The 141,601-nt window shown below is 41.7% G+C and overlaps 6 protein-coding genes across 11 annotated transcripts in view; 3 read left to right on the top strand and 3 right to left on the bottom strand.

Annotated features, from left to right (window-relative positions):
• The first annotated feature begins 3,364 nt into the window (after nt 1–3,364).
• LOC145403943 (uncharacterized) lies at nt 3,365–18,441 on the top strand. The gene is made up of 4 exons (XM_080275545.1): nt 3,365–3,659; nt 8,608–10,262; nt 18,129–18,180; nt 18,339–18,441. Exons 1-4 carry the CDS (start codon nt 3,376–3,378, stop codon nt 18,439–18,441), a joined length of 2,094 nt encoding a protein of 697 aa, XP_080131671.1. The 5' UTR covers nt 3,365–3,375.
• A 1,551-nt stretch (nt 18,442–19,992) lies between these two features.
• Nucleotides 19,993–42,463, top strand: LOC145403942 (tyrosine-protein phosphatase non-receptor type 5-like). The gene is made up of 12 exons (XM_080275544.1): nt 19,993–20,098; nt 22,716–22,906; nt 26,509–26,544; nt 28,949–28,984; nt 34,197–34,323; nt 35,849–35,907; nt 36,244–36,366; nt 37,141–37,266; nt 39,183–39,334; nt 40,853–40,988; nt 42,128–42,197; nt 42,441–42,463. The coding sequence occupies exons 1-12, from the start codon at nt 19,993–19,995 to the stop codon at nt 42,461–42,463; spliced, it is 1,185 nt and encodes a 394-aa protein (XP_080131670.1).
• A 5,248-nt stretch (nt 42,464–47,711) lies between these two features.
• On the bottom strand, nt 47,712–59,537 carry ko (Stork-head domain-containing protein knockout). Its single transcript, XM_080275543.1, has 6 exons — nt 59,307–59,537; nt 58,818–59,013; nt 56,175–56,618; nt 55,394–55,576; nt 53,839–54,002; nt 47,712–49,112 (listed from the first exon to the last, which is right to left on the bottom strand). The coding sequence occupies exons 1-6, from the start codon at nt 59,535–59,537 to the stop codon at nt 47,712–47,714; spliced, it is 2,619 nt and encodes an 872-aa protein (XP_080131669.1).
• A 2,726-nt stretch (nt 59,538–62,263) lies between these two features.
• On the top strand, nt 62,264–87,173 carry LOC145404090 (endoplasmic reticulum junction formation protein lunapark-A-like). 4 transcript variants are annotated; one of them, XM_080275697.1, is made up of 12 exons: nt 62,264–62,347; nt 63,961–64,002; nt 65,377–65,564; nt 67,732–67,918; nt 68,757–68,835; nt 70,542–70,697; nt 71,071–71,193; nt 72,068–72,247; nt 73,685–73,858; nt 73,979–74,101; nt 80,621–80,872; nt 86,863–87,173. In XM_080275697.1, exons 1-11 carry the CDS (start codon nt 62,321–62,323, stop codon nt 80,857–80,859), a joined length of 1,518 nt encoding a protein of 505 aa, XP_080131823.1. In that variant the 5' UTR covers nt 62,264–62,320; the 3' UTR covers nt 80,860–80,872; nt 86,863–87,173. The 4 variants fall into 4 exon arrangements, with proteins under 4 accessions (XP_080131823.1, XP_080131824.1, XP_080131826.1 ...); XM_080275698.1 differs by lacking the exon at nt 86,863–87,173 and having other exon boundaries at nt 68,763–68,835; nt 80,621–80,859; XM_080275700.1 differs by lacking the exons at nt 73,979–74,101; nt 86,863–87,173 and having other exon boundaries at nt 80,621–80,859.
• Nucleotides 84,703–98,594, bottom strand: nmd (no mitochondrial derivative). 3 transcript variants are annotated; one of them, XM_080275701.1, is made up of 8 exons: nt 98,472–98,594; nt 97,340–97,517; nt 93,439–93,483; nt 92,137–92,314; nt 90,635–90,835; nt 89,535–89,755; nt 87,188–87,360; nt 84,703–84,886 (listed from the first exon to the last, which is right to left on the bottom strand). In XM_080275701.1, the coding sequence occupies exons 2-8, from the start codon at nt 97,487–97,489 to the stop codon at nt 84,715–84,717; spliced, it is 1,140 nt and encodes a 379-aa protein (XP_080131827.1). In that variant the 5' UTR covers nt 97,490–97,517; nt 98,472–98,594; the 3' UTR covers nt 84,703–84,714. The 3 variants fall into 3 exon arrangements, with proteins under 3 accessions (XP_080131827.1, XP_080131828.1, XP_080131829.1); XM_080275702.1 differs by having other exon boundaries at nt 89,535–89,731; XM_080275703.1 differs by lacking the exon at nt 93,439–93,483.
• A 42,480-nt stretch (nt 98,595–141,074) lies between these two features.
• The window catches only part of LOC145403940 (uncharacterized), an 831-nt gene continuing 304 nt past the window's right edge, over nt 141,075–141,601 (bottom strand). Inside the window, exon 1 of the mRNA XM_080275542.1 lies at nt 141,075–141,601. This exon is cut by the window's right edge and continues 304 nt beyond it. Within this exon, the coding sequence (XP_080131668.1) occupies nt 141,075–141,601 (527 nt within the window).

Here is a 141,601-nt window from a genome sequence, read left to right as displayed (position 1 = left end):
CTGTAAGAACATCTGCAGAAAGGTAAATCTACATCTGATGGACAGGTGTGATAGGTTTTATAGGGTGATGAAGTCATTTTGGTGATACGTGGATGCAAAGGTATATAGGAGAGAGAGAGAGAGAGAGAGAGAGAGAGAGTGTGTGTGTGTGTGTGTGTGTGTGTGTGTGTGTGTGTGTGTGTGTGTGTGTGTGTGTGTGTGTGTGTGTGTGTGTGTGTGTGTGTGCCTGCATGCGTGCGTGCGTGAGTGCGTGCGTGCGTGCGTGTGTGTGTGTGTGTGTGTGCGTGAGTAATGAGTAAATGTGTATGTGTCCATAACAGTTTGTGTGTGCCAGTGTGCGTACCGTACATGTGTGCGTGAACCAGCCACGGGTACAGCAGCACCGTGTCAGTCCCTTGTCCTCTTAACACGAGGGTCAACATTCAGCTAAACTAACCCATTCTGCTGGCCATCTTATTATGTGTTATCCCCGTCACGCCCACCACTGACACAGATATTTTCATTCCTCAGAGACGTATTTGTGTGTCTAGATAAATTTGTTGCAAAACTGGCTAGAATTCTGTACAAACAGTGACTCCGTTTTGCCCGTCGTATCCCAGTCATGTAAAAGGTGCAAGGAAATTCATAATTTAAGAGGCAGGTTGCCCTTCACTAAGAGGTTACTGAAATGATATCACCTGTCACTCCACATGAGATCTGTCACAACTGCAGTGACAAACTGACATCACCACAAAATCTGTTGATACTGTTATACAAAGTAAATACCGGAACTATTACACTTTTAATAGGCCTACATTAAACGAAATACCAAAACATTAATTTATTGCATATAAAATATGTCGCATGAACACTCTTCACATATTTTGGCAGTGATTATGCAGTTTCTTGTTAGACAGCCACGATGCTTAAGAAAAAAAACTGTTCAGTATATGCAGATTTAATTAATTTATATAATACTGGCTCCACGTACTGGGCACCTGGTTAATTATCTACATCCAGGTGACCAAAGTTTTACAATGAGTGATGGTATTGTTCGAGTTTTTTTTTTTTTCTCCAAAGCAAATTCTTTTTTAATGGAAAGTGTATTTCACATTAGGCCTATGTTGCATTAGTTCCTTCTTCATGATGTATATATCCACAGAAAAATAACAGGCATACACATTTATAAAAAGTTACTGAGGAGTATTATCAAGCGCGTCGTCCTCTGTGAATGTAAAGACAGAAAAACACATAAACTTTTTTATCAACTGTTCGTACCGTACATTCGCTATACTGCTTGAAGTTCAAGTGCCGACGACATTCTTCATTAATTCTCACAGTCCTCTGTTCCTGCCTGTGCATCACTGAACGAATGTGACTCACTGCAATCACTCTTACTCGTTCACCGGCTATACGAGATGACTCACACTTCAACACTTCCTGCTTTCATCTGTTAAGGCTGCTCCATACATTTCTCTCATCCACTGTAGGAAATAAGTCATCCTTCTCTATTACCTGCTTCCATCTGTTTTTACAGAGGTGCAGCTCTCTCATCCACAACACGAAATAAATCACACTTCTAGATATATCCTGCTCTTATCTATTTTCTTTATATAATTCTCGTCTCTGGAGATATTATGAATGCAATAAAAAAAAATCTAAGTCATCATTTAGTCTGTCGGCAGCCTTTACTCCCCTTCGAATTCTTAAACGTCGAAAAACTCTAGGAACCACAAACTTCTAAGGAGTTATTTGTCTGGTCTCGGTAAAAAATAAAGGATACCTCTTACAGTTCCACTAGGCACTCAGTTGATGGTTTCCCTTCTTATGTGCTTTCCCACTCCCAATTTCTAGATTCTACCCATCGAATGTACAGGTGTTAGTGGGAAGTAGGATGGTGATGATGATGATAATGGTGGTGGTGGTGATCTGTGTATGGATGTGATCGTCTTCAATGCAATTCTCTTCACGTTTCTACTGGGCTCGTGTCTGAGTGTGTACAAAAGAGTCAGTGTTCTGAATCGAGAAGATGTTCATGCCGACAAATGCAATGTATTCAAGTCACCCAAAGTAACACTTACACCATACGAATGTTTTTACTCGTGCACGTGTGCTTGGAGTAAGACGCACGTTCATCAGCGAAATTTGTAAAATAGCTTTCCAATAAAGGAAACTTTTATGGCACTGACAGTTATGCCTCTTCTCCCGATAGGCTAAGCACGTAAATTGCTTACAGTGCACTTTTTACAGCACATCTTCCTTTCATTGCATTTTTTTTTCTCTCATAATGGTAAACAGAATACTGTTTTAGTAAATTTCATATAAATCTGCATGTGATGAACATGAACAATGTATATAATGGAAGCACACAACCCACATAAATCTTTCATGTCTTTTTCAGAACCGGCAGCACAGAATTCTCACCGCTTCCCAGACCCCCAGCTCACCTCCGACATCACAAACTGAAGTCCAATAAATTAAGAGTTATCGTATCACAGTTCCACAGGAATGTGACAGGATCAGTAGTTTATGACATAGCGTTGAGCAGGCAGAGGTGTACAGTATAGTCACTTTACTTTTACTTCACAGAAATGGGTCACTCCTACAACCTGAATACTAAGTCGTGGTTGCATGAAATTTTATGAGTGCCAGCTACGAGGCACGAATGACTGTCCTTGATTACTGGTCAAATCGGCTCTCCAATTTTACTACACGTGACCATCACCAAAACCGAAAAAGGGTCAGGGATCTTCGTCAGGTTATGGGGGAAATGGCACACTAAAGCGAAATAGTTGGAGTTTGAAGCTTGGGTAAAAGAAAAAGGTTAGCTCATAAGAGGATGTGACTGAGTGGGAGCAAATTAATGCAGTCTCGCTTCATGACCTTGCAACCCCGCATATGTAAAAGGTTGATACGCCATGACTGTACGTGAGGTAACGGGGGTAAGGTAGTGTGTGGGTGGAGAAAGAGTGTGAAAAGAATTAAATACAGGAACGCAAGGACATGGAGGGCATAGTGGAGGATGTGGAATGGAGAAATGGGAGTGGAGCAGAGGACAGTACAGATTTAGGATGGATCAATGTGAATATAACAGAGAACAGAACAGGACGATGGAACAATGCAAGTATAACACAGAACAGGACAGAGTTAGGAGAGAGTCGAAGTACAGGAGGGAGTAGTGTAAGTACAGGATGGAACAATACGAGGGTACCAGGGAATAGTACCAATGGAGAATGGGACAGCCTGGGTGTAGAATGGAACAATATCAGTGTAATGCGTACCAGTACAGAAACAGGTGTAGGAGAAACCACCTTGAGTGTACCATGGACCAATGTGAGTGCAGAGGAGGGTAGTTTAGGTGTAGGATGGTACAACGCTAGTGGGGTATGGAACAATATGAGTGTAGACTGGAACAACACAAGTATAACAGAGAGGAGTGCGGATACAGGAGACAACCTGAGTATAGGAGGCGGGGGTACAGGTATAGGAAGGAGCGGTATAGATGTACATGATATACACGAGGACTACAGGGTGCTGGAGGAAGAGGCCGGGGTGTTGAGTCTACTGAGGGTGAGCTACGGGATGGTGGTGCCTGTGGTGGTGGCTACGGGGCTGCTCATCAACACCATAGGCCTCTACCTTCTCACAAGACAGCCCATGAGGATACGACCGGCCAACACGTCAGTAGAAGCTCTCATCTCTGGCTCGTAGCACCTCTTTCTGACCGAGTTATTCTGCATCATACCGACTGATAAACACGCAGTTCTCATGTCTTTGGCCCTTACTCTAGACGGCACATATAAGATTTCAAAGCACCTCTTCCTTCGCGATTTACTTTGCATATCACAGCTTATTACACATACAGTTCTCATGTCTTTGGCCCGTTTCCTAGGCGTAGCACATCTTCCTTAACTACTTATTCTGCATCTTACATCTTATTACTCTCTTATTTCGACAGGCAATGGATACAGTACATTCAAGAAAATACCAACGCTACAAAAAAAAATATGTAAACTGATAGGAGGTGTTACTAAGCCTCATAAACCTTAGTCTCTAACACCTCTTCTTTATCACGTTATCTCTTAAAGGGAGCCGACGAAATATGACCCTTTGTGTAGCGGTGCCTGATTATAGTTCACTTACCTTAGCCTGGAGGAAATTTTTGTCTTATTAGAGTTAATTTCACGTAGCTCAATGGCAGAAGAAAAAAAAAACGGTATTCCTACGATTCTACTGTCTTTAATACTTCTTCGTAACCATACTCCTTTTACTCTAACTTGGCCTAAAATTGCCCTCTCCATCTTGAATGTTGAGTGGTTGCAGTAAAGAGAATATGATGCTAGTGCTATGGAGAAGATGCAGAGCCATAACACTGTCTCTTCCTGCCACTCAACTACGTGAAATAAGCTGCAAAAAGATGAAAATTTAGACCAAGTTAAGGCGAAATGATACAGCAACATAATCTAGTGTTAACCTACCGTTACACCTCAGCCTTCAAGATGGAGAGATGGCAATTTTAGGCCCAGGTAACGTAAAAACAATATATATAATCACTATAAGCACTCTCAGATTATGAAGCCAGGAAAAGTGAACTGTAGGTCCTCGAATCTTGTACACGTTCTGAACACGGTGGGAGCCATTGTATATTTGTTGTGTGGACAGACTTCGGATAACGAAGCTTCGAACTTTACACTGCTTGCAAAAGCACGGCCAAAATTAATCGTGTGACCTTCGAAAAATAATGCCTTCACGTCCTGCGGTCAATATCTGTCGAGTTCTAGGGTATGGTACAAGAACAACACTAATTAATAATAATAATAATAATAATAATAATAATACCCCTGGGGATAGGGGGGTTTTTCAAGAATACTCCCCCAGTATCCCTGCTTGTCGTAAAAGGCGACTAAAAGGGTTGGCGGAGGGTTAGTGTCCCTCCCCGGAAAACAACTAACTAAAAAAACGAACAATGAGTCTCGGATAAGGACTGACCAAACGATGACGACCAAGGACCGGACAAAGGACATGGTTATAGGAACGTGGAATGTAAGGGGAGCGAATGATGAGGTGAAAGAGAGAGAGATTGTCCAGGTGCTTGAGGGTGCGAAAGTGGATGCATGTGGAATAACTGAAACAAAATGGAGAGGAGAAAGTGTGAGAGAATGGGAGTATGGATGGGGTATATGTGCAGGAGTAGACAAGAATGAGAGGGCAAAGGAAGGAGTATGTATAGTTGTCAGTAAAAGATGGAAGAAGAGCATAAGACAGTATGGATCAGTTGGGTCAAGGATTGTGTGGGTAAAGTTGAAAGTTGGAATACAAATGTGGGCGATTGTGTGTGTGTATGCGCCAACGCAAGATCGTGCTAGAAGAGTGAGAGAAGAGTTCTGGACAAATGTGGAAGTGTGCATGGAAAAGTTTGGAAGGAATGAGAGTGTTTTTGATCGGTGATATGAATGGTAAAGTCGGGAATGTGAAGGTGGATGGAATAGTTGGTGAGTGGGGTGTGCCTGCTGAGATAGATGAGAATGGGAGTGCGTTAGTGGACATTTGTGCTGGGGGGGGGGGGTTGGTGATAGCCAATACCCTCTTCAGGCATAAAATGATCCACAGGTATATATGGCAAGTGATGAGAAGGGTGGGTGGTGAACTGAATGAAAGGAAGGCAATGATTGATTATGTGTGTGTGGATGAAAGGATGCGAAGATGTGTAATGGATGCAAGAGCTTATAGAAGCTGGGGGAGTGGACTTTCTGACCACCGTGGCCAGAATTAGGATTCAAGTCAGATGGAGGAATAGAAGAAGGGAAAGACGAGAGGAAGGAGTAGTTGCAAGGAGAGTTGAAAGGTTACAAGAGGATGAGAAAATGGCAAAGTATAAGAGAGAAGTGGAGGAACGATTGGGCAAATATGAATTGGAGCAGATGGGAGACGTGGAAGGTGTGTGTAGGATATTTACAGAAGAAATATGTGCAGCATGTGATGTGGTGTGTGGAAGGAAGAGAAGATGGAGGGGGGTGCAAGGAACAGCGTGGTGGACTGAAGAGGTGAGACAGGCTGTGGCACAAAAGAAGAAAGCATACAATGAATGGATGAGAAATAGGGGCGTGGAAGAAGTTGAGAGGCGGAAGAGAGAGTTATATGTAGAAAGAAAGAGAGAGGTGAAAAGATTAGTAAGAGAGAGTAAGAAGAGAGTGGATGAGGAATTTGGAAGGAATATGAGTGTTAAGTGGAGGGACTGTAAGAAAATGTTCTGGAAAGAGGTGAAAAGAGTAAAACAGGGTGGAAGTGAAGTTAGCAGGGGAGTGAAAGACAAAAATGGTAGATTACTAGTGGAGAAGGGAAAAAAAGTGAGCAGATGGAGAGAACACTTTAAGGAATTGTTGAACATAGAGGATGGAAGTAATGCGAGTATAAGTGGCTAGGGAATGGCTGGGAGAAGGAGGGAGGTGAGAAGACAGGAAGAAATCAGTATGATAGCAGTTGTGGAAGCAATGAAGAAAGTTAAATCGGGGAAAGCCCCAGGAATTGATTGAGTGTGTGGTGAAATGCTGAAGCATGGGGAAGAGATAGTAGTAGAATGGATGTGGAAGATGTGCAGATTGGCCTGGGAGGAAGGTAGAGTCCCGGAGGATTGGAAGTCAGGTATAATTATTCCCTTGTACAAAGGAAAAGGGGAAAAAGAAGTGTGTGGTAATCATAGGGGCATTTGTCTTCTTAGTATAATAGGAAAAGTGTATGGTAGGATACTTATTGGCAGAGTTAGAGAAAGAACAGAGAAATTAGTTGGAGAAGAACAGAGAGGCTTTAGGAAGGGAAGAGGTTGTGTAGATCAGATATTCAGTCTTAGATCTTTAGTGGAAAAGTTTCTAGAGAAGGGAAAGAAGTTATATGCGGCTTTCATGGATTTGGAGAAAGCATATGACAGGGTGGATAGACAAGGATTGTGGAAAGTGTTAAGAATATATGGAGTAGATGGGAAGTTGTTGAATGCTGTGAAGAGTATGTAAGATGGTGCGAAGGCTGCAGTGCGTGTGGATGGTGAACTAAGTGAATTTTTCTCTTTGAAAGTTGGGTTGAAACAGGGATGTGTCATGTCTCCATGGTTGTTCAATCTGTACATGGATGGGGTAATAAAAGAGGTACAAGGTAGGGTAGTGGATGTTGGAGTGGCCCTGGTGAGAGAGGATAGTGTTTGGAAACTCCCTGTACTGTTGTTTGCAGATGATACTGTGTTGTTGAGTGAAGACGAAGGGGAGCTGCAAGGCTTGGTGGATGAGTTTGGGAGAGTGTGTAAGAAACGGAATCTAAAGGAGAATGTAGGGAAGAGTAAAGTGATGGTCTTTGAGAGAGGTGAAGTCAGTGAATGTACAGCGAGGTTGGATGGTGAGGAATTGGAAAATGTGAGTACGTTTAAGTACTTGGGTAGTGTGATGAGTAAGGGTGGAGGTTTGGAGGGTGAAGTGCTTGAAAGGGTACAGCAGGGAAGAAAGGTTGCTGGTTCTTTGAAAGCAGTGATAAGAAACAGGGAAGTGAGCATGGAAGTGAAAAAGTTACTACATGACAGTAATGTGATACCAACTCTAACGTATGGAAGTGAAGCTTGGACGTTGTTGGAAGGACACAAGTCAAGAGTGAGAGCAGTGGAAATGAGTTATTTAAGAGGGGCCTGTGGAGTCACATGGAGAGACAGGCTAACGAATGAGGATATAAAGGAACGTTGTGGCGTGGATGTGGATGTGATAGGAAGCGTTATGAGGAACATACTGAGGTGGTTTGGCCATGTGGAGAGGATGGAGGGTGAAAGACTGACGAAGAGAGTGTATGTGAGTGAGGTGGAGGGGGGAAGAGGGAGGGGGAGGCCGAGGATGAGATGGAGGGATGGGGTGGAGAGGTATATGAGAGAGGGGGGTGTGAGTTGGAAGCAGGGGAGTGAAATGGCAGGGGACAGGGCGACTTGCAGGCGATTTGTTTGTGGCCACCCCAAACGGGATTGAGGCGTCTGGCAATAGATTGATATATATATACATTAAAGATACATTTTGTGACTTTACAAACAGCAAACTGGACCCACAAATTTCTCTATGGGCACGTGTCTAGTGTGTTTATATCTGTGGACGCCACTTCTTTACATAATTCAAATCATGCCTGTGAAGTGAGGCCGAGAATTTAAAAGGCCTGCATATACGGTGCGCTGCTCTAGGCACTCCGTTGATATTTAGCTTTCTACCTTTTTTCTTTCCTGTTCCTGTTTCTTTCTCTTACCCTACATTATTGATAAAGCTGTGATTATGATGTTTTATTAGGAGGATTATAAGATGATAAAATAGTGATGATACTGACGATGATGACTAATAAATGGATGACAAGGATGATGATGATGATGGCTAATATATGGATGATGAGGATGATACTGATGATGACGATTATGACGACAAGAATGAAGATAATGATAACGATTTACCTACCGTTTACCAGTAGGAAATATAGTAAGGTTGGGCTAATAATAGACAAAGTTGATTTCCATAATATCCACAGATTCCTTATATTGCCTTGTTTACTTAGCTACACAGATCTCTATAGTACTAATTTCTTTACGTAGCCTGTACGTATCTTAACTTTGGTCCTCAGGTATCTGGTCGTGCTAGTGGGATGCGACGTCCTGACCCTCCTGGCCAGTATACCCACCGTCCTAACATTGAACGGCTGCCATCTACCCTCCTACAACGCCGCCCTCTACCTCGCGCACGCCTCCTTCACCGCCTTCTACATCCTACAAACCTTCACGCTCTACCTCATCTTGTGGATCTCCTATGACAGGTTCCTCGCCCTCTGGTGGTGGGAGCATTTCAGGAGGGCACAAGGGAAGGGAGTGGTGTACCTGCGACTGGCTCTAACTCTATTCCTCTGCGTTGGCATCCATCTTAGGCATCTCCTGGACGTTGATGTGGTCTGCTGGCGCCAGGGGAAGATTTTCGGAGCCTGGGAGGAGGCTGAGAGAGGGTGTGCAGGAGGGAGGTGGCTGATATGGGACGGGTTGCACAGAGAGGGGAGGGAGCAGACGTGGCAGGAGACGGTGTGGTGGGTGTTGCGAGGCGTGGTTGTCCTGGCGGTCCCGGTCATACTCGTCCTCGTCTTCAACGCCAGCATCGTCGTCGGAATGGTCACGAGGAGGTTACAGAACGCCGCAGCCACCTCCGCCTCACGCCGACACGCTCTGTCCAGCATCTACATAACCCTGGCTGTTTCAGGTACCTTCTTAGCCTGTACCCTACCCATCGCCCTCCACGCTCTCCTATACGCTTCAAACATCCACCACTGCCACGGACCTTACCCTGAGGAGGTGTTCCGTGCTCTGGCAAACATCCTACTCCTGGTGGAACATCTCACACACGTCCCCGTCCTAGCCTTCAACCTCACATTCCGCGTCCAGGCCATTCAGCTCCTCACCAGCATTAGAACACGCACGACAAGCAGCTTCCTCTCAGGCATCCAATTCCTGGGAGCAGAACGGTGTCTCTCCAATCCCCCTGCTGATCAGAACGAACCCAAACCAGTCCCTCAAGCTGTTCCCTCAATAATTGTAGTCCCTCCGCCTGAAGATACGGAGGAGAGCGTGGCGGTGGGAGGGAGTTATGAAAGCCGGGATAATCACAACCCTCTAAAGCACCTCCAACAAGCCTCTGACTGCGACGATGAACTGAGTGACGGGCAGGAACTAAGTGACATACAGGGGGGATTGAGTGAGTGGCAACGGGGTACTATAGATGAAGAAAATGAGGTACAAATGCAGAATGGGTGGCAAAAGGGTACAGAAGGTGAGGAAAATGGCACAGACTTAAAGAATGTGTGGCAGTGTAGGCAAAATGGTACTGGAGAAGGTGAAGAAAATGACACTGTAATACAAAGTGCGAGTAACGGGAAAAGGGGGAGCGGGGAAGGTGAAAACAATGACACTAAAAAACGATGTCTGGGTAACGGGAGGAAAGGGGAAAGTGATAGATGGGAAGGTGAACAAAAAGACACTAAAGATCCAGCCGTAAACAGTGAGTTGTGTGGGAGAAGTGGAGCCAAAGAAGGCGAAGAAAATGACAACCTGATACACCACGCGAGTAATGGTCAAAACGGGCAGAAGGGGACAAGAAAAGGCAAAGACAGTTCTAGGTCACGGGGCAGAGAAGAAAAGAGTACATCAAGAAAGGGTAAAGACAATACAATGGCTGAAGAACCAAAGGGTGCGTCAAGAAAATGTAAAGACAACACTAAGACACAGGAGGATATAGAGCGTGGGAGGGGAGGGAAATGCAGCCTCTCAGTCCCTCTCTCTGTGGATCCACCTTCTAGTACTTCTACTTTTACACTTGAGGAGGATTATTAGATTTGCTGAGGACTTTTGGATTTGCTAAGTCCTTCAGTCCGATATAATAAAGTTTCTATTATTCTTGTTAGCTCTAGATCACAATATTAATTTACGGGAAGACCTATTGTGATGAAGGGGTTAATGAATGTTAATCTACAACCTCTCCAGTTCGAATTCTCTCCAAAGATGAGTAAAATCGTCTGGTGTGTGTGTGTGTGTGTGTGTGTGTAAGAGAGAGAGAGAGAGAGAGAGTCACTGCACTGCAAGCATTACGCCCGTCCAATTAACCATTCTGGCCATGAGAAATATTAACTTTATTCTTATTCTTTATATCTGTTCCACATTACCATAAAACAGTATTATGAGTAGACTAGTTCACTGTGGTCTCCGTGGGTGAAAATTAACTTTACTGACAACAGAAATCTTTATCATTATTATTATTATTTTTTTTTTTTGCAACTAGCAGACTATTTCCGTCACAGGAGTGGCTTATCGTTCTCCAAATATTAATATATGCCCATTATACTACCGGTACTTATCATCGTAACCCTATTTACCACTAAAGTTCTGCTGCCTAAGCCTAGAATAAATTATATCGTTATTCTGTAGGCCTACCTTATATTACGAAGCTCAGTGACAGAAATGGATAATGCCAAGGCTCTTTCCTTTCCACACCACTACTTTTGTGACTAGCATCATATTCTGTTTTTAATCTACTGTTACAACTCGGCATTCAAGACGAGATGGTAATTTTAGGCAAAGTTAGAGTAAAAAGGGTATAGTACACATGGCGAGTAGGATTCTGACACAAAATGAGAACTATGAAGAAAGTGTCGATTAATATATAAATACAGTGTACCTATTAAGCTTTTCATATTTCCTTTCCACCCGTAAGACATATAGCCTATAGGGTGGTCCATATATTGCCCCTTCTGTGTTGTGTGTTCCAGTCTGCTGGTGTGGAGCGCAGATATTGTGGTTGCCTACTTAGTGAAATTGCCATAGTCGGTTTGTTTTCATCTGATGGAACCAGGCCACACACATCTTTAATACAAAGTCGCAATTGCATGAAATTCGATTAATCTTATGCGGTAGGAATGAATGACCTTGGATACTTGCAAATCAACAGTCCAGTCTGACTACACCTGGCCCTAACCAAAGTGAATGGGGTTTGGAATCCTTGTCAGGTTAGAATAAACACACTACAATCAACCATGCAATCAGCAGATATATATTTAAAAAAAAAGAAGAAGAAGAAGAAGAAGGGGGCATTTAGCATGGAAGGGTTATACTGTATAAGGAATATTGCAAATGATGATGGTTATCTGAGCCGTCCCGCAACAACACAAGAACTGGGAGGTGTAGTATATGGATCACCCTGTCTGTCTTCCCCATTATGTGCTTCATTTGCTTAGCCAGTCTCACAACACCTGTAGGGTACAAATAATTCCGTCAACATTCAAATTTGCAGCTCAGCTCAATCTGTCACCTCATAAAAGGTGACTTTTACTTTCTGATCCTTTTGGTAACGAATTTAAACAGCAAATTTATAAAAAGTGGAAAATAGTTGCTGTGATGATGATGATAACCAATATTTCCAAACCAACTGATGATCTACTGCTGGACCACGACAAACGACAGATTTAATAATAATAATAATAATAATAATAATAATAAGGCCAGCAGTTAAATAATCTTGCACACATCATCACAGGCCCCGGCAAATGTAAAAAAAAAAAATAAATAAATAAAAAAATTAAAAAAACTATTGTTTAGAGGCGGATTCGGCAGTCGGGGACAGTACGCACAATCAAAATAAAAACAGATATTGATCTGGATTCTGGTAATATTGTCTCCAGATCAGAACACATATCACCATCTCTTGTGTACCTACTGCATTAAAAAAGAAAAAAAAATCTGGTAATATATCAAGTTAAAATACAAAATAATGACTCATATAACTGCAGTGTCAAACAATACAAACACCGATCTTGTAGCTAAGATTTTATAAAAGTTAACAAAAATACTTTCACCCAGTATTTCTCGTATATCTCATCTTACGTAAAACAAATATAAACAAGACTGACATTCCTTATCTTTTTCAAATAAATACGAAAAGATATCGATGTTTTTTAAATCCCTACTGTAAGGCAAATACATACCGTACTAAACTATTTCTAGTCCTCCTCATACATAGGTGAAAACAACGAACATAACTGACACGCTATGTTATCCTTCCCTATAAGTCACAAACATATACCATCTCAAGTACTTTTAACCTTGTGTAATGTTAAAATAAATACAAACATAACTTTGGCGTGTCTTATTTAACTCTTAAATTGCATGATGTCTTCTTAAGTTCAGAGTTTCTTGTGTGGGATATACATGCCTACCACCCAGGAGACGGAGCAAAGAGAACTGAAGGTAACCCATCTGAAATATGTACCGGTATTTACTTTGAAATGTCCAAGCAGGTGGAAATCTAGGAACTCCCACTCACAACACAGCATTACTTCCCCTTATAAACAATCCCATTATCAAGGTGACAAGTATGAAACGTTGCAGAAATTCGTAATTAAGTTACTCATTATTAAAACTCAAATGTTATGTAACTATGGAGATTGTGTTACATCTCTTCCCTAGCTATTTACTCTAACCATTTGGCTACACGTCATTATCCTGCATGTTATTGATATAAACTAACTACAATACCGGCCATAACCAAGCCTAACACAACCTAACCTAACCTAACCATGACAGCTACATTCAAGCTATGTTCCCTGAATCTAAATATTATAAATGCATTATGATATTTGATCCTTATTACGATGTATGTGAGTGGGAAATATACCGAAGATCTTGTCCAACTTCTTTTGTAAGCGAGCTAATACTCCAAATCTGATGCCAGACTTCATTAATTCTTCACATTTCCCGCACTCAAAAATAACATTAATTTTCGCTTGCGCTAACTAATACTTTCATTCTTCACAACATTTCCCGTGCTCAAAAATAACATTAATTTTCGCTTGAGCTAACCAATACTTTCAAATATAAACTCAACATATTAGCAGTTACTTACGGGCATTGGGTATAAGCCCTTACGTAACTAAAGACATCCTGGCATTCGACCAGACTGGTGATGAATAAAATGTATGTGAATAAAGTACAAATTAGATCTAAGTAACAAAACGGCAAAATGAGGGATAAGAAATCTTAGCAGTTTCCAAAATGCATATTAATAAATCTTAACACATGGAAACATGAAATAATATCATTTTAAACTACAGTCGGCTTGTTTTCATCTAAAAGACCCACAACGCCTTTTCAGCTGATGCCCAAATGTAGTAAGACTGAATTGTTAGACTAGTAATCACGGCGACTCTTCTCATAACAAAGGCTCACATATTTTAAACTACGATTCAGTTAAGTTGTGTGATTAGCTTCGTTCCCTCAGATGAAAACAAACCGAACAAAGATAGAGATTCCGCGCAGCCAGACTGAAGAGACGCAGTTATAACGAAGCTTCGACTACAACGAATTTCCTACCAAATCTCAGCCATATTTACCTTCATTCCTTTGAACTAGCTCGTTCTCACATATGGTATCTCTTCTCCTTACCGCAAACTGCTTTGAATGCCTCCACCGAGTCATAATTCAACCGTTAAACACTGGATGAGCACCGATACAGAAACATAACCGCCCGAAACTACTCCGCGTCACCGACTGACGACGCCGTTCCCGCCGAAATTTGAGTGACGATGAAAATATATACCAGGGACAATTGTGCTTGTCTTGCGGTTTCTCGTTCACTCAAGTTTCCATGGATGCTTTTGTATTAATTTACTGAATGCATTTGATTTAGGCAATTGGAGTTTGTGAGTTGTAATTTCATATTTAGCCATTTTAATTCATTCATGAATGCAGCAAACATCCACCAAAATAAGATCTCTCCACAACATTATGTCTTTTCTAGTTTATCTTCTTTTTTACAGCACTAATTTCGAATACATCATGGTCATCTTGTATTTCTGAAAATATTGACGGGGACCCAATATCTCGAGGTTCATCCCTAAGTCACTTAGGTTCATCCAGTGTCACAACAAAACAGCTCGTTCACCACGATTCATATCCAAGCTCACTAATCAGTTTCGAATCGTGATGAAGAAACACTCTAAATACTGAATCAGACGCAGGGATGATTCAATTCAGTGGTTCAACTCATTTAAGCGTTCATTTTCCAGGGATTTTACTCAATGCTCCAAAACTACAAGTCACCAGCGATAGAAACAAGCCCTCGCTTTCATGCAACCTTGCATCACGCACTTTGTCTTCCTCCTCTTATTCTCCAAGTTCGTTTCCATACACTTTATTAAACATCTCCGCACATTCATATTCTCCTGTCCGCAGCATAGTGATGAGATGAGATGCTCCCTTGCCCATCTGTCTTACCGTGTTTCGCGTACGGCATGTTGATATTCTCCTGTCTGCTACTTATGTAAACTATATCATTATTAAAAAGGCAAAAATAACATACAAGAAACTATTAATGAACAGATTGTGCAAAATATATTACAAAGGAAAAGATTACTGGAAAGCCTAATTTCCAAAGAGAACCTCGTAATGTCATGGCCTATTGCAGATCAGATCACGAATGGCCTTGTCTTATCAGATTTTCAGACAGTTCAGCTGCCACACACTCAAACACAGATAAGATTAATCATGAGACAGGCATACAGTACACCTTCCTTTTAGTGGGTTGCTTGGAAGATTAGGCCATACAGTGTGAGTAAACAGCGATGTCTTGATCCCTTCAGTTTGTTGATGATCTATACTGCATGGTGTTCAGCATCACTTTTTCCTCCCTGCCTCGTCTGCAGAGGTTACAAAGTGAGAGGTGCTGGAGAGGGATGCCTTCATGCGGCGGCACCAATATAATTGGGCGGGTCCACTGCCTCATTTGGAGGTAGCCGGAGTCCATTTCTGGTTCTGTGGTTACCACTCAAGGTACAGTAGCACATAGTTTTTTCGCCTACAAGAAGTCAGTCTGTTTGTCACTCCTTGTAGTCATTAGAAGGCAGCAGTGCCTAACGTGAGTGGAGGTTGGGTGCCTCAACTACCACTTAAATATTAATGATGAGAATGTTGTAGTGACAAAATACACCGATACACTGGTAAGCGAGGACTGAAGAAACCTTAACAGACGAGAATACGGCCAGTAGACAAGACCTGCTATCCCTCCCCATCAGAGAAGCTATTTTTACACTGTTCTTGTAGCGACCAAGCAATTTTACTCAGCTTTGGAAAGACTCTTCACGGTAAAGTGTTTAGGCCTAGCTCAAACCCCCTCCAGTTATAAATCCTTCCCCTATGCTGGTTAGAAGAGTGTAGTGGTAGCAGGAATTAATTATAGAAGACTTAGTTGTTGTTGGCGAACCTGATAGACCACTTAAATCGGACACCCCTTAATAAATTTTGTTTTGTTTTTTGTATTTACAGTAAGGTGCATGAGGTGATAGTGCTGTGTGTGTGTGTGTGTGTGTGGTGGGGGACTGGATCAAAATGAGGGTATAGTGGGTTAAGTACTGACAAAGTTACTGTACAACACACATATATCTACTTTTTGTACGTTCTGGTGTGTGTCGCGATCTGTGGCAGGGAGCTTTATCAGGCATGCAAGCGGAATGTGTTATCCTTGAGAGGGACCTGCAAGATAAAGCGATAACCATTGATAAACTATTCAGTAATATCAGTGCCATCCAAAGCGTCAACATGGCTCCTGTCTTCCTCCTCCATTTCCTCCTCCTCGTGAGTTACCATAAACGAGTTGATCTTAGCCCGGATACACAAACTTACCATGAAATCCCAGTCATTAGTATAATGTGTTAGTGTATACTCATTTTACTCTAACCAGAACTTCCCTATCCCCTCAAACTAAGATGGCTGATTGCAGGACAGTTTTAGCCTGTATGTAGTCCAGTGGGTTTACATTTGAGACGAACCTGGAGTTACAACTACTACTACTGCTAATACTACTACTGCTATTACTCTAACCTGAGCTAGAACTCTCATCTCCATCTTTAATGACGAGCTGTAATAAATTTATTCAAGAATATGATACCAGTCATGAAGAAGTGCTTTGGATAGGATGTAGAGCCGTAGCATTGTCTTTTTCTGACACTACTGCGTGAAATAAGCTACAACTGGACAAAAAGAAATTGACAAAGTTAAGATGAATAAAGAACTACAGGAAGGACACGGGAAGGGGAGTTCTGAATTTTGCCATGTCTTGAACGCAAATCATAACGGTATTTACAACAGGAAAACTGCCGTACGTATATGATTACTTCTCACAGAAAGAGCAGGGAAAAAGTAGTGCATAAGTTTTCGATGTCTAGCTTACTGGTCTCTCTCTCTCTCTCTCTGGTCTTAGAAAAGCTAACCACTGATACGAGGACTGTGATGCGTTGCTGCCGAATTTTCCAACCCTGATACTAACAAGAATAAGACAAATTCGTGCCGTGCTGAAAAATAAGACAAGTTAAGACAAATTTGTGTTGTGCTGAAAAATAAGACAAGAATTAGACAAGTTTGTGCTGTACTGAAAAATAAGACAAGAATAAGACAAGTTCGTGCTGTACTGAAAAATACGACAAGAATAAGACAAGTTTGTGCTGTGCTGAATAGCTGTGAGGAGGTGAATGGGAAAATAATAATACTTTATAGGCATGGAAGTGGAAAAATTATAATAGGTACCGTAATAGGCATGGAAGTGGGAAATAGATAGTAGGTAATAGGCATGGAAGAGCCCCGACACTGTGACAGGCTGGTGAATATTAGATGAAGAATACACGAGAGATACAGTAGTCATGGTATGTTGCTAGTTTCGTTATTTTCATCAGAGGAAATATTACAGCGAAACTAGTCACGAACGAACTTTACCTCGTGTATTCTCCATCCATCATTCACCAAAAGACCCAACGCTTAGCCCATCGCTGCGGTAGGTGAGCTAAGACATTCACGTTAACATCTTAAAATATTGTTCTATCTACCTGCACCCAGACGCCAGAATCCAGTAAGGGGTGGCCGTTTGTCTTCGAGTCAGTGGTTTTACGGGGAGGGGCACTAACCCTCCGCCAACCACTTCTTGACACCTATGGAACACGCATGAGTTTGTTATATGAACACAGATAATGTAATATGGATGATTAGAGACAATACAGCGACACCTCTTGAGAGAGAGAGAGAGAGAGAGAGAGAGATGAAAATTGTCGCAAAATTAGCTTTTAAAAAACTACGTCCTCGGCTCCAAACAACGGAAAAGACAAAAAAGTGAACTGATGAAAAAAGGTAAACTGAAAAAAGTGAACTGATGAAAAAAGGTAAACTGATAATAGTGACTGTGTTGAACGATGGCTGCTGATGGCGCTGCTGATAACTGAGTAGGCTAGTGCTGATGATTGTGCTGAAGATACAATTGAGCTAGAGGGGGAGAGAGAGAGAGAGAGAGAGAGAGAGAGAGAGAGAGAGAGACTGACCTCCTGACTGACTAACTTGCTGACTGACTGACTGACCTACTGGTTGACTAACTTGCTTTCTGATTAACTGCTGACTAACTGTGATCTGCTGACTTACCAACCGACTAGCCTGCTGCCTGAATGTGACTTGCTGGCTGACTGACTATGACCTGCTGACTGACTGTGACCAGCTGACCAACCAACATGTTGACTGACTATGACTTACTGACTGACTATGATCTGCTGACTAATGCAATACTGTATCTGTTTGTCTGCAGGTGGGGAGTGTGCTGAAGACAGGAGGCGTGGTCATGAATTCAAAGATACCAGGTAAGTCAGCACTCACACCCTCACCTCATCTCACACCCTCATCTTGTCTCACCCTCACCTCACCATGTCTCACACTTTCGCTTGATCTCACATCCTCACACCACCACCATCACCTTACACCCTCACCCCCATTAAAACTTCACACTCTCACCTCACAGCCATACGTCATCTTATGCCCTCAACCTTATCTCATACCCTCGCCGTCAGTTCACGCCATCATCTCACCTCCTCACCCTCATCTCACCTCCTCACCATCAATAATACCTCACACTCTCACCCTAACCCCAATCACTCTCCCTAACTCATCTCACATTTCTCTTTCACCCCTTTTCTCAACTCCCACCTCACTTCACATCCCCACATCTTCACTTAACACACTCATCTTCACCTCCTACCCTAACCTCAGCAACGTCACCTCCAACTGAACGATCCCCATCCAAACGATTGTCTGCTTTTATCAGGACCTTACCATCCCACTCACTCAGTTCACAAGATGATCCAAATATGACCTGTTATTGCAGAAAATTACTAGAAAACAGGTGTCCATACTGAAAATGTGGAACGTGTCTGAGCTCTCCCGGTGCGAATTTTGACACATACTAGTACTATTTCACACTTTAATGCTGTTAGAGATCTATCCAAATGGTGGTAGTAGCCCACATTGATCTTCCTAATTGGTAAGGGATACTTTTTTACACCCCAACCTGTACTACAGCAGCCCACAGAGATCTCCCCAAATGGTGAGGGATACTTTTTTACAGCCCAAGCTGTGCTATAGTAGCATACAGACATCTCCCCAAATGATGAGGGATACTTTTTTACAGCCCAGGCTGAACATTTCTTAACACTCTTAATTGAATTTCGGTTGAAGTAAGTTTTCCTTGCTCACTCAGACAATTAAAGTGTGCTGTAAGGATGCTGATTTACATTATCTGTGTGTGTGTGTGTGTGTGTGTGTGTGTGTGTGTGTGTGTGTGTGTGTGTGTGTGTGTGTGTGTGTGTGTGTGTGTGTGTGTGTGTGTGTGTGTGTGTGTGTGTGTGTTTATTTTACCGACAGAATTCAGGACAGAAGAACCTTATACTGTTATGTGTCTGTGGCCCATATTCACTAACAAAGTCATAATCAGTTCCCATGTGTAACTCTTATACAGGGTGTCCCTGGAGTTATGTCAAAAACTTTGAGAAATGACAGATGAGGGAATTCTAAGCAAAAAATGTTATATGAACATGTGTCCAAACCTCAACCGTTACGGAGCTACAATTACTGATGACCTTATGGGAGAAAATGGTCTCCTTCATAATTCGCCCATAAGGTCATCAGTAACTGTAGCTCCGTAACGGTTGGGATTTGGACACATGTTCATATAACATTTTTTCCTTAGAATTCCCTCCTCTATCATTTCCCAAAGTTTTTTACTTAACTCCCGGGACACCCTGTATGTGTTTGAGGGAAAGACAAGAATAACATTGAATTATTCCACATCTCTTATTGGTTGCTAAAATAAATCTGCCTCTCTCCCTACAGCCTACAGTCTCAACCTTGTCCTGGAGCCCACGTCAACGAGTCAAATATATGCCACTTGGACCCTTTCACCAACCCGATCCTCTCTCTCTTTCTCCTCACCCACCACTTCAACATCCATCACTCCTAAACTTTCTAACATTCCCTCACCCATCATCACCACCACCACCACCATCGCCCCCACAATGCCTCCCATAAACCTTGCCTTTCAAGATCACACAATGCCTGAGATGTTTAGTATTTGGTGGTGGGAGGCGGGTAAACCACTGCAACGGAACGAAACTGCCAATATGAATTATCTTATCGAGAGGTTGACGGAGTGTGTCAAATACTGGGTTCTAATACACGCCCAAGATGCAGTGCCTGACATGGCTAATGAAATTACGTTCCTCACAGGTCAGTTTTACCTCCTTCAGTCTGATGACTTCCATTTTTTATTATGATTAAGCATTTGGATGTTGTTCTTGCTGTTAAGAAACCCTGGTCTCTCTGGCTGAGCAGACCCAACTGCTGGCAAGCAACTTCCTCTCCAGGGCTGGCCTTTGCAGTGATCTGATGTTCCCGTGCGGCAAACAACACTCCACGTGAGTCATGAAGAATGTGGAACTTTGGTTCCCGGATGGATGCTGCATTTGAGTCTCTCCATATAACCAATAATGTGGTGATGTGCCACATCACCACATTATTGGTTATATGGTTACCAGCCAACATTATCCAATGGTTTCCTGGGCTACAGGATACCATTAAGTTTGTCACTCACTGCAAAGTCACCTGAAGTAGAAAGAAGAGTAGCCTGTAATAAAAACTGACTGGAGAGTTGGGAGAAATAAGAAGAGGTGAACAGGCACAAAATAAGAATGATCGGGGTGAAGGAAGATGCAGGCAGTCCTACATCAAGTGAGTGGATGATAGTTGCCAACATCTACCACCACTAACAACTGGTGTTATCATTCAACCTGGGAAAGATGGTCTGTTTTAACTATTTCAGTATTATTACCCAGTTCATTCTTTATATTTTATTCTTGCTATCACTTGGCAGTTTCATCCCACTTGGGAAGGATTGTCGGTTTAATCCCTTCAGTTATGATGATGGTGGTGATGATGATGATGATGATGATGATGATGATGATGATGATGATGATGATGATGATTATTTAGTTTAGAGAGAAGTATGTGGTAACCATAGGGGTATTTGCCTTCTTAGTGTGACTGGTAAAATATATGGTAGAATACTCATTGATAGGGTTAGGCATATGACAGAGGAGCTAGTTGGAGAAGAACAAAGGGGATTTAGGAAGGGAAAAGGGTGTGTAGATCAGATATTTGTTCTAAGATGTTTAGTGGAGAAGTATCTAGAGAAGGGAAGGAAAGTGTATGCTGCCTTCATGGACTTGGAGAAAGCTTATGACAGAATAGATAGGCAAGGTATGTGGAAGGTATTAAGAATATATGGAGTGGAGGGGAAATTGTTGAGTGCTGTGAAGAGTATGTACGAGGGAGCTAGGGCTACGGTGCAAGTGGATGGTGAGCTGAGTGAGTTCTTTGATCTCAATGTGGGACTGAAACAGGGGTGTGTGATGTCTCCATGGCTGTTTAATATATATATGGATGGGGTTGTAAAGGAGGTGCAAGGTAGGGCAGTGGATGTGGGGGTGGCCTTAATGAATAAGGGTGAGATTTGGAAGCTTCCGGTGTTGCTGTTTGCTGATGATACAGTAGTGTTGAGTGAAGATGAATGGGAGTTGCAAGGTTTGGTGAATGAATTTGGGACAGTGTGTAGGAGGAGGAAGCTGAAAGTTAATGTAAACAAAAGTAAAGTTAAGGTGTTTGAGAGGAATGAAGTCACAGAGTGTGCAGTGAGGTTGGATGGTGAGGATATGGAGAATGTGAGTGCATTCAAGTACTTGGGTAGTGTGATGAGTAAGGATGGAACTTTGGGGGATGAAGTACGTGAAAGGGTACAGCAGGGAAGAAAGGTTGTTGGTACACTAAAAGCAGTGATGAGAAATAGGGGGGTGAGTATGGAAGTTAAGAAGTCACTGCATGATGGTATTGTGATCCCTACCCTGACATATGGAAGCGAGGCGTGGACCTTGCAAGAGGGGAACAAGTCAAGAGTGAGAGCAGTGGAAATGAGTTACTTGAGAGGAGCATGTGGAGTGACGTGGAGGGACAGGTTGACGAATGAAGAAGTGAAGGAACGTTGTGGGGTAGATGTGGATGTGGTTGAAAAGATTAGGAGAAATACACTGAGGTGGTTTGGACATGTGGAGAGAATGGAGAATGAAAGACTGACTAAGAGGGTGTATGTAGGTGAGGTGGAGGGAGGGAGAGGGAGGAGTAGACCGAGGATGAGGTGGAGGGATGGAGTTGAGAGGTATATGAGGGAGGGGGGGGTGAGTTGGGGGGAGGGGAGTCAAATGGTGGGTGACAGAGTGACTTGGAGGCGTTTTGTCTGCGGCCACCCTTTGCGGGATTAGGGCGTCGGGCTATAGATAGAATAGATAGATAGATTTAGTTCTTATCACCTGGCAATACTATTCAGCTTGGGAAGTCAGTTTTAATCCCTTCCAGTCATTTTTTATTTTTTATTCTTTTTTATCACCTGGCAATAACATCCAACTTGGAAACAATTATCAGCTTCATCTCCTTCAGTCCAGTGACATGTTTATTCTGTTCTTATAACCTGGCAATTTCCTTCATCTTGGGAAGGCTCTATATTAGTGAGAGTTAGTGATGGCTATATCAAACCCCTCCAGTTCAGAACAATGTCTCCTAACCTGAATAAAATCATTATGAGACTGCGAGATGAAACTACTGCACCTTACCCTGCCTAACAGTTCACTCTTCCTCCTGTTTTTTTATCCCTGTCATTGATTTGTTGAGTAGTTACATTAGTTATCACGTACCTTTTATTAGACAGTCATGAAAGGTCCAGTAAGTCTGATGCTGTTTGTCTTTGTACTGCTTTTAACACACATGCCTTATTCTACCACTACCGATACCTCATCAGCACCCACCAATCTCCAAATTGGCTCAAAATATGGCTCTGGATCACGGAAAGTTACCTGGAATTGGAAGTCAAACAGATACCCAGAGAATGAAACAACCTATACAGTAACCTACCCTCTCGACAACTTCAACACATCTGTTCCTGTAGAGGAGAAAGAGCTGGTTATATGGAACTCAGCTGCTGAAGGGACGGTGTGTGTGGTAGCACACAGAGACCCCTACTGTGAAAGCCTCCCTACTTGTCGTAAATATCGTTCATCTTCCGAGGGTGGTTCAAATTTGGGTGAGTCCTGATGCTACTGTGCTGTATCTGCAGAACTGTATGTTATGTAGATATGATGTCACACAATATTCATCACACAGTACTGTATATTATGGCATACATATACTCCAGTGATACATCAGCATTCTCTCTCTCTCTCTCTCTCTCTCTCTCATTCAACTGCACAGGTTTGATCTTGGGGTGTGTGCTGGGAGGTGTCGCCATTATTGCAATTATTGTCATCAGTGTGTGCTGCTGGTATCGTAGGAAAAAAAAGCCTCATAAAACAGAAGACATTCAGGTAAGTGTGTGTGTGTGTGTGTGTGTGTGTGTGTGTGTGTGTGTGTGTGTGTGTGTGTGTGTGTGTGTGTGTGTGTGTGTGTGTGTGTGTGTGTGTGCGTGCGTGCGTGCGTGCGTGCGTGCGTGCGTGTGTGTGTGTGTGTGTGTGTTCTTACCTAATTGTTCTTACCTAAATGTATCTTTACAGGAATGAGTCAAGCTCGTACTGTCCCGTGTCTTAGACCATATTTATCGTACATATCCTTAAATTTGTGAATTGTTTTGGCACACACTATTTCATTCAGTAGTGCATTCCACTCAACAATTTCTCTGTTTGGGAAATTTAATTTCCTTACGTCTTTATCACCTCTCTTCTTATGCAGTTTTTTGCAGTGTCCTCTTGCTGATGCTTCCCCATATGTTAAGTAATCATTTATGTCTATTTTCTCCTTCCCTGATATGCATTTATATAGCATTATCATGTCACCTCTTTTCCTTCTCTCCTGTAGTGTTGGTAGATTCAGTTTATTTAGTCTTTCTTTGTAGCTTAGGTCCCTTAAGCTTGGTATCCATCTTGTAGTGGCCCTTTGAACTTTTTCAATCTTGTCTATGTGTTTTTTGAGATGAGGACTCCAGACTACTGATGCATACTCCAGGGTTGGTCTAATGAATGATGTTATTATCCTTCTTAGCATGTCTTCATTTATGTATGTGAATGCCATTCTCATATTTGCAAGCAGTGTATACATGTTCCGTGCCTTCTCGCTGATGTGGTCAGCCGGAGATAGTCTGTTATTGATAATCACACCTAGGTCCTTCTCTCTTTCTGATGTGTGTAGGGTTTTATTTCCTAACGTATAATCCCAATCAGGTCTTTTTCCACTTTTACCAAATTTTATTACATGATACTTGTCCACACTGAATTCCATTTGCCATGTATTACTCCAATCATGAAGTTTATTTAATTCTTCTTGTAGCTCTTTACAAGAGTCTGTGTTAGTAATTCTCCTTTGTATTTTTGCATCATCTGCAAACATATTCAGATAGCTTTCATTTCCAGTGTTACTGTTTATATCATTTATATACACTAAAAACATGATTGGTGCCAGCACTGAACCCTATGGTACTCCACTAGTCACTTCTTTCCATGATGAGTAGTTTCCCCTTAGTACTGTTCTCATTTCTCTTTTTATGAGAAAATCTTGCATCCAACAAAACAGTTTAGCTCGAATTCCTCCTTGATGGTACAGTTTCCATAAAAGTATTTGGTGTGGTACTGTGTCAAATGCTTTCTTGAAATCTAAATAGATACTGTCCACCCATCCTTCTCTTTCCTGTATTGTGTCTGTTACTCTGTCATAGTAGCTCAGCAGATTAGTAACACATGATTTTCCTTTTCTGAAACCAAACTGTCTTTCTGTTATCATACTGTATTCTTCTAGATGATTTACCCAAGCTTTTCTTATAAGCTTTTCTAATACCTTGCTTACAACACTGGTCAGTGATACTGGTCGGTAGTTGAGTGGATTTTGTCTATTCCCTTTCTTGAATAAGGGGACAATATTTGCTTTCTTCCAAATATCAGGTAGTTTACCTTGACTCAAGGATTTCTTGGAAATTAAAAATAATGGTTTACTTAACTCCTTTGCACATTCTCGTAGTACCCAACATGAAATTTCATCAGGACCACTTGCTTTTCCTCTGTCTAATTTACTTAACTCCTCCTGTATTACTTTTTCTGATATTTGTATATCTGGTAGTATGTGTGGACATGCATGTTCCACATAGTCCCTCTCAAAATTTTTGTCTTCTGTAAAAACTAATTGGAAATTCTTATTTAGCGCTTCACAAATATCTTTCTCTTGTGTATAGGTGATTCCCTCATCCGTAATGGACTGTATTATATCTTTTACTTTGGTTTTGCTTCTGATGTAGCTGTAAAATAGCTTTGGTTGATCACTACTTTTATTTATTATATCCTCCTCAAACTGTTTTTGGGCTTCCCTCCTTATTCTTGTATAATTGTTTCTTGCCTGTTTTTAATTATTATATGCCCTTTCACTATTGTGTCTTCTGTATCTATTCCACAACAAATCTCTTCTTTCTTTTGATTTTTTACATTCTGTATTGAACCATTTCCGTATTTTCTTATCTGCTTCTTTGTGCTGTGGGATGTACTTCTGGACTCCTATTTCATAAAATTCACAGAAGTTTTTATATACAGCATTTAAATCTTGTCCTCTAAGCTCATTTTCCCAATCAACTTCTAAGAAATACTTCTTTAGGTCTTGATAATTTCCCTTTTTTATAGCGTGTGTGTGTGTGCACTTAACCCTTTGGCATCAATAGAAACATTAACTATTTTATTCCTGCAACTCTCAAATTATTTCTTTCAGTTTAGGAGAGATCTTTTGTAGTGACAGGGTTAACAAAATATCCCCATTTACTTCTTTAAACACTAAACTTTTTCTGCCAGCCTATTTTATTCATCTTATGTGAGACTTCTTGCGATGGAGTTAAAAGGCATGGTCTGTGATTCTCGTGGATGAGAGTTTGATACCATTTTTTTTTTTAATTAATGCACAGAACCAAAAGCTAGAAGCCTGCGAAATAGTTCCCTAAAAAAAATGAAGAGAGAGAGAGAGATCGCAGAAAGTAACATTGGGGGTGGGGTTGCAAGAGGCAGACCGAAAAAGACATGGAATGAGATCATAGGGTGTGACCTTAGGAGGAAAGAGAGAGAGAGAGAGATGGAGGATAACAGTTGCTTGCAGAAAGTAATGTTGGGGGTCGGGTTGAAAGAGGCAGACCAAAAAAGACCTGGGATGAGATCATAGTGTGTGACCTCAGGGATGAGACTGAATAGAGAGGCTGTCAGAGATTTAGCAGCATGGAAAGCCACCATTAGATGACCAAGGCCAAAGCATGCAAGAATGTTGGAGTCTTTATATGCGAAACAACTACCTAGTACAGTACTTTGCAGCCAAACTAAACTGCACATTATGGGTGAAAAATACAATTAAACAGACCTGACATAAATGAACTGCAATGGTAACATGTTTTTTGTAAAAACTGGTTAAAATTATTTCTGCATACTGTACTATCTCAGGTTACTTGGCCTGATCCCAGACTCAGGGGAAAAAAAAAAAAAAAAAAAAAAAAAAAAAAAGTGATACAGATGTAATTTTCACATCAACATTTATCTATTATTTTTTCAACATACCCAACTGATTTTGTTCCCCCTGATTGGCAGGTGATGTTCGGAGGCAACACAAATCAAGTCACACTGGTAAGTTACCACTGAAAACTGTCACTCTACATTTCACTTTTTTTTTTTTTTTTTTTGCTAGCATGTGTGAATATATGACTTTCCTACAAGACTCTAGTACTGTATGTTGATTTCTCCACACACCATAAAAATACTCTTTTTACGTCTAATTAAATCATATATCAATGGCAAAAGTAAAGAATGCTGAGGAAAGGATTAAGAATGAGAAGGAAGCAAAGGTTGATGAAGTAAAGGTTTATATCTGTCTGTTCATCTGTCTATTGCCAGATGCTGTAATCCTGTAAGGAGTGGCCATTTGTCTTGAGTTAGTTGTTTACAGGGAGGGGCACTAACCCTCTGCCAACCCACTTCCTGATACCTAGGGAACATGTATGGGTTGATTATATGGTTACCACCCAGCACTGTAAATGGTTTCCTGGCTTACAGGAAACCATTTGACTTGTCACTCAATGTAAAGCCACCTGAAACAGAAAGAAGAGCAATAAAAAGTGACAGGAAAGATGGGAGCAATAGGAAGACAGGAAGGCAGGCAAAGAAAAAGAATAATAAAGGTGAAGGAAGAAGTAGGCAGCACTATATCAAGTGGGTGGATGAGGGTCACCACCACCTATCACCTCAGGTATAAGCAAAAATAATTATAAAACATAATGGAGACGGTGCAATAAACTATTTGTGATAAGTATGTTAAAAAGGTCAGAAGAAACAGAGCTGTAGCAGAGAAATGGAACAAGGTTGTGATTCTGCACTGAATAAAAGTAAAGGTGACTGAAATGAATGGAAGAATGATTCTGAAATTGCCTGCTGAGTGTTTTGGGTAAGGTAGATAGAATAATAATGATTCATAAGGTAAGACATTTCAAACTACCACATATGGTGAGTGTTGAACAGGGTGGTTTTTTGAGTGGTATGGGATACAAATTAAATACAGAATCTGGATCAGAGAGTGGAGAAAGCATGTGAATAGGACTGCAAGAAAGATAAAAATTTATGGATCTAGAAAAAGCATATGACGATAAAAATCCAGGATTATGAATGCTACATATGCACAATAACCCGGTAGAAGAAGATGTACTGAATGCTGCAAAAATTTTTATGACGACAGGGAGGCTACAGCAGTAAGACATGAATGTGTATGATGCTGTCAAGGTTGTTGCAGTAAGACAAGTGTGTTTATGATGTTGTAAGTGTTGTTTTATGTATGTGTGTGTGTATGTGTATATATATATATATATATATATACATATCTGTTACCAGATGCCTTAATCCCATAAGGGGTGGCCATAATCAAATCGCCTCCATGTTGCCCTGTCCCTCACCATTTCACTACCCCACTCCCAGCTCACACCCCCCTCCCTCATATATATATATGTATATATACTGTATATATATATATATATATATATATATATATATATATATACAGTGGGCTCTAACTGTGCGCATCACCGCAATGCGCGATTCGCCTTGTGCACGAGTGACCAAAAATCATAACCAAAAACCCTTTAATGCGCGAGTTTACCGCACAGAACGCTAGGCGGAGGCAAGGAGTGGCTCAAAAATGCTATTTTCTACTAGTGCGCGACCACCCCTCACACAGCGCGTCATGTGTCGTCATGTTGATGCGCAGAAATTCCTGGGCATTCTACTGCGCAGAAGTGTCAGCATTGGACTTTGAAGGGTTTATGGCCGAAGTGAGTGACTTTGATGCTCCTGGGGAAGGTGCTCAAGAGGAGTCTGTGGAGGGAAGTGTTGGTGTGGTGGGAGGTGCGGTGGGGAGTGCGGCGCTGTAAGTGTTGCCACACCTCGGAACCCCTGTTATTTAAGGTCATCAGGCCTGTTGTCTACTGTTGTTAAGGTGACTACCCATATTTTTGTTATTGTAATTATAGCTTTAGTACAATGTCTGAAACATATGACCTTTATTATGTCTCTAAGGGCCAAAAAATGTCCAGGTATGAGGGGGTACCGCCCATATGTAATTATTCCCATAAGATTATGTATTCCTAGTACGCGAATTCCCAGTGTGCGAGCTTGTCCACCGCCCAATCTCTTGCGCACTATGTGAGCCCACTGTATATATATATATATATATATATATATATATATATATATATATATATATATATATATATACAGTATATATATATATATATAACAATTAACTCTAAGCCCTTGGCCACCCCGTTTGGGATACATGGCGTCTGGCAATGAATGAATGATATATATATATATATATATATATATATATATATATATATATATATATATATATATATATATATATATATATATATATATATATATATATATATATATATATATATATATATATATATATATATAAGTATAATATTGTACTTTTTGTAATTAAGAACTCAATTACTATTTTGTTCTCAACTGACAGGATCCAGTTGGTGGTCATGCAAACAAACTCACAATGGTAAGTTATAGTACTTAGCCTCAAACTGTCACTCTCCATCCCACTCCTGTCTGACCATCTCTGTGTATGTATATGTGACATACTGTTACCTTTCCTGGAATTAAATCCTTCAATACATGTATATACAGTAATATACAGTGTATTTATACAATATACATAGAAACTGTATATACGGTATATAAAGTATATACAGTATATATATATAGATAGATAAATTGATAGATAGACAGATAGATATAGATATAAATAAAAATAAATATATACTGTATACTACTAGAGAAGATAAAGGTGTAATATGAAAAACAAACAACAAAAGGAGAGGTGCCTGGGAGCCTCCTAGGCTCAAGCTAACATATATCTCAGTATCCAGACAGTCTGTTCATTGTACAGTATATCTGGTTATGACTGTCCATCCTGTCTGTCTGGCCTTCTGTTAACCCTCTCAAGATCCAGTAAATACTAGTATTCTATTCCAACTAACACCAAACAACTTCATTCAGTTGTGTGCGAGTGTAAGAGCCTGGGAGAGTTAATACTGTCCCCAACAACTCTCATGGTTGCAACAACTACTCCAGTCGATGCCTCACAATATTATGCAGCCAAGAATGTTTTTAAAACCTTAATGTTAACCCTTTCATTACCAGAGACCTCCTTTTAATAACTAGAATCATCTGGTGGTCACAAAAGAAAAAAAATACATCATCATCATCATCATCCGGACCTCCTTTCCCACCCTAGGGCAGGGTGAAGAGTAGCATCATCCAGACAGTCAAAGTTTGCCCAATTCAATGGGCCACATGTCCATTCACTCATCATTCAAGCCCACAGAATCTTGGCTCCATCAGATAGGCCAAGATACATATCTGATACAGTCAGTCCAAATGCTGTCATGTTAAAAAGGGGTGCCAAATCCCTGGTTATGTGTTTCTCCACACAAAATTCATCCAGCCAGCTCGGCCTCTTGTCAGTCCCTTAGCCTCACCAACTTCCATACCTCTCTTCCTCATGCGCTCATCAACCATATCCCTTCACCTTCTTCTTGGCCTACCTCTCCTCCTTTTTTCACCACATAGTTGTCTTCCATTCTCTCCACATGACCAAACCATCTCAGTACATTCTCTTCACTTCTGGTGTCCACAGACTTCCTCACTCTGCATCTTTCACAAATCACATTATTCCATATCCTTTCCACTCTTTGTACTCCATATACATTCCTCAGCACTGCTCTTACTGTTGACTTTTCATTTTCATGCCACACCATAGTCTCACATCTGTATGTTAAAGTTGGCACTAATACTCATTCATGTAAGCCTCGTGCAGCTGCAACACTCGAGCCTCTATTTTTTATCAAGGCCTTCATAGCACCAGCTACTTTCCTTACTTGTGTCACTCTACTTTCCACTTTTGCACATTTTCCTTTCTTTTCTATCACTGTACCCAGGTATTTGAACTCTCTCACCAATTCCAGTCTCTCTCCATTCACTGTAACATCACACTGGGAGTCACATTCTCTCTCAGCAACCATGACTTTACTCTTTTCTACATTTACTGCCAAAGCACGACACTCACAGATGTCTACAAAACTCTGCACTAGTCTACCAAGCTCCTGTACGGTACTTGCAAGTAGCACTGCATTATCTATACAACAAATTTGAGATATTCCATCCATCATCATTCATTACCCATGCCATCCCTCTTTCCATTACTCATGTTTTTACTTCTCTCACCACCCCATCCATATATACTGTATATTGAACAACCATGGGGACATCATGCAACCTTGTCGCACACCAACAGTGATGTGAACCAATCACTTGGATGCCCATTTACCCTTACACATGGCTCACTGCCATCATAAAAACTCTTGATGGCACCTAGCAGCTTACCATCTACACCATACATGTGCAAGACCTTTCACAATCCTTCTCTGTCTACTTTGTTGTATGTTTTTTCCATATCTATAAATCACATAAATGTCCTTCTCACACACCTTCTCCTCTATCTGTCTTACTGCAAATATTTGATCCACACATCCTCTGCCACTCCTAAAGCCACCCCATTTGTCACTCACCAGGACTTCTGATATCTCTCTTACTTTCTGTATAATAATTTTTCCATATACCTTCCCTGCCACACTCAATAGACCATTGCCACGATAATTCTTGCACTCACTTCACTCACCTTTACTTTTGTACAGAGGTAAAATCACTGCCTTTTTCCACTCTACCGGCACAGTTTCACTCATCCATGCCTTCTTCTGTATCTCCAACAAGCACTTCATTCAACTCTCTCCACTATTAATCATCTCTGCATACACCTCATCAACCCCAGCTGCTTTCCCATTTTTCTGCCACTTCACAGCGTTTTTCACCTCTGCGACTGTCACATTTCCTGGCTCTGCATTCCTTCTCTGTACACCCCCAAAACTGATCATGTTATCAGTCACTTTGCTCTCTCCATTCCCATTCATCAGACTTTCAAGATTTCTTTCCATCTGGTCCTTACTTCATCCCCATGGGTTAATAATCTACCATTTACATCCTTCACACTTTCACATTTCTTTCCACTGTCACTTCTACATTTCCGCATCTCTTTCCACAATAACTTCCCATTTTCAGAGTAATTTGCATTCATTTTTCTTCCTAGATCATCATTTACCTCCTGATTTTTCCTCTTCACTAGTCTCTTTACATGCTTCTTAATGTCAATATATTCAGTTCTTAGTTCAACTGAACCTCTGTCCTGTGTCCACTCTGGCCACTTCTTTCTCTTTTCCTCCACTGCTCTCTTAACCTCTTCATCCCACCATGCCATACCTTTCTTCTTTGTTGTTACTCTTGCCACACCACACACTGCTTTAGAATTCCTAACTAAGCAATCCCTATATGCATTCCACAACCTGTCAAGAGCCATTTCATTCCAATTCACTGATTCTAACTTCTCCTCTACACTGTCCTTGTATTCATCTGCCATTTCTTTGATCCTCAGCTTCTTGACTTTCAGTCTCTCTCCCTGACAGCTCCTCTCTTTCTTGGTCCACCTCACTCCTCTCAGCTTGAGCTTGATACCACAATCATATGATCTGACAAACCTCCATATCTTCCTCTCACTGCCCTCGTATCACCAGCGCTACCCAGCATCGATTTCTCTACAAGCACGTAATCAATCAGGTTCCTTTCAACATGATCTCCATTCCCTCTATACCATGTATATTTATGTGCATCTTTGTATTTAAAATAAGAATTACAGATGCACAACCTCCTTTCCTGACACATGTCCTTCAGTCATTCCCATTATCATTCTTTCCTGGTGTTCCATTATTACCCTTATATCATTCACAGGACCAGTGCCTACTCTACCATTCATATCGTCTATTACAATCACTTTATAACTCCTGGGCATTTCTCCTACTACTACATCTAGCTCATCCCAAAACCTGTCTTTCTCTGTCTCATTCCTTTCATCTCACGTGTATACGCTACAATCACTGCCAATTTCACCTTCTCAAACTTGAACTTGACATACATATATCTTGAGCTGAAACATCTGTAATCTCTCATTCCACTCTGCCTCACTTTATTTATCAACAAAGCAAACTCCTTCCTTGCGCATTCCTCACTCATTCATGCTCGACCTTACACATTTTACACCCTCCCACTCCTCCACTTCACACCCTTTCATCTAAGTTTCACACAATGTCATCATGGTATATCTCGCACTCTTACACACATTCACCACTTCCACCCTCTTGCTCTCCTCATTCACACCTCTCACATTCCACATGGCCATGCAAATATGCCCATTTGGTAGGGGCCCTGAGCAGGTATTGGGCCCTCCGAGGCTCTCCAAAACATCTGCCATAATTTAGTGATTTTAGATAAGGGTATCTGGGGGACACTTAACCCTGCCAGAAACCCCAGTTATATGGTTACCACCCAGCATAGTAAATGGTTTTCTGGGTACAGGAAACCATTGGCTCATCACTCAATGTAGAGACTATATGGCAACACTACACTAAATGAGTGGATGATGGGTGCCCCCACCTACCACATATGAAATACTGCACCTCATGGTACTGACTAGGTAAACCAAAATTATTTGTAACCTGTTCAACACCAGAGGCTTTTTCATAAGCAAAATAAAATTATCTCATGATAACAATTATGTTCATAACAAAGACTGTGGTGACAAATGAGTTAATCTATAACTGGTTGCACCTCTTTCTGTTTGTCGTAGTATGGCTGCCTGTGTGCTTAGTCTTTGTTCCCTGTCTGTTTGTGAATGTGACTCTCAGAATATTAGCATGTAACCATTCAAAAATTCACTATATATTTGCCATGTATGAATGTGTCCGCTGGTTTCATGCAAAACTCATGAAAGACTGGTGTGGTGAATGTGGCAGGTGGAAGTAAGTACTGTACTGTAGTAAGTGATGAGGTAAATGTGGTACATGGTGTCAAGAGTGAATACCAATGACAGGTTCATGTGGCATGTGTGGTTAATCTTGTTAAGGTGGAAACCAATAAGAGATGGATATCGAGAGTGTAGTAATGCTTTCAGGGCAGAGTGATGGAAGGTAAATGGGGTATGTGTTATGAGACGTGAATGTGGTAAGTGTCGTAGGCTAATTGCCGCAAGACTGGATGGCCATAAAAGGTAAAGGTGGTGAGAGTGAACAGCAGCAAGAGTGAAGTGTGATAAATGTAGAGTGCGGTAAATGTCAAGTGGAAAGTAATATAAGAAAAATTTGATTTAGTGTGGTAAGCATAAGAGTGGAGACTGACAACAGAAGAATGTATTGGGTGTGTGTGATTGTTGTTGTTGATTTTGAGCAACTCCAATCTGCTTGCCCGAGCAAAACCATCAACCACAAGAATACAACTGCCCCTCCAGGGAAATAATGGGGTGATGTGAAGCCTAGTGTGGTACCCCTATTAACTGGGTGGAGGGATGCAAATGAAGTGTCCATCCAGGAACCAAACCTTCATACTCTTTCACATTCTCGCTGTGGTGAGGCGCTGTCTGTCACAGGGGAGCATCAGTTTACTGCACAGGATGGGTGAGTGTGGTGGAAGTGGAGAGCAGTGGGAGGTGAACGTGGCAAATGTGATAAAATCTATGACAGTGGAGAGTGATGACAGATGAATGTGGTGATGTGGTAGCAAGTGTAGAGCAGCTAACTGACACCCATTTCCTCCTCCAACACAACCAGGAAGCGGAGCTCCGAGACCAGTTCCAGCGGCTGTTTCACCCCAGTGTGCCCACCTCCGACCCCAACCTCACCACCAACACCGCCACAAAACATCGCGACAAGAATAGGTTCTCTGATGTACTTCCATGTGAGTGTGTGGTAAGAGCAAGGCTGGGAAGTTAGTGGGCAAGTGGGTAGGGAAGTAGGTAGGAAGATATGTAGATAAGTAGGTAAGTAGATCAGGAGGCAGGTAGACTGGTATGCTGGTGGGTGGGAGGATAGGTAGTTTGTAGGTAGGTGTGTTAACCGGTAAGTAAGAAGGAATGTAAAACAGCAGAAGGTACATAGGTTAGCAGGTTAGTAAATTAACTGACAGACAGGTAGGTAGGTGGGTATGTTGGATGGTTGGTAACAATAAATATAAACAAAGCAGCAGGAGGTAGATAGGTAAGTGGGTTGGGAGGCAGGTAAAAATGATTATAAACAAGGAGGCAGTAGGTTGGAAGGTAGGTAAATAGCCTGTTAGGTAGGTAAGGAGGATTATCAACAAGGAGGCATGCAAGGAAGTAGCAGTGCCTGTAATATGTTCTGGATTGTCATTCTGTTACTGTACAGTGTTCTGCTATCCTATCACCATCAGCCAGAAGTCAGCTAATGAAAATGAACACAGTACTGTAATACTGTACAGAACTGAATTGCTAAAATCTGCACACTCCCCACATTAACATATGGATGTGAGACCTTGGTACAGAATAAGATCAGAAAGTCAAGAGTGACAACAATGGATATGAGATTGCTGTATTAAGAAACGTGTCTAGAGTACATAATATGGATAGGATAAGAAGTAATATGATTTGTGAAAAATGTGGAATAAGGAACTCTGCTGATAACAAAGCAGAAGAGAGAGTTTTAGAAGGTATGGTCGTAAGGAATGGATGTAGATAGAGTGATGAAAACATTTTATGTGATTGCAAGAGAAGGCATGGTAAGCCAAAAGGAGGGTGGATGGATACAGCAAATGAGTGTGTGGGAAAGCAAAGTATGGAGGTTGATAATGGTATGGAACTGACAGGGGATCAGGTTGGCTTGATGAATTAAGTATGGCAGAGCACATGACAAGGGCTTGGCATCCTTTCTTTTCAACCAGAGTGTTAATGAACTGACTATTTGGTACACATGTGTGAAGTGTATATATAAAGAAAAAAAAATTTGCACATGGTTAGGTCTTTGAGGCTCAACAGGGATTCTAGGGAGTCTGAATGATGTGTGAATAAGCACCAGGCTTATTGCACTGGACATGCTGTTGATAATTGTCCCACATTCATATTTTCTCTTTTCTTGTTTTCTGGATCCTACCTCACAACATCCTTAAAAGAAAAAAAAAGTCTGACAGTGACAATGACAATAACAATGATGAGAATGAGGATGCAGTAAAGAAAAATGTAGGATGTGATCCATAATCATACAGCCACAGACAGCAGCAGTTGCAACAAAATATTAGGCCTTGATATACCATACACTGGGCTGCTCAAGCTTTAACTGTAGTAACCATTATCCACATTATTATAAAGAAAACTGATGTTGTGGCTCAAAACACCAAAATTGGTTAGCCTCTAAAAATGGGTAATATTACCAATGATAATATAAAACTTAGAACCACAGTTCACTTACAGATGACCATACGCTGGTGAAAGTAAGCAGCGTGGATTACATCAATGCTTCATATGTCCTGGTAAGAGAATTTCTCTTCACTAGTAAAGTACTGTATAGTAATGTTAATATTTCTGCACTTATTGCTGCGAACAGCATTTCAATTTCAAGAACATATTCAATCGATGTAAAATACTGGTGGCTGTGTTGTTAAATTTTTCTTCTGTGAAAACAAGTTTCTACAAAAAGTACATAATTCTAAGGAGAAATTGATGCCTAAAATAAACTACTGTATAAAGCTACTTACTTAAACCTCTTTTGCTAATGTACTGTACAGTGTACTGTACTCTGCTTCAAAACATCCTCCATCAACTCGCTTGATGTTTATCTGTGACTGCATGCTTCTTCCTTATGACAGGGAAGGCAGTTCATTGCAACACAAGATCCACTTCCCAACCAAGAGGAGGACTTCTGGCAGATGATATGGGACTGCAATGTGAGGGTGGCAATCCAGCTCTCAGTCAATTCCCCATCCCAGGCTGTGAGTAGGACAGTCAAAGTTATGTGTAATGCATGATTACCTGGTAGTAAAGTTAGATTATTATTACAGTACTATGCAAAATTATCATGACAATTTAACTTGGTTATGGACAAAAGTACTTTCAGGGTACACTAGATTATTTTGAAAGGCAATACATTGCTCCACAAGATTAAACTGTTACAGTAGTCTTAAAACTGTCTAACACATCTGACTACAAACAGTCTTCATCATATGTCAAGGATGTGTTCTAGAAATATCACAACTCTTTCTTTAGAACTGGTGCTACAGATATGAGGAACAAGTTGATCAACTTTACAAGCTTAAGGAAGTTTCTTTTACATGCTGTGAACTTAATAACAGAAAATAACATCAATCCAACAAATAATAAGAAAAGACTGTCTGTAAACATGTACTGGGATGTCTAAGGTTAAAATATATTAAAGCTGGACAGACTGTACTGTATTCATGGGCAAATCCAAGGGTGTTGCCAGTGCTGCCTAGGCAACATCCATGGTTTATCACACTAAGGTAGTATCCAGTACTGTGCATATATAGAATACATCTTTTATTTATTTCTCCCACACGAGCCATCCTTCCTGATAAATGTTACTTAGTTGACTTAGAGCAAGGGGATGTCAAACCATCATTACTTTGGAAAATGATAAGGGCGACACCTCAAAAATATTAATGGATCCATGCCCCCCCCCCCAGTATTAGCCTTTAAAATACATTAGACATGGAACACATTTCTGTACAGTAATTACACGTTTACAGGTCGCACGTATCATCAATGACAGCGGCAATAACAACTGGGTGGTGGGTCACGATGAGCTACGAGTTACGATGGTCAAGAAAAACAACGATGGTATATTTTGCAGGCGCACACACACTATAGTCAAGGTAGTTTATTTCATCCGGTTACATGTTTCACTATGAATCACTCACTCAGTCCTATTATGTCACCCTAAAGATACACTCAGTATATGTCACACTTAAGGCCATATTCTCTGGGGGTTAGGAAGCTTTGTCACACCTTTTCCTTAGCAATTTTATTTCACATACAGTATCACATCCTTATATTCTCTAAAGTTATTATTATCCCTCTTCTAATGCCAGAGTTTGCAGAAACAACATACATGACAATATTATTGTGCTAGTAACAAAAACAAACTACAGTACAGGGAACTGTACGGTAGTAAGGAAGAGGTATGCAGGAGCCTCCTTAATCAATGACAATATGAGCCTTAACTGTATGCGTGCATGCACACACACACACACACACACACACACACACACACACACACACACACACACACACACACACACACACACACACACACACACACACACACACACACACTCATCATGTGAGTTACTCTTGATCATATTTACTTCTTTCACTGTGTCTGACATTTTTAGGAAATTAAAAGTTTCAAGGTTTTTAATTTCCTTTAGAATGGAAATTCAAATAATTTACATCTTATCCACAGCTAATGAGAGCAGATACAGGGCAGAGATTCACTAGTTACTTAATGTCTCAGTGAAAGCTGACAGTGATGAAGATAACAATGTTTGTAATAGGGTAATATTTCTTGTGGTCATGTGAAATGGAAGAAATACTACAGTATGGCTCCTCATCTGTAAGATTGTATGATTGGAATCAGTAGTAAAGTCCCAACACTAATTTACCTGAAGGATTGTCTTATGTTGTATAAGGGGCTATCCAAAATTTTCTGGACTAGGACTGCATGACTAAATGGGTTGTAGTACCATAATGCACCTCTAGGTGGCAGTACTAACATGCCTTGTGAGTCAGTGTGCCGCGTGGCGCAAAACTAGGTGGACGTGGGGATTAGTGAGACTCGTTTGTTTGCTGTCTTGCAGGTGTCGTCAGGTGATATTCAATATTGATGTAAAAAAGTAACAGCGAATTTGCATCAAATTTTGTGCGAATCTTGGAAAAAATGCAAAAGAAACCCTGGCAATGATTGAACAAGTGTTTGGTGAGTAATCTCTTGGTCAGACAAGGGTGTTTCAGTGGCATGCACGGTTCAAGGCCAGTCAAACATCAGTTGATGACAACGACCACACAGGAAGGCCCTCAACCAGCACAGCTCCTCAAAATGTCGCAAAAATTCAACAGCTTGTCGGTGAGGATTGATGTCGGAGCATTCACAATGTTTGTGAGGAGGTGAGAATTGGTTATGGGACATGCCAGAGGATTCACACTGAAGAATTAGGTATGCACCACATCACAGCCAAATTTGTCCCCAGGCTCCTGACGGCTGACCAAATGCAGCAACGCGTCAATATCTGCACTGAGCTTCTTGAACTCACCTTAGAAGATGAAACCTTGTCCAGGCTCCCTGTGGCTTCTTTTTGTTACCAAAAATAAAGATCAAGCTGAAAGGGCATCATTTTGACACCACTGAGGCCATCCACAAGAAATAGAAGGTGGTGCTCAACATTCTTATCGAAAAAGACTTCCAGGGAGCGTTCCAGCATTGGAGGAGGCGCTGGAACCAGTGTATCAATGTGCAAGAGAACTACTTCGAGTGTCATGGAGGCCAATAGGAGCTATGGCGAGTTTTCAGTTTCATATAGCATTTGTCCGAAAAATTTTGGATAGCACCTTGTACAGCCCTTCCAGCTTTACCTAAACTGCCAGAATTAAAGTAGTCATGCTACCCACCATGCTCATATACCCTTGACTTATGCATCAGTAACAACTAATCTAAAGCACAATTTGCCTCTGACTATATCCACATTACAGCCTAATCTTGTCAAACCTCTGTTTCACTTGACATTACCTGAAGGGTACGATTGAAAGGCCCCTGGAACACTTCCATCTGACCTCATGGGATGAAAAGTCCTCAGCAAACCGCGATCACGTCCTCAAGCTGGTGGTGGCAGCTATGGAGGTGTGGCAGACGATGGGTCCTAACTCTCCAGTTCTAGTATATTGTGGGTATGTACTACGGCTGTTTCACATTAATTTAGGGAAGGCTTTCATTCATAAGCAGCTTATTTCATGTACTTCAATGGCACAATAACAATACTGCAGCTCCATATAAATAGTACTTCTCTGTGACTAGCACCATATTCTATTGCTAGTCTCTTGCTACAGCTCATCATTCCAGATGGAGAAAATACTGGTAATATGAAGAGAGTACAGTATAGCACAGCATGTTACCTTATCTCACTTTCGGAAGTGAGTTTAAGTTATTAATTGGGAATTTTCTGCCATGCCAAATGCTAACATTAGTGGAGTATGATAACAGATAACACACAGTGGAAAGTAACATGCAGGAATACATTGTACTGTATACCTAAAACTGTACTGTACAAATAAAATACAGTACTGAATTATGGGGGAGAAGGGGAAACACAGGGTAGGAAAGTACACGAGCCAGGAGTGGGAGGAGTACTGTAAAAATGAGTTAACTGAGAGGAGTATGGGGAGTTATGTGGAGTGGCATACAAACAACTGAGGAAGTTAAGGAGCATTGCAGTGTTGACGTGGATGTGCTGGAAAGCATTAGAAGTAGCCAAGATGGTTTGACCACATGAAGAGACTTGACAATGAACGACTGACCAGGAGAGAGTACTGTATGAGTAAGGCGAAGGAGAAGAAGGGGAGGGGGAGAGGGGAGAAGGAGATCGAGGATAAGTTGGAGGGATGGGATGGAGAGGTATATGAGTGAAGGTGGTGTGATTTGGAGGAAGGGCAGCTTGATGGCAGAGGACAGGGTGATGTGGAAGTGATCAGTTTGTGGCCATCCCTTCTGGAATTAAAGCTTCTGGCTGCAGACTGATAGCAACTGATAGTAAATGGCATGAAAGCAAAACAACAAAACGGCACCACCACCAAAAAAAAAAAAAAAAAAAAAAAAAAAATCAGTACCAGGTGAGACTGTTTACCACCGACCTGAGATTCTGCCATGAGAGTGAACGTACAGTGTTGCTTGGTAAGTAGTCACATACCTGAAGCCTAACTAGTCATAGGTTATCACAGCTTGGTAAGGAAAGTGACAGGATCAGTACAGTACTACTGTATACAATACAGGCATACACAGGAAGGAGTGTGTAATGTAGTTGATGTGCTTTCATTTGAGGAAACTAGGCTATTCCCATCATCTGAATACTAAGTTGTGGTTGCATGAAATCTGATGAGCCTTAGTTATGAGGTGAGGGTGAGTCTACTTGATTACTTGTCAGTTCAGTCCTCTGACTTAATGACAGCTATCAACTGAGCAGAAAGGGGATACAGATCCTAGTCTGGCATTTTGTCAGATTATTAAAAAGAAAACAAAAAAAAGTGCTTGATCTGATGGCATATTGCAGGTGGGTAGAAACAGACATGGGATCTTCATCATGGATCATCAGGTTATAAAAAAACACACTCCAGCAGATGGCAAGTTGCTGATCTGGTGAAAGGTGTTAGGGATCTTCCTCAGGTTATAAAAAAGCATATGGTATGTTGCAGGGCCGGGGCAGGAAGGACAGGCACATTCATTGCAGTGTGGCACATGATCGAGAAGAGGCTACCTCCCACCTTAGAGAATATGGCGGCAACTGTGAGGGAAATGAGGATGAGCAGAAAGTTTATGGTCCAGACCGAGGTAAGTGGTACAAGAGAGTGAATAAGTTGCAAGGCAATGGTACATGGTATAGTATGGGCATTTCTGTTCAACTCCTTGCATCTGTGGCCTCTCTCCTATGCTGAGTAATATTGCCTGCTTTTACAGTATTAAAAACAGAAACTGATATACAGTATCAGCAAGCATAATGAGTGTGATAAAGGGTATTTTTTTCTAATCTTTTTAATCTAAGGGGTTTATAAAGTTTAATCAAATCCTCTGGTGGGTGCAAGAATAAAACATCATTTTACTAAAGAGTGCTTATGATACTGTAAGCAATCCTTTAATCTGTCATCTCTATAATCCAGCCTTCTGCTGTCAGCCTTGCTACCATACTTGCACAACTCCTGAGCCTTGTTCCTCCTCCTCACTCCTTGCTTACTCCTCATGCCAATCTAACCACTGACATTACCTCAGTCAAAGCATGTTCCATTTATTTATGCAGTCAGTGTGATTCAGGGAGTACTACATTCTGTCCTCAGCTTATTTTACATAACCCTCTATACCACACTCTCTGTATACCCTATCACCCATTCTAATGCCACAAAGTAATTCAATTTACCTTGAAAAAAAAATCAGCACAGTCCATACTTTCACTCACTATTTTTCTACCACTGTTCAGTATTTACCTTCACATGACAGTCAGCTGAAAACAAAAATCTTAACCAATGTTAACCTTCATATTAAAACTCCTCTCATTAATCAACTCCTGTGTTCTGAGGAAATTTATACTGTAGTATAAGATCTTTCCCAACACTTCATCCACTTTTCTCTATATGTGATAATGCATACGGCATTGATATCATACTTCTGTCAAAGACTGTCATTCTTTTACCTTGTGTCCACCTTTACACTGCATTAACCCCATGCGTTACCAGTTTCATTCAAGTCTCTGCAACTTCCTTCTGTCACTGCTCTGAAATATAAAAATATATCAGACCAAAGGAATGACATACCCTACTTTTTTCAGTCCTTCACAGAACTGTCCTACTCTTCATTTGTGCCTTCACATAACACTACATACACTGTACTGTGCTCTTTTTTTTTTTTTTTTTATCACAATAATCTAAACATATATATCTAGTACTCATGAATTAATACTGTATCCTCTTGTCTTGCAGGATCAGTATGTGTTTATATACAACTGTGTGGAGGACTACAACAAAAATCCCAGCCAGTGGAGCCAGCCAGGCAAGTATTGCCTTATGTATGGATATGTGATTTATACCATAAATTAATGTTAATTTACAGTATTGTACAGTATATAAAGGAATGATGGGTGGAAAAAATAGTATCACAACAAAGAGTACGGGTAATTTCATAATGTACCATGCAATAAAAAAAAAATCACAATGCACTACTGGAAATGAAGTTAATGACAGCTAAGATTAGGTACCACTTCTAAATTCTGACAACGTCTACTTTATCTTGCAGAAATATACGAGATGGCTGTCTGAAGAGTTCAGAAAACTACCACTATCTCTAGTACAGTACATCTTCACAAAAAACTGGGAAAATTCTACGTCTCTGACTGCAAATAACGTGATGGTAATAACATGCTGAGGTGCAATTACATGCATAATGTCACAGACAGTCCCCTGCCAGCAGCGTGTCCTGCTTTCCAGATTTCTCTTTCATGCTTGAATATGAGAGGGTATCCTTTCTACCCAAACACTTTTGTGGTGTACTTCATATTGCTGTCATATAAAAATATTTCTTTTACACCTTCTACCATCACAGCCAGCAGGGAAGTGTCGGTGAACTTTTGATTGTGATAGTACTAGTCATGTTATAGTGTATGAACAGTTTAAAAGACAAACCAGTGTTCTCACATCAATGTATTACGCCATGATGGTAAGTTGGCATACGGTAAAGGAGCCAGCAGCTACCAAATCATGCTGGGAACTGGAGCTGGGTACTGGAGTAGAGAGGGGAGAAAGACAAGGATATCAATATTTTATTGTGGAGCTACTAAAGCTAATTTATAATTTCTTTCCAATATGCTCAAACTTGAGTGGACATTGCCATCACATATTATAAATTCTGTACAATACAGAACATGTTTTGCTTGAAAATACAGTAATGAATAATTACGGTCGGTTTCGTTACTATCATTATTATTAATGTACAGTACCTGGCTCAGTTGTTGTCGATGTGACAGAATGCTGATAGATAGCTGTTAAGGACCTTTCATCACGGTTATCCTGAAGACTGTGTGATCTGTGTTATGTGAATGAAGTGAATGAGGTAAGCATGCTGTGGTGTGTGGAATGTATATACCAGCACACAGTGGCACTGACAGAGCCTAGAAAGTGATAAGACTGGCTGCACATTCAAACTGCACTAAGTTGCTTCATCACTCACTGAAAGGAGAATGGTAGATTACAGAGATTGTACAAAACCTTACCTATTGACATGAAGACTCCTGAAATACATTAGTATGCAAATTACACTATACAGTATGTACACTACAGGTAAATGTCAACAAAACACAACTTATTATTTCACTCCCCTTGTGCTGTAGTCGTCACTGTCTAAATAAAAATTCTAAGAACAATATTAAAACAATGTATGGTTCTACACAACACTGATGTTGCTGTGGGTATTATGGGTATACAGAATGGAGGATTAATTATTAAAAGCCACCCAGATTATGTATGGAACAGTGAAAGTGGAATTTTGAGGGTTAATGGTGTGCTTACAAGAGGTTCAACCTCAAAGTTGAACTGAAACAAGACTGTACCATGTCATCATGGCTCTTCAGTTAGTGTATTTGTATGGAGAGGGAGTGTGAATATGAGTGGACAGTGGGGAGAATGATTCCAAACAATGTAATGAGTGGAAATGGCATTTTTAAAAAATACACGTGACATTGTTTATGTGATAAGAGGACTGGAGGTAACAGTTGCTTATAGAGGAATTTGGTTACTGGTACTGTATATTATGGTGGATTTGGTGACCTTCAAATGTGGCCTAAATTTCAATCTAAATTTCATTGTTTTAGCTTGTGTGTTGTGGATGACTCCAAACTACGAAACTGCCTGTGATACAAGTTGAGATTAATGACCATCAAGCCACCAATTTAGTTTTAAGTTTAATAAATCATACACTCTGAATATTGTTAACAGAAGGCCAAACTTGGTACCTTGCCAATCATCACTCTCAAGCAGGAATCATTCAACCACAAGTAAACAAAGTCCAAGCTGAAACTCTCGGTTGTACAAATCTTAATAAACATCTTAAATTTCTTTTTCCCCAACAGCTTCCAGCAACTGTCGGGAAATAATTAGTTAGTCTTGGTCCTTGGTTCAGTTTTCTGGTCACAGAAAACTTCAGCTGTACCATGGCCAACCTCAATAGGAGCATTTCCTATGTGGGGAAAAAAAAAAAAAAAAGCATTTTTTTATTTACTGTGTGCAAATACTGTATGTATATATTGTACAATACTAATAAAATGGTAAATACCATATGTTGACTATCATCAGTAGTGGTAGTAGTATAATACATTGTAGGTTGATGGCCATAATGTTTACATACCTACTTGTCACATGGGAGGATGATATGCCAAAGACAGCGCGTTACATTTGAACATGGATCCCAGTGACAGCGTAAACACGCAGACTTGGAATGTTCATGGCAAGTTCTTTGTCAAACAATGAAAATAGTGAATCTGGTAAGTTCTAAATGCATGTGATGACTGATTTTCTATTTTACAACTCTTAATAATTTAACACCATTTCAGTACCTGTATAAGGATTTTACCAGGAAATAAAAAGATTCTACACTGCACTACTACTTACAACTACCCAGCCTATGCAGCTCAAATAAATTCCTCAGCAAAATCATGGCTCTCACTCAAGTTTATGTGGTATTCCCTCCATACTACTTTCTCACATCAATATGACAGTTTAGATATTAATATACTCATACAGTCCTTTTCCAACCTTTGCATCTAATTATCCAATCAGTATTAAGGCTGTAATAGCATGAAGATGTTCTTCCATAAGTCATTTTACCTTCCATCCTCCACTCATTTCTCACTCTTAATTAACTGCAACATAATACCTGTATTTAAAATTATCAGTGGTGCTGGAGGTGGATACCTCCACATGATGGAACTAATACATGGGCATTGCTTCTATATTATACAAATGTCCCTCAGTTACTTTCTGTACCCCAAAAGGAAGATGGTGGATTGCAGGAGAGGCAACTCCAGCCTGCAGTCCACCAGGTGCACATTTAGATGAGCCTGGGACAGCAATAACAACAAAATCGTCACTAATTCAAGTGCACTTTCATTAACCCGCACATTATGAATCATTTTTTCAACACCATTCAATTTGCTTCTATCTATAGTACCTTCCCTATCAGGAATCATCAGTTAGAACCATCCAGAAGAGTCTGAACTGGTCTAAAAAGTTGAAGTTTACCACCAGCAGGTAGCACAGCATCATATGTATTTGTGAACCCTTTCATCTTTCACTGCCCATCATCATCCTCACACTCTTCTCCACCTCTCACACTTATACAGGTACTGTACCTCCTTTCTCTTCTATTTTGGGATATCATCATTTCACTATCATGGAAAACTGGAACATGATGATAATGATGATTAATATTGTGTGTGTTAAAGCTACCTACCAATGATGATGATGATGATGATGATGAATATTCTACCGGTACATGTTAATGTCACCTACTGGAGATGCATATGAAATGCATGACACTTCTGTAAAAGACTAACACTAATAAGGAAAAGAGAGAAATAACAATTCTCTATTTCTTTTACTATTGGCTGTGCTGAGTAAGTTGACATACATAAATAATTATAAACATGCAAATGCACAGGTACTCAAATATCAAAATATAGCATTAGTCTTAAATATTATCAGTTACAGCTGCAATAACAATAAGTGTGAATAATATAAAAAATAAATATTTAAAAAGAAAACTTGGAAGAAAAATTTTTGGCACAGACTTCCAGAATAGTGTAATGGCGTGTTTCAGGTATACGCTGTACGTGTTGAAGGGAGGAATTGCCTAGTTTTAATGAATGATTAATACAGTAAATCCTTGTTATATATCAGTCATGTGTTCCAAATCACAACAACAGTATTTTCACACAATGTGAACCATAAATTGGAGGAAATTTGATAAATGAGGTTTATGGGTTGCAATGGAGCTTTTATGGACAATCTGTGAGTAATCTGCATAAGACATGACTGCATAAGAGGATGTAGAGTAAAATACTTGACATGTAACTAGGACTTACTGTATATCACTAATTTGTACTTGTTTGTCTTACTTGAAATAATGTTAATGCTCACAGGGTATTGGTGTACAGAAGCATTTGCTTAAAGGCAATAACACTTAGTTGTTGTTGTTGATCAACCCCTGCCTGTCCGGCCTAGCCGACCAATCAACTGCAGGCAAGCACCTGCCCCTACAGGGCTGTCCTGTGCAGTGAACCAACGTTCCCTTGCAGCCGATGGTGCCTTACTGTTGCGAGGCACAAAGAAAAGTGTGCAGGCTTAGTTCCTGGATAGAAACTACATTTGCATCTCTCCATCCACTTGACAGGGGCACCATAGCAGGCTCCACCTCACCCCAAAAAATGGTTATATGGTTACCACCCAGCATTGTATCAGGTTTTCTGGGTTACAAGAGACCATCAGACTTGTCATGCAGTGTAGAACCACCTGATGTTGAAAGAATAGTAGTAAAAAGTGACGAGACGGAATGGAAGACATAAAAGAAGAAAAGAGCAGACAGAGATAGAATGAGAAAGAGCAAGGAAGAAGTAGGCAGCGATACATCAAGCGAGTAGATGTTGGCCACCAATAATACTTAGTAAATTGCAAAATGAGCACCATTTTCTTAACATTGGTAGAGGAACACTCCAGCAGCAAATTGCTATATTGCAAGATATACATGGCGACATACGTATACATTCACTGATTAACCCTTTGACAGCAAAATACCTGCTTTCCATTTTACTTAAACTGCACATGAGAAATGCAGAGCAAGCACACTGAATGCTCTGGCTAAGAAGGCTGACTTACTTTGTTTAGTTAGGCAGACATAGGACGAATTTATTTATTCATTCATTCATCATCTAATCCTGTGTTGCCCCATGAGGAGCACAGGAGCCCGGGGCTAAGCAAGTTGGTTCTGACATTTTAGATGAGAGTGACCAGCTTCACTCTTCCCTGTGAGGCATTACATGAGCAATAAACCCCAACCACCCCTTTGATATAAACCTGCACCAGCTCAATCCGACTGGAGCACCCTAATTACCCACTAAACCACCAGGTGCAATAATTTGGTTATATGGTTACCACCCAGCATGGTAAATGGTTCCCTGTACCATTGGACTTGCCACTCAGTGCAGAGTCATCCGTAGACAGAAGGAAGAGGAAAGAATGAAGGAAAGAAAGACAGAAGAGGAAGGACGGAAAGATGGAAGAAAGGAAAGGGCAGGCACCTGAGAGCAGCACTACATCGGGTGAGTGGATGGTATGCGCCCCCACCAACCACTTACGATTCCCTCAGAAAATCACTGCAGTCAAAAGGTTAACTCTATCTGCAAGAAGAAAATACTGCTTGGCTGGGTTGTTATTCTGGCTACAAAAAAATAATAGAGATAAAATGCTGACCTGAGCTGAATTTTTATGACTGGACACATTTCTGAGCCACATCACAGGATCACAAGAACCCAAAGTCCGTGTTGGTAACTGGGGTCTTGTTACGCTTCTTGGCGGCCATGTTAACCTCTGCCAGGGTGTCCAGGCTGTTAACACTTCCACCTGCCAGGATCTTTTGTGCTGCCAGGGAGGTGAAAGTTATGTTCAGCTCAGACAGACTTGGGTAAGTACTCACAGACACTGCCTCAGGACTGGCTGCTGCTTCCCCTCCGATTTTAACTCCCCCTTCCCATTCCCCAGGTAAACTACCCTTCTGCTCTCCCTTCACAATAACATCAATGTTTGTATCTGGGGATGAGTCATGAGTCTGGCTAAAGTGTGCCTGATCTAATGTCTGGCTGCATGGCTTCTTGTGGCACTTGTCCACTTCCTGGTAGCCCAGATTCCGTGAAGTTAAGTCACTGCTTGAACCCTTGGTGATGTGAAGCAAGTTGGTGGTTAGGCCATGGGTCAGCTGCTGGGGAGACCGTACCACCTTCCTACAATTGTTCATGTGCTGCCCTGCTTCCTGTTTCTTTCCATGTTCCTTCTTTGCTTCCTGCTTCTTTCCTTGTTCTTTCCCAGACTTTGGGGCTCCCCTTGACCCTGATCCAGGGTCCGGGCCCAATGGGAGTTGTAGGTTGGACCGGTCATACAATCTCTCAACCCCTCTTTCACACTCCCTCACTAAACCCTCACTGTTTTGACCTGCCAATCTTTCCTCACTGTTTTTGGGTAGTTTATTTCCTTTGCTTATGTCGCAAACCCTCTCACTCAGAATAATATCGGAGCTTCTGTTATTAATTTCTAGTCTGTCACAATTGTGCTTCTTACCCTTGCTTTGCTTTTTGTGGATCACCTGCTGCTGAGATTCCATTATTCTGGTACTCTCTCCTGTCTTCTCTGGTACTTGATTTTTGCTGACTCTGTTGACGTGCAACTCTTGCTGCTTAACCTCACACACTTCTCCTTCCTTTTTATCTTTCACAGCTGTTACCCTACCCCTCTCCCTAGTCTGAGATTCCCTTTTTGCTGGTGACTCCATGAGATTCTTATGGAAATCCATGTTCTGGTAGAGTGGTGAAGTGTGTCCTGATGTATGGTTGCTGGATGACTGAGGTAAGAGAGTATTTTTTTGAGCACTACTTTTGTGAATATCATTAATGTGGATATCATGTCTATGAATGTCACTTTTGTGACGACTTGGGGAAAGATGCTTATTACGGATGGATTCTTGTGGACGGCTGCGCATCCTGGAAGCTGAGGGTAGTTGGTCTAAACTGTGGTGGGTTTTTGGTGGTGGTGTGGTTGACCTCGGGGGGCGGGGAGGTGAAGGAGATGCAGACTTTGGTGGACGAAGGCGACGGGGAAGAGTGGCAGAGCGAGGAGTCCAGTGCTGGTATGTCCAAGAAGCAGATGAAACCTGTGCCAATAAAACATATAAATGAAATATTAATACCTGTGGAGTCACATGGAGAGACAGGCTGACAAATGAGGATATAAAGGAGTGTTGTGGTGTGGATGTGGATGTGATAGGAAGCGTTAGGAGGAATACACTGAGGTGGTTTGGCCATGTGGAGAGGATGAAGGGTGAAAGACTGATGAAGAGAGTGTATGTGAGTGAGGTGGAGGGGAGGAGAGGGAGGGGGAGGCCGAGGATGAGATGGAGGGATGGGGTGGAGAGGTATATGAGAGAGGGGGGTGTGAGTTGGGAGCAGGGCAGTGAAATGGCGAGGGACAGGGCGACATGGAGGCGATTTGTTTGTGGCCACCCCGAACGGGATTGAGGCGTCTGGCAATAGATAGACAGATAGATAGATAGACTAACAAACACAAACACACATGCACACATTCATACAAACATGCATGTACTGTAGCTCAGTGGTAACAAGCACAGTAAGGAAATGGTAAGTTGCGAGTTCAATACGATTCTTGTTCCTGAGTTACACGCACACTTGAGACAGCAAAGAGGGCAGATGTGCCAACAATTAGTTCCAATCTGGGCATACCTAGGCTAATTGTATCTATTTAAATGAGACAAGCTTGTTATTAGCCTAAATTAAGTGATGATTTAACATAGCTGAGTAAGTAGCAGCAAAAAAGTGTAATCTACAAAAAGCAAACGAAAATCAGTGTGCTAAGGAATTCGATGGAACAGCAAAACACACAGTCTAACCAAGGCAGTCAACATGGCGGGGGGATGCCAGATTTGTAAGTAAGAGTTATCGTTATGCAGGATGAGTACTCTCTTGGGAAAAGTGGCTATGGAAGGAGTTAAGAGAAGGGATAAAGGTAGAAAACAGGATGATGATTTCTACACAGAATTGGTTGAACTGGAAACATATAATAAATTAGTAGAGAAAATGAATAAACTGGAGAAAACTTTTCAAATGGAAATAAGTGAAATTAAAATGGAGCTATGCATGCAGATGGAAGAAAATGAAAAATCAGCAAATGAATTAAACAAAAAAGACACAACAATAAACGAACTGTTAGTTGAGATAGTTTTACTGAGAAACAAGACTAGTGAAATGGTGAGTATAGTTGTCAACCATGAAAGTATTATGGAGGAGTTCAGAAATGATACAGAAACAATTAGGCGAGCAAGCAGTCTGACAGACCAAAGCTGTGATACTGAACAGAAGATAACCTAAGTGAATGAGATGATGAGAAATTGCAAAGATGAACTACAAACTACATATGCAGAAATTGTGAAAGTAAAGTTAGCTTTAGAAACAAAAGCTGAAGAAAACAGCATTAGAAAGGAAGTGAATGAAATTAAAAACAACCCAAAACTGGTCAAAGAATCAGCAAATATCAACAAATCTATAGTAATCACTGGACCAGATGACGAAGAAATGTGAAACAGCATCTCGAGACAAAAAGGAGATGGTAAATATATTGAACATACTGAAGAAAGTATCAGAGGATATCTGTGATAAAGATACATAGGAACACAAAATGCTAGAGAAGTATGAGAGAAATTAGTCAAGGTCCCTCAAAGTAACCTTCCAAAGTGTGAACACAGAAGCAGAAATATTAAAAAATGATAAGAAACTCAATGGAAAAAGAGGAATAAAAAAAGTATGGATAAAAAGATGCCTAACTCACGAGGAATGGGGATTACTAAAGGAGAATGGGGAAGAAGCAAAAACAAAAAATGAGGAAAGATTAGAAAAAGAGAGGAGTAAAATTTTTTTACAAGGTAGTGGGATTACAAGTAAAGAAGTGGTACATAAATATCAGAGAAGAAAAAGGAAGGCAGTAGACTCAAACTATGTCAAATATGTAAACACAATGATTAAGATGATGTCCTCAAATGTAGATGGAATGGTATCCACATCATTAGAGATAAAAGACTATACCAAAGCAAAGGAACCTCATATTATCAGCCAAACTGAAACAAAATTAATCCCAGGGATATCAAATGGCACCATAAGCTTTGAAGATTGCAATATATGGAGAAGAGATGGAAATTTGAAAAATGGATGAGTTTTGGTAATAACAATGAAAAATCTACGAGTCAAAGAGATATAACTAGATATACCCTCACCAGCAGAACTGACTGCATTAGAGATTAACACATCTGATTATTTAACAATGCAATAGTTAATAGTACAGTACATTCGTATTACTGTACTAGCCTATCTGAAAAATGGGGGGGAAAAAAAAAAACTATACTGTCAAAGGGTTACCTTCCTGCTAAGTTAAAATAAACATCTATGAACTATGAGATCATTAAGGTTTGGGGGCTCTTTAATGTTCAACATGACCAAATTTTCACAATACTTTTGCAAGAAATGTAGTTACTACTGTATAACTGAATAATGAATATACATCAAACTAAAAAAGTAAGACAAAGTTCATGATGCATGTGTGGTACCAACATGTGAACCCCTTCATACCTGTGATGCATTTATATTCCTCCTATTTCCTGTCAATTATAATCAATTTAGGACAGATTTTCAGTACTGAAGATGAAAAATATAGCCTTCAATTACTTCTCTACTTTAATAGCTCTCCCTAATGCAGAATAAAAGTGGCTAGAAGTTGCTTCAGTTAAACAGCAATAAAGTATGACATACGTCATCAACTAGAAGGGGCTATTAAACAACTGGTATTCATACAATTACAGAAATATCAATTCTGGATACAGTACATCCCCCTAGTAGGTGCCTACATGGGCGGCAGAGGACATCGCGTACTCTGAATACATAAACTTACGGGAAAAATTACATATGGGCGGCACCCCCTTTCACGGGCAACCCTTGAGACTCCTTTCAGACCTAAGTATTGTACTGTACAGGGAAACTATCTAAGACATATTACCTAAAATAAAGTAAACCAACGAGATTATGGCTTTAATAAGTCAACAAGGATATGGTACTTGAAGCTCTCTCATGTGACTTCAGAAACGGACTCCTGTGGGAGATGTTGTATGCTGATGACTTGGTGTTGATTGCAGAGAACGAAAGGGAGGCAGAGGAAAGGTTTAGAAAGTGGAGAGATGGTATGGGGCACAAGGGCTTAAGGGTTAATGCAGATAAAACAAAAGTGATGATATCTAGGGTTGGTGGCTGTACTGTCAAAGATGAGAGAGAGTGGCCATGTTCAGTTTGCCACAAGGGCGTGGGAAGTAATTCCATCTTGTGCGGTGTTTGTGATAAATGGGGGCAAAAGAGATGTAGTGGTATCAGAGGCAGACTGCGAGATAATGCTGATTTTATGTGTGTGGCGTGTCGGGGAGAGCAGATGGAGATTGTTAGGCGTGAAAGGATTGAACTTGCTGGTGAATCTCTTGAGTGTGTGGAAGAGTTTTTTTATTTGGGAGACATGTTGTGTGCTGGAGGTGGGGCTGGAGCTAGCTCTGTGGCTAGGGTGAGAAGTGGTTGGAAGAAGTTCAGGGAGCTCTTGCCTCTCCTGACATTGAGAGGACTCTCCCTACGTGCTAAGGGGTCTTTGTATGCAGCATGTGTTAGAAGCGTAATGCTGTATGGTAGTGAGACCTGGGCAGTAAAGGAGGAGGATATTCGCAGGCTCAGACATACAGAAATGACAATGATTAGGTGGATGTGTAATGTGTCCCTGCGTCCAAGGTCTGAGGGGGCTGGGCTTAAGATGGAAGAGTTGAGAGGTAGGATGGGACTGGAGTGTATAGGTGTTGTGATGAGGAGAGGTAGACTGAGATGGTTTGGGTATGTGGAGGATGGGGGATGATAATTGGGCGAGGAAGGTGAGAAGTGTTAATATTGAGGGTGGGGTTATGAGGGGTAGACTGAGAAAGACATGGGACGAGGCCATTAAGTGTGACCTCAGGCTTAAGGGACTGAACAGGGAGGCTGCAATAGATTGTGCAGCATGGAAATCCACCATTAGGTGACCAAGGCTGACGCATGCATGCATGTTGGAGCCTTTAAAAAACGAAACGAAACCAACAAGAATATGGCTGCTCACCTTAACCCATGAGGACAACAGGCAAACTGTCTGCTGCACCACTTGGTTTCAGGACAATTCGGCATCAAGTAAACTTGCCGTCACAACAATAACAAGACAATTCGCCGTCATTAATGAAGACAGCTATGGGTGACACTAGAATAATGCAAAGGTGACTATTGCGAGGAAGAAACAAGTTAATTAAACCACCAGTGATGGAGAGTGGAGACTTGTCTATGAGCCATTTCCTGGGGAAGATCAACAGGATGAAGCAATATCTGAGGTGTCAGAAATAGACTTTGAAGGGTTTATGAATGAAGTGAGTGCATTAGCTAGTGAAAGTGTCTTAAGTGCCTATTACGAGTTCAATTTGCGACACTATGAAAAAATACACCAAAATTCGATAAAAAATAGGTCCTTGTGTACAATGCGGATCGCGTACTCTGAACTCGTGGTCTATGGGTACCTACTGCACTTACATGTATTAATGTGGCAGTCTGAATGACAACCAGTTTCATAAGTACATAATTTAAACTTTATTTTTTCTATGTGTCCAGCTTTGAGTATAGGCCTAACAGCTTTTTCCTTTAGGCCAAGCAGTCCTCCTATGTGCCACACTTCACACAAAGACTGACTGTATGTTTAGAATCAAACAATTACTAAAAACAAGAACTGAGACAATCACGCAACGAGACATACCAAGTGTGGAAACTTACATGTGTGAGTGTGGCAGTTTGAGTGGCTACTGAATGTAGGTGACGGGTTGGACAGGCAGGGTCAGACCACTCAGGGGGTGGGAACTGGGCAGAGCAGGTAGCCAGGCGACGACGACCTGGCACAGGCAGCAGCAGGAGCTTGCTCAGTACTGATCCTCGCTCACCTTCACAACAGACAAATACAGTATCATTCCGAGTTTTAAAATTGTTCAATACTCATCATACAATATAAAATAACACATCCATTTAGTTGCAAAAGATACAGGAGTATAATTCTGTTCATATGGAAAGTCATTAAATATAAAATCATTGTAAAGAAACAGCTGTCTGCACAGAAAGATTTCTAGTTTCCAAATTATATAAAGATGATTGAACATAGTATCACTGTCGACCCCATGTGGTTCAATCAGCTGTTCAAATACAGAATGAAAAAGAATACCATAACCATACTCAAAGGTGACAGGACATAAAATAAACAAATTCATTACCAGCCCTAAAAATTTGCAGGTTTACAGTGCAATCACTGCAAATCCAAACCTAGTAAGTTCAAAAACATCTAAAGTTCTAGTACCATATTTGAAACCATGATCATTTCAGCTTCCAAATTTAGCAAAAAGTGGGGGCGCTCACCATCCACTCGATGTAGTGCTGCTCTCAGGTGTTTGCCCTTTCCTCTCTTCCTTCCTTCTTTCTTTCCTCCCTCTTCTGTCTTTCCTTCCTTCATCCTTTTCTCTTCCTTCTGTCTACAGGTGACTCTATACTAACTGACATGCCAAATGGTGTCCTGTACACCAGGAAACCATTTATTATGCTGAGTATTAACCATATAAGCAAATTATGGCACCTGGTGGTTTAGTGGGTAACTAAGGTGCTCTAATCAGACCGAGCCAGTGCAGGTTTATATCCAAGGAGTGGTTGGGGTTTATTGCTCACGTAATGCCACTCAGGGATGAGTGATGCTGGTCGCTCTCATTTTAAACGTCTGGACCAACTTGCCTATCCCCGGGCTCCTACACTTCTCAAGGGGCAACACTGGATTAGATGATGAATGAATGAATGAACGTAATCTTCTACAAATAAACTCATTATGAAGCATCTAATCCTTGTGCCTACTGATCAAACAAAAATCTTTGTTCCATGATTAACTTCAAAACATTCAGATATAACTTTAATGGCTTCAAATAAGAATCCTAGTGATGCTGATCAATGCAGTGCTGTGGAAAAAAAAAAAAAAATCTAAAGAAAGTGGAAATACTGCATGTCAAAAACTGGGCAGGTGTCTGCACGTGTTCTGGGCCCCCACACAGTTGAGAATAGGAGGACCTAAGGATAGACAGATCCTTTAGCCACAGGAGACCACATTACACTACAGGAAACACTTGTGTGATAAAGAAACCTTTAGCCACATTTTGGAGTTCAGCCACGGAGAGTTAACACACATTCTACTTCAACCGAAGTCTTTTACCACTATGTAACCAACACAATGAAACCTAACTTATATGGCACACTTATTGTGCCATACTGTGGGAAATATAAATGTACCTCATGAACCTACCTTTGACAGTAACATCAGAGTGGTCAACAGCTGAGTACGTGTTAAGTGTGGGTGTGTTGGTGGCCAGGGCTGTGGCCAATGCGGCAGCTCTAGCAGGAGACAGGCGGAGAGAGGCTGTGCGACTGTTGTGACCCCGTGCTCCTCCCTCTCCTACCCACCACCCTGTATTCTTATTTCCTTTGCCTGCAAGAAGTTCATATAATCTGGAAGCTTAACATTACAGCAACAAACAATAATTCTATGATTATGTGACAAACAGTATTAAAAGTACCTTACAATGGCTTGGCCATAGGGAAAGAATGGAGACTCAGATACAGACTAACAGTGTATATGTGAGTGAGATGGAAGGGGAGAGAATGAGGGGCAGACTGAGGATATGACTGGATGGGGTGGAAGTGTATAGGAGTGAAGGTGATGTAAGTCAGGGAGAGGCCAGCCTGATGGCATGGAACAGGATGACATTGAGGCAGTTCATTTGTGAAAATCCCTTCCATGATTATGACCTCTACAGGTAGGTAATTACACTGAGAGAACATTTTCAAGAATGAAAGTGTAGTAATGGACACAAGTTTAGCTCCATGTATGTATGCACAAAGTACAAATAATGTACAGTACATATTGCACAAAATTACTGGTACATGAGAAATTTGGTATGGGAACTTGAGATGTGGCACAGCTGAAAAGATCATGCAAAGAACTTTAAATGTTAATGGACAATAGGATTATCCTGGCAAGAATAAAAATATAGGGTTGTTATTATAAAGGAGAGCTTAATAATTACCTGGGAAGGTTGGTGTAATGATGGTGTCTGTGGGCAGGGCTAAACCAGTGATCAACTCAGCCAGGTCTGTCTGAGCAATAGCATGAGATGACCCAGCAGGAGGTGGGATGGTATCATTATCTGGACTGCAGGGGTGTGATGCTGTGACAGGGTCAGGAAGTTGAGCCGGGCGTGGCCGGTAGGTGTCAGGGTGAACTATGCCATAACTGCTGCCACTGTAGTACACCTTGCATTGGCGGATGAGGCTGGACAATGTGGCATGGATGTGGGAGGAGTCAGGAGCTATCAATGTGGGGAAAGCAGCTTTAAGGGCTGATTGTACTGCCCCAGGCTCAGCACGGCCACCCTCACGGGTCAAGTGATGCACCACCCAACATAATGCTTCAGACAATGGTGTGAACTGACCCTGTGGCACCCTCACCACTCCCCAACCTTGCACCTCACCTGTAAAAGAGCTGCATTACTACAAGCCACATCTAGACTTCTCCTGTCAAGTGATGAATCAAGTTGAATGCGTTTTTCAGCTTCCTTCCTCTATGATAAACTTATCTTTATGGCTTCTATTTTTCTCAACTACACTGAATGTACAGTAAGGTTGGATGATGAGGAAATGGAAAGTGTGAGTGCATTTGAGTACTTGGGTAGTGTGATACGTAAGGATGGAAGTTTGGAGGATGAAATGCTTGAAATTTTACAACAGGGAAAAAAGATGCTGGTTCTTTAATTTCAGTGATAAGAAACAGGGAGGTGATCATGGAGGTAAAAAAGTTGTTGCATGACAGAACTGTGATATCAACTCTAACATATAGAAGTGAAGCTTGGACCTACTTGGAAGGAGACAAGTTAAGAGTCAGAGCAGTGGAAATGAGTTATTTGAGAGGAGTATGGAGTTGCATGGAGAAACAGACTGATAAATGAAAAAGTGAAGGAGCATTGTGGTGTGGATGTAGATTTGAAAGAAATACACTGAGGTCGTTTGGCCATATGGAGAGGATGGAGAGTAAGAGACTAAAGAGAAAAGGATGTATGTGAGTAAGGTGGAGGGGAGGGGACAGGAAAGGGGAGGCTGAGGATGAGATGGGGGGTTGGAGTGGGGAGGTATATGAGAGAGAGGGTGTGGATGCTGGGGGGAGGGCAGTGCAATGGCGGGGGACAGGACAACATGGAGGCAATTTGTTTGTGGCCACCCCTTAGGGGATTAAGGCATCTGGCAACAGATAGATAGAAAGACAGTTTATGGTAAACAGGCTTCCATATAAGGCTAATCAGACTACATGGTTACTTAAATGTAAAGTTAATATTAGAATTCATCTTATAAAATTAGGTGCAGGCAAAGTACTGGTATAGCAGTGTGGTCTGTCTCCAACAAAAACTGCAAAGCCCCAGTGGATTAAAGTGACCAACACTTCAAGTTTTCAGTGGTCATATAGTGCAATTCATGCTTTAAAAAAAAAAAAAAAAAAAAAAAAAAAACATAAGGGTTACAAAAGAATATGGGTTTCAGCATGACCATGCCTTGACCTAGCAGGAAAATAATAAACTGACTTTGGACAACACAAAACAATGTCACATGAGCCACTGGGAACCTAGACAATCCTATCTCCCTTGCCCCATTCTTACACAGGTACAAGAGCACCTCTGACAACAGTTTAACCTGTACCTGTATTTTTACACCCCCACCATCTTCTTCACTGCCCACTGCCTCCTTCTGTGTCCAGTGGCCTTCTATCATCCCTGTGCATGTGCAGTAATGTAGCCCAGTCATTCAACTGCACCTTCTTCACACATGGCTGATATGCCACTTCAGCCTGTACTGCACACTATACATTGCCTAATTCCTGGTAAAGCAAACTGCCACAGATTCGTACCTGGTGATCTGCACTTAAAACACAGTGTAAACAGCTTGACAACTGCTGCCTAGTAGTCATGGTCATATCATTCCTGCTGTACATTCTGCAGCTTTCCATTAGGCTTGCTGCCAGCAGTGGGGTCTGCCTGGTGCTTTTTCTTCCCTAATCATTGGGCACAGATGGGTAGCCGGCCCTCACAGGCTTAATTACAGAAGATGGAAAAAGCACCTGTGAACATGTACAAACTGGGAAGAAGACTTGATACAGGAGTTGGGTAACTGTCATTTGGAAGTGAGCTCCTGGGGCATGACAGGAAGCTGGGAGATGGAACCTTAGGAAGAGTGTAATGAAAGACAGGGTATATGCAGCAGGCATTTGGCTTTCCAGAGGTCTTCAAGGGCACAGAAACAATGCCTGCAAGGCTTCTCTCAAGCATGCAGCAACCTAGTATTCCCTGGGATCAGATGAAATGCACTGTGGCCTGTGTGCATGCAGCTTTATGTCTACCACTTCCATCCATCTGAACTCATCAGTGACATACATACAGAACAAGAAACAAATAAGGGGTCTGTGATACTGCTGGGTCTGTCTGTACATCAGCAAACTCTTAAACTGGGTATGGCTTCTAGTCATACCCAAACCGTATTTTTATTTTTACCTGATGCAGTGTTACGTCCTGAATATCTCTCCAATCAGAGTATACAGCAAAGTAATGTTGTCTGTCAGCATCTACTCTAACCTTCCCTATCCTCATCTGTTTCTGCTCATGCCACTTTCTACAGCTTGCACTTACCCAGCATGGCAAGGGTATATCCGGGCGGTGCGGCAAGAAGTGATCTGGACCATGCATGTGTGAGTGTAGCAAGTGCTGGCAGAGGTCCACCCACCAGCACCACCCCACCCACCAGGTGCCCCACATACTGCACTGCCCCAGCAGCACGCACTAACTCACCGTCCCATACACATGCTGCATTTGCTGCTTGCCATGCCTGAAACATTAAATATCTTGGATGAGATCCAAATTTTTTTTCCAAAACTGACACTGAATCACTCGATGAAACATTCGTCTACCCTCACACATTCTTCACTACCATCTACACAACTCTACAGCATTCATCAGTGTTTCATCAATACTGCCCATGGTGCATCCAGCACCTCCCACAATCCCTCACTCTTCATCAAAACATGGGTTTGCTCCAAAAACATCATTGTTATAAACTTGCTCTATTTGGTCTTAAGAAATTAGAGGATACTGTATCCAATATGTCAAATAAAAACTTACCAAAAACAGAAGATATCCATCTTGATGATCAGTGGAATGGGTGCAAGTACGAGTATGGCCAAGGGCTGATGGTGGGTTGGTGGGAGTGGGTGTGTCCTCACTGGCACTGCTGCTGCTGCTGCTGTTTGTGCTGGGTGAGGTAGGATGCAGGCATGGAGGCAGTGCAGCATCACGTACTGGCAACAACTGCACTGCCAGACAACGCTGCTGCACTAACACCTCCTCTCCCATCTGAATAATACAAATGCTCATGTACACTAAGTCCTTGTAATAATTATTTTTTTTTTTCTTTTTGCTGTCAAGTCCAGAGTAATCACTGAAAAATGTGTCTCCTGTATTAAAACCGATTTGCCAGTGGAACCAGCGATACAGAAAATGTTGAGATATGCTGGAACACAACCCTAATCTATAATTTATTGTATTGTACTGCATCTGTGTATCTGAACTGAACATGCGACTGACAGTTAAGCCATTTCTTGAAGTCAGCTTCTCATTCTCCATCATCTCTACATAGCCAAGGCTTCTCCTTGTACAATATCGTATTTTCTCCTAACAATTTCATTCACATCCACATCAGTTAACACCACAATACTTCTTCACTTCCTCATTTGTCTGTCTGTACAGTATTTCCATCCCATCCTTGGCCTCCCACCCCATGCCTGAAGTAAGCCTAAATTAAATGTATCCTTGCTCTGTATACCCTGTGTCACTTTTCACCTGATGGCCACTCTCTAGGATGCAGTCTATTACAGTATCCTTGTCATATCACTCAGTTCTGGGGGCTGTACACTAATAACTTTATGTCAGTGCCCCATGGCTGATGCTATACAGTTGTGGTCAACAGTAATGGCCCATGTTCCTTTGCCCTTGAGTCCTGTCATCACATCTCAGGCATGGAAACTCATATAGGAAACCATCAAGGTAACTGACATTTTACAGGTATGGGTTGATATGAGTATGCGTAAATATCAGAAAATGAAGCCCTATACAATGTCGGGCACAAGGGGGTGCGGGGGGGGGGGAGATGGGAATGACACTACCGTGTCACTTCGCCTTCTCCCCTTCTCATAACCACGGCATTATTGTATTACAAATAAAGCTCTGTGACAGTGAGGTACTACAGTACTACTGACACCTCTACATCGAAGCGTCATACCAGAACACGGCGTAAGCTTTGAGTGTCTACTTGGAACGATGGATTATCCATCGAAAACTCACAGGAAAGTCCAATTGCTGTTATTTTTCATTTCAGAGTCATCTGTATGGAAAATACAGTACAACAATAATATTGGCTATCTCGCATCAGTGCACCTACTCATAATCCAACTACATCAAATAAAATACGCAGCTGCTGACTGAAGTGTGAAGGAGCGAGACCCACCTGGGAGTCAGCAGTAGCAGAAGAGCGTCATCACACTGGTCACTTGGGGTCACTCCCAGGCTCCTCTCATTCCTCTATTTCTCGGCCTTTTCACTTCTTTTATCCATTCTTCCGAGTGGATATGTGTGTATCTGTACATGTATGCTATAAAGAAACTCTGTAACACTAATGACTTATACTTAAGTCCGTTTGAAGTCATTAAGTGACAACGAAATCATTACACCCCTCTGCTCGCAGTGGTCTTCTGCTGACTGAACTACTGAGTTGCAACAGTCGTACAGTATATTGCTGAATTACTGTAAAAATTGTTACTATCTTCTTGGGTGTCACTGTTATCTTCCAAGATACCTGTTTGTAACAGTGTAACTTTGCGAAGTTAGCAAATGTATCAGTGCAACTAGTCTCAGATTGTCTCCACTGATCTTTCAAAACCTCTGAGGAAGATCTAGCAGATGAACTACTGTCTTTCATAACACTTCTAAGTTAAGAAAGTGCATAATATACAACACAAATGCATGAAATTAATTCACAACGAAAAGAATATTAAACTGAATTATGTCATAAATTCGTTACTCGTGCGTCTGACAGGGAAGTTGTGCCGCGAGGCAGCCTCCAGGGGGAACTAGTTTTTATTTTTTTTCTCCTCACTCTCATTTTCATTATTTTTTATTACTGCCCAACTAGAAATATCATGCAGGTTTACTGTCGTCAATACATTCCATTTAATTCTCTTAATCGGTACCGAAAGGTCCCACTATGTTTTACTTATCTCCAGCAGACAAGTACTTTGGGTGACACGCCCTGGCACCCTGCATAAAGCATCTCGCTTCAGTCATGCTCATCTTAACCAGAGAGATTTAGGATGCAGCCATACCGCTTTAAGCAATAACTTCTGATTACTCTGAAGACGAATATTTTTGTTTTAAAAGCCACTGAGGACTCTGAATCGATAGTCTTAACATTTCGTATAAGCTATTTAAAAAGGAGATTAATTTTGTGGAACGAGGCAAATGGAACACCCTTCCCTAAAGCTAACTTCATGCTGCATATAGGTAAATAAATTATCTTAATAATGATATGATAACGTGAGTTTGTTAAGTTAGAGCGAATTTGTATGAATTTGTCAGTCTTTGGGTATTCAGTTACCCTTTCTATACGTCAGGCAACTTAAAGTTATACTTATATCAGAAATGTCACAAGCTAATAAAAAATAGATATAAACATTTTTCAACAAACACAGTAAACATTTAACCGTGGGACTGAAATTTGCTTTATTGTAATATAACTTTTCTAAATAAACCACTCGTCGCACGTGTACCTGGCACGTGCAATAATATTTAACTGGTCCTTTAATTTTTGGTCATATACTATTACATAACTTTGGATGGGAATGGGTAATTTAAAACTCCCGCGGCTCCCAAAGGCGAGTCCCGGATAGCGTTAACCAATAAGGGATGGTGTTATTTTCACCTCCATTAAAGGAGCCAATAAAAATCAGCCTTATAATCCAAACCCAGCCACGCCAGCCAATCAACTCCTTTGTTTTGACCTTGACGAGCCTAAAACAAAACAGACGAGTTGGAGAGGAAAGGGGAGCCACCGTGACGATGTGCCCGAGCCGATTTTAGCCATTATGGGGCTAATCATATCCAGATTTAGGGTAGGTTGAATCACGTGGTGGTAATTAGGAGATGTAATTACGAGCAGGAGAGTTGTGGAAAGTGTTGGGAAGTGGTCGAGTGCCGTGTTAATGGAAATAAAAATGTGCCTCCCTGGCCACATCACATCTGTTGAGTTAAAGTAAAATCCTAAGTGTATCATATTCTTTGGAAGTTGACAGGTAAGGTGGTATGTAGCAGACGTAATTTCATGTGTTGATGTATTTTTCTTCCCAAAGATGAACGGGTGAGAATTTACCTGTTGCTGTAACCTTGACTGTTTGACACATGATACACCTTGCTGTTAGACAAGAGGGTACTAATTAGCTGATTACATTTAGCCTAATGGTAACCATAATGAAGTATAACACATGGTACACCTTGCCAATATACAACAATGGGGCACTCATTAGTTGATTACAATTTGCCTAATAGTAGCAAGAATGAAGTATAGGCAGCCAGTTAGACTCAGTGATGTGTCGTAAAATATCACATCATTTTTTGTACAGCCTGTACTGTTATTATTGATTTGGAAAAATTGGCATATCAGCATCATAGGTAGCTGTGGAACTTCATTAAACACTTACATATTCTTTGTAAAAGTAATGTGATCTAATGAGAACTTCTTTGTAGAAGATTTCTATTATCAGAAGGCTAGCTGATGATTTGAGACCACTCATTGGTTGAGAAGAGTCTAAAGTTAACAGTAACTAAACTTCAACTCAAGTACCTTGTGCTGTATTTCAAAATTCTGCAGTTATTAGAGTTAAAGTTTATATGTTTAATATAGAGAATTTTACGTACAGTATATATTCTTTTAAGCTCTCATAATGTTTCAGTGTTCATCACTAGTGAAGTGCTGTATTTAGTAAATTTCAACTGCAGAACTAAATTTTATTACTAAGTTTAGTTAGACTTCCATATCTATTGAGTTTTGTTGCATGAAATTTCAAGCAAATGTTAATTTTTCATAAATCATGAAATGCATTGATTTTGTAGCAGCTGATAAAGTATAACATTGTTTGATGTTTATTTTGTGATGTTTTATTTTAAACCCTTCCTTCTGGCCTAGTGATGTTAACCATTAGGGTGGGAAAACAGTAGAAACACATTTTTATCCATATGGAATATATTGAAGCCTCAGTAGCAATTCTACATCCTTTGTAATATGGTGTGTACCCACATCCTCTCCATGGAATGAAGCTCTGAGAGCCTTAGGGTCATATGCTTGAACTTTAAATCAGAAAGTGGAATGCAAGTAGTCTCAATTAAAGTGTTTCCATTGAAAATTACTCCTCATTATTACAGATAATGTGAATAATTTTAGCTGTGTAAATTCAAGATACCATACTGTGTTTGATATATTGCAGTACAAGATTTTAGTGTAATGCATATATTCTGTACTTTGGTAGTTGAGGGGTTAAATATTTAAGATGAGGATCATTGCTGTTGGTTATTGGGATAATTACTAGTTAAAAGAACAATGTGCCAAACATTGTGGTGTGAAAATGCATGCTGCAGTACTTATTAACCTGCCAGATGCATACCGTATATTGCAAACCATTATGCAGTACCACATTCTACAATTAGTTTATTAACTCATGTCTGTTCACAGAAAAAACTGTCATCAAAGGAGCAACTGGAACAAATCCAAAAGGTAAGGAGAACTGCATGATGAAATTACTTTGTAATACGGTACTGTAGCTCTGTGCTTTTGCAAAACATGACTGACATGAGTTAATGAGTACCACATGCCTGCTACTGTATATGTAGAAATGTACAAGTGTATAGAATCGTTGGATTTTTTTTTACCAGATGCTTGCTACAGTATATATATTTAGAACTGTATTAATGTATAGAAGCATTGGATTTTGTTATGATAGAAAAACACTGACATAAAGCCAGGCTGTGTGGTAATGTACCGGTACACTATAGCCACTACTGGTAGCACTAGTAGACTTCTCAGAGTCTGCTGTGACTATTGAAAATGTAGTCTACTACCAAATGCACAGAGTACTCTGCACTTACTCATTTAATCAAGTGTTGTCATACAAAGCTCCTTTGTAGGAGGTAGCCCCATAATGCTGAGCTGTAAAAAAATGAAAATAATAATACTATAATGCAGTAGAGTAAATTCTCAATTATCTGCCATCATGATATCCAGAGCGCTGCTGGCTCAGGTCTATTAAAGCAATATCTGGCACCAAAACAGGACATAGCTGGCGGTTCTGTGCAATATCCGGCGTTGAGGCTTATCATCCAGGTCGTAAGCTGTAGCCAGCCAGAGCCTGGGAAAAAAAACAAAATGCACCAGCCAATGAAAATGCCCACTACACGGCAGTCAATTAGAATCCTTGTGGGAGCAGCTTGCCCGGCATGCCGAGAATACCACCACGCTCCCAGTCATACCCATCAATGTCGTGTAGTAAAGACGTGTCTGTGTGCTTCACTCTTCTGACCATGCAGTCACGAAACCCTAATGCCGTGATTAACTCTGTGGCATCCTGTGTTTGTTTTCGTTCCAAAGCTTATGGCCTGGAGTAATCTTTAGGGGAGCCATTCACCACTAGACCACATGAGATTGAGTGCCCTTTACAGTACTGTACTGCACAGTGTACAACTCTACCCTCCATCAATGCTAACACTTGGTGAGTACATACAGTAGTACACTATGTACTGTATCATTACTGTACTGTATTTTATGCTTAGTTTTCATCTTTTACTCATAAGAAAGTTTTTAGGATAGAGGGTTGAGATGGATAGTAACACAATATCCGACTTGATGCAGAATGTCGAGCCAATGGGGGGGCACTGCAATATCTGGTGTTTCACTTTATTCAGCGTTGCACTTGGCTGAATTACAGCAAATAACTGAGAGTGTATTGTATGGTGTTAGTCGCAAAGAAGTGCAGTGGAAAGCATTTATAACTGTAGTATAGCCATTTAACTATTGGAAACAAGCTGCAAAAGAATGAAAGCTTCCATCAGCCAGAGGTAGATAAACAAAAGAAAGATGTTTTTATTTGTGCAGGATGTGGCAGCAATCGAAGAATACGGGCTGCATACGCAGCAGCGGCAGAAGCGGTTGGTGGGTTCCCTGGTTCTTTATTCCATCGTCCTCTACCTGGTGGCCGCCATTGTATGCTACTTCTACTACTTCCCTGCCGACCTCAACCACCAACTTCTCTATGCCACACCTTTCATCATCTTCCCTGTATTGTAAGTTTCCCAGTTAGGAGTAGGGTAGGATGGCATTGAGGTGTTTGTGTCACCTGTAGGTAGGAGGAACAAAATAAAAAAGTAGGTCATCAGATTGAAGGAATTGTTGGCTCAAGGAGAGAGGGTACCTTTCACTCCCATTCCTCCCACCTCCCACCTCCTCTTCAACCCTTGAGTTTAATTTGTATTGCTAAGTTAAATCTGATCAGTAATGTACAGCACTTCACTATTATTCTCTAGATTAATTATATGATAGAAATAACCTCATTAGTTTTGTTAGTGGTTCCACTAATTGGCCAGTGCACTGAGAGGTACTGCCATCTGCTGGCAGTTTGTGAACTTCTCCCAGATACTTGTTTTGCGAGTTTCAAAGATAAATTTTTCTATTCGCTTTCATGTTCTCTCCTCAGTTTGCAAAATTTTTCAAATGCCTTTGACAATTTTGCTGTTGGTGTGGTAGTGATGTTAGGAAAAAATAAATACCTGTAAAACAGGAGTTATTTTCTCCATGGAATTAACTTCATACAATTTACTATTCAGTAAACATCACATATAATTGGTGTAAGATGATAACATGGTAAATATTTGGAGAAATGGTTTCGTGCACAACTGTTACCACATTTTTAAACTCTCTGCGAGAGCAGTGTACACCAAGTTTTCCTGAATTTAAACAAACACATCTACCCTACTGACTTAGTGAAGAAGACACAGCTGATTATTGAAGCCCAACTCCAACATCAAGACCATGGGAGCAACAGAACTTTGGCTTTGAATAATGACTTCCCAAGCATGAAGTGTCTTGAACAGATAGCATGATTCCTGGTTGCTCTCCACTCAACATCTCTTCTGCATAGTGTCCCATACAACCTATGACGTTTGAGGTCTTTCTTTGATGGAAACCTGGCCCATCCTTTCACTTGTTTCATGAATGGGTGTTGGTTTGCAGTGAAAGTTGAATTTAACTTGCAGTCACCACAGCACAAACAAAGTTTGTTATTTTGCTGACTGTTGTTACTGTCAGTTTCACACGACCAGTCATCCCATCAATGGCACACCTCGCCAGTCTCATGATTGTTTACAATGATATGTGTGTGGCAGAGCCGAGTACTGAACAGAAATGTCGACTGGCGAAAATAACCATATCTTCCATCATTGTTTTTAAGAAATGGAAATCCTATTACCCTTATTTGAATGATTTGCCATCTTCATCTATCTATCTATCTATTGCCAGACACCTCAATCCCGTTTGGGGTGGCCACAAACAAATTGCCTCCAAGTCGCCCTGTCCCCCGCCATTTCACTCCCCTGCTCCCAACTCACACCCCCCTCTCTCATATACCTCTCCACCCCATCTCTCCATCTCATCCTCGGCCTCCCCCTCCCTCTTTCCCCCTCCACCTCACTCACATACACTCTCTTCATCAGTCTTTCACCCTCCATCCTCTCCACATGGCCAAACCACCTCAGTGTGTTCCTCATAACGCTTCCTATCACATCCACATCAACACCACAACGCTCCTTTATATCCTCATTCGTCAGCCTGTCTCTCCATGTGACTCCACAGGCTCCTCTTAAATAACTCATTTCCACGGCTCTCACTCTTGACTTGTGCATGGCAATATTTCCACTTGAACCCTCTTTAATACTTCCCAAGAAATCACCTGATAGAAAGGAGTAGATCATACATTTGAATACCGGTACTATTTTTTTTGCAAATCATCTTCATTACAAGGCCATGAATATTGTAGAACCTTTAGTTTTGTTAGTGAATACCTGATGTTCAGCTTGACAACACAGCTTGAGCTGGTTTTGGATAGAGTAACATCAGTTATAGGTAGCTATAATCTTCACACCCGCAGGTCTTGTATCTGTCAGAAGTTCGTGGGCTGCCCCCAGATGGCAGGATCTTTCAGTGCTTTGGCGAATTACTATTATTGCTTGTCTATCAGTCAATTAATAAAATGATGCAATGCTTCATCTTAAGGAATCCTATATTGAGAGTGGTCATGGCACAGCTGTTGTTATGTGTGGACTTGAAGCTAAACCAACATGCCAAAACCAGCTACCTTAGTTACTTTCCAACAATTACTGGAAAGTGTTGGGAAAGGAAGAAGTGTCTCATGTTGTGGAAATAGCATGTTTGTGAAGCCCAGACTATTTCCTCCAGAGTGTACACTGTCAAACGGCTGCTGACGTGGTACTACCGCCGCAAGATCTCCAGAAATGAGGAGAAGCTGAAGGAGCTAAGAAAACGAAAAGAGAAGATTCTGGAACAGGTGATGGAGACAGAAACATACAAAGTGGCTAAGGAATTACTGGAGTTGTATGGCACAGATCCTTACAATCACAGCCAGGTTAGTGATGTGGTGCAGGATATTGCAGTACTATAGTTCTTTCACCTTAACTTGGCCCAGCTTTTCGTACTCTTGCAGCTTAGTCCTTACCAGTAATCGCAGTGGCAGAGAAGAGAATGGTGTGGCTCTCTGTTCTTTTCATGTCACTCATGACCAGCACCTTATTCTAGTGTTAATGCATTATTACAGCTGAGCATTCAGTCTGGAGAGATGGCAGTTTTAGGCCAAGTTAAAGTAAAAGCAATATATGATGATGTGCAGTCAGGGACAAAAAGTTCACAGAGAGTTTCATCTCTCGAACTTCCCACTTTTCTCTAATGGCTAAAATTCCAAAACTGGTAGAGGCTAGGTATATTTCTGTACCCATGGATGCAGCTGTTTGATATGGTGCATCAAGGAGGAAAGTGGTAGACATGCCTTGACTGTAATGTAGCTGCGGTGGAATGGTAGGTGAAAGTTTGTCCATTACTGTACATAATCACAACTCTGACTGAACCATGTTGCAGATAGCAAGTTAAGACTTTATGAAATGGAATTGTTGATCATACCTGAAGCCTAGGTCTGTGTATGTAGCTAATGATGTGGTTAATTGGATATGCTCTAATTTTTTTTTTTTTACATTTCATGCAAGATTACTCAAATGTTTCATCATCTTTATATTAGCACCGTTATCTCTAAAGTTATCTGAGCCTTCAGTGATAATTTCTCTTTAGTACTTGTATGTAATGCATCTGAGAATATATTTTATAGTATATAGATACATACATACTATAGATATATATTTTTTAACATTGAAAAAGTGGTGTGTAAAAGATCTGTGTTGTATTTAAATTTGCAGCTTCAGATGCACAAAGGTACTATGGGTGTGGTGAGTCAGCGGCTGCCAACCCCTGCTGCCACCCCAGCCCAGCACCCAGGTCAGTAATCACCATAACAGATATACAGTAGTAGTTGCAACCCCGGGCTTATCTGAATGTGAACTCAGTGGACTGCAGATTGAGTTTTCCCAATTCATGATAAAAGTCCCTAACCTCTTTCTGCTCAGTTAATGGCCATGTTTAGTCAGGAAGGAAAGGTGATGATTCATAATCAAGGAGGCTCATCCTGTTTCATAATTAAGTGTGATAGGTAGGGAGGGAAGATACGTAATAGAGTTAAGAGAAGTATATAAAATTAATATACTCTGAAGCCATCTTCTAAGCTGGCATTTTTGTCATTGTCAGGAGCAGGGCAATGATTTCTGGGATGATTTAGGCTAATTGAGTGCTTTAGTCAGTTAGTATTGTTTGTAAATATGACATCCATTTTATATCCGTCTGTCATGCATTCTGGTATTTTCCCAGTTTTAAGAGCATAGGGAACTGGGATTAGGCTGTTAAGTTCTGGTATGCAAGGCAAGATGGACAAAATGCTCACTTCAATTTATATTCACTATAAGGTACAAAGGAGTACAAAAGAAAGCAAACAGCAACAGACCTTATGGTCCTTTCGAGGCTGTTTGTTACAGAGTTGACTGTGACTGTGAGATCTAATTCTACATGCTGAAGGATAAGGAGTGTAAAGCAAGAAGGCTACCCCCACCTCCAAACCCTCCAGTTAAAACTGGCAGGAAAAATTTAGAGAAACCACCATGGAGCATGGAAAAACTGACATGGAAATTTCTTTGGAAAAGACTGAAAAGGAAAAGTTACTTTCTGTAATACTTTATCCATAAGGTACCAGTTTGAATAACCAGAAAGGGAAATGAGTAAAGTAAAATGAATAATCAAATAAATGAAAAACTAACACATGACATTATGTACGGGTATGTTAAGTTAACGGGGTGTCTGTAGATGCAGCTTGGAAATTGCACAGTGCACAGTGTGGATATTCAGGGGTGGTGCGGCAGCCTTGCCTGGCTCACCATTCACTCCACTGAGACAAGGAACTTTCCTATGCGGGACAAGTACACAAGTTACCTCCTGAAGCAGTGACCCCTGGTACATTAAAAAAAATCCCAATTGTGGTCGCTTAACAGGGACCCTCAATGATCCACAGCCCATCACAGGTCAAAAGTAAGAGTAGTGACTATTAACTCAGGGGTATCTGTGCAAATCATAGTCTGTGCTTATACTATATTTGTGTTTCATAAATTGATCCAGTATCTGAAAAAGAAAAATGTATACCGTACATATACACAAGTGTTTTATTTAGGGGTAAACATATAAAGCTTGGGGTAATATAATTCCTCAGAATATAATGCCAGACAAAAAGCATGTACAGTAACTCCTCTCTTAACACCCTGTCACTTCACATGTTTTTCACTGATTTTCAGTGTAAAGCTGTTATTCAGCATAGGAACACTTCAGCCAACACTGTGGTTGCCAGTTAAGCAGTCAGGATGTGCAGTGAAGGTTCAGGGTTGATGCAACTCACACTGGCAAAAGTTTCAACATCTCGTTTCCTTGTTTATGGCCATGAATATGACTTTTTATTATATAAGATCATCTCCCTTGTTAGAACACAGCCTGACAACACAATTTTCACTTAATATTGAAGTTTTTAAGAACAGGTTGGCTGTCAGGTGAGGAATTACTGTATTTATATTTTGTATTATGACTTCATAGTGGCTGTGGCTTTGCAGATGTTAGGAGACGTATCATAGGAACCCCTCAGACTGGAACTGGTGGTGGTCCAGGCATTAGGGTTGGAGGTCCCTCTGGTCTGCCCCACCAGACACCAGCCTTTACACCCAGACCTCCCATTACCGCACAGTCAACACCTGCAACTGCTAGACCACGTAAGTTAAGCAGACACTAACATTAAAAGGGAGAGGAGAATATTGTGTGGCTAAAATGTTTATCCTTTCCCATGTTCATATGGAGTGGCCAGATGTAGAAAAAAGATTTTAATTTGGGGGCATGACTCAGGAGAGTTCCACCCATGGCACATATCTTAAATCAAGTAACTTAAAGTTTACCACAAAATTTTATTGGAGAGGAGAGTTTTAATGATGACAAAAGCAATACTGGACAAGTATTTCTAACTTAATGTGACAAGTGATTATTATAGTTAATTGATGTGTCAGAAGCTGAGATGATGTGTATTCTAGCTCAACTATACATCTTTGTAAAAGTTTGAAGATTGATTGTGTTATATGCCAACCTTTGCAGCTCTAGGTGGCAACATGAGGTCGGCAGGACCCACTCCAGGGCCACTGGTCTCTGCAGCATCCCAGGTTCCCGCTGCCACCACTGCTGCCACCCCCATGCCACCTCTCCACACCCCACTTCCTCGTCAGTTGATCCTAAGCACAAGTTAAACTGGAAAATCATAGTAGTATTATATCCACTCAGTGATCTGAGTTTTGTTAAAACAGACTTTACTGATTTTCCACAAGACCCACTGAGATATTTTAAAACATTCCCACAAATACCCTTACACCATTTGTGAATGAAACAGCACTATCTATTTATAGCCCGACGCCCTAATCCCGCAAAGGGTGGCCGCAGACAAAACGCCTCCAAGTCACTCTGTCACCCACCATTTGACTCCCCTCCCTCCAACTCACCCCCCCCTCCCTCATATACCTCTCAACTCCATCCCTCCACCTCATCCTCGGTCTACCCCTCACTCTCCCTCCCTCCACCTCACCTACATACGCCCTCTTAGTCAGTCTTTCATTCTCCATTCTCTCCACATGTCCAAACCACCTCAGTGTATTTCTCCTAATCTTTTCAACCACATCCACATCTACCCCACAAGGTTATGGAATGTGGGTATTGTGCCAAAGACGTGACATATGAAGGTGTACAACAGGAGAACCACTAGGCCTCATGGAACAAACTGTAAAGTCTGTGCCAGAGTTAGACACAAAAGATAAATAAGTCAGAGGTGATAGAGTGAATCAAATAATGATAGTGATACATATGTGTGTGTGTGTGTGTTTTTTTTAAAATCACCCTCGGAAATTCATTAATACTACAGTTGTGTAAACCAATGTACCATGCAGAAAGGATATGTGATTTTGTTAGATGAAGTAATGTATTGATTTAATTCATTAGTAGCTCTGTAGTGCAAGTATAATTGTGTACACCATGTAGGAAAGATGCATGAATTTATTAATGAGAGGGTAGAGTTGAGGTGAAGTAATATGTGTTGGCTTGACAGGTGCAGGAGGCCCGCCAGGGCCCCCTATGCCGCGTCCAGTGCTGCCTAGGGAGCGAGGCATCTTGGACCGCTTTGTAGAGTACCTGGTGGGTGATGGTCCAGCCAACCGCTTCGCTCTGGTGTGTCGCCAGTGTGAATCTCACAATGGCATGGCCCTCAAGGATGAATTCCAGTATTTAGGTAAGTTTGTTATTGTTGATGTTTTGGCCTCAGGCTCATTTGAACTTAAACCCAGTGGACTGAAGGCTAAAACATCCCTTTTCCTGCAGTTCACCATCTTCCTCTCAGGGGCTAGGGATGGAGTTAGGTAATGTTTTTATAACTATCAGAGCCGCTTAGTTATATAAGTACCATCTCATGAAGGCATCTCTCTCCACTGCCAGTTTAGTCTGTTATATGTTGCAAGCAGTCAAGTTAGAGATCAGTATGACAGTTAAAATCAGATGGAACAAATCAGTGTTTACTGGAGCTAAGGGTCCTGATTGCATATTAAAGTTTTGGCAAAGGCCTAACTAATGACACTTAGTGTTATTCAGAGTGGCTAATATTCTTGGGGTTAAAATTTGAAGTTGCTGTGTGTGTATTGCATAAAGTGGGCTAGGGTCACTTCCTTAACCACAATTGGTGTCTTCTGGCCTCATAAATCAGTTGCTTTTTCAGATTAGCAGTACACTGTATGAAGGATCTGTAGGTTGGCAACTCCTCAGGTTCCATACTGTAGTGGTTGCTTTGTAGGAATCCCTTTAAAGGTATGCTCCTCAAAACTATATATTTGTTCACTTTCACTTGGCAAAAAATTACCATCCCTTCATTTTGACCTCTGATTTCTAACAATAGATAAACACTAGAATATGATGCTGGTCACAAAAAAGTAATGCAAGTTGCAAAGTAGTAGTATGAAAAGATGTACAATAGAGCCATAGTGTTGTCTTATTCTGCTATTGAGCAATGGAAAATGAGCTGTTATATCTTGATAGTGGCTCTTATATTTCCAGACATAATGTATACAGGTTGTAAATATACTGTAATATAAACAGACTGAAATTATGTTGCATTGGATTATTAATTTTGTCCAGTTAAAGATAAAATATCAGAAACTTACAAACACAAAGTTAGGGTGAAAACCATCATAATGACCTGTGATGTTTTAATAGTGATATCTCAGTTTGTTTATGAAGTTATTGTATTGATAACCACTGATTTCTTTATTAACAACCCAGACTTTGCCTTCTATCCCTTACTTGTGTGTAACTTAGTGTTTCTACTAATTAAGGACTTTAATGTGAAGTCCATCATAATGAACTGATGTTTTAGTAATCATGCTTGTAATTTAGTTCATGAGTTTGCTGGAATGGTGTCCGGTGGTATCCAGTTACTTTGCTGTAATGGTGTCAGGTGTTATCCAGTTACTTTGCTGGTGTCAGGTGGTATCCAATTACTTTGCTGTAATGGTGTCAGGTGTTATCCAGTTACTTTGCTGGTGTCAGGTGGTATCCAGTTACTTTGCTGTAATGGTGTCAGGTGGTATCCAGTTACTTTGCTGTAATGGTGTCAGGTGGTATCCAGTTACTTCCCTATTATTGTAACTATTATTGTAAGCAAGACTTTACATTGCAGCCTTCAGATGTGCTTACTGTTTCTACTGGAACCCTGCCCGCAAGCAGCGTCCAGCAGCTCCTCGCTTGGAAACCCTAGCTCCACCCTTACCACCCACACAGGACCAAGAGGAGGAGGAGGAGGAGCAAGAGTCATCATCTGGAGAAGAGGAGGAGGAAGAGGGTGGTGATGAAGGTAACTAGAATAATGGTAGTGCTACATAGCTAAAGCTTAAACAGATGAGGAGTGGTGGGGATGACGTTGGTAGAATTGGTGCAGTGTGGTGGGGCAGTAAGGTAGCAATTGTGTTCACAGAGTCTGAGACCAACAACAGTTCTGGGGAGGAGGAGGAGGAGGTGGAAGAGGAGGAGGATGAGGATGAGGAGGGAGTGGTATCCTCAGAAATTTCCAGCGGCCAAACCACTTCCAGTCAGGAAGGTATGTGTTCTCGGCATGATGTACTGGCCTCGTGTCAGCCCTGCCTTCCACCTGGGCTTATGCCTTCCTGAGGTACAGAGTAGCTCGACCTGATGGTAGCATCTGCTGAGGGAACTGTCGTCACCTTTGCTTCCTACCGAGTGTTCTTTATCTTGGTCTGGGCTGCTTCTACACAATCTCAAAATATGTTACAGTGTATATTATTTATTTATTTATTTTCCTATCACAGTACAGTATGCACATGCTCTAAGTCGGTACCAGCATGATGGCTCGGGCTTTGTGTAAGTTGAATGCTCATGAGACATTATGTTTTGAAGAATAGTAAAGTACTGTATCTAAATTGGTCTTGGGTTAATGTACAACAGGGTTGCATTTCTTTTTATAAAGTATGCTAAAGAAAAATCTTTCAGAACATAATGGATGAAGTGATGGCTGTGATTGTGTTTTATAAATTCAGCACCATTCCAGGAGAGTACAGTTGACCTTTGTAAAAGTAGAAAAAGCAGTGGACTTACCTTTGTATTTTGAGTTAAAAATTCTACAGTAAATTTAAGTTGCTTAATTATTAATCAGCTGTAGCTGCTTTGCTATTAAAATTTTTAAATGTTAAAAATGTAAGCCAGATATTTAATAACTTCTTAACACCTACTAGTTCTCAACACTAATGGCCACAGGTATTCTAGGACTGAGAAGGGGAAATCAAGCCCCTTGCTCTACAATTTTTGATGGTCATTTATTAAACACCTGGTGAGATATGTGTGTGTCTGGCTTCGTGATGTAGCTGTTGAATATGCTATTCAAAGTGGCATGTGGGCTCACATGTAATGCTCACAGTTGCCCTATAAATGACCTCAAAACTTACACCATCATGCTTAGTTTTACTAAATACGGCCATAATTCTTCACTATTGTACCCTTTAAAGATTATACAGCACATCTTTATACCATACAGTTTTGTAATAAAAAATAAAAAACTGCATAACCACATGCAGAAAACTAATTTTTTCCTTAGGTTGTCACTTATGCACACACACCGCATATCCAGTCACAGTTTTGTCTGCATGTAGCCACCTATGTAAATGTGACATTTTATCTTACTTTTCTTAATCCTGTACACTTTCCATATATTTTACCACACACTTCATTTAAAGAGCTTTTTTCTGCTGCTGCTTGGAACCCTAATGCCAGCTGTGTATTAGCTAATTGTGTATGTTCATGTGGCTTGTACTCAGACTTATTTTACTGCACCCATTATCAGTCTTCACACTTTTTACTCCACATTAACTATTTCACCAGTGACATGTGATATTATGAGGTGTTTTCCTGATTCCACCAGACTGTTTTATTCATCCAGGGAGAGGCTTTTCCAATGGGAGGGTGGGTTAGATATACTCATCATAATCACATTCCATATGACAGGCTTTTAGTCAAATATAATCATAGGAGGCAGCAAGAATATACTGAAAAGACCACTGGATTCAAGGAGTTAATTTCAACTTACCTACATATTGTTCAGATCAGCTAGTAAGATAAGATCCATTAACTTCTAGGCCTGACATTCAGCACACAAATATACAGAAACTCACAAAGACAGCATATGTGGGCATCATCCAGCCCTCTTGAGGTATCAGATGAGGTTGGATGACTCCGTCACTGATGCCAGTCCATGATGCAACCACATTATGGAAGACTGCATTGCACACAATTGCCTGTGCCAGCAACACAACATACAGTCCCTAAGAATTCTGTGGGAAAGCTTGTTTCAGCTGTGGTCTTCCTTAGGGACTTGGGTCTGTTCACCCAGACTGCCTAGGAAACAACTACTACTACTACCTTGCACAAATATGATGCTTTCTTAACCTTTTGAGATTCCGATGACATGTTTTTGCGTCATTTTAAATCCAACTTCAGAGTTTCCAATGACATGTTTATGTGTCATTTTAAGATACTTTTGTAAAATACTGTACCATATTAAATCGTGTTGATGTGTCATAACAGAGACTCGGGCATGATGTTGCAGAATGCTTGCTTTGTGCGTGACGGGCAGTAGTTTTGTACTTTTGTGTGGTGTAAACCAGATTTATATCATCATCATCATCCGGACCTCCATTCCCACCCTAGGGCAGGGTGTGGAGTAGCAATGTCCAGACAGCCCAAATTTGCCCAGTCCAGTGGGCCATGCTTCCATTCACACGTCATTCAAGTCCCCGGAATCCTGGCTGTATTGGATACGCCAAAAACATTCACCACGTTTTGTAGCTTCACACAAACATATCCAGTTGAGTCAGTCCGGACGCAGCCACGTTAAAAAGGGGTGCCAAATCCCTGATCATGCACTTCTCCTCACAACATTCAACCAGCCAGCTCGATCTCTTGCCAGTTCCCTAGCCTCACAGACTTTCAAACCTCTCTTTCTCACACACTCATTCACCGTATCTCTCCACCTTCTCCTTGGCCTACCTTGCCTCCCCTCCTCCTTCAAATTCACTCAGATATACCTTTTTCACCACTGTATTGTTATCCATTCTCTCCACATGACCATAGCATCTCAGTACACTCTGTTCGATTCTGGTGTCCACTGACTTTCTCATTCCACATCTTTCACGAATCACATTATTTCGTATCCTGTCCCCCCCCCCCCCAGATTTATATAACTATTATTATTGATTTTTGTTTGTTTGTTTTCCTTCCCTCAAAGATTTTTGTACAGCAGGGTATACATTTTTGGTTTTCCCTAACTTGTCATTTTGACTTTTTTTTTCTTTGTTTTCCCTTTTTGAACACTGCGAGAAAGTACTACTGTTCAGCTTCAAAATAACACCACAACCAGCATCCTATCATAAAAAGTGTATTTACACTGAGTGATCAAATAAAAAGATCGCTAACCGAATATGCGGCCGAGAATCATAAAAAATTGTGCATCTTTTTCCTTTCGCTTTACCGTGCAGTAAAATGCAGAAATAACCAAACCCTATACAGTATCTCATTGTCAAGGTAATTTATTGTATTTTTGCATGGTTTAAACCAGATTTATATTTCTTTATTAGTTTATATATATATATCCATTGGAGCCCAGTGTCCGGAATATTGGACAGAACTGTGATTTTTCAAGTCTTTATAAAGTAGGGAACCCCCGGGTAGGGACCTATGAGCTTCGCGACTATGAGCCGATAGGCGAGGGCGGTACACTTAGTACCCACTGAGTGCCATGCCTCGCCCAGCACCCCTGGGATCCAATGGGATATATACTGTATATATATATATACTGTACATATATATACTGTACTGTATATATATATATATATATATATATATATATATATATATATGTGTATGTATGTTTCTTTGTTTTCCTTTTTTGAACATACTACGATAAATTACAACTATTCAGTTTTAAAATGACACCAAAACCTACACTCTGTCATGAAAAGAGTATTTACACAGTGATCACAGAAAAATATTGCAGCGTGAAGATGTGGATCAGAACAAGAGAAGCCGACTCTAGCACAGACAGTTTACCTGGCCCAGAAACCTGATAGGGTTCATACTTACAACACCTTTAACAGATAGTTACAAAATACCTGTATTGTACTTGTCTGTCTATCTATTTATTGCCAGACGCCATAATCCCATAAGGGGTGGCCATTTGACTTTGAGTTACTTGTTTTATGGGGAGGGGCACTAATCCTCCACCAACCCACTTATTGACAAGTAGGGAGCACGTATGGTTTGGTTATATGGTTACCTCCCAGCGTTGTAAATGGTTTATTGGCTTACAGGAAACCATTACTCTTGTCACTCAATGTAAAGCCACTTGCAAAGGAAAGAAAAGCAATAAGAAGTGACATGAATGATGGGAGAAATAGGAAGAGAGGAGGGCAGGCACAGAAAAAGAAAGATAAAGGCTAAGGAAGGAGTAGGCAGCACTACATCAAGTGAGTGGATGATGGTCGCCTCCACCTACCACAGTAGTACTTGTATTGATGTTTAATATATAAGTTGCTTTCAGTGATTTTACCAGTTCAAACTACAGTTTAGTAAATTTTGTGATTAGTCACTAAACTTTTTATGAAGAACAATACAAAAAAAAAAAAAATCTAACATACTTCTTCCTTCTGAGTCCAAGAATATAAATACGTTACAATACTTAGTACTTTAGCAGTACAGTATATTTTAAAGTGCTGCTGAACCGACCTTGCCCATCACTGTTTACTGTCCCTTAATAAACTTACCTCATAAACTTTTCACATGTGCAGTTCTGCATTATAACACCTAGAAGAAATCTCTGGCAGTGCGTGGCTTGAAAGGCTATCCAAGTCGTGACCCAAGGCCGTCAGTAAAACTACCATATGATGACTGTTGATTCCTCGTATTGCAGAGTTGGTTCTGCTCATTTTAAATGTCAACAAGTCACCACCCATAATGTTATCTTGGGTGCTTTCTTTTGCTTATATTTGAATGGCTTATCAAGCACTGCCATCATACTTGTGGTATATAATAATATAAATACATACCTGCCAAGCTGCCAAATGATTTAACTTTTCATCATCATCATCATCTGGACCTCCTTTCCCATGCTAGGGCAGGGTGAGGAGTAGCAACATCCAGACAGCCCAAATTTGCCCAGTCCAAAGGGCCATGCTTCCATTCACTCACCATTCAAGCCCCTGGAATCCTGGCTCTATCTGATACGCCAAAAAACATTTCCACATTCTGTAGCTTCACACAAACAAATCCGATAGAGTCAATCCAGACGCTGTCATGTTAAAAAGGGATGCCAAATCCTTGATCATGTGCTTCTCCTCACAATGTTCATCCAGCCAGCCTGATCTCTTGTCAGTCCCCTAGCCTCACTGACTTCCAAACCTCTCTTCCTCACACACTCATCAACCATATCCCTCCACCTTCTCCTTGGCCTACCTCGCCTCCTTCCTCCTTCAGTTTCGCTCAGATATACCTTTCACCACTCTTGTTATCCATTCTCTCCACATGACCATACCATCTCAGTACACTCTCTTTGATTCTGGTGTCCACAGATTTCCTCACTCCATATCTTTCACAAATCACATTATTTCATATCCTGTCCACTCTCTGTACTCCACATACATTCCTCAGCAATCCCATCTCCACTGTTCTCACTCTTGACTTTTCATTTTCATGGCACACCATAGTCTCACATCCATATGTTAAAGTTGGCACTAACACTCCTTCATGTAAGCCTCGTGCAGCTGCAGTACTCAAGCCTCTGTTTTTTGTATCAAGGCCTTCATTGCACCAGCTACTTTCCTTCCCTGTGTTACTCTACTTTCCACTTCTTTTGCACATTTTCCTCTCTTTCATATCACTGTACCCAGGTATGTGAACTCTCTCACCAATTCGTCTCTTGCCATTCACTGTAATATCACACTGGGAGTCACCTTCTCTCTTAGTAACCATTACATTACTCTTTTCTACATTTACTCTCAAGGCATGACGCTCACAGACATCGGCAAAACTCTGCATTAGTCTACCAAGTTCTAGTCTGGTAATTGCAAGTAGTACTGCATCATCAGCATACAACAAATTTGAGATATTCCATCCATCACCATTCATTACCACCACCACCCTCTCCATTACTCGTGTTTTTACTTCTATCATCACCCCATCCATATATATATATTGAACAACCATGGGGACATCACACAACCTTGTCGCACGCCCACACAGATCGTGAACAATTCACTTACTGTAGATGCCCATTTACCCTTACTCATGCTTCGCTACCATCCTAAACACTGTTGACAGCATCTAGCAGCGTACCATCTACAATGTAAATGCGCAAAACCTTCCACAATCTTTCTCTGTCCACTTTGTCTTATGCTTTTTCAGGATCCATGAATCCCATAAACACCTTGTAGTCCTTCTAACAAGCCTTCTCCACTATCTGTCCTACTGCAAGAATTTGATCCACACATCCTCTGCCACTCCTAAAGCCACCCTGTTCATCACTCACTAGGACTTCTGATAACTCTCTTACTTTCTATATAATAATTCTTCCATATACCTTCCCTACCACACTCAATAAACTTATGCCATGATATTTCTTTTTAAAAATATATATATTAAATAAATATACAGTACTATATACCAGTCATACTTCATTTCATTTTGTCCACAGAAAGGTTTATATCCAAGGGTTACTTGGGGTTGATCGCTCATGTAATGCCACTCAGGGATGAGTGAGGCTGGTCACTCTCATCTTAAATGTCGGGACCAACTGCCTAGCCCCGGGCTTCTACGCTCCTCATGGGGCAATGTAGGATTGGATGATGGAACTGTTACTCTAAAAAACATATATTCTGTGTGTGTGTGTGTTTATATATATATATATATATATATATATATATATATATATATATATATATATATATATGAAAAAGTCCTCTACTGTGAGGTTTTGCTGTACTTCAAATGGTGCTTTTGGAAAGTGGAACACACTAATGTTGTGAGTAGTTAAGTAATTATCAAACTCCTCTACCAGGTTCCCTGGAGGACCTGGCCAAGTCAACTCCTTCTTCTGAACTCACCACCGCCACCTCGGACCAGACCACCTCATCTGACCAGACCGCCTCATCCGACCAAACGCCCTCTTCTGATCAGATCTCAGATGAACAAAAGAAAGGGTGCGACAATCCTCCTGTGGATGACCCCTCCACTGCTGTCACCACTTCGTCCTCTACCACACCATCCTCAGCCACGGAGACAGAGGCGATGGAGTGATTGGAGAACTATGGTTGCTTCAAACTAGTGTTGTTTTGTTGCTCTGAGCTGCTACCCCTCTGTGTTGTATCAGATGTACTTCACTGTGTTTGCATCCCTGAACTTATAATGCCCATCTCTTCCACTGTTATTTTCTCAACTGTCCCTTAAGTTTTCTTAGCTAGTTTTTTGCTCTGCTCTCTTGAATGTCTATTTTGATAATACTGATAGTATTTTTATTAACTTTAACAGGTAACTGTATTGCATTGTGTACTTACATTTTAGTTGTGTATAAATCTGCACTACTCATAATAATTTGTCCTGTGCACAAAGATTATCCAGTTCTGGTAGTGTGGCATTTTCCTTTCTGAGTCTGCTGCTTCTTCTGTACCGACACAATGAATTTTTGTGCCAACGTTGTCACATCCCTCTTGTACTTGTGGCAAGATCTGCACCTGTACCCTTTGTTTGTTCCTTCAACATGCAGTCAGAGCCTCAGTCAGTCATTAGTCACACTGCTGGCCATGCTTGGGACGTCAGCTAGTGTGACTTTCGTTCCTCCCGGGTGACAGTGATACCAGTCCTCACCCATGGAGCTGGTCAGTTGTTATACCTCAGTGATATTTATGTTCTGCTTAAGGTTTAGTCAGATAAGCTGATGTGTTTCCAAACTACAATGTCTGCTGGTGAGTCACAGGATCTCTGGAGTGTGCATGCTGACCAGAGTCCACAATGCTGCTCACACAGGTGCTACACTTTTGCCTGATTATGGAGCCTAGTGTCTGGCGTCCTCAAATTGCCATCTCGTTAACCATTGACTGCTTTTCACCCTCCCTGAAGTGTGGACTTAATAGTTAACCTGAGTGGTTGATCCCACTTACTGGTGTCCTAGTTGGTACATTTTTAATTGGATTATATGCTTGTTGCTTCATTCAGACATTGTATTGTTAGTGAGGTGTGCTCTAATAGTAGGTCAGAGTGTTGCATTGCTGTTGGAAGTTGCAGTGCCACATTGTACAATACTGACATTTTTGTCATTAGCTTTAGTAAACCTCTACTTTCTTAACCTGAGTATTATTAATCCTTTACTAATTACATTGTGTTTTCTTTATTTAAAGAGGTGCTTATGGCAAAGGGTGAACTGCTGAAGAATTATTTTAAGACTAATACAAATCCTCATTTTAACTAATGATTTTCAGTTTCACTGTCCATCATAATGGAATGTTGGAATTATAAATCTCAGCTGTATTTAAAAACTAACTGGTATAATGAGTTAACAACCTGACAAATAGCCAACACGTGGTGCTGCTGTGCACCCTGAGTGGAACAGCTGTAGCATTCTCCCACAAGCCAAGCTTCCTCATATTTCCCTGCACCTCTCCATGGGAAGGACCCTGGTCCAACACTCATGAAGTGTTCTCTATCGCAAGGGGACACTGGTTCCATACACAGAGTATGTACTGTTCTAGACCTGTAGGATGGTCCCACAGAAGCAGTTGTTTACCTGTGGTCAACTGGTCTGCTCAGCCAGACAGACCAGGGTTAAGCAATGACAACAACACTTACCAGTAACTATACCACTGCTATAATGAACTGAGTGAAAGCTAGGTCTGTTAAGCCGACAGTCTGTTATATGAGGTTCCCCACCCCTGATGTGAGCACATGTTTGAAAATGAGCACAATAGCATATTCTACTACTAAAACTGCAAAATACACCCATTTTACACAAACTTGCCCCATAATTTCACCATTTTGTAGTTTATTTCACATCCTTGTCAGCATTTATATGACTAGTACAATACTACTACAGTCTGTTATTACAACTCGGCAATCATTAAGGGGAGAGGGCACTTTCAGGCCAGGCTGAAGTAAAAAGGATAGCACAAACAAGTATTTCACCCCATTTAAAGGACATTGTTTGCTACAGCTGATGAAAATTTGGTGGGCTTTGTGGCATCTGTTAAATTTGATATTCTTTATTAGGGGTCTTTCCAGTGACAGTTTACTGTAGTAGACTGCAAACTCAGTTTACTGATACCTACAATAATGAGTAATCACAGGTATCCTGTCAACTTAATGATACCAGTATGTTTTTTAAATGCAGGAATATATGCTAATCATCTGAAATTACCGAGTTCTTTGATAAAATTTTCTGTTACACTTGTAGTGTCAACATTCCAATTCCTTAATTTCTTTGTTAAACTGAGAATCTATTTTATAACTTCTCAACTAAAACAATCTACACTGGCATGACCTCTTGCAGTACCTCACTCAACTTATTTGCATACAGAACTAAAATTACGAGTGACACTGCTTTTAAATATCCACAGCCGATGAGCTCATTTCCTTACATACAGTATTTTAAATACAAAAAATATCTGCAACATAACAGGAACTTGTAAAACCAGTTTCTTTCAAATAATACAATATTTTATACTTGCACTATATACAGTACAGTTAACAGTAAAAATCAAAGTTAAGCCGAAAGACATCAACAAAAATGTCAACATTCATGCCACCTGAGCAATCATCTTTGTGTTTTCTGACCAACAATTCATTTAATAAAAAGTTCACCACTACCACAACTCTGTGCTTATTAAACACACACACCACTTAGGTTAACAGATGTGCTAATACGTCTGATGAGTGCCACTTGCTGCATTTGCTTCTCGTTAGTACCAGATACTTTTAATGTTATTACCAAAAAGAAAATATAACAGGTATATTTTACAATGTAAAAATTAAGGTACACTGTGTGACAAAGCAGTCCTCTTTTATTTTTTCCTTGGTTCACATACCTTGATAAATCCTACTCACTCTCCTAAACTAATTTCTACCTGCTTACCATTCTGCAAGACCCTTCTGTCTCAACACCTTCAATAGTGACGCACTTTTTAGAACTGCTGCTACCAAATTATTTCACTCAAGTTCAGTACTGAAGGAGGTGATTACGGTAATACAGTGGGGTCTCCCACTATGTGAGAATATGGTCGACGAAATGTGCTGCATACTGGAAATTTTACACATTAGAATCCATTGCATCAATGGAAATAAATGTACATGGTCAACACCTTACCCTATCTTTGTCATTTACAGTACTTCCCCATTGTTGACTATCATTTTAAGAAAGACTTTTGCTCATAGAAAGATAACAGAACTATGAATGTACAGTAAGTGTGCTAGGTAGCACTCCATTTTAACTGCACAATTAGCAACCTTACTGCGCCCATCCACTTGCTGGCCTCCATGAGACTTAACAGTTCATAACATCTGCTCCTTGCTCTAAAGAATGTTCCTCACTGTCGATTCACCTAAGCCAAGCTCACGTCCAATGTTTTAGTTCCTTTTACCTTCCTTATTCAACTCTACAAACTTATTATCAGCTCCAAAGTGATCCTCTTAATCTTGGAATGAAGTGGTGAGGCCATGATGTAACAGGTGAGCAAGAGTGCATCTTGTACAATGCTAAAAACACCACGATATGTGGGCAGACACAGACTAAGAGTCTTGAGACTTAACTAGAGAGATGCCGTGAGGAAGGGAAAGGGCGGGAAACTGATCAGCCATCTAGTGGTGGCTCTGGATACTACCATTTAGAGCAGGAACACTGTTTTTCCCTTCAGATGATGGATCTACATTTTAGAATCACATTTCACATTAAAATTTTTTTTTTTCCCTAAGTCGAGTTCGCATATAAGGTGTATAGGATACTGAGATCCCAGATATTGGGTGACCCCACTGTATTTTACTCCTCAGGCTCAAAAAAGACTTTCTAAACAAATAAAATCTGGAGAGCAAGAATAAAGTAAAAATACATCACAAGAAGGGGTTTACACTTGTGTATACTTACCCCTCTGACAGTTAGTTAAGAGTACCTCAGTCCAAGTCTATCTTGAGAAGGGAAGCAGCTTGCATATTATAAACTCTCGACTCCTTCATCTTATTCAATGCCTGCTTGAAATCTTCAGCTGATATTGTCCTCAGAGATTCTGACTGTGGACCTAAGTCTTCATTCGCATCTGACCATCCATCTTCTGTATCTTCATCTCTGACAGAACGGAAACATATTTTTAAAAATACCTTCAGCTGTAACTTAATCAACCTACTTACAACACTGGCTGATACCCAAGTGGTACCCTTGTGGGGGGGGGGGATCATTTGGCATTTTGATGCCTACTCTTGGAGATAACTCCTCTTCCCTTAATAATGACTTTCATCATGTTAGGGGGCATGATGGCTCTGTGGTAGAGCATCAAGCTCGTAATCGGGGGACTGCAAGTTTGAGCCTCGCCCGGGACTGCCGTGCCAGGAGTGGTAGCGTGCTCCTGTAACCTAGCAGGGCTATATGATCCAATACAGAGTCTAGCTCAGGGGAACGCCATTTCTCCCATTTCCATCATGTTCTCCAACCCCACCAACATGTCACTCTGTCATGTATTCTAACCACCTTCAACCATCTAGCCCAATCTCTCTCAACCCATCTCCTCCTTAAGCTCTATGCATATGAAAATACTGATTTTTTTCTTCCCATCAACTTCTTACTAATTTCTCCACAAACTGGAAACACTTTATTCGTCCATCTACCCATATAAGCAGGACACTGCTTGGAGTTTTATTCTGGCTAAAGCTAGAAGATTTTATGTGACTGAGGAAGGCCCACCCTGACAAAGGACTTAAATATTAACACAATGACTTATGGGTAAGATCATCAATAAAGTTTTTTATTCTGACCAATGTCACACATTATAACCCAGACCCCTGCCTGTCTAAGGATTAACCATCAGCTATGTCTGGTACCATTCATCAATGCCGGAACCAGTATGCAATTCGCTGTCATGTGATGCTTTCTCTACCTCTTTCACATCATGATTTCTGATTACACGTCAAAAAATGTGCCCAGCAACCTTCTTTGTTACTCCTGTTGATTCAGTATATCTTCCATGACATGAACTTTTTTTTTTTTTCCACACACATGAGAGAAGAGACTAAGAAAGAATTGCTGAAGGTTTAAACAACAGTATTCCACTCACTGCAATATTCTGTAACACCTATACCTGAAATGAGCAGTGAAAAGAAGAAATAAACAAAGAATTTCAACTTACACTTAGAGCCTACCTAACTGGCATGCATAGCCAGACAAATGAAAGGACATATTTGGCATATTTGGCTCTCTCTATCTTTTTTTTTTTTTTTTCTTGGAAGGAACGGTTTGTGTGCTCCTGGCCTTTGGTTCCTTCTTCCTTGCATAAAAAAAATAAATAAATAAAATAAATGTTATTGTCCTTCAAACAATATCCGCTTTCAAGGATTCTGTTGAGATTCAGTGCATACTGTAGTGTGCACAGTCACTTCAGTCACTCGAAGCTTTGCTCTTACATCCTCTTATGGCGATATATAAGCAAATACCATTCTTAGTAATGCCATAAACATACAGTAAGGCTAGGTTACTTGTTCAGCTTAATTACTTGCTTGTACAGGAAACAATGGACAATGGTCTGACACCGAATCAGACATGCCCAATGATTACAGAGAAGACCAGTGTCACAATAATACCTGTTAATCACTGTGCTCTGTGGCCTCAAAGTCATGATACGATGTAGACATAGTAGTTATTAGTTATTACATTATTTCATTCATCCATCCATCATCCAATCCTACATTGCCCCACGAGGAGCGTATGAGTCCGGGGCTAAGCAAATGTCGGGACCAACTGCTTAGCCCCGGACTCCTACACTCCTCATGGGGCAATGTAGGATTGGATGATGGATGGATGGATGAAATAAAGTAATAACTAATAACTACTATGTCTACATGGTATCATGACTATGAGGCCACAGAGCACGGTGAGGGCAGTTAACTGACCACAGTATATGAGGATAAAGGAATTGTGATCAGTAAGACAGGGATGTGTTCTAAAATATCGCAACCTTTTTTTATACTAGTAATGTACACTGGGGGAAACTGGCAAATTAGTGATATAGGCAGCAATGGATACTTAATAGGCAGTTTTTCTGTGACTTACAGTGCTGTGGACTTCATAGCAGAAAAGACTAGGAAAAAAAAGGAGGGGGATGACAACTTATAACAAGAACTCACTGTACTGCATAACCTAACAGCCATCAAGAAGCAGAGAAGAACACTTTCCTGTGGTGCCACAATTATAACCAGGTGACTCAGCTGCCCTGTTATAAAAATGTCCCTCAATCCTCTGCCTATCCCCAAAAGGAGGATGGTGGTCTGCAGGAGAAGGACAACTCCAGCCTACTGGGCTTACGTTCAAATGAGGCTGGGGTCACAACAACAACTGTGCAGCATTACTCAGCTATAAAAAAGTAGAAACATGACTCACGAGTGGTCCAGAAGGTGGCGGAGACGATAAACAGCAGCATTTCGACACAACTCTTGCAGATCTGAACCAGAGAAGCCTTCTGTCTGATGTGCAAGGCTGGGAATATCCAACTCCACCGGCACACGCTCATCACGTAGCACCAGCCTCAGAATCTCCTCACGTTGCTTCACACCCTAACATCATCCTATCATCAGTGTCCTATCACAATTTCACATGGCATTACAGGAAGAGAAAAAATCAAGTGATGTGTTCCAGACTGACAACTGTTTTCCATACAACCATCACGGTAAACTGAGGGAGACTGGATTTGTCTGTGTGTCATTTTCCTCTTCCTTCTGCCTATGGGTGACTCTACACTAAGTGACAAGCCTAATGGTTTCCTGTACACCAGGAAACCATTTACTATGCTGGGTGGTAACCATATAGCCAAATTATGGTGCCTGGTGGTTTAGTGGGTAATTACAGTGCTCCAATTGGATTGAGCAGGTGAAGGTTTATATCCAAGGGATGGTTGGGGTTACTGCTCATGTAATGCCACCCAGGGATGATTGAGGCTGGTCACTCTCATCTTAAATGTCAGGACCGAATTGCCTAGCCCCAGGCTTCTATGCTTATCCTGGGGCAACGTAGAATTGGATGATGGATGGATGGATATATATATATATATATATATATATATATATATATATATATCATCATCATCATCATCATCATCATCATCATCATCATCATCATCATCCGGACCTCCTTTCTCACCCAAGGGCAGGGTGAGGTATATATATATAGTATATATAAATCAGACCCTCCAGCAGTTGGGCCAGTAAACTGTGCACCTACCAATATTCCTGACCTGGGTTCAGTATCTCCCAGGGGCAAATATTTAACAGCATGCAGCAGTATGTCCTTTCATGTATTCTGACAGGTTCAGATCCTGTTGAGGTTCCCTTGATGGCATATACAGACACTATTTACTCACAAACACTGCCACTCCAACATAATTTCCAAATGCACTCTCTTATCTACAATCCAAAAATCTTCCACTCCTATGCTCAAGTGTGAAGCACTGTGTGAAGGCAGAATGTGGCAGTCCTCATCCTTACCTATAAGCTGCCCTTCAGGACCCATAAAACACAGCATGAATGTGTATTGTATAGCTGCCTTCCTAGTCACCCGGCCAATACATTACACAGACAGACACCAATGGAACTTTAATAGGTAATCTTTTATACAGACAGAAAATATCAGTATCCTAGCACGATTCCTTCATGTGAAACTGTATTGGATTAAGATTAAGATACAATAGAGACTTTAACAGTTAAATGCTTGATGAGTACAGTACTCAATGAAACTAATCTTATGACTGTGCACTCTTCGTTATTATTACAGTATTACTACTGAGGATGCAATCCAGAAATATGAGAGAACTCAAAAATAGTAGAAAAGAGTGACCAGTGATGTGAGGTATACAATCATTCATTTTTCTATGGATTTAGTTATCTATCTAGTCATATGCCTTAATCACAGAAAGGCTGGCTGCAGACAAATCACCTCCATATCACCCTGTCCTCTGCCATCAAGCTACCCTTTCTCTTACTCACAAACCCCTCACTCTTATACCTCTTCACCCCATCCCTTCATCTCAACCTCAGTCTCCTCCTTCCACTATCACCCTCCATCCCACTCACACAGCCAAACTTTCCTGGTTAGTCACTCATTCTCCATTCTTTCCATATCATCAAACTACCTCAGGGTACTTTTCACACTTTCCAAAACATCCACATCAACACCACAACACTCCTTAACAGCAGAACAAACATGCAGCCTTAGATTCATCATTCAAGCCTTCAAAACTCTTCCTTCCACCTTAACAACAATAGATCTCCCAGACAAGCAAAAGTTCCCTATTTTACCTTTTCAAACACAGGATGTCATATTTTATTTTGTTCTTGCTAATTACAGATGATGTTATTCAATTCAAGTATGACCCTGACCTGTGAAGGAGTTAATGGAGGCTATACAGCATTTAATCCCTTATCCTTTAATATGACAATGTGTTTTACTGCTTTTGTCCTGTTACCTCCAAACAATTTTATTTAGCTTCTGGGAGGCTTCTTTTAGTGAAATGGGTAAATGAAGGATAAATATAATTTCCGTAGTTTGAAAAGTTTCTTCAAAGTTGAATAAAACAGTCTGGAGACAGCAAGAATATAATGAAAAAGGCATCATTGGATTTCACGCTTTAAGCTGAATAAAATTCCCCTGATGTAGCAATATGAAACTAAACTAACCCACCATCACAGCAAAGGGTGAAGCCTATCAACAGGTGACAAGCACAAAACCAACTGACTGGGAGGGGGATGTGAAAGGCTGCAGGCATGCGACGGAGGATGGCCCTGTCAACATCCTGAGGCCGGTTGGTGGCACCCATGACAATGACACAGCGGGAATGGTCAGTGGCCAGGCCATCCCACTGCTGCAGGAACTGGGCCTTCATCATAGCAGTCGCCTCGTGGTCACCCGACGCTCGCACTCGCAGGAATGAATCTGGAATGCAGGTACAGCAGTCTCCTACTTACACAAGGGTTACGTCTGTCAAGGCACTTTGTCAAATATATTTTTTACATAAAATGGAACAGAGCAAAAACCAAAAAAAATTATGTTAATACACCTAAGTTACTCCTACAGCCCTCTCCTTGTATGTTTAAACTTGAAAAAACATTACTACGCAGCCATTAGTTTTAAAAAATTTACAGAAATACAAAAAAGGTATCTTTATGTGCATCTTTTAGGGAGATAAGGTAAAGTCATTTTCAGTAAAATGAACCTTCATCCATCCATCCACCCATCATCCAATCCTATGATGCTCCATGAGGAGTGTAGAAGCCCAGGGCTAGGCAAGCTGGTCCTGACATTCAAGATAAGAGTGACCAGCCTCACTCATCCATGAGTGGCATTATGTAAGCAATACACCCCAACCATCACTTGGATATATACCTACATAGGCTCAATCCAACTGGAGAGCCATAATTACCCACTAAACCTCCAGGTGCCACAATTTGATTACTGGTAGTAAATGGTTTCCTAGAGTACAGGAAACCATTTGGCTTGTCACTCAGTGTAGGGTCACCCATACGTGACTACCTCTGCACTGCATCCCTCCACTTCATCCTTGCCATCCCCCTCCCTCTCCCACCTTCCACCTCACTCACATACACTCTCCTTGTTAGTCTCTCCCTCTCCATTCTCTCCCCATGGCCAAACTACCTCAATGCATTTCTCCTAATGGTTTCTATCACATCCACATCCACACCACAATGCTCCTTCACTTCCTCATTTGTCAGTCTGTCTCTCCATGCAACTCCACATGCTCCTCTCAAATAAGCCTAACTCATTTCCACTGCTCTCATAAATACATTAATTCTAGCTAAACATATAATTTAAGCTCACCAATTTCATCAATGAAGACTATACATGGCTCGATTTTTGCTGCAAGTGAGAACACAGCAGAGGAGAGTTTCTGCGACTCTCCATACCACTTGTCTGTTAACGAGGCCACGTCCAGGTTGATGAAGCGAGAACCAGCCTCTTTTGCCACTGCTCGGGCCAATAGCGTCTTGCCACAGCCAGGTGGTCCATGAAGCAGCACCCCTACAACAACACCATCATAACCACCATCATTAGTGTCATCATCATTATCTACACCATCATCATCACCACAATTATCAAGTGGTCCATGATTGAATAACCTTAGAACACAACTTCTCAAGGCTGCCAACTTTCTGTAGTACCTTTAGCATTAGATTCTTAAATATTTATACCAAAGTCTGAGGACCAATGTTTTATAAGTAAGTTAGCAGTACTCCAAAAATTTTTGCATAATTTTCTACTAATATCTGGAGTTTTGTGCATTACGTGAGAATCTAGTGCCTAGTGATTTGGTAACCCTACAACAGACAGTCCTTAGGCAATGTTCTTCCTCTGTTTTGTTGAATGAATGAGTTTTTGGTCAATTTCACTGATCATGCTGTTGACAGTTCTTCTTATCATGCTATCTCCTTCCTCAATATCTGGATCTTATTTCACCCTATCCTTTGGTGGCAAAATGAAGTCATGACTGATAATGAGGATGGTGTTTCTTCACTGCTGGTGCTGGAAAGTGTGAAGGTGGGATATTGTTCTCGAGGGTCTGATAATGTTTGTGTGGTGATTGGTTTATGTGCTTATGTGTGTTGTGTGTCTCTCTCATGTAATGACAGGATTGATGTGTATTGGCACAAACTGCTTGTCTGCCCCTCCTATCAAAGTTGTCTCTGACAGGAAGGACTTTAGTTTCTGAGTGTGAACCATGAGTCGTTTTAGTGTATGGCCAACTGTGATGCATAGGGCATTGTTCTGTATGGTTTGCAAGGTGCTGTAGTGGGTGTTGGACAGGATGGGAGCCCATGCCGAGGAGGCAAAAGACACCACTGATCTAATGTACTGTTTGTTGAGTAAGGAGAGTGTTTCTTTTTGTTGTCCAAAGTCTGGCCCCGTAGCTGCCCTGAGTGCATTATGTATGATGGTGCACCACCTCTTGATGTCTTGTACATGGTCCTTGAAGGTGGGTCCAGTGTCATATGTCACTCCTAGGATCCAACTGGAGGGGGAGTGTCACACACGTACATTGTTATGTGTGATGTTGGGATACTGTAGTACCTGTGTTCATGTTTACTGCTGGTGATGGGTGTAGTGGTGGATTTCTACGCAGGTAATGCGCTAATTTAAATCAAACTATATTTCAGGGAGACATGTTTGGGGTTCATGACTGTGGGGCTGCACACATAAATGTAGTACAGTGTGCTTATTTCTGACTTCAAAACTACTTTAAAATGAACAGAGTAACTTTACATAAAAAACAACAGGTCCTGATTAATCAGTAATTAAACAATCTTAAAAAGAATTAACTGTACCTTTAGGTGGATGAATGAGTTTGGATGATAGTAGTCGTTGGCGCTGCTGGATAGGCAGGATAAGGGTCTCACGCATTTCTCTGATCACATTACCCAATCCTGCCACATCTTTCCATGACGTGTTAAGTGCACTTGGCTCCACTAGTTGGCTGGCAATCATCAATTCATGCTCACTTAGCTGCACGATAAGAAAAAGACATGATTTACCTCCTCAAACTGACGATCTTTTCATTGTGTTCTTGCAATCTCCAGACCATTTTATTCAGCTTTGAAGAGACTTTTCACACTGGAAAGGTTAGATGTAGCCTCCATTTACCTCTATGTTACAAGTGCCAATAAGCTGTAATATCAGTAATTCAACTTACAAAAAATTTTTTTAGCAACACTACTGTGATATTGTAAATGACTGGAAAGAAAAAAATTTGTGGATAATGTACAGATGACTGTTCAAGATTGTGATGAATGTGAGGAACAAAATTCCTCAGTATAAGTACTCAGTAAGTAGCGATTAGAAATAAAGTAAGGTAGGTTAGCATTTTTGCGCTTATCTCAAAATACATTTCCTACATTTGAGCTTCAGGACCAGCTAAGCCACCATAGTAATGGGTAAAAAACAAAATAAAATATACCGCTACTTACTGTACTAATAAGATTTATAAAATTCACTCAGACTGCTGGTGCTGGAGAGGGATGCCTTCATATGGCAGCACCAATATGGCAAGGTGGCTCGGCTGCTTGGTCATACATACATCCATCAATTCCCTCCCTATTCCCCCAAAAAGGGATGGTGGACTGCAGGAGAAGGATAACTTCAGCCTGCAGTTCAATGGGTTTACAAGCAGATGTGCCTGGGGTTGCAGTTACAGTACTACAACTGTTCTTACAGCTAATGATTTCTCAGTGGTGAATATCATCTAGAGTTAAACATAAGGTGCTGAAGTGCAACAAAACCAACGAATGGTTTAATTAGTTTTTAATTCTCTGACTATTAATGATTTCCCATCCACCCATCATCCAATCCTATGTTGCCCCATTAGAAGCACAGGAGCCCGGGGCTAGGCAAGTTGGTCCTGACATTTAAGATGACAGTGACCAGCCCATTTCTAAATATAATTATCAGTACCGGGTTTCAGCAGGAAAAAAATACTCGTCTGTGATCATATCATTGAAAAGGTAAAAGAAACAGTATAAAATTGATTAGTGTAACTAGTTTCTCACAACACTTATTGCTGTCGATAACACACGAATACCAGAAAGATAAACAAATAAATACCGTACTTCACCAATTAAAATGTTACTCACTGGAACTTTTCTCTTAATGCCAAGACGTTTCATTACTTCTTCAGCCTGAAAAAAATCCACAGCATATGTTAAAAATACAACCTCCATTTCTACATGACAACATTTATACAATACTGTAATAAGGCAAGCAGAAGAAACAAACCCAAATGCCAGAACTGAGGGAACTCAGACAAGACAGTTGTTTTTCAATGTATAATAACTTATAGTGTATCATAAACAACTTTAAATGAAGAAAATGAAATTAATCATCAACTATTTAACAGGCATACTTCAAGATGTGGAACCACCTCTTAACTATTTACAGAAAATTTTATCTACCTATGGATTGATTCAGAGACTTTGTAAAGGTGTACAGAAGTGTATTTTCAAATATGAAGACAATCCATCAAGAAATATCACAAGTTTATAAATGCCAAAATCAGAATGCTAGGATTATGTTAGGTTAGGTTTGATTGGGGTAAATTAGGTTAGGTTTTGAAAGGTTAGGTTAGGTTTAGATAAATTAGGTTAGGCTGTCAGGAAAAGTTACATTATTCATTCATTCTTTCATTGCCAGACACCATGTATCCCAAATGGGGTGGCCAAGGGCTTAGAGTTAATTGTTTTACAGGGAGGGGCACTAATCCTCCACCAACCCCACTTGACACGTAGGGAGAACGTTATGCCAACAGCATCTGGTGTTCCCAGGCGGTCACCCATCCAAGTACTAACCAGACCCAACGTTGCTTATATGCTAAGGTAAATTAGGTTAGGTATGGGTAGGCTTGAATAAATAGCAGGCATGGGCATGATTATCTATCTATCTATCTATCTATCTATATACCTAGGCTGCTTCCCCCAAGAAAAGGGAGGTAGCCGAGACAGGACGACTCACTCTCCATTTACTCATTCATTCAAACACATTCATTCGCATCTTAGCTCCAAAGGAGAGAACGGACAGATCCTCACCGCATCACACCGCACAAGGGTCAACTGGGCAATGCAATCAGTGACATCCGCAGCAGGGCCCGACAGCAGAACTGGTTTGCCCCTGCCACATCATAACAGATCCATCCCCTTACCCGCACCTGACCTGACTAGCTGATCAGACCAAATGCGGGAGAATATCCCCTCAGGGCTGCGTCATCACTTATTTATTCACAATTTCTCTCCATTTATTTCTGTCACGCACAGCCACTCTTCCTTGCTCAACAGACATCCCTCTCGCATCCAGCGCTCTCTTCACACTGTCCATCCATCCTATTCGTGGTCTTCCTCTCAGCCTTACACCTCTCACATCAGATCTAGTTATCTTTTTCACCAATCGCTCATTATCCATTCTCTCCATATGCCCAAACCATTGCAACACCCTCTGCTCAACTCTACCAGCCATCTCCCGAACAACTCCAGTTCTCCTTCGCACTTCATCATTTCGCACTCGATCCATACGCGTCACTCCACACATACTCCTCAGACATCTCATCTCCATTACATTCAAACTTTTCCTCTCTGCTACACCCATATTCCATGTTTCAGCCCCATATAATGCAGTCGGTACCACAACACCCTCATACAGCCTTCTCTTTACATCCATTCTAAGCGAACGACATTTAAACACTTTTTTCATTCCTCCCAGCACCTTTCCTACTTCATTTATTCTAAACTTCACTTCTGCATCTATTCTTCCATCCACAGCAACATGTGACCCTAGATATTTAAAACAATCTACCTCCTCAAGCAACTCACCATTCAAAACTATATTCATCCCCCTACCATCTATCAACCTCGTACACTTCATCACTTTACTCTTATTCTCATTTACTTTCAATTTCCTCCTTTCACACACCCCTCCAAACTCCTCTATCAACTGTCTCAATCTCTCCTCTGAATCAGTCACCAGTGCAGTATCATCTGCAAACAGCAGCTGCTTCAGATTCCACTCTCCTCCATCGACATTTACCAGACTCAGACCACCTAAAACTCTTGCATTCACCTCCCTTACAACACCATCCATGTAAATGTTAAACAACCAAGGCGACATCACACATCCCTGTCGCAGCCCCACTCTCACGGGCATGATTATGATTATAAATAAAAAAAAATCATAATCCAGGGCTCTGATTATGTAATCATAATCAAATCATAATAAACAATCAGGCAAGCAGCGTAATCATAATCAAATCATAATAAAAAATTACGCTGCAGCATTGATCATAATCAAATCATAATCATATTTTTCCTGACAATAATCAATGATTAAAATGTGATTATTGTGATTATTTCTTTGTACATACTTCCATGAAGCAGTTTTCTTTCAAGTAAATTAGCCAGTTACATACATGTTCCAGGACCAAGTATGTTTTAAAAGCTCAGCAGTGCACCACTCACATAATCATAATCAAAAAATATTTCAAACGATAATCAAAATCAAATCATAATCATTTTTATAATCATGCCCATGTCTGATAAATACGTTAGTAGGCTTGAATAAATAGGTTAAGATGGGATAATTTTGGTTAAGTTTGGATAAATCAGCACTAATGAGGGTTGATTAGTGTCAAAACTGCATTCTATGATGGCGTCCATCTGTCATTAGCCCACAGAATGGCATCTGACAGTCTTCTGCACCACTGCGATTGTAAACTAAGACTACTTTTTAAAACTAGCTATTCCTTCTTATAAAACAAACACATAAGAAACATCAAAACTTGAAAATGCACTCAGATAAAAAATCACATGAAAGACTTTGAAAAAAGAAGAAAAAAACTGCAAAATACGGTGATCTCACGTCTCCTTAAAGATTACCATTTGATACCGAGAAACCTTTGCGTGAGGTCTAACTGTAGTTCCTGGTACTGTACTCACAACTACAAAACTAATTCTTAACCCTTTCAATCCAATGATACAAATTCCATGTTATTATTGCTATATCCAAATATTTTATTCAACTTAGGATAATACTTTCTGAACCAGGGAGGTGGGATGTAGTTTTTATTAGCCCCTTCAGCACTAATGACCTCTCTCTGCTAAATGAAAATCGTCTAATGGTAGCAAGAAAAATTGGAACATCTTGTGCAGTGTTTGTGATAAGCGGGTGCATAAGAGATGTAGTGGTATTAGAGGTAGACAGCGAGATAATGCTGATTTTACATGTGTGGTGTGTCAGGGAGAGCAGGTGGAGATTGTCAGGCGTGAAGGGAATGAATTTGCTGGTGAGTCTCTTGACTGCGTGGAAGTTTTGTTATTTGGGAGACATGTTATGTGCTGGAGGTGGGGCTGGAGCTAGCTCTGTGTCTAGGGTGAGGAGTGGTTGGAAGAAGTTCAGGGAGCTGTTGCCTCTCCTGACACTGAGAGGGCTCTACCTCCGTGCTAAGGGATCACTGTATGCATGTGTTAGAAGTGTAATGCTGTATGGTAGTGAGTCCTGGGCAGTAATGGAAGAGGAGATTCCCAGGCTCAAACGTGCAGAAATGACAATGATTAAGTGGATGTGCAGTGTGTCCCTGAGTGCAAAGTCTGGGAGGGCTAGGTTTACAATGGAAGAGTTGAGAGGTACGATGGGACGGGAGTGTATTGGTGCTGTGATGAGGAGAGGTAGATTGAGGTGGTTTGTGCATGTGGAGAGGATGGGCGATGATAATTGGGTGCAGAAAGTGAGAAGCGTTAACATTAGGGGTAGGGCTGCGAGGGGTAGACCAAAAAAGACCTGGGACGAGGTCATTAAGTGTGACCTCAAGGTTAAAGGACTGAACAGGGAGGCTGACAGAGATCAAGTTGCATCAACAGCCACCATCAGGTGACCAAAGTCGACGCATGCAATCATATTGGAGCCTTCAAAAATGAAACCAAAATGAAACGATATTTCTGGAGTGAAAGGGTTTTGACTCCACCTCCTGACATAGGGCCTACCCTGTACACTAACCTTCTTCTTGGCATCCTTTTTCTGTTTGGCTGTAGGGTCCATGGCAGAGACCAAGAGTTTGACAGTGATATATGAGGCAGCGGTGGCAAAGGCAAGACGCACCAGCAATGACAGCACCTCTCCGCGGGTAAGCTCTCCTCCCTCCATCATGGTCGATTAATATTTGTAACCCTTATTCCTACATGCGAAAAGGAAGAAGGATCAGGTCCATACCTACTGAATGTACATCATTAAGGCAATCAATTTTTATTCAAAAGATCTGTCCACTGCTATTCCTGATGCAGACGTTTATACTGATGTATGCAACAGACTAGGATAAAGATAACCATGGTTAAGAGCAACAAATCCTATGGTAAAGGCTAAACAATGCCAAGGCTAGGGCTGAATAATATTGCTTTCATGGTTAGGTCGTCCCATTACCAGTGTCACGTGCTGAGATTGCACCCGTGCAGAGAGTACATGGTGCCATTTCAGCCCTTTATTATTTGGATACCTAACCTAACCTAATAATCTTTTACATTTCTACCTAATTACTACACTAACATGCTTCCCTGTGCCCTGGCACAGTGTTTAGTAGAACAGCAGTCCATTACAGGAGTTTCACTCAATGAGTTTGTTGTATCCCATATTAATGTAGCTAGTTATTATGCTGAAATGTCACAGAATATCTGGTTAGGTATCTTAATAATAAGGGGCCCAAACTGCACCATGTAATCTTAGCATGACATCGGAAGGGTATATCATCCTTGGTTTGGGCGATACCTCTGAACGCATAACATCCCTCTCAGTGATAATGCTGTACCTTTGAATGAAAGTATTTCCTTAAGTAACGGGTACCACCAACTGAAAGAGGAATTTCAATCTAGACTATTTGCATGATACAAAGCAGTCACAAAATCAAGACTTTTGCACTAGCCTACCTAGTCGTGTATTAGACCTTTGCCTCCACACTCCCTCAAATTCCTATTACAGAAAAGTCTTGCCTAATTAAACCACTTATTATATCCACTTCTAACCAGCTTAAGTCTAACTTGGTGTTACAAGGACTTCGTATCCTGCATGAGACGTCGTCTGCAGTTCCTATCCTTCCTTCCCTTTAAACAGAAAGAATTCTCATTATCCTTATCCTTACCTCAACAAATATCCTATTTGTTCACGTTCTTTTCTCTGATGAAGTTAACTCTTGATGAAGATTCCTTGCCGATACGTAAATGCACGATCTTCGAAAATTACATCATGTTCAATCTCAACGTAAACATGATCCCTGCTTGTCAGTATTGCCAACTCCAAATATCAAAACTCGCTAGACTGGACTCCCCAAACCGCTAGATTTGGACGAAAACCCGCTAGATTTTAAAATGTTGTCTATCATATTAAAATACTAAGAAAACGATAATTCACACAATTTGAGAAACTAAGGAAGAGAAATGTTTCATAATTCAATTACAATTAACCTGATTACAGCAAGAAAAAATAGGTACTATTGCCTTTATTGTTCCTTAGACACATTAATCAGTAATATCGAGATCTGGCTATACAACAGGGTATGCAATTTGTACGGAAAAATTAAACATGGGAATTACTTATTATCTCGTACTGTACTTTGTAATCAGTGCATTTTGAAAGAGAATAAAGTACATGCGATTTCCAGACCTTGTTAAATGAAAATGTTCTAGGAATGTTGAAAGCAACAATTCATCCTCACAATAAAAAATGTAGAGTAAACTGACTCACCGGGGACAGTAATCGACTCGCCCACGCTCAGTATGGACGAACTTACAGGAAATATACGTGAACATGAACCAAGGAACGTGAACTGAACTGAACGTAGGCAGTAGTGTAACATACGCACATATATGAGTGGGAGGCGGACTGATTACATTTTAATTAATTTTACTGGTTAAATCTGTGAAATTGTATGACAAATATATGCTTTCCATCCCTCTAGTAAACCGTCAGACGAGCATGCAATCCCGCTAGCTAAATCAATATTTTACCAGCTATATTAGACAAAACCTCTAGATTTAGCAGAAAAATCGCTAACTTGGCAATACTGCTTCTTGTGCAGAAGTGCAGTCTCGGATGCCGTAGAGTAACGTACTTTTTAAAATTTTGGATAAACAAAGATACCAAAAAGAGTAGTGTTATTAAAGCATTCAAATAATATGAATTGTTATTTGGCACGGCTCAAGAAATATGCTACCAAGTACAGGGGTGTATATAGATTTTGTACCGAAATCAAGATTTGGAATCCTAATGGTCGTGTTCGAATCCGGTCTGTCTGAGTTCGTGTTTTTTTGTTGTTTTTTTTATTACATTAAAACTGATCTGGATTGTTCTCTGCCGACCCACGACGCAAGGAGTAGTGCAGAAGTCGATATGAAAAAAGCAAGCTATGACTGCTGACTGAAAGGTAAGAAAAAGAAGAGAAAATCTTTTGTGTTTGCTGGAATCTGTTGTCAGAGTAGGCTACGGTGTACGCACTACGGTCATCCATATAGTGTAAGTATTTGTATACCTAAAAGAAAGCCTATATACACAATATGAAAAGTAACCTGAATCGTATTCTTACAAAACAGGGTAAAATTATCATTTAAACCCCTAACCTCACTTTACGAGTATTTTCTTTAACCTACCCTAACCAAACCAATCCAACCTAACCTATATGAGGCTGTGCTGTATTAACTGAAGTAACTGGTTCTCAAAATTCTTGTCACTGGGAGAACTCTCCATTGGAGAACAGAAAAATAATGAATGCCGTTAGGGGTTGAAACGATAATAGAACTCAAAATAATTTGTTATCGAATATGCAGGAGCTGAGCTTATCCATGATTGATTGACTGAAATGTTTATTGAGCTTATCCATGATTGACTGAAATGTTTATTGAGCTTATCCATGATTGAGTGACTGAAATGTTTATTGTTATAAAGCTATACAGAGTACATGTACAACAAAAGATTTTTAAAATTGAGTGGTGTTCCAGGAAGAACTGTTGAAGAAGGGCCCGTGGCTGGAAATTTGCAATGGCCACTAGGGTACGTGGTTAGGTATATTTCATAGGGGTGTAGGCGACATGGGCAGTGTCACCTCCGTGGGAACGCCACCAATGTTTGGTTAGTTCTACCGGTAATGCTTTTTAATTTCTTATTTTATAGAGGCTTCCACTTTCACCATACAATGCTAGTAAAACAAATTCAAACAATGCAACCCAACCTAACCACCTTCCTGATAAAGATTTTACGTCGCTGCTTCCCGCCGATGGCAACAGCGAACATCAGTGCATTGTTTTTCCGTCAGAGAACCAGAAACACCATTCTCTTGACTTCCAGAGGTCAACAATACCTTACATGAAGGTAGGCTGTTCTCATTGAACGTTTTACAGTCTTATCCCGTGACCATTCGTTAGCTGAATACATAGGATACAGGCAGCATTTGAAGTGCATTACAAAATTAACACTATTTTCCCTATTATTATCGTTCTGAGTTCCGTAAACAAAACAGTTGTCGCACAGTCATCCCCGTTGTTTTAAGAGTTATCCCTCCTGTAAAGGAAACCGGGCCATGCATTAGCCCGGTCAGTGGGGATGGCTTTTGCCAGGGTTGTCCTATGGTGGGCAGCTCCGCCATCCACCAGGGTCCCCAAGTGGGCAGCCCAGCTGCCCACCAGAGGGCTCGCTGGGCGCGGCGAACAGTGACTCGTTAACAGCTAATGTCAATGAATTCCGTTCCTGTGGTAATGTTTTCGTCTATATATTTATCACAGTCCAACCGCATTTCAGGTCGTCAGTTTCTTTCGAATAGTAGACTTATTTACTTTATTTTATTTACTTGGAAAAGGCCGTAGAAAGTAAATAAATGAAGCTGTGCATGATATGGAAAAGTATAGAAATCAGGAAAAAAATAGAATCAACGTGAGACGAAAATAAAGAACTGAAGAAGCAGCATTATATATATATATATATATATATATATATATATATATATATATATATATATATATATATATATATATATGAAATTATTTTACTGCAGCGCACACTGGCCGCCCCCTGAAACTCAGTAAGAAAAAAAAAAAACAATGAGAAGAGAGAACCCAGGAGCACAAGAAGTACCTAAAGAATTAATCCTAATTAGGCTGAGAAAATAAAATTTCAGAAAAGAAAACAGAGGCCAACGTACACCCAAATAATTTATTTAGTGACATTTATCGCTTAAAAAACATCACTCTGAGGATGAATAATTTATCACTTCTCGACACTGACGAGGCGATTTCAGAGAATTAGGAAGTTGGTGTTGGACCTCATTATCACTCTCATGGACCACGGACAAGACTACAAAAACTGGTTGCGTTGCTGGCATATAAACCAAGCAGCAAGCAGCTGTACTGTATGTGCACTTGTACAGAATGCCCCCTGCATAGGCACTGAGGAAAGCCTACACATGGTGGCGTCTGCGCTCTGAGTGGAGCAGCTGCGGCGTCCACCTGGGAGCAAAACTTCCCCATATTTCCCTGCATCTCGCCGTGGGAAACACCCTGATCCGACCTTCGTAAGGTGCTGTCTCCCACAAGGGGGCGTCGGATCCCTAAACGGCAAACGAGTATGTACTGTACGTAACCTTAAGAACGGCCCCACAAAAGCAGTTACTTACACGTGCCCGACTGGTCTGTTTGGTCTGACACCAGGACTGAGCAATAACAGTATCCTTTGCATGGACCTACCTTCAAGGAGGAATTAACCGTGGAAACAGCGAGTAATGTTCATTATTAACTACCAGAAGTGAAAAGATTATTTTCGTGATATCACATCATGCTAAATCCTGGCGTGGGTGGAATCTACTGTAGAAACAGGAAAGCGAAAGTATGCAATTTGTCAGTATGTACATATGGGCCACGCATCCATTCCCTCATCGTGAAAGCCTTTGAAATATTCTGTTTCACCCTACAAGCCAGTATATAACTATCCCACGCATTACTCGACAGTGAGCGACCGTGACTTTGGGGGAAAATCGTATGAAGACTCTCCCTCTCTCTCTCTCTCTCTCTCTCTCTCTCTCTCTCTCTCTCTCTCTCTCTCTCTCTCTCTCTCTCTCTCTCTCTCTCTCTCTCTCTCTCATTTTCCCTGATGGCAATGGACCGTATTATAAATTACTTTCAAGATTTCGTAACAGCTCTTCCTCATTGATTTATGCTGCACATTACACCTCACTCTCCTCATAAGTGTTGTTGAGACAAATAATATTATGTCGATAGCCTACCATAAATGGGTAACTAACACAAAATAGGATGTGAAGGTATAAATAAGGCATAATAAATCGCTCAGGAAAAGGGGATGAGAAACTTACAGTGCCACCCAATGTTGTGTGTGTGTGTGTGTGTGTGTGTGTGTGTGTGTGTGTGTGTGTGTGTGTGTGTGTGTGTGTGTGTGTGTGTGTATGAAGTGAAGTGTTAATACTGCCATTGACTCTGGGGCGCCAAATGTCAAGTGAGGGCGAAGTGGGTGTTTGGGACAAGTGTGACACCATCCACAGTTTTATGGGTATTTACAACTGCTGGCCTTGGAGGGTGTGACCTGACCCCCTTCACCCCTTCACCCTTCACCCCTAACCCTATACTCTTCATCCTTCACCTCTAACCCCTTACCCTCACCCCTTCACCCCTCACCCTCATCCCTTCACCCTTCACCTCTAACCCCTTACCCTCACCCCTTCACCCCTCACCCTCATTCCTTCACCCTTCACCTCTAATCCCTTACCCTTCATCTGTAACTCCTTAAACTTCCCCCTTCACCACCATTCACCCTTCACTCTTCCCCCTTACTCCTCACCCTGGCCCCTCACCCTTTACCCTTCATCTCACATCCTTCACCCCTCACCCCACACCCTCACTCTCTCCCTTCACCCTTCACCCCACACCCTCACCCTTCATCCCTCTCCCCTCACCCCTCATCCCTCCTCCGTGTGACTTCTACATTCCATTCCTCCCGGCCCTTTCAGCCCGAGGACGCCTCTCTTTAACCGGGGAAAACGTATGGCCTTAGTCAGAGTGAAATAAGTAAGACACCATTTGAACCCTGTATTGCCCCGGTTTAGAAAAAAAATACATCTCAGTTTTTTTTCTTTTTTTTTTTACTCAAGGAGTGGGACCCCTGAGAGCGAAAAAGGCCATGAAAATTACACTCGCATACCTGAAAATATTGGGGAGAATGCAACAGATTCGGCCCGACTTGTACCGATCTCGGGGCTTTCTTGCTTTGTTTTTCCTGTCTTTGACTCGCAGAATGGATATCTTAATCATAACCTACGACAAGTTATCTCGAAAGCAATCACTATTAGGTCTGTTGTTGTTTGCTTTCCGCTCATCTCCTTTCTTTTTTGTACCTCCTTGATATCCGTCTCCATTCCTTCCTTCTTCTCATATTCCTCTCCCTCTTATCTGTATTCCCCGTCCCCCCACCCCATTTTCTCCTGTCCCTGTGCATCCTCACCTCTGTATTTTTCTCTTTTCCTCTCGCCTTTTATCCTCGTTCCCTTCCTTCACTACTCCCGTTCCATGCATCCACCTTTTGTCTCAACTTCTTTCGCGTATTACCACCCTTACCTCCTCTGTTTCATTTACGTCGTCTTTTGCTTTTGATCGGCAATATCCCTCATCTCCCTTCCCCTCTTCCCTTATTCTTGAACCATTCTTCTTGTTTTGTCCTTCACCTACACTCCTTCCTACTTCTACCCTCCCCCACTGCGTCTCTACCCCTTATTCCCTCCTCTTCTTCCACCCCTTCCCCCCTACTTCTAAACCCTCCTTCCATTTTTCATTTCTCCTTCGCTTTTCATTTGCCTTTCTTGTCCCCCCTTTCTTTATTCCTCCACCTCTCCTCTGCCCCCTTCCCCTCTTCATCTTCCCCCTTTTCTCCCCACCCCTACCCCCTACCCCCGTCTGGAGCGGGCAGATTGAGCCGTCAAGAAGGGGGTGACAGGCGAGGCTAATTTGTAGGACAGTGTTAATGGCTTGTACCTGTGTGAGGGTCGCCTCGGCCCACACCTCCACCACACCTGTCCCCCCCTCACCCCCCACCCAGTACACACACACACACACACACACACACACACACACACACACACACACACACACACACACACACACACACACACACACACACACACACACACACACACACACACACACACACACACACACACACACAACCTCCCTGCCTGCCACATGCACCTTTACATATATACCTGACACGTCTCTTGTAATTTCCTTGCATATCTGCCCCACACACCTCAACATCGCCTTACACATGTACAGTCCACCACACCTGCTCATAACTCCATTTTTTTACACATACCTGCATGCTATAAAGCTCCAAAGTCCACACCTGTCCAAGCTACAGATATTCACAGTTGGCCACCATGCCACCATAATCTGTATACACTGAACCTCCATGCATATCATATACTTCCCGCCTGCCCCCGCCACCCCCAACTCCCCTACACACCACCGTACTTACCAACCTCACCACCATACTTGCCCACCAGATCACCATATATAATTGCACTTGTCATACACTGCTGCCAATTTGTATTCACCCTTACGCAGCAGACTTTTCAACGTCCCTTTCACAGTATCCCTATCCCTACCTGTATTTATGATCCAGGCTGTCTGTGCATCTTCAACCTATTTCTTCCCATCTTCTTTCTTCCCGTAATTCCACACCTTTCTTCCCTTACCCTAGTTATCTATTGCACATGTCTCTTCCTGGACTGATTCTCCTATAGGACGTACTGCAATAGATCAGCAACTTCCCTTAATATCAATGCATTTTCCTTTCTCGGATGCAGTACTGTTCAGTTTTCTACGTGTCTCCTCCCATCTTCTACTAATAGTACTGTTAAAACTGTAGATCTTCACAAGTTCGGGTCAATAGTCATTGCTTTTTTTCCTGACAAGCTAAGACAGCAGATCTTAATTTTTTAGCTTGTCTGATTTCTTTCTGAGTTTCTTCCCGTGTTGCAGCAGTTTTCCTATGTCAGTCCTTGCGGCTGCGGTTTTAACTTGGTGCGATGGAGCGATGATAGTAGCAACAGTCTGCCTTTATTTTCCGCGCTCTAACAGTTCTTCAATACAACGACGTCATTTATATTAAGTGAATTCATTGTTATCGCCGGGCATTTTCATTCAGCGTTGGGGAGGCTTCTCGTAAATGATCAGAAAGGCTCCATTGACCTGTTCAAGTCGGGAACGCTAATCTTAATTCATTCTTGCTACCGTCAGTGGATTTTATGTTGGATAAGAAAAACATCCTAATATGGTGAAGGGATTACCACTACAATCACAACGCATCATATCTTTAAAGGAAATATAAACAGATGATGATGACGCTGAGTATTGGTGGTTTTGCTTACGTCTATATTGCTTTTGTTGTTAATTTTCCTTCATTTGTTTTAATCTATACGCATTATTTATACTTTTTTTAATAATTGTAATGGTAATTGTGCGTATTATTGGTTGTGATGGTGTTTGTGTTTTTTATTGCCGTATCTTAGTATAGTTTCACCTGTTACATATTGTGCTGTGTATTCAATTTTACTGACGATGAGAACGAGTACAGGTGATCGTGGCGATATTTGTGTCGTTTTCGAGTCCTGTATTTCTTGCATGACACTAATTATGTATTTTTCCAACATTACGTGTTAATGTTTACTTTCTGATGTATTGTATGGTTTTAAAATTTTATATGTTTTAAATCATTTGTTTTCTCGTGTATGGCATGTAGGCTGCATTTATTTTCACATTGTTGGTTACATCATTTTGTATATTTTATGTACTACCGGCATATTTTACTTCGTCTTATCGTATTTTATTGTTAAGCACTTTATTTAAATGAGAACTTACTTTATTTACATGAGAACTAAGATGAGGTTGGTAGGGATTTATTTTGTATGTATTTTTCCAGCGTTGGGTGTTTGTCAAGGCAGTTCATTTGGGATTAAGGTCGGGGTGGTGGCGGTCGCTGGAGTGTCTCATTTACAGGTATTTTTAGCGGGTGTGAGAGGCGGCCCCGGGGGAGAGGTCAAGTGCCTGTGACCTTACCTTAATGACCTGGGACCTGTCAGCGCTAGGCCAGATGACACGCTTCACCCTCTCCATCTCTTCCCGAGCCCCCCTTCCTCACTCACTCCCCTCCCTCACTCCCGCCTTCCCTTCACTCACTCTTTTCATCATTTTCATTCTTACCATCTCACCGACAAATGCTGATATACAATTATTCACACAGGAGATGCCCACAGGATAAATGCTCCCACTACAAAATGCTCACAGTATAGATCCTCACACAACAAACAAGCCCATTCGACAGTGCTCACACAACATATGCTCACATCCTCTCGTGCTACTAATGCTCACAATCCAAATCTTCACGCGACAAATGCTTATACAGCCTCTGCTCACAACTCTCCCACTGGCGGTATAGGGTGGACATTTATTTTGGTCACCTGTAATAAAGCTTCCCTCGATCCACTGAAAGATGCCTAAATTAGAATCGAAGAATGCTTAGAGCCGAAAGATGCCTAGGTAAAAATCAAAGGAAGCTGAGGTTAGGAGTGAAGGATGTGATACTGGTGTCGGGTTAGTTCGCATTGGTCTGATGTGCTTAATACTTAAAAATACTCCTGTAACAAAAATATTGGAACTGAACAATGCCAAAGTTAAGTACGAGGAATGCAAAGATTATAAGGGCGAAGGGTGCCAGGGTTAGGGCCAGAGGATGGAAAGGTAAAGTATGCCAAGGTTAGGACCAAAAGAATCCAACATTAGGCCCAGAAAGGTTGCCAAAATAAATATATAAATAAATAAGGTTAGACCCCGAAGGATGCCAGGATTAACACCAAGGATACGAGCTGATTTTTTTTATCCTTTAATCATGTAATATGGAATCATCTTTCCCTCACCCCTTCCCTCCTCAGCCTCCCGCTTACTCCCTCACTCCCCAATCCTTCCTTCACTCCTCTATCCCCCACTCTTACCATCCCTCCCTCCATCTCCCATCCCTCCCTCACTCCTCCATCTCCCCCTCCCCATTCCTCTGTCAATCTCCCATCCATCCCGTTAATCCCCCATCCCTCCCCAACTCCCCATCCCTCCAACTGGTACTCCCTCCCTCCTTCTCTCCTTCCTCTCCCCATTCTTAACTACCCTCATTCACCGTCAGACCCAGTACCACGTTTTATTTTTTATTTCCTTTTTTTTTTTTTTTTTCATTTTCCCCTAACACTTTCACTTTCACTTTATTCAGCTCAGGAAAATTTCGAACTGGAGAGGTTAGGTATTTATCTCATTAACCCTTTCAGCGTGAGAGACATTTTGGAAGTATATATAAGTATCATATGGAAAGGATGCCATGGAGTTGTATGGGTTCACTCAGAATTTACCATTACTAAAACCATCACCACCACCACCACCACAATCACCACCATCCTCCCTCCCTCACAACCACACAAGCAAGAGAGAAATAAACCCATTAACATTTAAGTCCTTTTTCCTCAGTTTCTGCCTCAATTCACCCCTTTCTCCTCCCCTTCTCCCCCTTCCTCCTTCATTCATCCCCCCTCCTCCCCTCCTCATTCTTCCACCTCCATTCACCCATCTCCTCCTCTTCTTATCCTTCCTTCTCCATTCACCACTCTCTCCTCCCCTTCTACTTCCTCCTCCATTCATCCTTCTGTCCTCCCCTTCTTCCTCCACTCATCCTTCACTCCTCTACTTCTTCCTCCTCTATTCTCTCCCCACCTTTCACCCCTGCATCCGTTCTCCCCACTCCATCCGCTTTTCCTCCTCTTCCTCTCGTAGTTTTTCCTTTCATCTTCTCCCCCCACCTCTCCCTTTTCTTTTATTTAATCACTCTTCCTCCTCTCGTCTCCTTTCGCTGTCCTTTCCTTCCCCCTTCTTCTCCCTTCTTCCAACCCTTCTCATCTCCATCATCTATCCCTCCCTTCCTCTCCCTCATTTCCTCCTATCCCTTATTCCCCCTCATGTCTACCGCTCCTCCTCTCTCCCTCCTTACTTACTCCCTCCTATCACACCCCTTCCCCCACTCTCTTCCTACCTCCATCCCCTTGCCCTCCCATTCTCCCTACCTCCCTCCCTTCTTCTTCCCACCCCCTTCCCCCTATCCTGCTTACCTCCCCGTTCCCCTTCCTACTTCCCCCCCTCCTCTCTCCCCCTCTTTCCTCTCCCTCCCCCCCATCGTGGAAGTGATTGAGACGTCAGCTTGACACCCGACACTAATTTGTTCAAGCCAGGCTACATCTGTTGGGGAGAGAGAGAGAGAGAGAGATCTGGAGTGTGTGTGTTTGATTTGAAGTGTGTGTGACTTACTGTACTCACGTCTGTACCTGTGTGTATCTGTGTGAATTGGAGTTTGTGTGTGTGTGTGTGTGTGTGTGTGTGTGTGTGTGTGTGTGTGTGTGTGTGTGTGTGTGTGAAGAAAACTGTATGTATACGATGGGAAGGCAAACCTCTACTGTAGAATGAGTACTTAGTGACCTACGAGGATCATCTCTCCCGCTAATTGCTTTTACATATGAACATCCCAAAAACAAATTATCTACATAAGAAAATGAGGCTTTGTAGGATGAAAGATTGCAGTCTTTAGGGAACAGAAAGTGGAGGATAGATACTTGATGCAATGGGTATTTATTTAGTTACTCGGCTGTATTTATTTATTTTTTTATTATTTATTATCATACCTGCAGGAGGAAAGTTGGGTAAGTGGGTTAGAATTATGTTAACTCTTTCAGTCTGAGGTCGTAATTTTTAGTTCTTTCTTACTGCTTCCTAACAATTTTATTCAACTGAAGGGAGATGTAATAAAGGGTGTTAATGGAAGATGTACAGTCGGCTACACGTCAACCTGGGACAGTGTTTGTACGTAGTGGAGGTCGTGCTGCAATTTCCACGTTCATGCATCACAGTTACATGGTCAGTTCATTTAACACTTGGCACCTCCGTTCATTCATGTCAGTGCCACCAACAAATACGTGACTATGCCAAGGGTGTCAAGTGTACCTTATGCCACACCTCTGCTATAAATTGATGCTGTCCCACGTGTATATGTTGCCAGCTGTATATAACCCTCACCAGATCGGATTGTTTAGCCAAAAGTGATTATAATCGTGTGGAAATAGCAAAAGTAAACGATAAAATACGTCATTGGATGGAAGTTAAAGTGTATGATGATAAGTTGAAAGGAGTGGGGAAAGGAGGGAGAATGAGGTGGGGTTAATGAAGGAGTGTGGAAGGAAGAACATGAAAGATAATGAGTAGCGGAGGAAACAAGACTGAGAAGGAAAGAGCGATGGAGTGAAGGAGAGAAATTGGATAGACGGTATAGGGAAGGAATGTAGGAAGAAGGATGTGGAGAAGGTTGAAGAGCGGGAGGCAAAGAGAGGAGTGATGGAGAATGAATTGGAAGGAGACAGAATGAGTGTGAAGGAGGAAGGAGAGAGAGAGATGCAAGAAAATTGTGTGGGAGATTATGAAGAAGAAAATGAATAGGAAGGAAAGAGTGAAAGTGAAAATTAATGATGGAGAATGACGTGGGAGAGGAGACTGAAAGCATTAGGAGAAATTCTGAGATGATTTGTCCATGTAGAGAGGATGGCGATTGAGAGACTGACTGGAAGAGTGCACGAGTATGTGAGTAAGGTGGAGCGAAGAGGGCGAGGGGGAGACCGAGGATGAAATGGAGGGTTGGGTGGAGAGAGAAGATGCGAGTTGGAGACAGGACCGCCTCATGGAAGATTATACGGTGTCATGGAGGCGATTTATTTGTGGCCACCCCTTACGATATTAAGGCGTTTGGCTAATGACAGATAGAGGGAGGGAGAGATAAGAATAAAGAATGAGGCAGTGTCGAGGCAAATTAAAGCTGGTGCATGACAGGGTGGCGGTGTTTCTCTAAGCCAGTGCGGAGTGCCAGTAATTTGATTTTCTGCCTCAAATTTAGTGAAAAGATATGACGGTCTAATAGGTCAGTAATAACTAAGAAAGAAAATGTTGCTGTAGTGATATCAAGGTATTAGAAAAAGGAAAATGTAGCTGACAAACGCTAGGCTGCATCGTCAAGATTCGCAAAGCTGATACAAGATTAGTCTGTTTTATGATTACGTGATATCGTTTTGAAATGTGGCAAGCATCCGCCAAGATGCTGTAACTGTCTTAAGGAGAGAAACGTTCAGCATACGACACAGTGATCCAGTTGACATCATCCACGACTCAGCCCATCTCACCATCTCACTGCAGTATAGGGTTCATTTCGTCGTCTTGTGCTTTGTAGAAAAGATACGGTAGTGGGTTACTTCTTGTACTCCTGTTACTGTGCAGTGTTGTTATCAAAATACGGCGATTTTCTGAGTGAGTAGCCTAACGAAGTTCAGTACTATGGCAGGATGGCACAGTTTGGTGTAGTGTGGTGTAGCGCAATGCCTGCAGTTGTTTGGTATATGGAGGCATCATAATGGCGTGTGGTACGGTGGACGACCAAAAAAATCACTTAATATTTCACCTATTTCAACACTCACTTTCCTCTTTTTGGCAATATTCCTAAACTGAGAGATTTATTATGTTTCGCTGCCCAAAAATGATTATTTATGTATTTACTTCTTAATTTATTTTGATACGTCAGGGTGAAAAGCGAAGTAAACTCAGTGGAACAGTGAACGAAAATATTGTCTCAGACTGTACAACGCTACCAAACCCCAGCGAGCCCCGCCCTGGCCAGCTGCTAAGTCAACAAAGGGGTGGGGCTGTGGGCGGGGCTTAGTATTACCCACCACCAATGGCTGCACATCCACATCCAGCCACCCTATTGGTCCCCTAGCAGCCCCTCGCTCCCACGCTTCATCATTGGCTACACGCAACCTTTTATTCCCTCATAACGTATCATAAACGGAAATAAAAAAAGGGAATTCAAATTAGGAATCTGCGCTGACGTTGTGTGGGAAAAGAAGGAAGCGAAGAGGAATAGGAAATAAGCTACATATAAGATGGTGGTGTGACAGAAAAAAAAAGAGAGAGAGAGAGAGAGAGAGAAAAGAAAGAAAGGACTACTGTAAATATCGAAACAGTTGAAGGCTGTTGTTCTTTTGAGTTTTGCCGAACAGTTGAATTCATTAGAACAGCACTTTCTTCTTTTGCCACGTAATAACCACTGTGAACCCCCAATCCTTTTAAGAAAATTCTGTATTCATCCTTGAGATTATGTACATTACCTTTACCTCTAAATTATTATAACTGAAATTCATAACTGGAGGTACTGCATGCAACTCACACCGGTAAAACTCTTATCAACACGTTCTGTCAGTATAGTGAGGTATGGCTTTATTCATCGTTAGTGGAGACATCTGGTCCTGTAGTGAATCTGTTAAGCACTAGCCATGATGATGAAATGACAGGTTTATCCCGCAACATCATCTGGGGACAAGACACTTTATCAGGTGTAACAGAGTAACTCTAAAAGGCATATGTATGTTAGGGTAAGGGAGAAAGTGTTGTGTGTATTTACCTATTTGTATTTACCTATTTGTAGTATACAGGAATTGAGCAATGCTCGTATTGTCCTGTGTGTGTGTGTGTGTGTGTGTGTGTGTGTGGACAGAACTACTACAAGGCACTGTTTAGCCTCTCTTACCAATGTTGCCCGTGGTGTTGTCCATTCTACTCGTGCTATTTCATGCCTGCATCTCTACTATGCCCAGGGAATCATTTAACAGGCTATATAAAGTAGCTTTATCGCTGCTCTTTTAAGGGAAGGAACCCCGATAAAGACCACCGGAGTTATGGCAGCAGATATCGCACACGCAGTAGTTATTAAAGGAGATAGCCCAGCGTGTGCCGATGTTACTAACTGCAGTCTTGGAATTCGGTGTATTGACTTAAGTCCACATTCATTCGCCTTCCAGTTAGGCGGGATATAATTGAAAACCTTTGATTCCCTGCCCTTCATAATCCACCTTATATATATATATATATATATATATATATATATATATATATATATATATATATATATATATATATATATATATATATATATATCAGGCTCTGCAGTTCATCATAGTTACAGAAATTTGTCGTATTTTAAGATGTATACCGACGGTTCATCCTCCAGACCACAGCGACAGTGTGTCATTTCTGAAGCGGCAGTATCATTTGACCTCTTGGTTAATAACACAAACTCATATCACGTTCCCCCCCGCCTGTCTGCATCATGCTACATGGCTGCTTGAGCTGACTGTGATGGCGGGGTTGGGAACGAGTGTAGGATGCGGTATAGGGTGGGATGCGTTTGGGAGGGGAGGGGCAGGGAAGGGTGGGCTAGGGTGGTATGGACAGGGTTGAGTAGGGTAGGGTAGGGTGGGGTGGGGTGAGGGTCAACATTCCCCTCCACACCATTACACACAAACAGACACACCACCATAACCACAACCACATTCCTCCACCCGCCCTCCCTTCCTGCCTCCCTGACACACACAACGCCTCGTAAGAACAAACACTTCGGATGAGATAACAACAACTAAAGAAATCATCATCATCATCACTCTCGTCATAATCATCATCATCATCATCACCATCATCATTATCACCCTATTTTCCACTAACATCTCAGGTGGCATACAATCCGGAAATAGTACTATAGAACTGCACAATAATAATAATAATAATAATAATAATAATAATAATAATAATAAGGTATCAACAGAGTGCTCAGTGAAATGAGTAACAAAAAACCCAGCCTTATAACACACCCTTATTCTAACCCTGTGAAATTCAGATACCACTTAAAAGCTGAACAAAATCGTCTGGTACTAAAAAGAATAACGTGGCTTTTAAGGGTTAAGCAGAACTAGGCCCTCCCTTCCACCTCCCATTATAAATAAATAAACCAGACAGCCCAGTGCCTTTTTTTCTTATACTCTTTCCGGGCGTTTATATTCAACTGAGAAGAAACATGTATAGCAATTTTTTTTTTCCCTAAGAGGAGACATGTGGTAATAAAGTTAAAAATAGCTTCCATTATCCTTCAGTATATAAGATTAAGTGATTTAGTTCATTGTTAATATCGCCAAGCAGATTTATTCGGCTTGGGGGGGGTCTGTCGGTTAGCGAAGGAAGAGGAATTGAATTATTACCGATGGACGCCAGGAGGGTGGTAAAGGCAATCAGTGTTTTCTAAGTCCAGTCTTCCACTAGAATTCGATCCGCAGTCCAGACCTCGAGTTTCTTGTTATTGTACTATACTCATGAACAGTAACAAACGGGAAGCAAACTTCGTCCGGGAGTCTGACCGGCGCGAGAAGCAAACTTTATTTATTTATTTATTTATTTATTTAGGAACCATACAGTCTCCCCCCATATTAAAGAGATGTAAGTTTTTGGAGGAGTTTTTAGGTATAGACAGTGGTGGTGGTGGTGGTGGTGGTGGTGGTGGTGATAAAGGCGAGTTGGGGAGGGTAGTGGTAGTGAATGATGGTGGTGGTGGTGGCGTGGGCGATGTTGATGGATATTAGTCGGTGGTGAGGGCAGTGGTGGATAATGGAGATGGTGGTGGAGGTAACAATGTATATCTTCCTTCTGTCTCCGTCTAGAAAGAAAGAACAGGGTGTATCTCCTATCGAGTAGGGAGAGAGAGAGAGAGAGAACAAAATATCTCTCCCTCTCGTCTCTCTTGAATGAGCCTGGATTAATTTTCAAGTATATGGGTGACAGTGACCTGATTGGATGCCAGGCCAGTGTGTGAGGTGCGGGAGTGAGTGTGACCTACCCCTATACATGACCCGCCTGACCTACCCTGCCCCCATATGACCTACCCTGACCTCGGCTCCCGGCTTTTGTGACCTCTGACAGCCCACTGAGTTTGGTGACCGATTGACCCAGTGAGGTTTTGTTCCTCTCTCTCTCTCTCTCTCTCTCCCTTTCCCTCCCATCCCCCCTCTCTCTCCCTCCCCTTCCCTACCTCTCCTGTATCTTCTTCCTGCCTCCTTCCTAATTTCTCTCCTTTTTTTTTTTCCTTTTAACTCTTCATTCTGGTTCTCTCTCTCTCTCTCTCTCTCTCTCTCTCTCTCTCTCTCTCTCTCTCTCTCTCGTCTCCTGCCTTTGTCCCTAATGTCCTAAACTTTTCTCCTTCAGATTTTTTGTCTTTCCGGGTTCTCGATCAGGGAAGGTTGAGTATAGTGAGGCGCATTTTTTTTTTTTAGTTACTTTTAATAAATGGCACAAAATACTATTACCATCAAGGCCATAACAGAGAGAGAGAGAGAGAGAGAGAGAGAGAGAGCAAAGAGGGGGTGATCTAGGAGCTGTGTCACCAATGGATTAGCAACAGTGAACCGTTCCGGGTAAAGTTAACTTCATCACGGTCAGGCTACCTCAGACACGCAGGGGTCATTCTCGTGGGCTTGGGAGGCTCCATGCCTTAACACCTCTTCCTGACCGGCTTATTTCTTCATATGACATTAACTTATTCTAGCATTCTACATGTGTACGCTGTTACTAAATTCATGGTTTATATTTTCCATACATCTGCGTTTAATGTTTTTGTTTATTCTTTTATCCACGTGTTTTAACTCATACGCATTATTTTTTTTTAATTACCGTATGTAAAGGAAGATAACCACTGTTGCCTTCATGTTATTTTCAAAAGATCTGTATGGTTATGTCTTCCAACTTTATTAACATTCGAACTGGTAAGCATTTACATTTAGTTGCATCTTACAAATCTCCGCCAGTATGGAGCACGCAGTACATTTATGATGCGGGAACATCTCTAGTAGCTGCTCTGTCCGTCTGTCTCTCACTGACAATTTTCGAACGCGAGGTGCTTCACTTCTGTAGACTTTGACGACTTAGCAAAGCCACACCACACCACATAAAATGACCCTCCCTCACCGAACCACAACATACACCCTCTCACGCTCTCTAACCTTCCAGCATCATACCACACAACACACCCTCTCGCCCTCTAACACCACACCACACCACACCACACCACACCAGGGGGATTATCTGAAGGGCCCCGAAACTCCCGCATCTGCAGAATTAGAATGGCTGTTATGGTATTTGTGATGTTTATAGCTGGATTTTTTTCCCCTGATGATAGTACAGAAAAAAAAGACTTACGATTTATCACGAACACCTTTGATAGTCGCACGCATTCCAACACATCGCAAAAAGTGTCATTTGTCTTTGGACGTATTCCTGAGACGCACACCAGACACACCACCGTATCTGCCCCCCCCCCCTCCACCGCCACCCCCCGCCTGGAATCATGTGGATGCGTAAAAGTCGATGTAAATGAAACTGATGTGCTTATAAATCTCAGGGTTACACTTACTCGTACCATATTTAATCCTACAAGGCGGCGTAAATTCAGTGAGTGAGTGAATGAATGAAACAGTTAGGGACACAGTGGATTTGGCAGCCCGTGCGTGCTAAAAAAAAGGAAATAAAGAGAAAAAAAACTGCCATCATGGTGTGTTTTGCGGGTTACGGTTTAGGTTAGGCGTGTTAGATATGGTTAAGCGGACAAGTGTTTACATACTGTACGTTCCTCTTAAGTTCTGGTTGGTTTGGCGCGGTTCTTTTACTTAATGTATTGGGTTTATATATTAATGGACCAGCTCTCTCCATATCTGACACGGTTTTTACTTAATGTGTTGGGTTTATAATGGACCAGCTCTCTCCATATTTGACACGGTTTTTACTTAATGTGTTGGGTTTATTTATTGATGGACCAACTCTCCCCATATTTACACACCTGCAAGCAAGTTAGAATGTTAAAATATAGAGCTGGTTTTATTAGTAAGTTTTAATTAATGTTTGAGGACTTTGTTAATGTGGTACCACCGTTATATATATATATATATTTTTTTCTATGGTAGGTTAAGTGTGATTGGTAAAGTGAAAGGGGCTTAGAGAGAGAGAGAGAGAGAGAGAGAGAGAGAGAGAGAGAGAGACCCGGGTGTCCACTGCATATTAATTCTCTTAAAGCAACTTCAGTATATTAAGCAATTAGGGAGTATTAGAGAGTAAACCGACTCTCTCTCTCTCTCTCTCTCTCTCTCTCTCTCTCTCTCTCTCTCTCTCTCTCTCTCTCTCTCTCATTGTTGTTTGCCTTTTGGACTTGAGGGTTTTGTGGTGGTGTGGCCGCTACTAATAACACCTCCCCCTCCTCTTTTCTCTCCTCTCCTCCCTCTTTCCCTCCTTTCTCTCCTCTCTTCCCTCCCCTCCATTCTCTCCTGTCCTCCCTCTTTCTCTCCATTCTCTCCTCTCCTCCCTCCTTCCCTCCATTCTCTCTCTCTCTCTCTCTCTCTCTCTCTCTCTCTCTCTCTCTCTCTCCTATTTTCCTCCTTTCTCTCCTCTCCCCTCTCATTCCCGTTCCTCTTCCTCCCTCATCCTCTTTCCCTCCATACTCTCATCTCTCTTATCCCCCTTCTTTCCTGTCTCCTCCTTTCTTCTCTCTCTCCTCTCACTCCTCTCGCCTTCCTCCTTCCCTCCATCCTCTCTTCTCTGTCTCCCCTCTCCCTCCCTCTCTCCTGCTTCCTTCTTTCTCCCCTCTCACTTCCCTTCTCTTCCATCCTTCCTCTCTTATGTTCCATCCTCTTCTGTTCTTCTGTCTACTTCCTCTATCCATTCTCTTTCCTCTCTTCTCCCTCACGTCCTAACAAAGCCCCTCCCTTCCCCTCTCGTTCCTTCCATTCTCTCTCCCTTCTCAGTCTCTCCCCTTCCCTTCCCTCCTTCTTCTCCTTCGTTCCTGCCCCTTCAGTTTTGTCTCTCTCTACTCCCTCCATCCTTCCTTTTTTCTCTTTTCTTTCTTACTCCTTACCTTGTCTCTCCTCTCACCCCTCTTTCCCTCCATCCTCCCTTCCCTTGCAAACCCCTCACTTCTTCCCTCAGCCTCTTTCATCATCTTCCCTCGTCTGTTTCCTCCCTTCCTTCTCTCCATCCTATTTCCTGTTATTTTCTTCATCCCCGACTCCTCTTTCCTTTCCCCATCACTATAACCTCCTCTTTTCTCTCTCTTCTTCCTCTATTCTCTCCATTTTTCCTCCCTTCTCTCCCTTCCTTCCTTCCTTCCTCCCTCCCTCCCTCCACGTTTCTTTCCCATTCAGTTCCCTTTCTCCTTCCTCCCTTCCATTTACCTTCCAAGCTTCCTTGACTATGGAGAGAACAGAGAGGAAGAGGAAGAAAGACAATGAAAGAAAGAGGGCTATCTGCAGAGAGAGAGAGAGAGAGAGAGAGAGAGAGAGGGAGCGAGAGAGAGAGAGGGAGGGAGGGAGAGAGAGAGAGAGAGAGAGAGAGAGAGAGAGAGAGAGAGAGAGAGAGAGAGACGGTAGCAGTTCATCAGAACTCAAAGGCGCCATAAATCTATAGCAGAGTGGGTGGTCCTTTCACCTCCCTCCTGCCTTACCTGTCTCTCTGCCTACCCACTTACCTTTATGCCTCCCTGCCTACCCACTTACCTTTCTGCCTATCTGCCTTCCTGCCTACTCACTTACATTGTTGACATTCTGCCTACTTTCCAACCCACATACCTTTCTGTCTGTCTGCCTACCTACCCAATTATCTTCCTACCTGTCTGCCTATCAACCTACCTACCCTCGTACCTTCCAGCCTGCATGCGTACCCTTTTCTACAATCCTTCCTACCTTCCTGCCTGCCCTTGTACCCTCCTGTCTGCCTACCTATTCTCTTACATATACTCCTGCCTATAGCTCCCTGCCTGCTTGCTCTTACATACTCCTGTCTACCTTCCCTCCTGCCTGCCTGCCTTTCCTCCAAGTGGTTTGCAGGTCTGTCCTTCTATATCTACTTGTATAAAAGAAAACCACACCCATTTTACTCTAACTTGGCCTAAAATTGCTATCTCTCCATCTTATATGCTGAGATGTAGCGAGAGATTAACGCTAGGATATTGTGCCAATCTTGAAGAAGTGCTCTGCAAAGGACAAAAGAGCCATAGTATTGCCTTGTCTCATTCCGCCCCTGAGCTGTGTGAAATCAGCTGCAAAAGGAGGAAACTCTGGGCCAAGGTAGTGTAGAAGTGGTATAGTTTATGGAAGCTACACATAATCGTAACTTCGCCTCTGATCATGCTGTCCTCCTCTGTGTTCGGCGAGTCCAAGATTCAGTGTTGTAAGTATGTGTGTTGGATCTGGGCTGTGGTATATGTCTTCTTAGCACTGTCATTGTGTGTGTGTGTGTGTGTGTGTGTGTGTGTGTGTGTGTGTGTGTGTGTGTGTGTGTGTGTGTGTGTTATTTCCTGAGAACAGGGCATTGACAGCAGTTTAAATATATTGTCAGTCTTACTCATGTATAAAACGACGATTGTTTAATATAACAAACGAGGTGAAGTTCTTTTTAACACGTAATCTTCACAGTGTATGGGAGGAAAAAAAAAGGGTGGGATGCTAATGAATGGGAGGGGGGGGGGGATGCTATTTGCTGACAAGGTCCCCATGGAGAAGTACCCTGTCTCTAAATATCTTCAGGAAATTTTAGTATGCCTTTCGTCTAACTTACAAACCTCGTAGAAATGTTAATAAATAAATAACTAAAATAAATAAAATCTGAGACTCCTGATTCCGATGTATTTCTCTTGCAGTGCACATTATAGTTATACATTATCATACATACCTACTGACGTGTATTTTATCTTTCTACATATCCTTTTACCCACCTATACCTTTTCCATTTTATTAATTAGCCTTACAAACCCTATGCCTACTTACTCACCCACCTTCACCCCTATCTTGCTTACTGATGCTCAACTTCATTCATTCAACAATACTCTTCCACATATATATTTATCCACTGACAACGATTAATCTGCTTCACTTATATACCTTATTTACTGAATAACACCAGCCAGCATCTCACTGACATATATTTTATACTCACATCTTAATCGTTCCCTCACCTTCACACACACTCACCCATATATCCGCTTCTACACACCCACACTCCCACACGCTCACACCTATAGTCACACAAACCCACTCATACCCACACTCCCTCCCATCCTCTCATTCCACTTGCAGTACACTCATCTTCTCGTAATCCCTCACACTGTCATTCATCCCCACATTCATCTCCACCCCCTTCACTTGCACCCTCAGACTCACTTGCTGTTCCATACACTACACCCACACCCATCTCATCCATCTATCCACACCACCCATGCCCAATCCACACTAACTCACAACACACGCATCTATACCTCGCCCATCCATGCTATGCCTCACTGACCCTAACAAGAAAGAAAGAAAGAACGAGAGATAGATAAATAGATAGATAGGTAGGTAGATAGATAAATAGACAGGCAGACGGCTAAACTTAGAAATGGGAGAGATGGCATGAGTCTAGTGGAGAAATATGAGAAAAAAAAAAGAAAAAGAAAACCCGAATAAGCCAGAATTAAGAACAAAACGTACGAACATAAAGAAAATCAGCTAAAAGGAAGAAGGATGGGAAACGGGGCGGGAGGGAAAAACAAAAGAAAGAAGGGGGAAAAGGAAAGATAATTAGAATTGGGAAGAAAAGAAATGGAGAAGAATAGGGGTGGGAAACGAGAGAGAGAGAGAGAGACCCGTATGAATAGGTAGAAATATATGGGAAAAACAAGTCACACACAAAAAAATAAAAGGAAGAAGGATGGGAAACGGGGGGGGGGGAAGGGAAAGACAAAAGGAAGGAGGGGGGAAAAAGGAAAGAAAATTAGAACTGGGAAGAACAGAAATGGAGAAGAATGGGGGTGGGAAAGGAGAATGAGAGTGTGAAGGAAAGTGGAAGGCAGGGAAGGGACTATTGAAGGAGCAACCACAACTATGTCACCCTCCAATAGCTACCACAACTACCACCGTCACTCACCACAACTACTACCATCGCTCACCACAACTACCACCATCGCTCACCACAACTACCATCATCGCTCACCACAACTATCATCATCGCTCATCACAACTACCATCATCGCTCACCACAGCTACCACCATCACTCACCACAACTACCACCATCGCTCACCACAACTACCAACATCACTCACCACAACTACCAACATCACTCACCACAACTACCAGCATCACTCACCACAACTACCACCATCGCTCACCACAACTACCACCATTACTTACCACAACTACCACCATTGCAACCACCATCATCACTCATTACTAACATCACCGTAACTCACCACATCCTCCTAGTCACGGAGATGTATTAGCCACAGCATCGTCAGGTTGGTTTGATTAGTGACTGGATTAGTTTTGATTTTGGCCACTAGGGGCGCCACTGTAGCAAATTTAAACTACGCAGATAAATTTCCGGCAAAAAGCTACCCTGTTACACCTCCCTGGGTAGTTCGCCATTAATTTTCATAGTGGGCAGACACGCAGACAGACACACTTTCAGAACAGGTTAGGTAATATTGTGGTAACCGTAACTCCAGGCTTATCTGAAACGTGAACCCAGTTGACTGCAGACTAATGCTGTCCTCTTGCAGTACACCATCCACCTTTTGGGGGATTGTGAGGTAGCTGAAAGACAGTTTGGCAGTGGAGCAGCTGGGTTATAAAAGTGCTACTGCCTGAAGGAATATTTTGCATAATCTAATAAATTAAAATATTAAATCCGTCAAGACACTGAAAGCGTTAAAGAAGTTGACTGTGATTCGTGTGGACGCAAATTTAATCCCAATTGTTGCAGGGATTATTTGAGGATTTGAATCTTATTAATTACTTCACCTACAGAGCTTTTCCATTGCTGAATAAAATCGCCAGGCATTAGCTAAAATAAAATACCTTAGCCATGACGAAAGTAGTGAAAGAGTTAATAATATCACTCTTTTGGTCTAGTGATCTAACTGTGCTGGTTGGGATGGTAGGCCTGTGCTATACTCCATTCACCTTAACTTGGTCCAGATTTTCGTCCTTTTGTAGATTGTTGTGCTATACTTTTTTTACTTTGACATAGATTTTTGTCCTTTGCATCTTATTTCACGTTGCTCGGTGGCAGAGAAAAAAGGTGCAACAGCTCAGCATTCACATCATGGCAGTTCCTCTTGCTTAGTCACCACCACCACCACCAGCATCATCACTATTAATACCATCATAAGTAACCATCACCATTATCACCATTACCATCATTATCACCACTACCACCATGACCATCATCATCACCACCATCACCATCACCAATACCATCATTTTCACCATTATCACCATGGCCATCATCACCATCACCACCACCACCATGATCGCCATTACCATCATCATCACCATCACCATCATTATCACCACTGCCACAATTACCGTCATCACCACCACCACCACCATCATCACCACAATGAACGACCACCCTCACCATCAGCAGTAGCAGACCCTCACCAACACAATACACAAACCGTTCCTTTCTCTCCCTTAGTGAAGGAGATAGTGGGGGAGGGGGGGATGAGAGAGAGGAGGTGCTGGAGGGAGGGGGAGAGGGGAGGAGGAGAGATGAGGGAGGGGTGAGAGAGGGGGATGGGGGGAAGAATGAATGGAGGGAGGGCAGAGGAAGGAGGAAGTGAGAGGGGAATGTATGTTGAGAGAGAAAGAGAGAGAGAGAGGGTGAGGAGGGGTGACAGCCAAAATAAATAGATAAATATTTGTCACCACAACAGTATGGGGGCCTCCTCGAGTGGGTGGGTGGCAGAGAGAGAGAGAGAGAACTATCCAGTCCATCTCTCCCCTTCTCTACGACCTCCAGCATTTCAGTGTCCAGGCTTCTCTAAATGAACGGATGCTGGCTATGGCTCCCGTGTTAATTTCCTTTAGACAGGGGGAAGAATTTTACAGGCTTCCAGACTTTGGTTTTTCCCATATAAAATTAATGCTTCCACTGTCTCATTCATTGGCCAAGGTTAAATTAATGGTATTCTGATTATATTTTTGACTTTTTATTTTTTATCTTTGAATATGTATATCTAATTTGGTTTTCGGCTGGCACTAGATGTACTTTCATCTAGAGTTCTCCCAGTTCATTCAACCACTGCGTTTTTTTTCTTATTATTATTATCAGCCCTTTCTCAGATTCTTAAACTAAACAAATCTTTTCTTGTGTTTTTTTTATCTTTTTCATCTTTCTTTTATCATTCTTTTCTTAGATTCTTTCTTAAAATAAACGAAACTTTTCTTTTATTCTTATTTGGAAAGGTTGTGTGTGTTGTGTTCCGGTAGTCTTGTGTGTTTGTGTGTTAGGTAGTGTGGTCCTGTGGCAGAGTCGTGTGATGGTGCTGTGTTGTGGTGAAAAGTGGTGTTGTGTCCTGATATGGTGTACGGTGATTGTGTATTGTGTTGTAATGTAGTGGTGTTGTGCTGTGGTGTAAAGTTTTGTGATGTGTTGTGGTGTGGCATAAGGTGGTGTGACAAAGTGGCTGTGTGATATGTTGTGGTGTGGTGTAGTGTGATGTGGTGTGGGATGTGATGTAGATGGTGTGATGTGAAGTGCTTGTGTGATACTTATGAGAGGAGTGGTGCTGTGGTGTATGATGGTAGCGTAAGAGTGATGTAGTACTCGTGATGTTGTGTAGTGTGAGATGGTGTAGTGGTGTGTGAAGTGAAATAGTATGATGTGGAAGGGTGGTGTGGCGCTGGAATGATGGTATGGTGTTTGTATAGTGATGTGTGGCACCATAATATCAATGACTCTTAAAAGTGTTGAATACATGAATTGGCTTATTTTCCCCATCGATATACTGTGCTATGTGTATTGATAAACGAAAAAAAAATATATATATATATATATATATATATATATATATATATATATATATATATATATATATATATTTTTTTTTTTTTTTTTTTTTTCAACGTTTCCTTTTTATCTTCCAGTACGGAACGCGCATCGGTACGCCTTTTCTTTCTGTCTTTTTTTATTTATTTTTTTAAGTTCAGTATTTGTGATGTAATATTTTCTTTTACACCCACCCCATAGCAGGAGGGACTACTTGATGATGATGATGATGATGATGATGATAGTAATGATGATGATGATGGTGATGATGATGATGATGATGATGATGATGATGATGATAGCTTGTGGAGTGAGGAAAGTGAAACGTGAAGGGTGAGGAAGGAAAGGAGATGGAGAGAGAGTGGGGGGGTGGGAGAATGGGTTAGAGGAGCTAGAGGAAGAGGATGGAGAGGTGGAGGGAGGGTGAGGGGAGGGGTACAAGACAGAGAGAGGGTGAAGGAGAAAAGAGGTAGAGGGAAGGAGGGTGAGGGAGAAAAGAAGCAGGTGAAAAGGAGGAAAGAGAAAGGAGGGGAGTGCAAAGGAAAGTAAACAGCAACAGATCTATTGGTCCTTTCGAGGCTGCTTTTTACAGGATATATTACCACTTTCAAAAATAATCTATGTGTGAAAGACAAGGATAGGAAAGCAGGAAGGGAGTGGAGGAGGAAAAAGGTGGCGGGAGGGGGACGGGAGAGAGGAGAGAGGATGAGAGAGGGAGGGGTGTAGAGAAGAGGGGTGCAGGATAAATGGTTTAGTATCAATGGGCTGGGGGGGGGGGTCGGGAGTCACTTCTGTTGAGGGCACCATCATTGAGGCTTTGTCGTGGCCAGAGAGGGGGGGAGGGAGCGAGGGAGGGAGGGAGGAAGGGAGGGAGGGAGAGGCGATGAGTGTAAGCAGGGTGAAGGGACCGATGGAAGGAGTGAGGGAAGGGTTGAGGGATGGAGGGAGTGAGGGAATGGTTGATGGATTTTAGGAGTGAGGGAATGGTTGAGGACTGGAGGGAGCTGGGAAAGGATTGAGGGATGGAGGGAGTGAGGGAAGGATAGAGGGAGGTTGAGGGAGAGAAAAGAAAAAAGAGAAACACACTGACACCCAGATTTTGAAACGTAAAAATATTGGACCATTTAAACGCCTCGGTGGTCTAGTAATCTAACACTAAAATAGGAGAAGACTGCTCTCTGACGCGCCAGTTTTCGAGTCCAATAAATCCAATAGGTGGCTGGAGGTTTTGCTGTCATGTAAAGGCTACCAGGGCCTAGGGTGGTCTCCTACGGCTTAAATGATCCGGAATGCGGCGGCTTACTTTAGAATTGTCTTTTTTGTGTTTTTTAAATTATGATTCGAAAGACAGAAACGGAAATCTGTACAAGAAAACACTGTCGCGGGATGGACAGAAAGGCAGAGAGAGAGAGAGAGAGAGAGAAGGGGGAGGGGTGAGGTAAGTGAGCGAGGTTGGGGATGGATGACACCTCAGGCTGACACTGACACAACAACCCATTTAAGAGGTTCAGAAGGAGGGAAAGCTGGGTGTCTGGGCGCTTCTTTTATATTCTCTGTAACTTTGAGGATTTGCCCGTATTGGAGAGACACGACAAACTGGAGGGGTTAAATACAGCCTTCAACAACCCCTTCACAACGAAAAATCACCCCGTAAGTAAATAAAATCGTCTGGAGATAGCAAGAATAAAACCCCAAAAAACCTAGGTCATTCGATTGAAGGTTTTGATCCATTCAGCACGATGACGCCTTCAATATATTCCTTAAGCCGTAAGACGATTTTATGCAACCTAGGAAAAAATCTCATGTTGAAAGTTAGACTATTTTTATCAACCCGTTCAGTACAGTGCAGGATTCTTGTCTATATATATATTTTTTTTTACTGAAGGATCTGGGCTACTCTCACAGCTTGAATACTGTGTTGTGGTAATGTGAAATTCAGTGGGCCTTAGTTATCAGAAAGTAATTAATCTCCTTGGTTACTAGTGAAATCGACCCTCCAATCTGACTACACTTTGCCATCGACTGACCTGGAAGGAGTTAGAATTTTCTGTCAGGTAAACGCAAAATGACTATACTCTTTTTACTCTGACTTGTCCTAAAATTACCATCTCTCCATCTTGAATGCCGAGTTGGAACAGTAGATTAACACTAGAATATAATGCTAATCACGAAGAAGTACAATGAAAAGTAGAGCCATAGCATTATCTTACTCTGTCATTGAGCTACGTGTGAAATAAGCTACAAAAGGTTGAAAATCTGGGTCAAGTTAAGGTAAAAAGAGTAAAATTATTCTTACTATCTCCAGACGATTTTATTCAGCTGAAGGAAAGCATCTGGTGGTGAAGGGGTTAAGAAAATGGTGGGAGGGAAGGAGGGGGTTAAGACTGAGATCGCCCCTGCCTTCCATCCCAGGTTAATTAAAAGCTTAGCAGGTGTACGATAAACGACAGATGTTCCTTGAGTTGACGGAGAGGTGGTGTGTGTGTGTGTGTGTGTGTGTGTGTGTGTGTGTGTGTGTGTGTGTGTGAGAGAGAGAGAGAGAGAGAGAGAGAGAGAGAGAGGAGGAGGAGGGGGGGGGCCTTCTACCTCCTTCCCACATGTGCCAAAATATGTCTGAATTTGCACATCGTTAAGTTTCAAGAGCTGCAGAAGTACTTTATTAACCCATTCAAGATTACCGAGAGACGATATTGCTTCACCATGGGAGTGAGCCTTGTTTAGTAACGGGACTAATGGTATAAAACTTGCATTGTTATCCTGCCCAGTATATACATAATCAAGAACGGTGCCAATGAACACACACCCTACATTTTATTTTATAACCGTGGAGGCGATTTGTTTGTGGCCACCTTTTACCGTCTTAAGGCGTCTGGCAATAGATAGATAGATAGATAGATAATTAGATATATAGGTAGATAGATAATTAGACAGATAGATAGATAGATGGATGGATGGATAGATAGATAGATAGATAGATTTGTGAGCACATGAGTCCGTGCCTCACCAACAGGACTATAGGCGGCCGGTTAGAGGTGATGCAGTATAGAGGCCAGACGGGGGGATAAACAGAGCCGCTTGAGGGATAAATACAGCCCCTTGGGGGTTAAATATAAATAAATATAAATCCATTGAGCGATTTATCAGTCTACTTGTCACTGACCGCTACCCCTCACAACCTCCCTCCTTCCCCGCAACCTTTCCTCCCCTTGCGTCCCACATTTTAAAAGCCGTGACGAAATTCGAGTTTGAAAATGGTACCGGATTTTTACCTGCGTCGAGAAATGCCAGGTATATGAGTGCCTGTGCTTATTTTCGTAGTGTTGCTGTGCTTGGAGAATTTTTGGAGTTAAGATTTCGCGGCGGTTGTGTTGTTACGACGTAGGTTCGCGGTCGACGATTCCCAGTTTGTAAGGAACACGAAAGAATATGATGTTTGTTTGTCTGTCCATCTGTATCAGTGTGTCTCTTTGTATCTGCCTGTCTTTCTATCTGTAAGTCTTTATCTGTCTGTCAGTGTACCTATCTATCTGTTGATCTCTGTCTGTTTCTGTCTGTTTGTCTGTCTGTGCATGTCAAGCTTTATCTGTCTATCTATCGATCTACTGTTTGATGCAGTGCCCTGTTATGGAGATCCCGACAAAAGGACGCCTAGGTGCCGATGATGATGATGATGATGATAATGATAGCTCCGTAACATAGACCTTTTACACTGTGGTGGGTTATTCACCTCCCTTTCCTGTGATGTAGGGCCACTGCATCATCCACTTCATCTCGGTTACCTCTCTCTCTGACCACCTTTTTTCTTACATGCTACTGACAGACTTTTCTTGGCTTAGCAAGGAATTAGTATGATAAAATAAAATAAGCAGATGTTACGTGTGATGTGGTATGGTGTAACTGAAGAGCCGTGATAATATTTGGTGTCCCATTTTGTAGGTGAATGTAAAAAAATAATTGAAAATGCGTCCTTGGGAATGCTACAAAAAATAAATAAATAAATAAAGATAAATAGAAATAATGTGTAATGTAGTATGATGCTGTTAAGGGGACCAAGAATTTCTGATGTCTCACTTGGCGGGTGAATATAGGATAATAGAAAGATTGGTCCCCGAGAATGATCCAGATTTTTTATATACAGATTTCGGAAAACTAAACATTTGAAAACTTGTATGAAAGGCAGTGTGGTTGACAAGACAGAGGATGAAGGTAAGAAATTGTGGGGAAAAATGTCCCTAATTTCCTTTTTACAATATTTTACAATGAACTACAGCCGACGAATGAAGGAAGATAGTTTAAAAGATATATAAAAATGTGTATGAAGCGGTCCACTTGAAGAGAGACCAGGTTTTTGATGTCTCACTTTTGAATGAATATAAGAAAATAGAAAGAACGCCTTCGCCATTTTTACAAGAAATATGGTTGGCTTATGAAAGAAGGTAGCATAAAAAATATATTAAAAAGGTGATGTGCGAGGCGGTACAGCTGAAGAGAGCGCGGGCGTCTGATGTCTCACTTTGTGGCTGAGTTTTGGTCCAATATTTTTCGTGGCTTTTGAATTTTGCCGCCGGTCCGGTCTGCCAGGGTGGAATCCGGGTGCGGGTGCGGAGATGATGGATTTCTCGCGGGTATTGAGCGTCGGGGGAACAGTGGCCGGCGGGGAGGTTTTGATGCAGTGGTGGAGGGGCTGCATTACCACTCACTCCACGCTAGAGGTGGTTGTAGAGGGGAAATTGGCTGCCTCTTCCTTTCTCACGACACTCGGGGTTAATACGTATTTAATATCCCGTAAGTTTATTTTATTTTGCTTTATTTATTTATTTTACTGATTTTTTTTTTTACCTCAGTTTTGCCTTCAGACCTAGAAATGCTGCGCGGTGATGATTGAATGACCAGACTAAAAATAAGCAAAACTCGTCCCTCTTTGTAAGGGTTATAATAGAGGTAAACAGTAAATTGTAAAAATTGAAAGACTGGATTAAACATAACGTTTGTTATTGCCAGTTTATTGTATCATTATTCCATTCCCACGACGCTCAAGCTCTTACTATAAAGCTGTATATTGCGTTGAGCCTAAGCTTTGATAGAAAACACCATCAGTAATGCTTTTGTTGACCCTACTTGGGCTCCCTCTTTAGAAAAACCTCTCGCAGCGAAAGGGTCATATTCTGGTAAAGGAAACGAGTGTGGGTGAGTAAAATACCAGGCCTGCGTGTCGAGATAAATGTTTGGCCTCTCAGTGAAGCCAGGACTAACAAGGGCGAGGTGCGTGGAGCCGCTGCTAACAGGCCGCCCCAACCCCAGGCGGCCTAGGCGTCTTTTGCCCGCCAATTAGACACGCCTGTCGACACCCTCACAACTCTTTCTGGCGGTAAAATTCAAAAGGGCGTTCATTTGTTACTACCGGTCTTTGCCCCATTATGTTTACTGGAGTGTGTGGATGTGGGGGAGGCTGGGGATCCTTCTCCACACACACACACACACACACACACACACACACACACACACACACACACACACACACACACACACACACACACACACACACACACACACACACACACACACACACACACACACACACACACACACACACACACACACACACACACCATGATGGGACGAAAATGAAGGAAATGTGAAACGCCATGCACCATAAACGATAAATTTTTTCACCAAAATTCGAATGTTCGTCCAAATTCGAACCTTCCTTCTCGTCCCTGTGCCGCCATATTGTGTGCGCGTCGAGCCTTATTAGCGGTGTATGGTCGGCGATGTTCTTTTGTCTCAGGTGTGTGAAGCATCTGGCGGTAATGAGACAGGTATTGTTAGCGGTGGGGGTAATGGCTCCGGCTTTGTCACCTGACCTGCACACTCCACCTGGCTCCTCACCTCTCCTCACCTCACCTTGCCTTCACCACAGCCAATGTCTTTTCTGGAATTCTGAGGTATTTAGCTTCTCCTGTCCTACAAAATATGCGCTCGGGAGAATATGGCACTCCGCATTTCTTAAGGTGTCTGTGGAATATGGTGTAAAGAAAAAAAAGCCAGATACTTGACGTGTGGGAAATGGACGTCTGAATTTAAATGATTGCTAATGAGGGGAAACCGAAGGAAATGGATCTACGATATATATATAAAAAATGTACAGAAACATCCACAGTAGGTATGATGATACACTGTTGTCCTCATTTAATAAGAATGAATTTAGGTTTTGCTGCGCAGTGTTGGTGGCCTGACTGTAAAATTATAATAGATTCCTTTCTAGAGATGTGAACGCATAATGTTTAGTTGGGTTCAGTTAAAAAAAAAAAAAGTGATAAATGAAGCAAGTTACCATATTCAGCGATGTAGTCAGTGTTATTGCAGTTTGACAGATTTGTGCAAGATTATATCGAATAGACGTCATTGTCATCATCCTCATCTGTATTGCTCAGTCAGTCGCTTAGGGATCCAGAGCTATGCTATTTAGTCCAAGCATTTAAGGCGATGAGGTTAGTCATTCAGCGACAGTATGTGAGCAGTAAATCCCAAACATACCCTTGGAGTTAATCCCTGGTAAGCCACATCCAGTTCCGGAACCGTAATCCGCTAGACTTTTTATTCTAACTTGGTCTAAAATTACCATCTGTCCATCTCCATTGCCGAGTTGTAGCAATAGATTAACACTAGAATTTTATGCTAATCACAATTAAATGTTTTGGAAAGGATGTTGAGCCATAGCATTGTCTTTTTCTTCCTCTGAGCAGACTTAAAGAAAAAAAAAAAAAGCTGAAATAGGGCCAAAATCTGGGCCAGGATAAGGTGAAAAACTGTGGACCACCAAGCCTATGTGTTTGTTGTTTGTTGTATGGACACCACGTAGCTTTATTAATGATTTTTTGGAGCAGAAAGCTGTTTAGCTCATCACTCAGTACAACACTAAACGTCGAGTGAGCAGATGGTGTGCACCCTCATGCAGTTACGTGTGTACCAATTATGCAACTGATAAAAACTGAATGTAAACGCAGCTTGATTCGCGAGATCACTCGAGACGCATCCTTGCTATTACTATAACATTACTATTGTTATTATTATTATTATTATTATTATTATTATTATTATTATTATTATTATTATTGTTGTTGTTGTTGTTGTTGTTGTTGTTGTTGTTGCTGATCTTCTTCTTCTTCTTCTTCCTCCTCCTCCACTACAACTACTACTGCTACTACTACCACCGGTAAAACTGTGTGTGTTTTTTTTTTAGATGACAGTGGGAGCAGCACAACAAGAGTACCAGAGGCTTCATCAACGACTAATTTAGTGCATCATTGAACTTCCAGAAAATAGGTAAGTATTTACGATTTGTCCTTTCTCATAAAATTACAGAATAGTTGTAATGATTGTATATTATATGATGTATGGTCCTGCTAATTCTCCCCCGCCACACACACACACACACACACACACACACACACACACACACACACACACACACACACACACACACACACACACACACACACACACACACAACTGCATTTTTGTACGTAGTTGAGGCCTGCAGTGGCGAGATATGTAGCTAGTGAAATATGAAAATTATCTTTCGTTTTTGCGCAGACGACTATTTGTGATTGTTCATTCCACTATTCCACTCCGCAAACATTATTAGAATTGCATGTTTTACCATTTAGTTTCAACTCATTACTCCCAGTCACATTCCCTGAGTGTTCGTTTCACCGAGCATTCTGTTTTACTTTATTTTTATTTATTTATTTCGTTCTCCTTGTCCGATTTCTGGATCCGAACCGCCCCATGGCTAAGTGGGAAATGGGAATGACATTAGGTGATGGATGGACATTTACTCGCAGTATTATTATGTATATCGAACATAATCTTAACTGACGCCCTCGAATTCTCTACCATATTAAAGTATTTATGTTTTATTTCCACTGGGACCGTTAGTTCAAATATATATGTTTTTTATCGTACCAAGAAGAAACGTATTTTTTTCATTTGTTCCGTAGCGCACTGTTGCAACATACGGTGTGCTGTACACTAATTGTCATTTTCTAGTTTGCCCATGACAAAAAAAGAGCAATATTTTTATCTCCACTTATTCTCCCTTTCCTCTCCTGCTTATTCTCTGTGACATATTATCTGTGGAACTGGGTGGCAGGCGGGGGGACCTGCCCCATATAAGCTGCAGCATCACCTGAAACAAGCGTGGGGGAGTTTTGATAAAATTTTCATCAAATACTGGTATATTGTGTAAAAAATTTCTTCTTTTTTTTTCTTCTTCTTCTTCCGCTTCTGCTTTTTTTTTTTTTTTTTTTTTTTTTAAGGCATACAAATTTCAGATCAGAAAATTTTTACGATACATATCACCAATGTCGAGTGTGATGTGAGTGGTTTGATGAGAGGGTGCCGTATTATGTGATGCCGTGGTCTGGTGTTGTATGGCGTGGCATAGTAATGTGGTGATGTGGTATATGTTGGTGTAGTGGTGTAATTACGGGTACCTTAATGTGTAGTGATGTAGTGTGGTCTGGTGTAGTGGTGTGGTGAGGCGGTACTATATTGTGCACAAAAGAGCACGTATATCCCAAGTAAGCAGCAACATACCTATTGGTTGTTTGCACGCTGTTTGCGGTAGGGTAGGTTGTGTCTGATGTAACTGTTCTGTAAGTCAAAAACAGTTATGCCAAATCAGGAAGGCTCCCCACCCCACCCACCAAACCCTAGAGCTGAGGCAGGCAAGAAATAGTAAGAAGAACCACCATGCTGCATAGAAAGGTTGTCTTGGATTTTATTACTACTACTACCATTATTATTATTATTATTATTATTATTATTATTATTATTATTAAAGGATGAATGGCAGTCGTATTCTATATTATCATATTTTCATGGGAAATTATTATCAGATCAGGATTAGCCACATACCGGTATTATGGTGTGGTCTGGTATGTCGTATGGTGTGGTGAGGTGGTGTGGTATATGGTGGTGTAGCGGTGTGGTATGCGGTTACTGTACTGTGTGGTATTGTAGTATCTGTTGTAGTTTTTAACGTGGTGTGGCGGTATGATGTGGTAAGAAAATGCTATACTGTATGGTGGTGTGATATATGATGGTGTAGTGGTATAGTGAGCGGTTACAAAATTGTCGTGTGGTGGTATGGTGAGGAGATAAGTTACCGCGTTGTGTGGTGGTATGGTGTGGTTATGATGTAATGATGTGGTGAGGAGGTATACCGTGTCGTTGTGGAGTGTGGTGTGGTATGGTGTGGTGAGGAAGTAGGTTACTATATTGTGGTGTGATGTGTTGAGGAAATAGGTTACTATATTGTGGTGTGGTGTGGTGTGGTGTGGTGTGGTGTGTTGAGGAAATAGGTTACTATATTGTAGTGTGGTGTGGTGTGGCGTCGTGCGGTGTGGAGGGAGTTACTATATTGCGGTGTGGTGGTAGTATGGTGAGGGACTACTATATTGTGGTGTGGTGTGGTGTGATGTGGCAGCAACACAACACCTGGTAGCGGCGCCTGTCATGTTAACCGAGTGTAAACTGTCTTTTGTTGCCTTACATGTTCGGCCCCTTCATACTGCCCTCCCTCCCACCCACCATCACACACACACACACACACACACACACACACACACACACACACACACACACACACACACACACACAGATAGATGGATGGATAGATAGATAAGCAGGCAGTCAGATAGACAGACAGACAGACAGATAAATAGATTGATAGATAGGTAGGTAGGTAGGTAAGTAGATAGATAGATAGCTGGACAGAGATAGATAGATAGTTGGACAGAGATAGATAGATAGTTGGATAGATAGATAGATAGATAGTTGCACAGACAGATAGATGGGATGAAGTTCACGAGAGCTTCTTGTGTCTTCTCTTCTGTTTTCCTTCATCATTTTCATCTCTCCTTCTCTCTCTTCTTTCGTGTGTCTCTCTTCTTCCCCTCTATATCCATTTCCTACTCTCGCCGTGTTATTTGGAGACAGAACTAGCTGAGAGAGAGAGAGAGAGAGAGAGAGAGAGAGAGAGAGAGAGAGAGAGAGAGAGAGAGATGTGACTTCATTTTCTTCAGGTATTTTCTTTACACCTTCTTTAAATCGTCTGTCTTCCTCTCTGTATAAATTTCTTCATCTCAACTTGTTATCCGGAGGGAGAGGAAGATGCAGAGAGAGCTATAGTCATTTCTCCATTAGATTTCCCCTGTTTCGATCTCATTTTTCTCTCTCCTTTCTCTTCCTCCATATTCATTTCCTCCTCCGGCAGTGTTATTCGGAGGGAGGGGTGGGTGGGGAGAGAGCCACGGCCTTTTGAATGCGCTAATCCTCTTTAACTTGACTCCAAGAGGAATCACTTTTGCCCTGTCTGTCTCTCACTCCCTTTCTCTCGCGTCTTGACAATGCCTGGTGGTTGAGAGAGAGAGAGAGAGAAGGGGGGAGATACGAAGCAAGAAGAGGGAGAAACAGGAATGAGGGAGGGAGAAGAGAGATCTGAAGGAGAAAGACGAATTAGAGAAGCACGGAGAAGAATGCCTAGCGCTGTCCAGTAAGGTAAGAGTCAAAGGTGATGAGCTGATTAAATACCCCATACTCTGTTCTCTTTACATTGGCCTAAAATTGCCACCCCGCCATCATGAATACTGAGTGTTTACAATAGACTGACACTAGAATATGATGCTAGTCACGAAGAAGTGCTACGGAAAGGATGTAGTGCCACAATACTGTCTTTTTCCGCCACTGAGCTACGTGAAATAAGCAACCAAAGGATAAAAATCTGGGCCAAATTAAAGTGAATGAACTATAACTGAACGTGATCAGAATTGGCTTTGGTTAATAACTGTTCTTAAGCAGGATTAGTGTGATCAGGTTCTGTCTCACCTTTACTCACATTATCTTTGAGATGAAATGGGGGATTAACACTGATAAGGGATTGACACTGATAAGGCAAATGACAGTAGTTACGTTGAGCTGGTGAGAGATATCTTTGGTAGGAAATAGCCAGAATCAAAGACGTCACTACTGTACGCCGAAGAGTATGAAATTAGATGAAGATATTAGTAGTAACCCTCCGCTGATCAAGAGGTTAACTCCTTCAGTCCGATAACCTTTTTATTTCAATATTTTTACTTCCCAACACTCTTCTTTAGAGCTTAGGAAAGAGTGGTGGAGAGGGACGCCTTCACGTGGTGGCACCGATATAACTGGATGGCCTCACTGCCTGGTTACACAAATGTCACTGAACTCCCTCCATACTCCCCAGTAGGAAGGTAGTGGACTGCAGAAGGGGAACTTTAGCCTTCAGTCCAATGGGTTCAGATTAGATGAGCCTGGGGGTGGAACTACGATTGAGGAGGGACTTTCCAATCTGAGGGCATAAGATATATCCCTCAGCAACCCCTTGTGAACGAGAAGTCATTAGCAAGTTGTCTGAAGTCGTCTGGAGGTAGGAGGAATAAAGTAAGAAAAAAAAAAAAAAGTCATTGGATTGGAGAGGTATAAGGCACTGGCAGGGATGATGGCGTCGTCCTGCCCTCATAGTTTCGAAATTCCTAGAGGTTTCTGGAGGTTCCTCGATCATGTACTGCCGTCGGGGGTGTAGGCTGGTCGTTTACACCCTTAACCCCTTCAACCCCATTACGTATTTTGAGTATTTTTGCGACTACCGAACAAATGTATTCATCTTGGGAGAGTCTAAATGAATTGAAGGAGTTGGGTATGATTTTCTTTCTTTTTTATTCCTTTCGCCACTAGAGGTCTCTCCTAAGCTGAGTAAAATCGTCTAGAGGCAGCGTGAATAAAATAAGAACCTATAATTAAAATGAGAATGAATACTCGTATTAAAAGGGTTGAATATACTGAACTACGTTAGCCTCGTCAAGGGTCCCGTCGCCTCGAAAGGGATGACATTGGACTGAGTTTTACTGTTTACGTGAAGGTTCGAAATTCCAAGAGGCGGCTGGATTGTGTGTGTGTGTGTGTGTGTGTGTGTGTGTGTGTGTGTGTGTGTGTGTGTGTGTGTGTGTGAGAGAGAGAGAGAGAGAGAGAGAGAGAGAGAGACGGCCGGAAACCCTTGAAGATCTTGACTACAGTAGCATATCTGGGGACGCATGCAGTTTGAAGGAGTAGTATTAGATGGAGGGAAAGGCGGGAAAGGAAGATGAAAGATAGAGGAAGAGGTGAAGAAAAATGAGACAGGGCGAAGAGAGAGAGCGAGAGTGAGAGAGAGAGAGAGAGAGAGAGAGAGAGAGAGAGAGAGAGAGAGAGAGAGAGAGAGAGAGAGAGAGAGAGAGAGAGAGAGAGAGAGAGAGAGAGAGAGAGAGAGAGAGAGAGAGAGAGAGAGAGCGAGAGAGAGAGGTGGGGGAGGGGGGTAGGAGTGTAGACATAATGGTGGGTAAGGCGCTTTGTAGAAGTGTTTGGGTCTCTCTCACCTCTTTCATTCCTCCCTCCAGCCCCCTCCATCACCTTTGCCTCCTTCCCCCCCTCCCCCTCGCGTTCCTCCATTTCCCTCCTCCTTGCCGCCCTTCCTTCACCTCCTTACCTCCCCTCTTCCATATTTCTCCCTCCTCATCTCTTCTCCTTTCCCAAACATATACCTCGTTTCTCCCCGTTTTTTTTTGCTTACACTCACTGCCTTTCATATCCTACGCCTGTCCCGTCACAGAATAGATAGCACGTCATAGTCCTGGCCGTATGCTCTATAAAGAACGGTTTCGGATGAGCCAGTAGTTATGCTGCTGTTTGCTTTCCATCAAACACATTTAGGATATCAGAAAAGAAATGCAGTTAGTTCATAGTAGGCTGCTTGTATCTGAAGTTATGAATTAATACGACGGTGAATCTCAAGGCTTTTATCTCCAAGAATTTCTTCCTCGTCGCAATTACTATATATTTTCTGTTTTACTTTCTAGCTGCTTTCTTTTTTTGCCCCTGGGAAGAGGGGGGGGAGGAGGGATTATTTCCCCAGTATCCCTGCTTGTCGTAAGAGGCGACTGCAAGGGGCCTTTTTGTCTGCCATCTTTCTCTCCGTACTGTCCTCTTCACTTCTACTTCCGGCCTTTATTTTCCTCCACACCAATCAGGTTAGATGTTTGGTTTCATGGTGTTAGTTCTTTCATTAGTCCCTCCTGTAGATCTTATTATGTCGGCTCTATAAACAGTCCATACCTTTCACCAAGTGTAAAATGCCCGCATCAGTTTCTAATTACCCTTTGCCGTGTCCTCCCCAAACTTTACTATAGCTATACCTTCAAATCTCAACATATAGTGCCGTATGATCTTTGTTGCCTGGCACATTTCGTTCACGCTCTCACTCATTCCATAGTTTCTTTTTCCACGTCCCCCTCCCTCCTTCCCCACCTCCTTACCTCATTCCTTCCCTCCCCCCCACTTGACTGCGGCTCATCCCTCTTGTGAGACGTCAGGTAGCCAGCTAATCCCTCCATCCTCTTCACCACGCCGCCTCCCGCCCTCCCCGCAGCCCTGGGAACCACTCGTCTTGTTTATCCGCACCAGACTCGCCAGCACACACACACACACACACACACACACACACACACACACACACACACACACACACACACACACACACACACACACACACACACACACACACACACACACACACACACACACACACACACACAGCATCCTCCATTGATTCGTCTTATGGTTTACTAATTGCGTCAGTTTCCATTAATTCATCGTACTTTGTTCACGCATAATTATGGTAGGCCTACTTAATCTCGCCTTTTGGTAGACGATTTTTTTTTTAATGCAAAAAAGCAAGAGCATTTGTTTATATTCAGAGTTTACCATTCGGTACATAATGGTATGTGGGGGCACTCATCATCCACTTACTCCATGTAGTACTGCCTTCAGGTGACTCAACACTAAGTGACAAGCCTAGTGGTCTCCTGTAACCTAGGAAACCATTTTCAGCACTGGGTGGTAACCATAATATGACCAAATAACGTGGTGATGTGGAGCCCACGATGGTGCCCCTCTTAACTGGGTGGAAAGACGCAAATGCGGCGTCCATCCAGGAACCAAGCCTCCACACTCTTCCCCGCGCTTCGCTGTGGCGAGGCACTGTCTGCCGCAAGGGAGCATCGGTTCACTGCACAGGATAGCCCTGCAGGGGCGATAGTGGCTACTTAGTTCAGATTTGAAAGGCGAGAGTGACCCGTCGCTTTTCCCTGAGTGGCATTATGTGAGCCGTAAACCCCAACCACACCTCGGAGGTAAACCCATAGGACCTCATCCAGTCAGAGCGCCTTAACCCACTAGACCACCAGGCATCCAATTTTTTATATGGTTACAGTCCAACGTGGTAAATGGTGCCTGTATCACTGGACTTATATACGTGTTTGTGGAGTTCAGAATGTATCGTTTATATTGGCAATCAGGTTAGTGAGGTGTTAACGGTGGCCAGATCAGTGTACGGGACCTTTTTATGACCCCCGCATTCTCTCACCTTAATGCTTTTATGGCCGATGTTTTCTGTCCCTGTGTGTGTCTGTCTGTTTGTCTGTATCTGTTATTTAGCATTATTACTGTACTGACCTCTGCCTTTATGCCGTATTTCGTAGCGATCATAGTTACCCATTTTATTATTCTCTGTTGTTCTGCTGGAGTTTTTCCATCTTTACTTGGCGATATTAGTCGTTTTGCATACTTTTTTCCGTAGATCAGTGGCAGAATAAGGCAACACGACGGCGCTGCATCTGTTCCATAGCTTTCGTGATTAGTACAATTTTCTTGTATTACTATTTCCTTACAGGTTAGGATTCATGATGGAGATGGCAATTTTACCAGGTGAAAGTGGAGCGAGTATAGTATGAACCAGTCTTTAGAACGGTATGGACGCGTACATTATATAGCTACCATTAGGCGTATATGCAAGCCGGCCGCAAAAATTCATTCAGTTATTCATTCGTTCAGGACTCTGAATGATGAATGAGAAAAGTGACTGTGCGGTAAAATGCATCACGAAACCTCACACTGCCACAGTCAGGTTCAGAGTTTTGTGGATTTCCGTGGGTGATGTGGTTTGAAATTAAATGTAGATATGAGGAAAGTGATGGTTGTTGAGAGGGAAAGTGACAGAGCATGATGTTCTGATGAATGGAGAGAAATTACTTTTTTCTTGCTCTCTGGACACTGCCTCACCCCATATTAGGAGGGAACAGAAGTTATGATGATGATGATGATGATGAAGTGAAGGAGGATGTAAAAAAGCCTAGTTAGAATTATAGGGAAGGGAGAGAGAGAGAGAGAGAGAGAGAGAGAGAGTAAAGGAAGTGGAGCATAAAAAAGCTCAATGAAGAAAGGTGGTTGGTGCTATGAAAATCATGCTACGGAGCAGAGGACTGAGTATGGAGGATGTTAGAAGATTTAATGAAAGCTTCCTCTAATACCCACATTAATGTATGGGGGTGAGACTTTAATGTGAGAAGTCAGAGGTGGGAGCAGGGGAAATGAAAGTATTAAAAATCGGTGTGTGAAGTGCTTAGAGTGAATGGAATGAGATGCAGAATGATTCGTGGGAGATGTGGAGGAAGGAACCAAGTTATCCTGCACATTTGAGGGGTTTAACAAAAGGGTAAAACAAAGCGTGTTTATGTGATCATATTGGTGGGATAAATATAAATGAGGTGGCGAAAAGGGTGTATGTGAATTTGAAGGTGTGAGGACGCGAGGTATTTCAAGGATATGGAAGGAAATGGTAAATGAGTGTGTGAGAACGTGAGGTATGGAAATTGATGAAGAGATTAAGAAACTGACAAGTAATCGAAATTAACGCCTGAGCTATATACGGAGATGAACTTGCGAATGGTAGGCTCTTTTTTTTTTTTTTTTTTTTGGTAATCGACGGAATGTTTCTGTCTCGATTGTACGAAAGAAAAAACGAAAAAATCGCAACGGAAACAGAATCAGGAAAAAACAGCGGATAAAAAGTAACAGGAAGTAAAGCACCAGACATAAAAATTAGTTTCTTTAAAACTTTTCTTTGAATGAACAGTGTCTTGCTGTGGCGAGGGCAGCCAGTGCGGGTGTAACCATACTAGGTAGTTTCTTTCTCTGGGATCAAACGAAAAGTGTTCCCCATCTACGATGTATGTTTCGTGTGTCTGTGGTTTGGTGCAGCACAAGGCACGAGTATAGTGTATGTCGTCGTCGAGACACTGCACTGAGTTGGGACGTAACCAGCAATAGCAGACTGTTGTAAAAGATTAAGAAGATTCTGTAAAACGTGCAGTTGGTGCTGGCTTTGAAAGAGCTGCGTCGAACAAGGGCTGCTTCTGCCATGCCTTACAGATTCATCTTGCGTAAAATCCAGCAGTTTGGTCATTCACGGCATTACTATTTAAAAAAAAAAAAAAAATTTTGTCAGTTTTGTATGTAGTTTGTTTGATGGACTTGATTTTCTGTCCGCAGGCGATGAACAGGATGACATGCGTGATGGGTTGTTCACACACTTCAATACAACATGTCATAGGTAGTTATAGGACCACCTTGGCTGAGATTTTATAGGGCATTACACTGCTCCAAATTCCCAAACACATCCTCATTATATTGTAAACATTCATAAGGCAACATAGAACAATTTCATACTAATAATACAAATGAAGGCAGGAACAAGTCTGAACATCTCTGTGTATGGACGTGTATATCAGGGTTCATGAAGGACCACTCCTTTTCATCTTAAAACAGAATGTAGTCAGCAACACTTTCAAAACTTACATTAGTGAAGGTGCTCTGCAACTGCAGAAACTATTCCAACATCTCTATACCAGGAAAGCGAAGAACAGATGAAAGAATAACGAGACTTTATTTTTTACTTTATTATTATTATTATTGTTATTATTATTATTATTATTATTATTATTATTATTATTCACTCATCTTAAATGTCGGGACTAACTGCCTAGCCCCGGGCTCCTACGCTCCTCATGGGGCAATGTAGGATTGGATGATGGATGGATGGATGGATTATTTTCCATTACGGTGTTGTTGCCTGTGTTATGTTTTCCTAATACCGCTTCGTAGCATGTTTAAAATAGCTTTGTGTGGTAGTCAGAATTTTTAAAACTTGCATTTCACAAGGTATATTATATCTGATGGCTCTGTACCTTTGCCCATTCTCTTTCTTTCGGGATGTTACCTCAGCGTGTCTCTTACATGGGAATATGGGTTGGGACGATGATGATGGTGAAAATATTTGTTGATGTGTTTGTCGGTGTTCATACCATCACAGGACTACAGATTTAAGTGGATAATGACACCGATGCACTGGACAGTAGCCAAATAATAATAATAATAATGTATCCTTATCAGTATGGCTTTAGTTACAATCATTATTAATATCATCACAATTTATCATCATCGTTGTCAGTCTCTATCTCACTAGTAGATGGGGCGGGTGGAATTCAGAACTTTTTTTTTTTTAATTAACCTCCACAGTTCGTTGTCTTTTAAAGGTTTATGCCCTCCTCTTAAAGAACATAATTGGTAAGATCTGGAAATAATTCGACAAATATTAATTCTGCAATATAGTTCATTAACCCCTTCAGTACAATGGCGTCTTGTTTAATTTTATTCTTGATACCAGCAAGCGATTATATTTAGCTTACAGTGGGCCTCGTAGTGAAGGGGTTAGTTATAATGTGTGAGGGTATATAAAGGCAGGAGGAACATCACATAGTCGTTTTATTAAAGCTTCAGAAGAGGATATATTAGCATCATACATTATTTACATTGTTATACAGTATTTACATCACCGTTATCGTTGGTATTTACATGTGACAGTGTTTACAATTTACACAGTGGTGGATTGGTGTGGGAGGGAGGGTGTGGTGGGTGGTGGGGTGGGAAGTGATGGTGTGGGTCATGATGATGGTGGTGGTGCGTGTAGGTGGTGTAGGTGGCTTAGGTGTAGGTGGTGGAACAAGGGCTGGGAGGCGGCCAGGCTGGCTAGGGTGGCGCTCAGGGGCGGGGGCAGGGGCGTGGGCAGAGACAAGGGCGGCATCGGGGGCAGGGGCGGCATGGGTCGGGGCGGGGCGGGACCGGGAGGCAGCAGGGGCCGCTGGTGGGTGCGGACATGCTTCTTGAGGTGGTCCTTTCGGCCGAAGCGTTTATCGCAGAGTGGGCAGGGGAAGGGCCTGGCGCCGCTGTGGATGCGGGCGTGGCGGGTCAGCTCCTCGTTACGGGTGAACCGCTTGTGGCAGCCGCGGTGACTACACGCGAACGGCCGCTCCCCCGTGTGGATACGCACATGGCCCTTCAGTTGGCCCTTGTTGCTAAAGGCCGACCCGCACTGCCCACACGCAAACCTCTTTGGCCGCGGCCGTCGTGCACACACCCTCTCCACCTCCGCGGCCGGCACCAACCCTCCCAGCAGTGGCACCAGACCCC

This window comes from Coenobita brevimanus, chromosome 62 (genome assembly GCF_032717465.1).
Source record: "Coenobita brevimanus isolate Jiangsu-jjx chromosome 62, ASM3271746v2, whole genome shotgun sequence".
NCBI classification, from domain to species: domain Eukaryota; kingdom Metazoa; phylum Arthropoda; class Malacostraca; order Decapoda; family Coenobitidae; genus Coenobita; species Coenobita brevimanus.
This window is presented reverse-complemented; position numbering and strand designations above follow the sequence as displayed.

Excerpts from the sequence above, each read along its gene's own strand:
- LOC145403943 (XM_080275545.1), top strand. The coding sequence starts at position 3,376 with ATGAGTGTAGACTGGAACAACACAAGTATAACAGAGAGGAGTGCGGAT. Across the intron at positions 3,660-8,607 it reads AGGATACGACCGGCCAACAC|GTATCTGGTCGTGCTAGTGG; the intron begins GTCAGTAGAAGC and ends TTTGGTCCTCAG. Across the intron at positions 10,263-18,128 it reads GACACAGGAGGATATAGAGC|GTGGGGAGTGTGCTGAAGAC; the intron begins GTGGGAGGGGAG and ends GTTTGTCTGCAG.
- LOC145403942 (XM_080275544.1), top strand. The coding sequence starts at position 19,993 with ATGAATTATCTTATCGAGAGGTTGACGGAGTGTGTCAAATACTGGGTT. Across the intron at positions 20,099-22,715 it reads TGAAATTACGTTCCTCACAG|CACCCACCAATCTCCAAATT; the intron begins GTCAGTTTTACC and ends ATACCTCATCAG. Across the intron at positions 34,324-35,848 it reads GTTCTCTGATGTACTTCCAT|ATGACCATACGCTGGTGAAA; the intron begins GTGAGTGTGTGG and ends GTTCACTTACAG.
- ko (XM_080275543.1), bottom strand. The coding sequence starts at position 59,537 with ATGGGAGAGGAGGTGTTAGTGCAGCAGCGTTGTCTGGCAGTGCAGTTG. Across the intron at positions 56,619-58,817 it reads ATATACCCTTGCCATGCTGG|GTGAGGTGCAAGGTTGGGGA; the intron begins GTAAGTGCAAGC and ends GCTCTTTTACAG. Across the intron at positions 54,003-55,393 it reads CTCTGATGTTACTGTCAAAG|GTGAGCGAGGATCAGTACTG; the intron begins GTAGGTTCATGA and ends TCTGTTGTGAAG.
- LOC145404090 (XM_080275697.1), top strand. The coding sequence starts at position 62,321 with ATGGGGCTAATCATATCCAGATTTAGG. Across the intron at positions 68,836-70,541 it reads CACCCCAGCCCAGCACCCAG|ATGTTAGGAGACGTATCATA; the intron begins GTCAGTAATCAC and ends GTGGCTTTGCAG. Across the intron at positions 74,102-80,620 it reads AACCACTTCCAGTCAGGAAG|GTTCCCTGGAGGACCTGGCC; the intron begins GTATGTGTTCTC and ends CTCCTCTACCAG.
- nmd (XM_080275701.1), bottom strand. The coding sequence starts at position 97,489 with ATGATGGAGGGAGGAGAGCTTACCCGCGGAGAGGTGCTGTCATTGCTG. Across the intron at positions 92,315-93,438 it reads GCATTAAGAGAAAAGTTCCA|CTAAGTGAGCATGAATTGAT; the intron begins GTGAGTAACATT and ends CTTATCGTGCAG. Across the intron at positions 89,756-90,634 it reads AGTCTTCATTGATGAAATTG|GAGACTGCTGTACCTGCATT; the intron begins GTGAGCTTAAAT and ends TTGTGTAAGTAG.